General features: G+C 43.7%; 3 protein-coding genes and 1 pseudogene across 9 annotated transcripts; all 4 read left to right on the forward strand.

Annotated features, from left to right (window-relative positions):
* Positions 1-33,960: 33,960 nt before the first annotated feature.
* On the forward strand, positions 33,961-78,459 carry BUB1 (BUB1 mitotic checkpoint serine/threonine kinase). Of its 2 annotated transcripts, none has more exons than XM_084900413.1 (25): positions 33,961-34,076; positions 36,764-36,823; positions 36,903-37,041; positions 38,050-38,246; positions 40,635-40,678; positions 41,373-41,461; positions 45,815-45,867; positions 45,952-46,136; positions 48,596-48,747; positions 53,011-53,270; positions 54,743-54,801; positions 56,470-56,598; positions 56,693-56,803; positions 57,929-58,028; positions 58,926-59,007; positions 60,722-60,896; positions 62,579-62,666; positions 65,711-65,949; positions 67,525-67,668; positions 72,730-72,845; positions 73,143-73,304; positions 73,729-73,886; positions 73,987-74,161; positions 74,690-74,796; positions 76,690-78,459. In XM_084900413.1, exons 1-25 carry the CDS (start codon positions 34,051-34,053, stop codon positions 76,883-76,885), a joined length of 3,246 nt encoding a protein of 1,081 aa, XP_084756539.1. In that variant the 5' UTR covers positions 33,961-34,050; the 3' UTR covers positions 76,886-78,459. The 2 variants fall into 2 exon arrangements, with proteins under 2 accessions (XP_084756539.1, XP_084756540.1); XM_084900414.1 differs by lacking the exon at positions 33,961-34,076 and adding an exon at positions 34,360-34,480.
* A 5,675-nt stretch (positions 78,460-84,134) lies between these two features.
* Positions 84,135-84,910, forward strand: LOC311631357 (RNA-binding protein 7-like; annotated as a pseudogene). The gene has a single exon. The product of its transcript is annotated as an RNA-binding protein 7-like (transcript).
* Positions 84,911-99,846: 14,936 nt separating this feature from the next.
* LOC311631052 (uncharacterized protein) lies at positions 99,847-108,669 on the forward strand. 5 transcript variants are annotated; one of them, XM_084900848.1, is made up of 4 exons: positions 99,847-100,128; positions 103,409-103,532; positions 104,109-104,168; positions 104,817-108,669. In XM_084900848.1, exons 3-4 carry the CDS (start codon positions 104,123-104,125, stop codon positions 106,133-106,135), a joined length of 1,365 nt encoding a protein of 454 aa, XP_084756974.1. In that variant the 5' UTR covers positions 99,847-100,128; positions 103,409-103,532; positions 104,109-104,122; the 3' UTR covers positions 106,136-108,669. The 5 variants fall into 5 exon arrangements, with proteins under 5 accessions (XP_084756974.1, XP_084756975.1, XP_084756972.1 ...); XM_084900849.1 differs by having other exon boundaries at positions 103,448-103,532; XM_084900846.1 differs by lacking the exon at positions 104,109-104,168.
* A 2,713-nt stretch (positions 108,670-111,382) lies between these two features.
* Positions 111,383-112,369, forward strand: MTLN (mitoregulin). Its single transcript, XM_084901133.1, has 2 exons — positions 111,383-111,713; positions 112,287-112,369. The coding sequence occupies exon 1, from the start codon at positions 111,439-111,441 to the stop codon at positions 111,607-111,609; it is 171 nt and encodes a 56-aa protein (XP_084757259.1). The 5' UTR covers positions 111,383-111,438; the 3' UTR covers positions 111,610-111,713; positions 112,287-112,369.
* The last annotated feature ends 31,810 nt before the right edge of the window (positions 112,370-144,179 follow it).

Raw genomic sequence — 144,179 nt, forward strand, 5'->3', positions numbered from 1 at the left:
CTGTCTTTTGTAAACCTGGGAAAGTATTACCGATGGAAGGAGAAGAAGAGAATCCCCGGATTGGGCCTCTAAGCTCTAGATGGGGATTAGATGGAGGGACGGCCCATGATAGCAGGGAAAGCTGGGAAAGAGCTTTGGTGCAGGCTGATCCCACCTCAGTCTACTAAGTGAGCCACTCCCTGGAGAGCGCTGGGAAGGGCTCAGCTACATCTCAGGGATCACAGCCCCAGCACTCACCCAGGTCTGGCATGGAGCATATCACAGGTGTCACCAGCTTCCATCTGAACATAGTCTACGAGTGGGCATTGGCAGTGCCATCTTCATGAGAGAGAAACAAGGCCACTAACGCCACTCACGCCACTCACTATGACCTCAGATGTAGAGGGAATGCGCCAGACCTGGGACTAAACCCCAGAGACTGGACGTGTGCCAGGTCATTGGTCTCCCTGCTGCCAGGGACCAGGGGTCTGTCGTGCAGGCCAGGAAGCAGCCAGCACCAGGCAGTGGCAGGCCAGGCCTCTCCCACACAACAGTGAAGGCAGGTCTCCCAAAGAACCCTTGTGAGCGTCAGACGCTTTTCATTTCAAGAGCCAAGGGGATGCACTGAGGCACTGTTTGCGACAGTGGTGACCCCAGAAAGGACAGTGCTATGGACCCCCCCACCCCCAAATTCATATGCTGAAGCCTTAATCCCCAATGCGGTGGTATTAGGATATGGGGCCTTTGGGAACTAATTAGGCTTAATGAGGTCATGAGGGCGGGGCCCTCACCATGGAATCAGTGTTCCTAGAAGAGATATCTGAGAGCTAGTTTTCTCTCTCGCCCCCTCCCAGCTTCCTTCCCTCTTTCAGTCTCTCTCCCACCATCAACCCTCCTGTGAGGACACAAGGAGAAGGCAGCCATCTGCAGGGAGAGGGTCCTTCTCAGCAACTGGGTCTGCTGGCTCTGCTCTTGGATGTCCAGCCTACAGAATGGCCAGAAGATAAATGTGTGTTGTTTAAGCCACTCATCTATAGTATTTTATCATCGCAGCCCAGGCAAACTGAGACCGATAGTAAGATGGCTCAAGTAAGGAAGGGACTGGTCATGGGAAGAGGAAGGGACTGGTCACGCTTCTTTCAGCCTTGAGTCCCTCCAGACTGAATCAGTGTTTTTGGCAGAGGTGCTGGGCGGCTCCCGAGCTAAGTGAAGATTCCAAGCTTCCCTGGCACCTCTCTCTTTCCTGCCCTTCACTGTGAGGTGTTTGCCGAGGCAACCTGGTGGGCAGCACTTGGCTGTGTGAGCACAGCGGTGTTTGTCCAGAGCGCTCAGGGACACCCGAGTCTGTGAGTAACAGACATGGAGGGAAGGGAAGGCCCGGCCTGTGGGCACAGATGACGAGATGAACTGATGCTGACGTCCCTGCTCAGGTGAACAGCCAGCTCAGGGGAAGGTGAAAGGAAGGAGGTAGAGGCCACCAGCAGCTCTAGGCTGGCAGGGAGGTGGGGGACACTATCCCAGAGCTCACAGGCACTGCTCCCAGCACCCTGCACCATCCCTGCAGCGCCAGGAAGGGTTTTAAGCAGCACGGTGATAAGAGAATCATTTAAAAATATCTATTTCTCTATATCTACTCAGATTTTTGTTCAAGAGAACAGCTTCTTAAAAAGCTTTTGATTAAGAAAAATTTCAAACAAAATAGAAGAGTATGATGGACTAAAGGTGACCGACCTCACAGCCCATTTTGCCCCCATTCCATACCCCAGGTAATCCTAAAGTTTATCCCAGATGCCCTGTCATTTCTTCTCCAAGCAGGTTCTATCCATCTGTGAAAAAGAAATACTCTTTTTAAAAACATAACCCTAAAACCATTATCCCACCTAGAATATCACCATTCTTTAGTATCACCAAATATGCAATGTACTCATTTCCCAACTGGCTTGTAATTTTTCTTTAGTTCGTTGCTTGAACCAGGATCTAAGTAATGTGCACACATTGCAATTGGGCAGAATATTCCTCAAGTCAGCATGGACCACAGGCTGCCTCCCCTCCCACCCCACCCCGATTCAGTCAGACATTCTCTGCAGGACTCAATGCACCAGGCTCAATGCCACACCCTGGAGATTCCAAAAGGGCCCAGCCCACAAATCAGGACACCCGTGGAGATTTCCCAGGTCACACTCCACCAGACCTGGCTGAAGAGAAGGCAGGTGGAAGGGCGAGAGGGACCCTGAGTATATAGCAGGGTCCTTCACTGTTTATGAAAGGAGGGACTATCTGGTGCATCTCAGCTGAATTTCTTCTCTCTGGGGCCATAACTGAAGCATCCAGAAGGGAAGAGACTTTGACTGGCTCAAGTCCAGGGAGGCCGGTCTCCCCAGAAGGACCTCATGGTGGGTGCCATCACCCTAGGGGGCACTCATTCATTTCTTTGGTTTTAGTTCCTACATATTTTTGATGACTACACTGCAGAATAGAAGTAACTTCCACCTTGGACTCACCATTGATCCACAGGCCTTCCGGTCTGGTCATTCTCTCGTCCTGTTCTGGTTTCATTCCCCCTGTGGGAACATCAGACTGAGGTGTGGATGCCGGGACTAATTCTGAGGCCCAGGGGTGTCCACGGAGGGAAATATATATGCAGGGCCACATGAATGACCCTTTTCGGGAGACTTGGGGCACCATTAGGGGCCGAGGCAGGCATGCCCGTCAAGCCACTCAGTCCCCATCTTTGGTGAGCTGGGACACACAAAGCAAGCCCACGGCGCCATGCCATTTTACACCCATTTGGTCAGCACAGTGCAGAAGTGTCTGCCTGCAGGCCAGACTCCCGGCAGATTCCCCGGGACCTTGACTGTCTTGGCAGGTTTGCCCCTGGCGCTCCCCAGCCCTGCAGTTTTGCCTGCAGCCTGTGCGCTGACCTCTGGCCAGCCGAATGCCTGGCTCCAATCAAGGGACAGTCTTGATAAAGACAGCAGAGCGGAAGGTTGAGGACACAGGAAGAGCAATATTCTTTACTTCCCTTTGTAACCTAGATCATTTCAGACGTTGCTCATTGAAACCCACCCCTCACTGCCCTGTCTCACTGGCTGTACACAACAGCCACGAATCCCAAAGTGACAAGAGCACTCGCTTGTCCAGCAGCGAGAAGTTGGACGGTGCAAACCATTGTCACTGCTTTGCCTTAAAATTTCAGAGGCAGGGCATTTCCTTAAAGCTGGGGGCCCTGATCCACTGTTAACATTACGGCTAATCTTCCTTATTCACCAGTGTCTCCTGTGACCCAGCCAGCAAAGCTGGTGCTTGTGGCCTGTGCGCACATGTGGGTGAGTGTGTGTGTGTGTACATGTGTACTATGTGCATTGTACATGTAGATGTATTGTGTGGGGTGTGTATTTGTATGCACATGAGCATGTGTGACTGTGTGTATATATCTGTGTACATGTGTGTGCACATGTGTGTAACCTGCCTCATGGCAGCTGGATGAGAGCCAACCTTCTGTGTATGGTTCTCAAGTTTCCACATGGGTTTAAGCGCTCTTCCAGCTGCACTTTGCTTTTCCCTCCTGTAGGGTTTTACAATGGTTCTCTCAAGAATTATTAATTTTATCAAACAGCAGACTGTCAAGACTTATTAGTCTTATCGTGGCTCCAACCCAGTGCATCTTGTATTGATTATTTCCTAAAATATCTCCAGGCTGTAGTAAGAACCATCGTGTGGCTCCGGCTCCAGCTCCGGCTCCCACTGGAGAGCTGGTTACCATCAAATAATAAAAAACAACTGGAGCAGATCTTGGCAGGCTTTTTGGAAGGGCCCATGTGTCCTCTGTCCCCTGATGCCCACAACAACCCTCCACTGAGGCTAAGCAGGACAGGAGGCACTGACCCCATGTAACAGATGGAAATGTCTAGGCTCAGAGAGCTCACAAAGCTTGTCCAACCAGAGTCACCCAGTAAGTGGCACAAGGGCCTGAAACCAGATCTTCAGATTTCTCACAAATGTCTACCCCTTCCCTTCCCCTCCTGCTCCCTACTGTCCCTTGTGGTGTGATTAAGCTGCAGGAAACCTGGGACTCTGGAGACCTACCTTTCATCACTGGTACATCCCTACTTTATACTCCAGTGAGCACCTGACATCAATGCATCCCTGTGACCAGGTGATCTTCCTGAGGGCACCCACCCCTGCATGATGGCAGCAAGCCCTTCTTCCCCTTACAGCACCACTCATTGCCAACCTAAACCACCATGAGTAAGCAAATCCCGCAAAACCTCCAATGAGTCATAGTCTTCTTCACATTTCATTCTCTCCATTTATACTGTTGATGGAGGAGTATGACCTTGTCATTAGTGGTATACATCTGGTCATGTTACCCACTAGTTTGAAATAAATTGCAATCATATTTGCTAAAGCTTCAACCCGAATTGAGCTTTCTTGGGGCATATAAATTGTTTCTGACGCTTACTTTCCTTCCCCAGTCTCTGCACGAGACGGCGAACTTTGCTATTAGAGCCGACGGGCAATGCCAGCAGGAGTTTGCCACTGATCCACTGATGTTGACTTAAGCACTCCTTCGGTTTGATCCCCTTCCAGAGTCCAGCAGAAGTTCCAGAACTTAGACTAAGCTTAATTTGATTGACTGCCCTGCTGGTATTTGTTTTTAACATCTTCCCTACACATAAATTCTCCCCTTTCTTTAATCATTTCTGATCTTTTCATTGTTCTTCTTTTATTTTTATTTTTTTAATTTTTTAAATATATTTTTTATTGATTTTTTTACAGAGAGGAAGGGAGAGAGATAGTTAGAAACATCTATCAGTTGCCTCCTGCATACCCCCGACAGGGGCTATGCCTGCAACCAAGGTATGTGCCCTTGACTGGAATCGAACCTGGGACCTTCCAGTCCGAAGGCTGAAGCTCTGTCCACTGAGCCAAACTGGTTTTGGCTATTCATTGTTCTTAATTAAGGAATGTCTAATATGGACAAGGGGACTCTCATTCAATTGGCCACATAATGAACTGTCTGTATGGATAATAATCAATCAGTAAATGATGTGTATTTCACCATACACTTGCACAGTATTTCCGTGTCAATAGCTGCCTTCATTTAGACTTGATATATTCAAACCATGCTCAATGACCATATCAGAATGTTAGTTTGTAGTAATTTTAAATGATAATGGTTCCATAAATGCATGGGGGATAAACTTAGGCTTGGAATTTATCCTAAATTACACCCCACACTATTTACATTTCTGCTTATTAAGTTCAGTCTCAAACAAAAGGCAGGTACTTTTCCCTAAAACAGCCCCCATTTCTTTGTAGAGCACTTGATGTTTTAGACCTCTATGGCATAATAATCATCTGTCACAAATCAAATTCTACAAAAATGTATATTTTTAGTTTTATGAGTCCCAGAGAGTCTCTAGCTAAAAGGCAGATATATTCTTCTTCCACTAAAGTCAACTTGGTCCAGCACTGCGGGGTCTATCATCTGAGCTGTCTTTCCTCTGATGTTAAAGACCCTCGCTGCCCCCTGGCAACCCATCAGCAGCCCCTGGTAGGTGCCAGCCAAGGAGACTGAGCAGATGCCTGATCTCTGCTTTCTCATATCAGTCCCCAAACAGACATATTTGCTTCTTTTGCCTTCTGGTTTCAGTTTTTTATTTTAGTTATGTCTTCTCAGTTTTATTAAATACAAGCCCTTTGCTATAGTTAGCCTCAAATTATTTTAGAAAGAGAAGGGGTCAGAGTAAAATGTTCAAACAAAATAAATAAATGGGCTTTTGGACTCACTGATCCTGGTGGAAAGAGACCCTTGCCTCCAGGCTAACAAGTCCTGAACCTCCCTCCAGGGCAGAGCCCCAGCTGGGCCCTTCCTGCATCTCCCACCATCAGCTGCCTGGACTCTGGTAACAGCCTCCCCACTGGCCTTCCTGTTTCATCTGCCTCAAACATCAGACACTACGGTGGTACTAATATTATTAATAATATCATTAAGATAATATTGATATAGAGTGCAATGCACAGAGCTTAAGTGCAGGAGTTCTGGTCAATTATCTACCCGTGCAACAATAAAAATAAAATAAAAAATCACAGAATGTCCCCATCACCTTCAGAAAGTGTCCCCAGGCCCCTTTTCAGAGCATCCCACCGCCACAGGGAACCACCGCTCTCTCTTATCACCATCATTAGCTTTGCCGGTTCCTGACTTACAGGGAACAGTAAGAATGTGCTCTTTTCTGTCTGTGTTCTTTCATGCAAAGAAGTATTCCTGCTTATTGGCAGTTCCTTCTTTTTAGGACTGAGCCGTTTGCCACCTATGAATCTCCCACAGTTTGTCCAATATCTTCCTGATGAATATTTGAGTGTTTCCAGTTTAAACTTATTATGAATAAAGCTTATATAAACATTCATGGACCAGTCTTTTTGTGGACATATTTCCCTAGGAATGCAATTGCTGGGTTAAAGGGCAAGTTTCTGCCCAATATTTTTTCAAAATGGTTGTACCATTTCCTCTACAATCAACAACCTATGAGAGTTCTAGCTTCTCCATCCTCATCAGGATAACCAGTCTTTCCCATTTTCAGCTATTTTGAAGAGAGTGAGATGTCATCTCATTATGATTTAAGTATGGTTATTTTTATTGATTTAAGAAAGAGAGGAAGAAAGAGGGAGAGAAAAATATCAATGTGAGATAGAAACATTGACAAGTGACCTCTTATAGGCACCTCAACTGACAATCAAACCTGAAACAGGGTATGTGCCCTGACCAGTACCAGAACACAAGACACTGGGGGGAGTGAGAAGGGATGAGGGAATGCGACGGCGGGTAGGAAAGGCTGGGGGAAAGTCAATGGGGAGGAAAAAGGAGATACATGTACTACTGTGTGTAATAATTTAAACAATAAAAAAAAAACACATGACCTTTAGGTGCATAGGACAATGTTCAACCAACTGAGCCACACTGACCAGGACTCATTATGGTTTAAACTAGAGGCCTAGTGCATAAAGTTCATGCACTGGTAGGGTCCCTAGCAGTTGTCAGCTGCGAGCCAGGTACTCCCTTCCTTCCCCCTGCCCTCCTGCCCCTGGTCCAACTCCTAGAAGAACTCTGGTTGATGGGGACAATTTGCATACTATGTTTTTATTATATAGGACTAGAGTTCCAGTGCATGAATTTCATGCATGGGGGAGAGTGGGAAGGGGAAGGGGGTGGTGGTGTCCCTTAGCTCAGCCTGCACCCTCTCCAATCTGGGACCCCTTGAGGGATGTCTGATTGCTCGTTTAGGCCTGATCCCAGTGGACTATTGGCTCCCAACTGCTCGCTTGCCTGCCTTCCTGATTGCCCCTAACTGCTTCTGCCTGCCAGCCTCATCACCCCCTAACCACTACCATTTCAGCCTGATTGATGTCTAACTGCTCCTCTGCTAGTCTGTTTGCCCCCAACTTCCCTCCTCTGCTGGCCTGGTCACCCCTAACTGCCCTCCCCTGCAGGGTTGATCACCCCCAACTGCCCTCCCTTGCAGGCCTGGTGCCTCCCAACTGCCCTCCCCTGCTGGCCATTTTGTGGTGGCCATCTTGTGTCCACATGGGGGCAGAATCTCTGATCACATGGGGGCAGCCATCTTGTGTATTGGAGTGATGGTCAATCTGCATATTACTCTTTTATTAGATAGGATAGAGGCCTGGTGCATGGGTGGGGGGCAGCTGGTTTGCCCTGAAGGGTGTCCCAGATGAGGGTGGGGGTTCCCTTGGGGCATGGGACGGCCTGTGGTGGTTTTCAGGCCAGCCATGCTCCCCAGAGACCCAAGTGGAGGCCCTGGTATCTGGGATTTATTTACCTTTTACAATTGAAACTTATAGCCTGGAGCAGAGCCAAGCCTGCTGCTCACTCTGTGGCTGGCAGCCATTTCTGTTTGGATTTGTTTACCTTCTATAATTGAAACTTTGTAGCCTTGAGTGGAGGCCTAGGCTGGCAAGGGCAGGCAGAAAGCTTGGCTTCTTCTGTTGCCTGGAAAACCCAAGCCTCCCTCCTGCTCTCTGTGGCTGTAGCCATCTTGGTTGGGTTTATTTGCATATTCACTTGATTGGCTGGTGGGCATGGCTGGAGGGCAGGGCTTATGGGTGTAGCGGAGTGGTGGTTAATTTGCATATTACTCTTTTATTAGATAGGATATGCATTTCTGAGAAGGCTAAATATGTTGACCACGTTTTTATATGTTTATTGCCATTTCTATAGTTTTAGAGCGTGCCTGTGCAAATCTTTTCACATTTTTTAAAACAATGTTTTATATATATATTTTATATATATATTATATATAATATATATATATATATATATATATATATATATTATTGATTTTATACAGAGAGGAAGGGAGAGAGATAGTTAGAAACATCGATGAGAGAGAGTCATTGATCAGCTGCCTCTTGCACACCCCTACTGGGGATATGCCCGCAACCAAGGTACATGTCCTTGACCGGAATCGAACCTGGGTCCCTTCAGTCCCCAAGCCGACGCTCTATCCATTGAGCCAAACCGGTCTCGGCTAAAACAATGTCTTTTGATGAACAACAGTTCTTTTGTTTACATGTTTAGCTCTTTGGGGATCCTCTTGAAGAAACCTCTGCCTATCCTAAAGTCACATAGATGGTCTCCTCTGTCTTCCTACAAAGTTCGTAATTCAAGAATGTATATAAGGGTGTAAAACATGTCTCAACTTATTTCTGTGTATGGTGTGAGGTAGGGATCAAGGCCAACTTTTCCCGTGTTTATCTAGTTGTTCACATACCATTTGTTGAAAAGACTTTTCCCATGGAATTGCCTTGACAACATTGTCAAAAAATCCACTGATTGTGTGCCTGCGGGTTCATTTCAGGACTCTCCAGCTGTTCCATTCATCTATTTGTCTGTCCTGTGCCAATACTACATAATCTGAGTGTCTTATAATAAGTCTTGAAACCAAGGGATGAGAACCTTCCCATGTGTCCTTTTTCATAATTGCTTTAATGATTCTAGGGTGGGTGTTTTTTTTTGTTGTTGTTGTTTGTTTGTTTGTTTGTTTGTTTTTAAAATTTCCATAGGTTTTTTAATCAACTTGTAAGTTTTGATAAAGGCACTACAATATTTTTAAAATAAGCATTGTGTTCTACTTCCCTCCTTCCCCTCCCCCACCTCCACCCTCCATTGTAAAAACCCTCCAATGACTACAAAGCAAGAAAATCCAACCTTCTCTCTGTGGCCCCCACGTGGGGCCCTTCATAATCTCTGCTCACTCTCTGCTGGGGCCTCAAAGTCAGGAACTTGGGCAGAGTGCTGGAAGGTCTGTCATATAGGCTGTACTTCTCCATTTGGCTTCTGCTCTCCTGGGACCCTGGAGACTCCAAGAAAGCCCTATGCAGGAATGATGTAAGGTGGCAGCCTCATGGCTCTGTCTAAAAATATATTTCTCCTTTCACAATAACAATATTGTAGCATTCTGACAGTTCCTCTTCCTACCAAATTCCTTGCTGCTATGGAAAGTTTTCTGACTATTTCTGCAATCACTAACTTACCAATATCGATGGCATGTAACGATGAATCTATATCCTAGTGACATTGCCACGTTAACACGGGCACTTCCTCTTCTGCTCATGGAAAGTGCATGACTTTACTTTCCTTTTAATGAAAAACAGTGGTAGATTTTGAATACCACCATTTTGTTGAGTTTATTAGTTCTAATATTGTGTGTGTGTGTGTGCGTGTGTGTGCAATCTTTAGGGTTTTCTACATATAAGATCTTGTTGCCTGTGGACAGAGATCGTTTTACTTCTCTTCCAGTTTCCCATGCTTGATTTTCACCCACAGCATTTACAACCATGTGACACACTAAACATTTCTTTTCTGTGAGTTTAGTTTGACTCCCAGACTAAAATGCCAGCTCCATAAAAACAGGTATTTTTGCCTGCTTTGCTCACTGCTTCTTGAACAACATAGATGTTCAATAAATAATTGTAAAAGAAATGAATCATTTCACCCGGCACATAGGAGGAAATTAGCAAAGGTTAGCAAATTATTTTTAACATACTATTTCATTGTAAGAATAATTGTGACTTAAAATGAGACTATTTCATTATGTAGAATGGTTTAGAGTTCAGAGTTTCAGCTGCAGGGGAGTCCCTGGAGAGTCCCAGCTCACTCCCTGGCGCTCCGTTTCAAGTGATCCCTGTGGCCATCACAGGTGACAAGTAGGTTGAGGTGCCAATCTATACAGAAGAACTTCTGTAAACAGGCTGCTCTGTCCTGTTACCTCTGCTCACATCCTCCACGGCCTCTCTTGGCCTGGCCAGGGTACTGGCCAAGTGGCTGGTGTCCAAGTCCATGAAGCTCAAGCTGGAACAGGGACTCCAGCCAGAGACAGCACACAAGATAGAGCCAGGGGCAGACCGTCACAGCCCACTAGGAAAAGCCTGGGTCCAGTACAAACAGAAGCCAGAGGGCCAAGGGCAGAGCCAAGAGCTCAGAGTAGGTCAGGAGCTAGCGCTGAGGTGTGTGTGGGGGGGTGCCTCTCAGAGTCTGCAGGACCACTCAGCTGGGGTTTGTGGGCAGCAGGGCAGGCCTGGGAGTAATGGGCTGGGGTGAAGGGCCAGTAACAAGGTTCAGAGAGTGAGCATAGACATCCTCAGCCTCTTGGAATCCTCCCTGCTCCTTTCTAGCCCCCGCCCCTCAGTCCCAGGCTTCAGAGTCATGGTTCCTGGGAAAGGCTGCTCCTTCCAGGGTCAATGAGGAACTCAGCTGGCACTCAGTCACTGCCTGGTGCCCTCTCAGATTCTGATCATAGAATCTGCTTTCACTTTAGATCTGATCACCCACCCGGTACTTCTCTAAATACAAAACCAAAACCCATTCCAAATGGAGACTACCTAAAATGCTGATAGAAATGATAGGTAACTGTAGTATAATAAATATACACTAAAGCCACACATCTTCTGCCAATTCTCCTATATGCTGAGCTGAGATTTGGCTTCCTGAGAAAACAATGGGTAACTTAGATCAGCAGTTCTCAAGGTTTATGGTCTCTGGACCCCTTTACACTGATCAAAATTATCAAGGGTTCCACCTGGCTGGTGTGCCCAATAGTTAGAGCATCAGCCCACACACTAAAGGGTCCTGGGGATTTGATTCCCAGTTAAGGGCACATATATGGGTTGTGGGTTCAATCCCCTACACCACCACCAGCTGTGGCATGTGTGGGAGGCAACCAGTTGATGTTTCTCTCTCTCTCTCTCTCTCTCTCTCTCTCTCTCTCTCTCTCTCTTTCTCTCCCTCTCTCTTTCTCCCCCTCTCCATTCTCTCCCTTCTCTCCCTCTCCCTCTCCTTCTCTCACTCTCCCTCTCTCTCCCAACTTTCCTCCCTCCCTTCCACTCTCTCTAAAAAGCAACAGGGGGAAAAAATAGCCTCTGGTGAGGATTCACAACAACAACAATAAATTATCAAGGATTCCAAAAAGTGTTTGTTTATGTGGGTTATAGTATCAACTTATCATCCAGTGATTAAAATGGAAAAAACTGAGGGAAAAACCAAGATGGTGGCATAGGTAAACACCTATCTGCAGCCTCACACAACAATTTCAAAAAAAATACAACTAAAATACAAAATGGACATTATCCAGAACTACAGAAAAGTTGACTGACTGGAAATTCTATAACTAGAAGGAAAGAGAAAACCAGAAGGACAATCAGAGTAGCTGTAAAAGCCTAAGGTACAGAGACATAGTGCACGTGGGGAGAGGAAGGAGCCAAAGAGGAGAGGGAGGCTGAGTGCCTGGCTAGCGTTCCCTAGCAGGAAGGAGATAAAAGCTCCAGACTGTGCTGAACCCCAGTTCCGACTGCACTGAACCCCAGTTCTAGGCCAGAATATGGGGACCCAGGCTCATACAGAAGGCATCTGGGCTGTAAGGCGGAAACTCAAGGGAGTGGCGAAAGGAAGTCCCGGAGGTGCGCACATTGTGTGCAGAGAACGGACTGTTGACTGTGCTGCTGGATTGCCCAGGCGGGAAGGAAACAAAAGCTCCAGACTGCTCTGAACCCCACTTCCAACTGCACTGAACCCCATTTCCAGGCTCATTGGGGGAGAGCCTAGACTGTTTGGTAGTGGGTGAAACTTGAGGGCTCCTTTCTCTCAGAGGTGCTTGCAGCAAGTACCAAAGGACACTGAGGAACACTGAGACTCAGGAACCTCATAGGGCAAGGCTGATGGTAAGCCAAGGCTGTAGGCTCCACCCTGAAACTCTGCCCCATCCAAGCTGAGCACAGAGGCTTTTGCAATTTTCCAAGTCTAGTCGAATAAGGCTTTCTCCTGGCATAGACACAGTTGATCCTCATAGCCAATTGGCCTGGAGGTAAGTTTCTCCCAGTGATACCAACAACAATCAAGACTTAACTACAACAAGGCTGTACGCACAGTTCACAAAAGGGGGCACCAAGAGTGTCTGCCTCAGGTAACTGGGAGACTGACCCACTGAACTGTATAGGACACCTTAGCACACAAAGCCACCCTACCAACTCAGGGAAGCAGCGAAAATGCTGAGACAAGGAAACAGATCACAAACGAAAGAAATGGAGGACAAAAAGCAACTGGATATAGAGTTCAAAACCACTCTTATAAGGTTTTTCAAGAATTTCCTAGAAAAGGTCGATAAAATAAATGAGACTTATGAGGATATGAAAAGGGATCAACTAGAAATAAAAAGAGATCAACAAGAAATAAAGAATATATTGTTTGAAATAAAAAAATATTATACAGAGTCCTAAAAACAGAATGGAAGATCGCAAGAATTAAGTCAAAGATTTGGAACATAAAGAGCCAGAAGACACTCCTCCACAGAAGCAAGAAGACAAGAGAATCCAGAAAGTTGAAGATAATGTAAGAAACCTCTGGGACAACTTCAAGAAAACCAACATTAGAATTATGGAGGTCCCAGAAGAGAGAGAGCAAGATACCGAAAACATAATGGAAGAAATAGTGACAGAAAACTTCCCCCACCTGGTGAAAGAATTAGACTTACAAGTCCAGGAAGCACACAGAACCCCAAACAAAAGGAATCCAAAGAGGACCACACCAAGACACATCATAATTAAAATTCCAAGAGCAAAAGACAAAGAAAGAATATTAAAAGCAGCAAGAGAGAAACAGGTAGTTACCTATAAAGGAGCACCCATATGATTATCATCTGATTTCTCAACAGAGACCATGCAGGCCAGATGGGAATGGCAAGAAATATTCTAGGTGATGAATAGCAAGAACCTACAGCCAAAAATAATCTACCCAGCAAAGCTATCATTCAGAATCAAAGGCCAGATAAAGAGCTTCACAAATAAAAAAATAAAAAAAAGCTAAAGGAGTTCATCAACACCAAACTAGAATTATATGAATTGCTGAAGGGGGTTCTTTAGGAAGAGGAAGAAAATAAAGATAAAAATTATGAACAACAAATACATAACTATCAACAAGTAATCTAAAAACCAAGGGAATTAAAAAATCTGATGAACAATATTAACTGGTGAATATAATAGAATCAGAGGTATGGAAGGGGAATGAACTGATGATTCTTGGGGGGGGGGGGGAAGAGGAGTGGGGAGGTATGGAAGAGACTAAACATAAACTGTGCACCTATGGGGAGTGGGGAAAGGGCAGAGTGTGGGGTGGGAACCTAGTGGAGGGGAGCAATGGAGGGGGGGAAAATGAGGAACGTTTGTAATAATTTGAACAATAAAGATTTATTTAAAAAAATAAAATAAAATGGAAAAAACTTAAATATTTATTCATTTAAAAAATAAACCCATGTTAATATAAATGACATGATTCTTATATAAAATAACCATAATTTCCAACCCCCTAAAAAATCAGTGAAAAATGTGGCACTGTTTACATATTTGCAAAAAGTATTTTAGCATCTGGCTTAGTAAAAGATAGCTGGACTCTCAGACCTGTCCCTACACTTCATCTGCTGCAATATGCTGTTCTGGTTGACGTTTATGATGAAAACCTGGTGTCATACACACAGGTAGCTGAATGTCTACTTTTAAGGTAGAACCTGAAAGTGTCTTGGGGGCCCCAAGGGTCCTGAGATTATACTTTGAGAACCACTGGTTTAGACAATGATGGCGCTACCCTGCCCGCCGCTCATGTGGACCATAGGAAGGAGATCAAGCAGAGCTCAGGATGGAAGAAAGGTGGCTGGGGGTGGGGGGGGGGGGTGGGGGGGGGAGAGTCGCTGAGTGGATGCTTCATTATCCACATATCTGTCCCCACTCCTCACTCCACCTCCCCAGCCAAAAGGCTCCCTCCTGGGGCAAGAAGCATTGGGATGGAGTGCTCCTAGGAGTCAGGCCTGAACTACGACTGGCAGGGGCCAAATGCCAAACGGGGATGATTCGGGGGAGATAGTTCAGGGTCCCAGGAAAGTGCTGGGCTGTGCAGCAGCACTCCAGCCAGCCAGCACCCCACATCACTCCCCTGGGAGAGTCCCGTGCTGAGTGCCCTGGCCTGAGTCAAAGTCTGCACAGCAAGCACACAGCAAGCACGAGTTTGGAAAACTCCCAGACAGTGCTAACGGGCAGCCAGGGCCAAGAACTGCCAGATGTAAGATGCTCAGGAAGCAGACCACCTGGGTTTGAACCCTTGCTCCATGGAATTTATTGCAACTCGCTAATTGTAAAACCTCAGGCCAATTACTAATTTGTAAAAGGGGAATACCATTAGGGATATTGTGACTATTGCATGAGTTCATTCATTGAAAGTTCTTAGCACTGTGGCATAGAGTGTGTATTCAGTAGGTCTGAGCTGGTTTTTTGTTGTTTGTTTGCTATTTTTGTTATGATGGCTTGGATGCAGGCCATCAGCCTATCAGCTTCCAGGGACAAGTGTCTCTGAGGAAGTGGCTGCACACACAGAATAAGTCACCCAGGGGATCCAGTCCCAGCATTGCCACAAGATAAATGTCACCCCTTGGTCCTGTGTCACCTGGAAATTCAGGGAATCAGCAACACAAACACACACACACACACACACACACACACACACACACACACACACACACACGGGATCCACTGCTAGAATGCTCAGGCAGAGAAGAAACAGGTAGCTGAGAGGCACAAAAGGGATGTCACTGGGGACAGGTATAGGAAGTGGAGGAGGTGCAACGATGGTGCTCACAATGGGCGTGCGTGTGTGCATGCACACTCTGTAGTCAAACGCAGACACTGCTTTTTCCTTTTAAAATGATTGGAACATCTCAAATCTATTGCAGATGGCAAAGGGGAAAACACAGTGGAAATATTTTAATGGCTTATTCTTGGCCTGGGGACTGTCCGCAGAGAATTGGAACGAGTGGGCTCACTCCTCATTTGTCCTGAGAACATCATCATTACACATGACACACCACGTTCTGCCTCGGAGCTCATCGGATCAGCCACGAATGTTAACAGAAACACGAGAGAGGGGCCGGGGAAGGACCTGGAACGCTCTCTGAACAGGCAGTACAGCCATGACTCACTATTTTTATTAAGAGGTAGGATGAATCATGTAACACTTCTTCTAGAATTACTGGGCACCGACAGCTCCTCCAGCTGTTTACAGGGTGGAACTCGAGAACCTTCAAGCACAGATGTGCTGCTGAGTCTCGTGACCTCCGCCTGATGAGCCCGCAGCACCAATGACCGACTCGTTCCATTTCCTTTGGGTTCACTGGCTATTGCAAATTCCCACAGAGAGAAGCACCAAACAGGCTGAAATAACTAACAGACGTGAATACCGGAGGGCTCGCCCAGGGCCTCCTGGAGGAATTAGAGCTGATCACCCAGGCCAGGGCTGTCCGGGCTGCTGAGGCCACGAAGGGCACCGTGAAAACAGGAAGATAATTGGATCCAGGAGTCCACACGCCTCATCAGGAGCGAGATTGCACTGGCTAATCCTTCAGACTCTGGGTCGAGCGGCAATTAGTCAACATCTTTAAAGGATTAACCCTCACGTCCGGGTCCCAGGTACTGACACTGAGAAAAGCCACAGGCGCGTTGGGCTGATTAAGGGACAGGAGCCAGGCTGCATGCTGGGGTTTCGCCTTGCAGCCCGCCCCATGCTGATGCGTTCGGAAACCAGACTCTGCTAGAGAAAGTGGCTGGAAGCAAAACGATTTGGGTTTTCTTTTTTTCTTTCCTTTGTTGGCTGTATTCTAAGCATTATGTTCCACTGACAGGCGACTTACTAAATTGGTACGAAATGATTTACAGGCTTCCCTCAGTCATCCGGGTGCTTTCCTACCACACATTCGGCATGTAAGGTGACAATCATCACCTTGGAGGTGGCCACAGCACCTTAACAGGAAGTGCCAAAGCTCTGAGATGCCCTGTTCTGTCCTGGCATCCTCAGGACCGCCAACCAAAGGGGGTGGCAGGGTGGAGATCTGTTCTAAACAAGGACCTCAGACTCCCCCAGCGGACCTGACCCTCAGTCCACAGAGAAGCAAGCCTCCAGCAGTCCCCTGAAATGGAAGACCCCCACTCCCCAAATCCTCAGATTCTACCCCACAGACTCCACAGGCTCACTGCAGGCCGGTCCACTTCCCAGCCACCTGCTCGCTGAAGTCTCTCCCCAGTCAGCCCTCTCCCCAGGTGGGTCACCAGGAAGATTGTTTGTTTGCTTTTTCCATGTAAAGTGTTAGGTTCAAGGACACCGTGAAGCTGAATAAAATGGAAATAGTCTTAAACCTGGCTAAAATGTATAGCTCCTAATGCATCACAGAGGAACTCTCAAAGCACACACTTTGTAATGAGGCTAAATTAAAATAACCTCACTGAATTTAGAATGGCAATGGTTAGACAAACAAGGCCCACACTTTAGAGAAGTCTAAAATGCCTTAAAAGCCTCTAAAAAGCGGTTATTTACATTGCTGGAGACAGGTATTTTCAGTTTTGTGCCTAAAATTATATTGGTTTTGTGAACAAATACTTCCTTACTTCTGCTGATCTCCTGGTTCCTTAGACTGAGAGAAGTGAGTGAGTGGCCCAGGGCAGAGGGAGAGCAGGGCAGAAAGGGGGGCTGAGGAAAGCACACCCCATGCAGGTGACACTGGCAGTTCCCCAGGACACACAACAGCAAAATTACAGAAACACGCACCTGTTCCTGAAATGCACATCTTAACAGTCAGACTCAGGGTGAACTTCACTCTCTCAAATGTCAAAGCACTCGTCTCCTCCACTTAGGTTGTACCTGTGAAGGCGGGATTCACAATGTGTGTCAAGACGCTGAACTGGTCCTGGCTGGTGTGGCTCAGTGAGCTGGGTGTCGTGCTGTACACCTAAAGGTTGCCAGTTCGATTCCCTGTCAGGGCACATATCCGGGGTGCAGGCTAGATCCCAGGTAGAAGGTGTGCAGGAGGCAGCAGATGGATGTTTCTTTCTCACATCAATGTTTCTCTCTCCCTTTCTCTCTCTCTCCAATCAATAAAAATATTTTTAAAAGAAACTGACACCACACTGATTGGATTGCTGGTGGCTCTGGTCAAACAGACGTCTCCTAATGCAGTGGTTCTCAACTGCTTCTGTAGAGCCTAAGACCACTGGAAATCACAGATATTTACATTAGGATTCATTAACAGTTGCAAAATTACAGTTATGAAGTAGCAACGAAAATAATGTAATGGTTGGGGGTCATCACAACATGAGGAACTGTATTAAAGGGTCGTGGCCGAGAAAGCCCCCTGTGTGTATAACAGACCATGTGGTCCATCCCAGTGGTCAAAATGGAAGGAAAGAAGGATTTCCTGACAAGACTCCAGGTAGAAAAGACATTTTTGTGTGTCTGTGATGACCCAAGAGCAGCACTGGGGACATGGGGGAGAAGGGAGCTGCACTGTGGTGGCCACAAGGAGCATCGCTTAGGCCTATGGAGCAGAGTTTACCAGCCTCCAGCTGACACCCTTGGGGTTCCCTGCAGAGTCCGCCTGAGTCTCCCGGCAGGTGGCTGAGAAGGCAGGGTTCTTAAGCCAGGGCTTTCTTATTCAGGCAACCTTTGCTCAGCGATGCTCCCAGGAGCACTGCAGCTTCCTCACAACCAAGCTGTACCCTTTCTTCTCTCCCTCCTCCCAGGGCTCAGCCCTACCTGCACACATTCTGGAGGTCCTCCCATCACCTCCAGCTCCCTTACCCTCATTACCCTCAACAGGTCCACAGGTCGTTAGTGCCAATTCAACATCAACAGGGCTCTCCAGCTCGGGGTGCAGTGAAGGAGGAGGCTCCCCTCGGCTGGGTCATGGCGGGAGGCGGCCTCTCCTCCTGCTCCTCCTGCTGGGCTCCGCTCTGGTCCTGCAGCACATCTCCAGGGTTTCAGCTGGGGAAGGGGCAGCCCTTAGCGGAGGGGCCTCCCTCCTGTGTCAGTGTAGGACCAAAGGCTGTGCATTTGGAGTCCATATTTGCACGAGGATGGACTAGTCAGGAACAGGGGCCTCTCACTCATGAGGAAGAGGCTGCTAGGTTCTGTTTTTGAAATGTGAGCCCAGCTACCCAAGAGCCCTTCTTGGTACGTATCTTCTTCCCCGGAGCCAGCACCCTTCAAAGATGGTTCCCCCATAATCACTTGCACGTCTAGTCTCACCCTGATGTCTGCTTTTCAACGAACTTAAACTGACACAGGAGGGGAGGTCCTACTCTGCCACTTAACGTGTCTCAATGCAAAGCACGGCCTGAGCCTGAAAGAGAACTCGACGTCCAGGCTCTGTGCCCGTGTGACCAGCATAAAGTGACCTGGCCTCCGGTACCTCTGTTCTCCCACTCATAAGATGAGAACAGTAACTGTACATGACTCAGAGGATCCTCATTTCAATGCTTATTAAGCCTGTGCTTGCACATGCATGGTAAGTGCCCAGGAATAACAGCTGCCATTCATACTCTAATTATCCCCCTCCTCCCTCTCCAGGGCAGGAACTGCTAGACCCTTTGTGACAGTCCCAGAACCAAAGAGTAAGCCCCCTGCGATGGTAGCTGAACTTACACTTATTTGGGTCGCAACAGTTTTTCTATAGAATTCAAGGGGTTTACTGCTTGGGGTGCTCTATTCAAAAACAAGATGAGGATGTCCCGGGTAGTTTTATTTACTTGCAGCAAGTAAAGGAGACAAGAAATTCATATCCAAAGTTCTATCTCCCCAAAGAAGGGAGGCTTAGCCACTGCTTATATTACACTATTTGGCCTATTACACATTGATTTCTTCTTTGCAGCCAGAAAAATTCTAAAACTGAGGACCTGTGATCTGTATCAAATAATCAGATTGTGGAAAGGCCTCATTAATTCAACAGGTGCAAACAGGCAGATAGGCCAATGGAATGAAATAGAATGTAACAAGTAAATACACATGAAAACTCAGTATATGTAAGTCAAAGCTGGAATAACAAGTCACTGGGGAAAACAAAGCACTGGGGACATTGCAGTTGCCTAGCAACTCAGGACAGAGAGTGGGGAATTGGATCCCTAACTCACACCATGTACCAGAATAAATTTGAAACAGATCAATGATTTTCATGGAGAAAAACAAAACCACAAAGAATTAAAATCAAACATGAAGAATTTTTCATAATCTTAATGCAAAAAAAAAAAAATCCTTTCTAGTATATTATATACAAGCCATAAAGAAAACATGGATTTTTTTTTTAAAGGAAAGTATCAATAAATGTGACTACATAACAAAAACTTCTGAATGACAAAGACACCATAAGAGCAGTCAAGAAACAAATGACAAACTGGATAAAATATTTGTTACTGGTATCATTGCAAAGGGGCCAATCTCCCTAATTAAATAGTTCCTATAATTCATCAAAAACAGACCAACAGGTAGGCCAATGATTTGAATTGACTGGTTCACAGAATAAGAAATACCAATGATACGTATATATATATTTTTACATATCTGCTGTCACATGCAATTAGAGAAGCACAGATTCAAACTGCACTGAAATGGCAATTTTTTTACCTATTACATGAGCAAAACCCAGACAGTCAGATAACATACTGCATTGGCAAGGTGGCAGTCATGCACTAGCTGGGAAGGGGGGGGGGGTATGATATGATTGGTATAATCTATCTGTGCACAACCAGACAATATATACCAACATTACACGTGAACCTGTCTTTTGACTTGGTGATTGCTTTTCTAAAGACTTATCCTTGATGTCCTCATACATGTGAAGAGTATGCATAAGTTAGAATAATATAAGCGATGAATCTTCATTTTATAATTACCTGTAGTGTTCATTAATTATAAGTTCTGTAATCAAAAAAGAAAAATGTGGATCAAGAGAAACCTCAAACTATAGAGACCAGACAGTAAAGCCTAGGGGAATGGCAGGAAGTGTGTTATTCAGACAAAATTCTAAAACATATTATTTATTTTCTTCACATTTCCACTCCAGTAACTTTTCAATGAAATTATTACAATTCATCTATTTTTAAATCCCAAATTTGTTCTCACATAAACTAAGTTTACTGCTCATAGTGATACCAAACATCTCATTAGAATAGAATGATAGCAATGATTTTATGTCAATCTATGTAGGAAAATAAGACACAATGAAGAGCAGAGGAGGACCATTAATGCACAGATAATACACACACCGACCTAAGGAACTGCAACATTATCTAAAACTATAAAACTAACATGCCTCAAGAAAGCTTGGTTACTAATAAACAGCTCTCAATAATCAATACCCATGTTCCTTACATTAAAGAAATTTCTCTACCATTTACAACAGCATGGATAAACATGGAGAGCATTATGCTAAGCAAAATGAGCCAGTCAGAGAAAGACAAATACTACATGATCTCACTCATTTGTGGAATATGATGAACAACATAAATCAATGAACAAAAATAGATCAGAGAAGCATCAAACCGACCATCAAACTTCAGAGGGAAGGCGGGGGGAGAGGGGTGATAAAGAGATAAACCAAAGGATTTGTATGCATGCATATAAGCATAACTAATGGACATAGACACTAGGGGGGGTTGAGGGTATGTGCTGGGGGGTGGGGGTGGCCGGGGAGAGGTCAATGGGGCAGGGGGGGGGGGAGACTTATATAATACTATATAAAATACTTTAAACAATATAAAATTTTAAAAAGAAATTTTTCAACAGAGACACATTAGGACATTTTAATTAAGGCTTATTTTTCCCATTCATCTTCCCACCCTTACCCCAAAATGCACTACTGGGGTGATTCTAATGTTTCATGAGCAGAAATAGCTATTCACTATAGAGCTATAACAGCAAACATTGCAAACATCTAAAAGTTAAACAACAGAAGAGTGGGTAAAATATAATACAAATACAGTACAACCATGCAATGGGATTCTACATAAAAATCAAAATCTCTTAATACGCCAATATGGGGAAATTTCCAAAGTGTGTTTTAAATGAAAAAAAGCGAGGTTTAAACAAGTGAATATATTATTTTTACAGCCATGCTATCCAATTTTTGTAAATGGAGGGAAAGACTATATATTTGCTTGCATTTGCACTGTTTTTTCTTTTTTTTAATCTCTTAAAGAATCCACCAGAAACTCATAGCAGTGTTTATCCTTTGTGTACGTGGCATAGATGTGGGGAAAATATAGCAGGCAAGGAACAATGCCTTTTTATGCATTCTGACTTTTGGGCCATATTAAAATAAACCACACACCAAAAACAAAAAATAAAAAACAAAAAACTTAAATTGTACACTTAAAATAACCACTAGATGGCGCTTGTTCTTCATTGAGCTGAGACCACAAGTAATTTCCTTTTTACAGAATGAAAGGTGGATTTAAAAGTCTTAGAAACTATCTGCCTGAAAGCTTGAACATTAAGAAGATCTAAATTCCTAACATTTTTCAAGAAAAATGGTGACGGAAAAGTCGGGGTTTTAGGAAGCCCCGGAAGCTCTCCAAATTCCTACACAGCATGCTTAGTTGTTTACGTATTTTCTGTCTTTAAATATCAACCTCCACATTTAACAACCATAGTAGGCCACCTCAAATAACATTTGTATAATAACAGCGAATGAATCCTAAACAGTAATGTAATTTAATAGATATCATTTCTCTTTTCTGTTTTCTTGGGTCCATAAGATATGAAGATATGGCAAATATTCATCTCCAGGCCTCAGGTTATAGAGAGAGGCCCTAGGGAATTAAGAGCCATGGCAGGTCCTGGGTGGATGGCATTGATGTCAAGATTAGGAGCTGAGCCTCATAGGCTGGGGACACCTCAGGGTCAACTGTGGGGTTACAGAGAGGGCCCAACTCAACCGCCAGCAGCTCTACCATCATCTGATTTATCTGTCGATGTTCCGTGTGGGATTTAGTGGGGAAAACATATTCCATCACTAAGCACAAGATTGAAAACTTCTCTAGGAGGTGCCACTGGAAAGCACTAAAACAATTCGCATAGCAACTGAAGGATTCACTCAATGTTCCACAGAAGAAACTGAAGAAAGGCTCCGTAGCTGACCAGAGTGGTAAAGAGGTGCACAGAGCTAAGGCCAGTTTGGAAAGAACGCAGCCTGCCATTCATCAGTGCTCAGGCTGCAAGACTAAACTTATGAAGAACCAAGTGGCCTCCAATCAGTAAGGACTGGGAAAGGGAAAGAAATAAGTCCTCTGTTCTCTAGACCCTAGCCCAGGTGGAAATGACAGCTATGTAGGTATCACTTGGGTCCTTCATATAAATGCCAGGACAGCATGCACAACTGAACATTCTATCCCAGGTTCTGAGGGGGGTGTTGTGGGCAGGGCGCTGGGGTCCTCCCAGACCCCCATTTTTCTTCCCAGGCTACAACAATACAGTATGGACACTGAGTTTTGACCACATGGGCATCTTCTGAACTCACAACACACTTGAGGGTGAACAAGGTTTTTCTAAGATGAGAAAGTTGTCTACATAACAACTTTACTGTTAATATTTCATAGTCCCCTAAATTATTCATCAGCTTTCTGTATTGTCTACTAATAAATATTCACTTTTATATGAGGTTTCAGCAACACATCTAATACTGCTATTCTAAGTAGCTCTAAATTTCCCAGGGAAAGATAGATAACTGTCCATCTGTGATTATTTACTTATGTCAAATAGGCTGAACCTATGGAAAATAATCATTTTTTTTCATGTAAATATAACTCTTTGATATCATGTGACAACACAAGGTTGCTCAGAAACTGAGTAAAGAACTTTGTGAGGTTATAGGACAGGGGACATTAGAAAATCATTATGAAGACAAGGAATGATACTGCTGTCTTCATTTTATTTTTTTATTTTTTTTTTTTTTTTTTTCATTTTTTTTTTTTAATAAGTTTTTATTTTTCATATTATTACAAATGTTCCTTCCTCCCCCCCCCCCACCATTGCTCTCCTCCACCAGGTTCCCACCCCACCCTCTGCCCTTTCCCCTCTCCCCATTGTCCTCATCCATAGGTGCACAGTTTATGTTCAGTCTCTTCCCACGCCCCCCCTCTCCCCTTTTCCCCAAGAATCGTCAGTTCACTCCCCTTCCATACCTCTGATTCTATTATATTCAACAGTTAATATTGTTCATCAGATTTTTTTAATTTCCTTGGTTTTTAGATTCACTTGTTGATAATTACGTATTTGTTGTTCATAATTTTTATCTTTGTTTACTTTCTCTTCTGAAAGAACCCCCTTCAGCAATTCATATAATTCTGGTTTGGTGGTGATGAACTCCTTTAGCTTTTTTTTATTAGTGAAGCTCTTTATCTGGCCTTCGATTCTGAGTGATAGCTTTGCTGGGTAGCTTATTTTTGGCTGTAGGTTCTTGCTATTCATCACCTTGAATATTTCTTGCCATTCCCTTCTGGCCTGCATGGTTTCTGTTGAGAAGTCAGCTGACAATCGTATAGGTGCTCCTTTATAAGTCACTACCTTCTTTGCTCTTGCTTCTTTTAATATTCTCTCTTTATCTTTTGCTCTTGGAATTTTAATAATGATGTGTCTCGGTGTGGTCCTCTTTGGATTCCTTTTGTTTGGAGTTCTGTGCGCTTCCTGGACTTGTAAGTCAAATTCTTTCACCAGGTGGGGGAAGTTTTCTGTCACTATTTCTTTCAGTATGTTTTCAATATCTTGCTCTCTCTCATCTTCTGGAACCCCCATAATTCTGATGTTGGTTCGCTTGAAGTTGTCCCAGAGGTTTCTTACATTATCTTCAATTTTCTGGATTCTCTTGCCTTCTAGCTTCTGTGGAGGAGTGTCTTCTGGCTCTTTATGTTCCAAATCTTTGACTTGATTCTTGCGATCTTCCCTTCTGTTTTTAGGACTCTGTAGAATATTTTTTATTTCAGACAATGTATTCTTTATTTCTTGTTGATCCCTTATCATTTCTTGTTGACTCCTTATTAATTCTAGTTGATCTCTTTTCATATCCTCATAGGCCTTATCCATCTTTTCTAGGAAATTCTTGAAAAACCTTATAAGCGTAGATTTGAACTCTATATCCAGACGCTTTTTGTCCTCCATTTCTTTCGTTTGTGATCTATTTTGTTGTCGCATTTCGCAGTTACAGATGGGACGGGGTTTCAGGGTGGAGCCTGCAGCTTTGGCTTCCGTCAGCCCCGCCCTGTGCGGGTCCTTCAGTGCTCGCTGCCGGCGCCTCTGAGAGAAAGGTGCCCTCGATTTTCGCCTGCTGCCAAACAGTCTATGCTCTCCCACAATGAGCCCGGTATTGGGGTTCAGTTCAGTTGGAAGTGGAGTTGGAGGTGGCGTTCAGAGCAGTCTGGAGCCCCAGTCTCCTTCCCGTCAGGGCAATCCCGCGGCACAGCTGACCGTCCCTTCTCTGGGGGCAGTGTGCGCGCCTCCGGGACCTCCTTTCTCCGCTACCCCGGGGTTCCGACTTACAACCCAGCTCCCTATGGCTGAGCCTGAGTCCCCGGGGTCTGGCCTAGAACGGGGGTTCAGAGCAGTCAGGGGCCCAGCACAGCCGGAGTTTTATCTCCTTTCCGCTAGGGAACGCCCGCCAGGCACTCGGCCTCCCTCCTCTCCGGCTCCGTCCTCTTCGCGTGCGCCGCGTGTCTCCGTACCTTGGGCTTTTACAGCTCCTCCGCGCTTCCTTCTGGTTTTCTCCTTGCTTCTTGTTGTAGGATTTCCAGTCAGTCGACTTTCCTGTAGTTCTGGGTAATGTCCATTTTATATTTTAGTTGTATTTTATTAAAATTGTTGTGTGCGGCTGCGGCTAGTTGCCTACCCGAGCAGCCATCTTCATCATTTTATTTTTTTAAATATATTTTATTGATTTTTCTTTTAGAGAGGAAGAGAGAGAGATAGAGAGCCAGAAACGTAGATGAGAGAGAAACATCGACCAGCTGCCTCTTGCACACCCCCTACTGGGGATGTGCCCACAACCAATGCACATGCCCTTGACAGGAATCAAACCTGGGACCTTTCAGTCCGCAGACCGAGGCTCTACCGCTGAGCCAAACCAGTTTCGGCATGCTGTCTTCATTTTAAAGATCAGGAAACTGACTCCCAGATTTGCTGCTTCTTGAGAGAGTCAAGATTGGAGCTCGTGTCCTCTGATATGGCCTGCTTTTCCTTATTCAATAAGTTTATGAAATTAGTAGAGGCCCGGTGCACAAAATTTGTGCATGATGGGGGTTGTCCCTCAGCCCAGTCAGCACCCTCTTCAATCTGGGACCCCTTGAGGGATGTCCGACCACCCGCTTAGGCCTGATCCCACTGAATCCTACACGGGTGGTCGAACATCCCTCTCACAATCCAGGACTGCTGGCTCCCAACTGCCCTCCCCTGCTGGTCTGGTTCCCCCCAACTGCCCTCTCCTATAAGCCTGGGTCTCCCCCAACTATCCTCCCCTGCAGGCCTAGTCCCCCCCCCCCAACTGTTCTCCCTTGCAGGCCTACCCCCCAAATTCCCTCCCCTGCAGGACTGACCACCCCCCCCCAACTGCCCTCCACTGCAGGTCTGCCCCTCCCCCCCCCCCAACTGCCCTCCACTGCAGGCCTGGTCTCCCCGCAACTGCCCTCCTTTGCTGGCCTGGTCAACCCTAACTGCCCTCCCTGCTGGCCTGATCACCCACAACTGCCCTCCCCTGCAGGCCTAGTCCCCGCTCCCCCAACTGCCCTCCCTGCTGGCCTGGTTCCCCACAACTGCCCTACCCTGCAGGCCTGGTCTCTCTCCAACTGCCTTCCTTTGTTGGCCTGGTCTCCCCTAACTGCCCTCCTCTGCTGGCCTAGTCACCCCTAACTTCCCACAACTGCCCTCCCCTGCAGGCCATTTGTGGCAGCCATCTTGTGGCAGCCATCTTTTGTCCACCTGGGGCGTCCATCTTGTGTCTTGGTGTGATGGTCAATTTGCAAATTATTATTTTATTAGATAGGATGATGTTTGAATAACAAACCACTGAAAGGCCAAATACAAATAAAAATATTTCACTTAATTTAGACTTCCTAATAATTTAGAAAATCTATTTTAGATAGATAGAAATTTGAAACATTGAAATTAGCAGATAAGGTAAATTAGAGCTTTAAAGAAAAAGAAGGTTGTAACTGCACACTTCTTTTTTTAAAATATAATTTTATTGATTTTAGAGAGAAAGGGAGAGGGAGAGAGAGATAGAAACATCCATGATGAGAATCATTGATCTGCTGCCTCCTGCATACCCCCCTACTGGTGAATGAGCCCACAACCTGGACATGTGCTCTTGACCAGAATCAAACCTGGGACCCTTCAGTCCACAGGCCAACACTCTATCCACTGAGCAAAACAGGCTAGGGCTCCAATTAGCGACTTTTAAGAAACAAACAACACTTTTGCCAGCCTTTAGGTATTGTCTATTTTTTTTAAAATATATTTTATTGATTTTATACAGAGAGGAAGGGAGAGAGATAGAGAGTAGAAACATCGATGAGAGAGAGTCATCGATCAGCTGCCTCTTGCACACCCCCTACTGGGGATGTGCCCACAACCAAGATACATGCCCTTGACCGGGATCGAACCGGGGACCCTTCAGTCCCCAAGCCGACGTTCTATCCATTGAGCCAAACCAGTCCCGGCGGTATCTTCTACTTTTATAAAAATTGCCAGCATTTGAGAGTCTACAGATTTTCTTCATCAAAGTATCAAACTGTTTCTTCATCAAACTATTTGAAAGTTTTTAATTTATCCCTGACACTGAGAGAGAATGTGAAGCTCTTAGAAAAAAAAAAAAACAGCATGGGCCCTGGCTGACATAGCTCAGCGGATAGAACATCAGGCCTAGCATGTGCACCATTGGATGGTGGGTTCAATTTCCACTCAAGGGTTTTGGGTTCACCTTCAGACCCCAGTCGGGGTACATGCAGGAAGCAACCAGTGGATATGTCTCTCACATCTCTCTTTCTCTCTCTTTCTCTCTCCCTCCCTCCCTTCCACTCACTTTGAAAAGCAATGGAAAAAAATATCCTCAGTTTAAGATTAACAACAACAACAAAAAACGGCACAGGAAACTTCATTCAATAAGCTCCTTCATATAGCCTTCGAACCACCTGCCTGCCTGCCTTCGTCTTGCTCTGTACAAGGACAAAAGCTTGGTGATACTCCAACTCCACACATCTACAAAGTAAGCCTTCTTTGGCTTCAATGGCCTCTTTCTGCCAATTCTCCTAGGCCCCCAATTTATCTTTCTTTTCTTTTCCTGACATACTGAAGACGTCATTGTGTTCTGAGAACGCTCTCTCCATGAGATCTGATTCCCAACTTTACCTTCCATTACTCTGTCTCCAAATTTAGTTCAAAGTCTGAAAATTACTGTTCTCTGCCTCTACTGCCCATCCCTCCTCCTGTTCCCAATAAATCCTGACGCCACCAGGTTAATTAATCTAATAGGGACATTAAGATGAACACATTGTGGCCCTGGCTGGCATGGTTCAGTTGTTTGGGCGTTGTCCTGTGCACCAAAAGGTCTTGGGTTGTTCAATTCATGGTTAAGACACATACACAGGTTGCAGGTTCAATACCTGGGAAGCAACCGATCAGTGCTGCTTCTTCTTTCTCATCCTCTTCCTTCATCTCTCTCTAAAATAAAGGAAGACAAAAGAGCTTAAAAAAAAAAAAGATTAACATATTGTGTAGGTAGGTCATTGTAATTCTCCCTCAAAATAAGAATAATGGCAGAGAGGGACTTCCATATGTAAGGACAAAGAGAAATCATTCAGTAAATCAGAGAATTATTCCTGGAAACATGCCAGTCCATTTCTATTCACAGACAATCATAAAACTTATTTCTATGACTCCTAGATATACCCATAGTGATTGGCATGTGGGTTTTATCATGGCTCACTGTGTCTTTTTTAGGGGCAGTGTGGAAGGGCTACCCAAAATACCTCCATAAACAAGCCTGGTGGGAAAGGAACCCCTAGTAGCAAAAATGAAGGAGGACATTTTTTTGTGTGTGATTTTTCATATTTTTAAAATTTTATTTATTTTTTTAAAATATATTTTATTGATTTTTTTACAGAGAGGGTTAGAGAGAAACATCCATGAGAGAGAATCATCAATCAGCTGCCTCCTGCACACCTCCTACTGGGGATGTGCCCGCAACCAAGGTACATGCCCTTGACCGGAATCAAACCTAGGACCTTTTAGTCGGCAAGCCGATGATCTATTCGCTGAGCCAAACCGGTTTCGGCTTATTATTATTTTTTTTATTGATTGATTGATTGATTTTAGAGAGAAGAAGGAAGAAAAGAAAACATAAACTTGTTATTCCACTTATTTATGCATTCATTGGTTGATTCTTATATGTGGTCCAACAAGGTTGAAGGATTAAACGTTCAACCTTGGCATATTGGGATGATCCTCTAATCAACTGAGCTACCCAGCCCAGGGCATTTTTGTGGTTTCTAGAAAATAAGGTAGAGCCCAAACCGGTTTGGCTCAGTGGATAGAGCATCGGCTTGCGGACTGAAGGGTCCTGGGTTCGATTCCTATCAAGGGCATGTACCTTGGTTGTGGGCACATCCCCAGTAGGGGCTGTGCAAGAGGCAGCTGGTCAACTGGTCAATGATTCTCTCTCATCGATGTTTCTGACTCTCTATCCCTCTCTCTTCCTCTCTGAAAAAAATTAAATAAATAAATTATATATATATAAAGGTAGAGCTGAGTGTAATTACCATTGAAGTCCCATGAACACAATACTAGGTCATGATCAAAAGACCAAGTTATGATCATAACCAAGTATAAACTCCTTAATCTAGCCTTTAGGGTTTGAAATCAAACTATCAATCCAGTCTTTCAAAAAGAATCTCCGGTGGAATTATAAAAGACTCCAAATATTTGCAGCAATCTTGAGAAAGAAAAACAAAGTAGGAAAGATCACAATACCGTACATCAAATTATACAACAAATCCATTATAATGAAAACAACAGGTACTGGCAAAAGAACAGGCATACAGACCAAGGGATTTAGAACACAGACCCCAGAAATTGACCCACACCATTATGGTCAATTAATATTTGACAAAGGAGGCAAGAACATACATGGAATAAAGACAGTCTCTTCAACAAATGGTGCTGAAAAAACTGGACAGATACATGCAAAAAAAAGAAAATGAAACTGGGCCACCAACTTATACCATACACGAGAATAAACTCAGAGTGGATAAAAGTCTTAAATGTAAGGCATGAAACCTAAAAATCTTATAGGAGAACATAGGCAGTAAAATCTCAGACATCTCACGTAGCAATATGTTTATGGATACATCTCCCAGGGCAAAGGAAACTAAGGAGAAAATAAACATATGGAACCAAATCAAAATAAAAAGCTTCTGCACAGCAAAAGAAACCACTATCAAATTGAAAAGGGAATCTACTGAATGGGAGAACATACTTTCCAATGATACATCTGATAAGGGGTTAATATCTAACATATATAATGTACTCATACAACTCAACAAAAGGAAGACAAACAACCCAATTTAAAAATGGGCAGAAGACCTGATGACATACAAATGGCCAAGAGACACATGAAAAAATGCTCAGTCACTAAACATCAGAGAATGCAATTTGAAACCACAATGAGATATCATCTCACACCTTCGGAATGGCTATCATCAAAAAATCAACAAACAACAAGTGCTGGCATGTATGTGAAGAAAGGGGAACCTTAGTACACTGCTGGTGGGAATTCAGATTGGTGCAGCCACTTGGAAAACAGTATGGAATTTCCTCAAAAAATTAAAAATGGAACTTCCATTTGACCCAGTGATCCCACTTCTGGGAATATATCAAAACAAAAAAACTAACAAACAACACCCCAAAATTAATCAGAAAGGATATATGCAGCCCTATGTTCATAGCAGCATTATTTATAACTACAAATCTGGTGCATGAAATTCATGCATTGGAGATGTGGAGGGTGTCTCTCAGCCTGGCTTGCACCCTCTCCAATCCAGAACCCCACAGGGATTGGGCCTAAACCTGCAGTCAGACATTCTTCTCAAAATCTGGGACCACTGGCTCCTAACCCCTCTGTCTGCCTGCCAGATTGCCCCTAACTACCTCTGCCTACCTGCATGATCACCCCTAACTGTTTCTGCCTGCCTGTCTGATGCCCCTATCTGCTCCCCTGCCAACCTGATTGCCCCTAACCACCTTTGCCTCGGCCACCATGGCTTTGTCCAGAAGGATGATCAGAAGACGTCTGGTCTATCTGGTCTAATTAACATATTTCCCTTTTATTAGTATAGATGGCTAACATTTGGAAACAATCCAAGTGCCCACCAGTAGATGAATGGATAAAAAAGCTGTTGGACATTTATAATATGGAATACTATGCAGCTGTAAAACTAAGTAAAAAGAGGGATCTCTTACCCTTGGATAGCATGGATGGACCTGGAAAATATTATGCTAAGTGAAATAAGTCAATATAAGAAGAACAAATATCACATGAACTCACTTATTTATGGAATCTAATGAACAAAATGAGTTGATCAACAAAATAAGACCCAGAGCATGGAGGCATGGAACCGACTGACATACCTCAATGGGGGATTGGGAAGACGAGAAGAGATAAATCAAAGAATGTATCCTATACTAGAGGCCAGAGCATGAAATTTGTGCATGGGCAGGGCAAGGGGGTGGGGGGAGGCTTTGTCTCTCAGCCCGGCCTGCGCCCTTTCCAATTTGGGACCCTCGGGGGATGTCTGACTGTCGGCTGTTGGACATCCCCCTTGCAATCTGAGACCGCTGGCTCCTAACCTCTCACCTGCCTGCCTGCCTAATCTCCCCTAATCCCTCTGCCTGCCTGCCTGATGCCCCAATTGCTCCCCTGCCAGCCTGATTGCCCTTCACTGCTCTGCCCTGCTGGCCTGATCACCCTTGCCTCTGCCTCAGCCCCCACCACTGTGGCTTTGTTGGAAAAAACGTCTAGTCTATCCAGTCTAATTAGCATATTACCCTTTTATTAGTATAGATAATGAAAGACTAATATGCTAAGTGTTCAATTGTCCATTCAACCAATCAAAACGTAATATGCTAATGAATACTAAGGCCGCTCAACCACTCACTATGACGTGCAGTGACCACCAGGGGACAGATGCTCCAACTGGTAGGTTAGCTTGCTGCTGGGGTCCAAGGATTGGGACTGAGGGAGATGGGCGGGACACGCTCTGGAGTCCTCTCATGGTCTCTCCCTGGCTGGCCAACCTCCCTCATCCCTCCCTGGCCCTGATTGTGCACCGGTGGGGTGCCTTGGCCTGGCCTGCACTCTCTCATAATCTGCGAACCCATGGGGGATGATGGAGAGCTGGTTTTGGCCTGATCCTGCAGGCCAGGCCGAGGGACCCCAATGGTGCATGAATTCGTGCACTGGGCCTCTAGTATACTTAATATGTATAGTCCATGGACATGACAATAGGGTAGTGAAGATCTGGGGTGGGGGAGCAGGGTCTAAGAAGAGGGGGTAAGGGTAGAGAGGAGGGGGGAAATGAGAGATATCTATAATACTAACAACGATAAAAATATATTTTAAAATGAAAAAATAAAATACTGAAATAAAACACCAAAAATCAAAACACACAAAACCAAAAAGAATCTCAATTGTTCATTAACAAGAGTCAAGGGTGATCTCCCTCAGTACCCTCTTATATACCAGGAATGATCTCCCTCAAACTTTCCCCACCCACATCCATCCCCACTGCAGGGCCCAATTCAACATGAAGCTTTATCTGACCAACAGGCCCCATTTTCCCACTCTCCTCTTAACACTCCTAGCAGATAGTCTGAATACTCACTCATTTAGCTCTTAATACACACAAAAATAACACCTTTATACAATTTTCTATGACTGTATCTTCATCTCCCAGGCAAAACCACTAGTCATAAGGACAGGATCTGTCTGAGTTAATGAAGTATAAATCCAATAGCACCTGGTACATGATGTTGGATGTTCAATTAACATTTCCTAATTGATGACTGAGCTGTTATCAACCACAACTTGAAATCTTGAGCTGGTGGGACAAAAATACGTTAATTCCTGTGATGGTTAGCAGAACCTAATATTTATCTAAAGAGTGAGTATCCTCTGAGTAATAAACCCCACTAATAAGATATGTGTGTAGATCCAATTGATGAACACCCTGGGAGAAATTGTGGACTCTGAGACCATCCGTGTTTCTAAAAGCTGCTAATTAATTATTGTACTATTGTTTTTAGGTATTTAACTTAAGAGCCCTAAAAGAGCAAACAATCCAAACAGCCTCTCTAGAAGGAATAATCCCATGACTCGTCCTTCATATTTTACTTGCATTGTCAAGTGGCTCTTGAAACAATCTTGAGAGGTAAAATGGGAAATTATGAAAGACCAAAGGCCCAGAGGGCTAGGCTGACTCTTTCTGCTCACTCTTAGGTAGGAAGCATCAGCAGATTACATACTTCTTGGATATCTGGCCTCCTTTATCAGGGGTCTCTTTATTTGTTTGTTTATTTATAACTTTGTAATTCCTGAGAACTTGGTCTCCAGAGCTCCTAGTTACACAAAAAATGTTGAAAGCTGGCATTCCAGGACACCCACGCAACTTTTCAGATCAGTTCAATCAGATCTGTTCAATCAAGCCCGGAAGTCTCCGAGGGCGCCTACGCTGTGTATGACCAAGCCCGAAGTGCCCACCAGCCTGCCCTCCGCTCTGGTCACTCAGCCAACAACCGCGAGGGTGTTTTCTGGGTCACTGATGAACTGCCTTAACTCTGGCCACTGCATGCCAGGCTGTGGGGCGAAACTTCACCGTAGCTTCTCCTTTCTCTCCTCTCAGCGGAAGACACTGAACGGAAAGCTGCGGGATGTGAGCTGCATATTCTTGCGGGGTGCTGAGTTCACCCCACCTGCCCATCTCCTATACCCGGTTCCCCGGCCTCGAACGACGCCACTGTCTGTACCACAAATAAATGATTTTTCTTCTTTCCATGAACCATAGTGATTCTGGTTCACGTATTTGAGAGGAGTGGAAAAAGCACTACTTTCGGGATTGGGGGCCGAGGCCCCACTTTTTCGCCTGACGGGGCGGGGCTTGACGGTGGGAGGGTCAGGTTAGGTTTTCATCTCCCACAGTGACTTCCCTGGGATGACCCCTGGGGGAGCCAGTTGCAACTTGAAGGGCTATGAAAAAAAGATCCACTCCCTACGCCCGAGCCAACATAGAGAACGCCCCCGCGCCTCAGCCCCTCAGCCACCCGCAAGCTTCCGGTTTGTCTAAGGCCGCGGGAAGTGGGAGGAGCTGCGGCCCGCTGGGGGAAGGACTTGGTCCCCTTGGCAACGAATCGGTGATTGGCCAACCTCACTGCAGCCGAGGCCAATAGCCAGGCGCCTGGCAAATGTTCATTACGGTGAGGCGGGACTTGGTCTCCTGGCAACGACCCCGGCGGTTGGCCAGTCCCACTGCAGCAGAGGCCAATGGCCAGGAGCCTGGCTAACGCTCGTCATTGCTACTGCGGCTGCGCCGGAGATTCGAATTCGCGGCGGCTCTTCAGTCGGGGCGCTGGTGGGGCCGGTGCCGGCGTGTCCTCTCGCCATGGACGGCCCGGAAAACGTCTTGCAGTGAGTGTGGGTCTGGTGGGTGGGTGGGCGTGCGTGCGCTGGGGCACCTGGGTTCCAGCCTGGGGTCCGCATGTCCCGGTCTGCCGGGTTCTGCCTCCTGCTCCCCTCGCCCCTTTCCGCGGCCTTTGACCCCACCCCCTCGTTGTTCTCCCCCTCAGGCTGTGGCCATTGGCGTGGTGGGCCGTCTCCGCCCTGTGCCCGCGCCTCCGCCCAAACCCGGCCTGTGGAGCGGGGAGATTGGGGCAGTTGTGAGGCCCTCAGAGCCCCGCTTGTCCTCCGTGAGGAGCCCGCTCTGGGCCTGCGCCTCAGGGGGACAAACTCAGCGCAGTCTTGACCTAAAGCTCATGTAGGTTTCCTGAGGAGCTTTCAAGGCCACTTACTCTTGTTGTTAATCCTCATCTGAGGTAATACTTTTTAGAGAGAGTACGAGAAAGGGATGGGGAGAGGGAGGAAGGGGGGGGGGGAGAGGGAGAGGAGAGGGAGACACACACACACACACAGGAGACAGACAGACAGACAGACAGGCATCAATTGGCCTCCCCCAGGCGCCCTTGCCGGCCGGGGTCGAACCTGCAACCTAGCCACCTGCCCTGGACCAGGAACTGCGATCCTTCCCTGCGCAGCCGGCCTGACCTCCAACCATTGGGCAACACCGCCCAGGGCTCAAGGCCACTTCTTAAAATCAAACAACAACAAAAAATCTCTACAGAGCATAGGGAGAATTTAAAATTGCTCTTACCAGTCACCTCAAGATTTATTGTTATTGATGTCAGCCCCTAATCATTTTTTAAATTCCCAAGCCTTTGATCTATGACTTAGGCGACTTATACCACGGTTTCAAAATCACTTAAAAGTTAAACCTATGTGACAGCACCAGATGAATCTTACTCTCTGGGATCAGGAGATTCAGTCAAAATAAACATGTTTTCTCTAAGACTTTCTTTAGCCTTCCATGTAGCCGCCAAGGATGTCACTTCCAGAAGCTTGCTTCCCTCCCAACCCTTAAAAGGAGAAATCGGGCATTTCTGACCTTATTTTTACTTTCTGAAGACTTTGCATTGGCCTCCGCTCTAGTGAACTGGGCGTTTCGATATAGAGTGGACTTGTCATGTTTCTAGGGAAATGGGGTTGATATCGCACATGAAATGTTTGCATTGGACCTGACCTTGTAGGGGTTTATCTGCTATCAGGCATGAAAGGGAGATTCATAATTTAAATGTTTTTCATTTTTTTTAAAAAAAACAACTAATATATTAATATAGTTGCAAAAAAAGTTTAGAAAAGTATTCACTGAGATCTATACCTGTTTACTCTCCCACCATCTCATATATAACCATTTTCTAGTTTACTTTTCAAGTGTTTCTTGTGCAAATATAAATATTTATATTTTAATAATACATTAATGTTAATGTATCTGTGGTTGTATGTGTACATTTTCTACCTTTATCTCACATAGGATGTAGCAGGGTATATACTACTTTTTTTACTTAACACTATCCTTGGAGATTTCTCTAGCAATATGTAGAGCTCTTTATCATTTTTTTTTACAACTGCATAATATTTCATGTACCATAATTGATCTGAAAAGTCCTCCATTGGTGCATACTTGGTTGTTGACAGCCTCTTGCTATTACAGATTTTGCTGCAGTGAAAATCCAGTATTTGTGGCATTGTGCACCTACACAGATGTATTGTCTTCTAGATTTACAGAGGGGGTTTGCTAAATCAAAAAATAAATCCACCAGTAAGGGGGGAAGCAGCAAACTTGTGGGCACTCTCATGGTGCTGGTGGTGACAGGGGATCAGTCGGGGAGAAGAAGTCTTGGGGATAGGGCTGGGAGCTCTCTCCAGCTGTGTGTTTTAGGACTAAGCTCGAAGGCCTTGGTCTTACTTTCTTCTGGAAAAGTGCTGCTTCTAACCATCCTGAGTGATGGCTTTCTTAATTTTTATACTAGTAGCCCAGTGCACGGATTCGTGCACATTGAAGGATATTAATTAGAAGGTGGCCATTGGGGTGGGACTGGGCAAGATGGGCCGGACACGCCCTGGAGTCAACCTCCAGTGGTCCCTCCCTGGTGTCTGAAGAGTAAGCGGGGTCCCTCAGGGAAAACTGGCTCTCTGACATCTCCTGAGGGGCTCTGGAGTACGGGAGGCACTCTGCAAGGAAGTACAGGGTGTGGAATGCAAACAGCTAGTGTGCAGTAAATCAGATTTGGGACTTCAGTGCCCCAGCAACAGCATAACCCACAGTTAAAGGGAATTGTGCGGCCCCACAAGGAATTGTGCTCCCTCCCCTCTAATGTCAGGGTGCTCCCTCCTCCCTGGTGGTCAGTGCGCATCATAGCGACAAGTCAGATGGTAGGAGGGACATTTAGCATATTAGCCTTTTATCTGTATAGTTAGCATTTGAATTGGTATTTAAGATTTTTGTCTTAAGGTATCTGTAATAATAAAAGTGTAATAAGCTAATTAGACCAAATGTCCTTCCAGACGACCTTCCTGATGAAGCTGCAACAGCAGGGGCCACAGCCAGTGGGGGCTGAGGCAGAATCAGCCTCCGTGGTGGCGGGGGCTGAGCCCCTTTTACAAATTTCATGCATCGGGCCTCTAGCATTAAATATAAAATACATTTTTTGCTTTTAGGTATTATCCCCAATAGCCCATGTGCATATTTTTCTCTTTTCTAGAATGTTTGAAGCCCACATGCAGAGCTACAGGGGCAACGATCCACTTAGTGTATGGCAAAGGTAAGCATTTAGTTTATTTATTTTCTTTAAACAAATTTTTATGATGCCTTGAAAACTAATATTATCCATATTTTTCTAGTTATATGCAATGGATAGAAGAGAATTTTCCTGACAATAAAGAATACTTTACAGTTCTATTAGAACGTTTAATGAAGGAATTTTTAGAAAACAAGAGATACCATAATGATCCAAGATTCATCAATTATTGTTTAAAATTTGTAAGTATAGATCCACGTATACTCAAATTCATAATTGTATTATACTGCTTTTCCCCCCCAGGTTTTAAGATGATTTTAGACTCTCTTAATTCCTCGTGTTTTCAGTGATAAACTTTTATGGTCAGAGATGTGTAATTTAGAACCTTTTGGCTTCTGTATGGTAGAGTCTGATTTAATTTTAAAACCCTCCTTCTTTGTGTATCAGAGTATAAATGTTACAACATAAGGTAGAAACTATCAATTAAAAACTTTGTCACAAGTGTGTTTGGGGATGGGTCCTGAGAATAAATTAAATTCATTCCAAATAATTAAGAAAGTATGAGCTCTCAGAAACTAAATTTAGTATTCAAAGGATAAGGCTGCTGTAGCTTATAGACTTTAATAGGTTTGGTCTCATTAATCTTGAAATTATGGCTTGGGAACATGAATTCTAGCAATAAAATCATAAGTGTAATGGCTAAAATGAACATGGATTGGGTCACTACAAAATACTAGGATAGAGTCACTATAGAACTTGAGCAAGCTCCAATTAAAAGTATTACTTTATATAGTGGGTTATTATAGAGTTTACTATGTTGGGCAATAGTCTGGGTAGTTATGGGGATACTGAATGTATAGGAAGGAAATGAGCTTCATTTTTTTTTTAATATATTTTTTATTGATTTTTTTTTTTTTTTTTTTAAGAGAGGAAGAGTGAGGGTTAGAGAGTTAGAAACATCCATGAGAGAGAATCATCAATCAGCTGCCTCTTGCACACCCCCTAGTGCGGATGTGCCCGCAACCAAGGTACATGCCCTTGACCGGAATCGAACCCAGGACCCTTCAGTCCTCAGGCCGATGCTCTATCCACTGAGCCAAACCGGTTTCGGCTGAGCTTCACTTTTAGGTTTGTCATCAGAATAAGGGCTTTCCCCTATGCAGCACAGCCTGAAACCTCTGGTTGGTTTGGGCTAGACCTAGACCACAGGTTCCTTTGTTCTCATGTCTGTTTGCTTTGGGTTTCTATAGGCTGAGTGCAACACTGACCCTCATCAGTGTTTTGAGTTTCTGTACAACCATGGGGTTGGAAAGCTGTCCTCTCCTCTGTACGTAGCCTGGGCTGAGCATCTGGAGGGCCAAGGACAGCTGCAACACGCCAGTGCCGTCTTCCGGAGAGGAATTCACAACCAGGCGGAACCTAAAGAGCTGCTGCAGGAACAATATAGGTAGTTAGAAAGTGAAGCTCTGTGTGGTGTTTCCTGCTTTGAAATGTAATATTTGCTCTGGAGATAATGTTATTGTCATCTCCTTGTTGTGGAAAATGTGGCTAATAGAGTGGAAAGGAAAGAAACTGTCCAGAAATAATACTTCCAATATCTTTTCTTCTGCCTCTATGTGTGTTTTATGTTTCTGCATTTTAACAGTAAATTGTACTGTATGTCAGGTTGTATATATTGAGCTTTATACTGCTGTTAAGAAATTATAAACTTTTATATACTTATAAAGTGGTTGATAAATCTGTCCCAGAGTTCTGTCACAATTTAACAGTTAAACATTTTTATAAAGAACAGCATAATAGTCCAGGCCAATATTTTCAGTGATTAGAGCATTGGCCCAAGCACTGAACGGTTGTGAGTTTTATTCCTGTTTAAGGGCACATACCTGGGTTGTAGGTTCAATCCCTGGTCACATCATAGTACGTGCAGGCGGCAACCAGTCTATATCTCTCTTACATCAATGTTTTCCTCTGTCTTTTTCTCCCAGTCTCCCTCCCTTCTACTCTCTAAAAATCAATGGAAAGAATATCCTTGGGTGAGGATTAACAACAACAAAAACTATAGTCTCTCTTCTTTTTTTCCCCTCACTGGAAGATATGTTTTTACTGATTTTAGAGAGAGATAAGGGTGGAGAGAGAGAGGAAGAAACATCAATCCGTTACCTCATGTAGGTCCCCCAACTGGGGATCAAACCCACAACCTAGGTAGGTGCCACAACTGGGAATTGAACCTGCAACCCTTTGTTGTATGGGACTGTGTTCTAACAAATTAAGCCACCTGGCCAGGGCAAAACAACATACATTAATGGATAATTATGGTTTGCACAATTGTTTACTTTTTCTGTGATTATGTAGTATCCTTCATTTAGGGAATTTGAAAAGTACAGAAAACTAATAAAGCAGAAGAAACTTTTTGGCATTTTAGTTGGCCATTGGCATTTCTCTACTTTTTACAGGATAGCAGGCATGCTTTATGTACATATGCAGCTTTATGTCAAGATTATTTTCCCCACATCATTAAAGTATCTCCTAATATATTTCCTAATTTTAGCTAGTTTCTTCTGATAAATTCTCAGAATTGGCACTACTGAGTGGAAGAGTTTTAAGGCTTGTGATATATATCACCAGATTTCCTACTGGAAAGATTAAGCCAGAGTCCCGTTGGTCCCTCTTTAGCAGCATATGAGAGAGTTTATCTCACTGCACCCCTTCCAGTATTTAATATGCCCTTTTTTTTATTATTATTCTACTTCATTATAGCCCTCATGCTTTTTTTTTTTTTGAGAGAGAGAGAGAGAGAGAGAGAGAGAGAGAGAGAGAGAGAGAGAGAGAGAGAGAAACATCAATTTATTGTTCCCATTTATGCATTCATTGGTTGATTCTTATATGTGCCTGACTGGAGATTGGACCTACAATCTTGGCGTATCGGGATGATGCTCTACCGGTAACCAACTAAGATACCTAGCCTGGGCCCCTTGTGCTTTTTTTAATAGTAATTTTGATAGTTGAACTTGTTTTTTCTATGGAGAATTTAAAGCAAATCTAAGACAGCGAAATATTTTACCCCAATTACTTCCATAAACATCTGTAAAAGTTGATTTCTTGTGGAACCTTACACCATTTTCACTAAAAAAAAAAATTATCAATAATTCTTTATTATCTAATTTTCAGTTATTCATTGCTATGTAATTTTTTTAAAAAAACCATTGGTTTGTATGAATTAAGAGTAAAATCAAATTTGGCATCTGGTTGCCTTTGGCTATATGTCTCTTAGTCTCTTCATACTAGGCACTCTTGCTCACATCATTCAAAAACGTCAGCTCTAGATGTTGCATGTGACTTGACAGGTTGGATTGATGTTCAAAAGTGCCATAAAATGACATTTAAGTTCTCACAGTATGAACAATTCTGTATGTGCCTTTATAAGTAGTAGCTTCTCCCAAACATACTCATTATGTTCCAGGTAGATAGAATGCTTAAAAAGAGGGTTTAAGTACCCCATGTTAGAACATTGGCATACTTGGTACACAGAGAAGAAGGGTGCATTTGCTATATGGGCTTAAGATATAAACTGTGCAAACAGATGAATTTTCTAATCTGAAACTGTTGGATGCGAAGATAATCCCAGAATTTCTTTTAAGTTTTGGAACAATTCTAAAATTGCTGTCTTAGATTTGCTTTAAATTCTCCATAGAAAAAACAAGTTCAACTGTCAAAATTACTATTAAAAAAAGCACAAGAGGCCCAGGCTACTTGGCATATTTAGTTTTTACAAATATGTATTAAATTGAAGTGTATTGTCTATATTGATTATTTGTGCCTTTCTACTGTCATTTAGGTTATTTCAGACACGTGTTACCAAAACCCATTTGCCAGCTCAAGGTAAAATAATGTTCTGTAAAATATTTAAATTGTTGCTAATTTAGTCTCGGATTTGCACTGCTTTTTCTCACCCCCACGATCCTCCTTAAACAATTTTTTTTTTTTTTTTTAGTTTAATTGATTGTATTGTCTTAGGTAATGGGGAAGGTACTCTTAATCATATTAAGGCCTGCTTAAATAGCACTGGAGATCAGGGGCTCTGCCTTAGCATTTTAAAAGAGCAAATCCACAAGAAAGACTTGATTTCATTGTATTCTTAGGATTTCAAAAAATAAATAAAAATTGCCCCAAATTGAGAGTGGTACTTATTCTAGAGTCTACCTATTTTGATTTGAATCAAATGTGTTTAATGCAACTTTAAAGAAATATAGTCATTTTCTTCCTCAGAAATAAAGATTATATTTAAGCAGTAAGAGTCGACTAACTTGCCCTTTAAAAAATAAATAAATAAATAAATAAATAAATAAAGTTTACATTATTTTTGGGTATTTCCTTGGGCATTTTGAATTGATCAGAAAACCGTTTCTACAATATTTCTCTTATCCAAAAAGTGTTTTAGTTCTACTTTGTGAGACAGTGTTGAAAGAGCTGGTTTATTTTGTAATACTTCTATTGAAAGATCGGGAGAATGTTTGTAATAATTTTTAATATGGATTTTATTCCTATTTATTTCATTATTCCTCCTGTCCTGTAGCTAGAACCTCAGAACCTCTTCATAATGCTCAGATTATAAACCAAATGATGACATCAAAATCAAATACAGCCTGTGTTTCTAAGAATCAGGTAATAACATTTCTGTAAACTGGGGCTGGTATTGAACAGTAATCTTCTGCCTTACACATCCTATGACCCTAACCTCCATGTCATTTACTTGCACCTGTGGTGACTTTCTAGCCTGTTGTCATCTATCACTGCTCACTTCCAATATTAAATTTTAAAAACATTTAAATGAGAGAGAGAGAGAGAGAGAGAGAGAGAGAGAGAAACATTGATTTGTTGTTTCACTTATTTATGCATTTATTGGTTGATTCTTGTATGTACCCTAACCAAAGATTGAACCGGAACCCTGGTGTATCAGGATAATGCTCTAACAAACTGAGCTACCTGGCCAGGACTCCAATATTAAATTTAAATAACTTACTGACTGACCACACCATCTTACATTTATCTGACCTAGGCACTCCTCTATACAACCTCCTGTGTCCATACACTGAGAAGCTCCCCAGCAGCTTCTTTATTTTGATCTGCTGGCCTTCTCACCTGGAGGCTCCTGAGCCCAGCTTTAAAAACAGCCCTGGCCGGTGTGGCTCCATCTGGTTGGAGTATTGTCCTGAGCAATGGAAGGTCTCAGGTTCTATTCCTATTCAGGGCACATATCTAGGTTGCAGGTTCAACCCCTGGTCAGGGTGTATATTGTAGCAACTGATCAATGGATTTCTCTCAGATCTATGTTTCTCTCTCTTTCTCACTCTTAATTTCTCTCTTCCTTCCTCCCTCACTAAAGTCAATTTAAATAAAACCACCTCAGCTTCAGGCCCTGGCTGGTTAGTTCAGTTGGTTACAGTGTCCTCTCAATATGTCAAGGTTATGGTTCGATCTCTGGTCAGACCACATAGAAGAATCAACCAATGGATGCATAAATAAGTGGAACAACAAATTGATGTTTCTCTCCTTCCCCACCCCCTCTCTAAAATCAGTGAATAAAATTTTTTTTAAAAAAACCTCAGCTTTAAATATTGGTATCTGTAACATCAAACCCAGGCTCTACTACTTCAGGCAATTGTATTTCCTATTTCTCAAGCACTCTTATGTATATCTTGTTTCCCTTTTCACTCTAATGCCTAATTATAATGAACTAGAGGCCTAGTACACGATATTCGTGCACGGGGCGGGGCAAGGGGGTGCCGGTGTCCTTCAGCCCAGCCTGCACCCTCTCCAATCAGGGACTCCTTGAGGGATGTCTTACTGCCCATTTAAACGGGCAATTGGAGATCCCTCTCACAATCCAGGACTGCTGGCTCCAAACTGTTCACCTGTATGCCTTCTGATTGCCCCTAACCACTTCTGCCTGCCAGCCTGATCACCCCCTAACCACTCCCATGCCAGCCTGATTGATGTCTAACTGCTCCTCTACCAGCCTGTTTGTCCCAACTTCCCTCCTCTGCCGGTCTGGTCATCCTTAACTGCCCTCCCATTCAGGGTTGATCGCCTCCAACTGCCCTCTTTTACAGAACTGGTCCCTCTCAACTGCCCTCCCTTGCAGGTCTGGTCCCTCCCAACTGCCCTCCCCTGCTGGCCATCTTGTGGTGGCCAACTTGTGTCCACATGGGGGCAGGATCTTTGACCACATGGGGGCAGCCATATTGTGTGTTGGAGTGATGGTCAATCTTCACATTACTCTTTTATTAGATAGGTTAGAGGCCTGGTGCACAGGTTGGGGTTCCCTTGGGGCATGGGGTGGTCTGTGGTGGTTTTCAGGCCAGCCACGCTCCCTGGTGACTCAAGTGGAGGCCCTGGTATCTGGAATTTATTTACCTTCTACAATTGAAACTTTGTAGCCTGGAGCAGAGCCAAGCCTCCTGCTCTCTCCCAGGCTAGCATCCATTTCTGTTGGAATTTATGTATCTTCTGTAATTGTAACTTTGTTGCCTGGAGTGGAGGCCTGGGCTGGCCAGGGTGTGCAGAAAGCTTTGCTTCCTCCATTGCCACAGGCAACCCTAGCCTCCTGCTCTTTCCAGCTCCATGGCTGCCGCCATTTCTGTTTGGATTTGTTTACCTTCTATCATTGAAACTTTGTAGCCTTTTTTTTTACAGTCCTTTGTCTTTTTTTTTTTTTTTTTTTTTTGATTTTGTACAGAGAGGAAGGGAGAGAGAGTTAGAGAGTTAGAAACATCGATGAGAGAGAGTCATCGATCAGCTGCCTCTTGCACACCCCCTACTGGGGATATGCCCGCAACCAAGGTACATGCCCTTGACTGGAATCGAACCCGGGACCTTTCAGTCCCCAAGCCGACGCTCTATCCATTGAGCCAAACTGGTTTCAGCAAAACTTTGTAGCCTTGAGTGGAGGCTTAGGACGGCAAGGGCAGGTGGAAAGTTTGGCTTCCTCCATTGCCTGGGAAACCCAAGCCTCCCTCCTGCTCTCTGTGGCTGTAACCATCTTGGTTGGGTTTATTTGCATACTCGCTCTGATTGGCTGGTTGGCGTGGCAGGTGGGTGTAGCAGAGTGATGGTTAATTTTCATATTGCTCTTTTATTAGGTAGGATTTAAACCCCTTTTTATGCTCTTCAAATTTGGTACTTGGGACGTGACTCTACCTCTTCCTCAGAAACTGGCAAAAATACCATTTCATTGATAACAGCAGAAGCCATTAAATGACATCTGTAATTTGCCATCAACCCATAAATGTAACTGCACCCTTCCCTGCCATCTCCATAGGAAAAGGAAGCTTTTTACCTGAACTTGTCTTTACTCCTCAAGATTTTTACCCTATCAAGATCTCTTTTGCCCTAATGGCTCAGTGAAGTGTAAAAATGCTCATCTTGCTCTTATAGGTTTGGCTCAGTGGATAGAGCATCAGCCTTCGGACTGAAGGGTCCTAGGGTCGATTCTGGTCAAGGGCATGTATCTTGGTTGCGGGCACTTCCTCAGTAGGGGGTGTGCAGGAAACAGCTGATCCATGTTTCTCATCTATTTTTCTTTCTATCCCTCTCCCTTCCTCTGTAAAAATTAATAAAATATATATATTTTAAAATGCTCATCTTCCCTTCGCTCAGCCTTTTTTCCAGCATCTTTCCTTGCACAACTGCTTTTTCAGAGTTTTCTGGGACCTCCTTTAAGCTAAATCCAATGGAAATGGCTCTGATCTTACCTTAGATGGCATGTTTTCTTAATATAACATTTCTAGAAGTAGATTATTAATTTCTAATTTTGATAGATACTCACACTTCCAATTTACATTTTACACATTCATGCCAGCCTCCTTGCTGCTTCCTATTGCCCTGCCTGAGTTTTTAGACAGCAGTGATGGGTCTTCTTCATTGCTACATTCCCAGGACCTAGCTCAGGACAGGCCATGTATGAAGTATTTAGTAAATAGTTGTTAAGTGAACAGATGCTAGCATTGGGAACTTGTAAGGATAGAATAGTATCAGAAGAAAATCTTAATGATTAAAAATGTGGCATTTTGGCCAAAACCGGTTTGGCTCAGTGGATAGAGCATCGGTCTGTGGACTGAAAGGTTTTGTGTTCAATTCAGGTCAAGGGCATGTACCTTGGTTGCGGGCACATCCCCAGTAGGGGGTGTGCAAGAGGCAGCTGATCGATGATTCTCTCTCATCGATGTTTCTAACTCTATCCCTCTCTCTTCCTCTCTGTAAAAAAATCAATAAAATATATTTTTTTTAAAATGTGGCATTTTGCAATGACAGGCACTGTGGCCCAGCTCCTAGACTGGATTGAAGAGAATAAGTGCCTGCCCTACTCTACTACCAAGTAGAGAAATTGTAAAACACTCTCTATTGGACTTTTTAGTAAAGTTACAACCAGTAATGCAAACTCTAGTTTCAGATATCTTTATATTGAATATATATAAATGAGAAATAAGCTAATTAACTGGACGCTATAACTCAGGGGTCTTCAAACTACGGCCCGCGGGCCACATGCAGCCCCCAGGGGAGTCTGATCCTGCCCGCCAGGTTTTTTGGGCAGTGAGCGCAGCCAAGGTGTTACAGTAGGGATTAGTAGTTCATATAGTCCTGCCCTCCAGCTCTGAGGGACCGTGATCTGGCCCCCACTATAACTGGTCAACTGGACAGGTAGAGGTTGGGGGCGGGATGGCAGGGGACTCTGTGCGCCTGTTTTGGGGGATGGCCTGATCAGCAGCGGACAGGGCTACTTCAAGGGCCGGAGAGGGAGGTAAGGCTGGACTGGCAACTCCAGGGTGGGCGGTGCTGCGTGATTTCAAATTGTGCGCTGGGCTCCTAGTTAATTATAACTTAATGGAACATAAATAAATCTATGTGATCATGAAGAGGCCCTTTAAGCATTTTCATATTGTTTTGTGAAATAATTTCTGTGATGGTTTCTTTTCAGGTATGTGAGTGGCTTTTTTGTTGTTTATTTTGTCTTTTTAGGGTTCAGAAGTTTCTAAACTAACATCTTCAGCTTGTGACAAAGAGTCAAATATGTAAGTACATTAATTTATTCCATAGTTTTTATGAAGAACTGCTTTTGTATAGTGTTGTAAATAATGTGTTTTTTCCCATTATAGGGAACAAAGGGTGGTCTTGATTTCTAAATCAGAATACTCTGCACATCCCTCTGTGACAGCCAGAACTGACATTCAGCAGGTTGTTATGTACTGCAAAGAGAAGCTCATTTGTGGAGAGTCAGAATTCTCCTTTGAAGAGCTGAGAGCCCACAAGTACAATCAACGGAGAAAGCATGAGCAGTGGGGTACAGCAGTTTTATTTGAGTTATTTTTATATCACTAAAATAATCCTTACTTCCAAGTAACTAACATTTTTAAACAGATAATTGATGTGGTAAAAGAATCTGCAAAGACTCCAGCTCATCCTATCAGAAGCCGAGACATCTTTGTTCATTAATATTGTGGTAGCCTTGTTGTTGAAACAGCACTAATATAGATATCCACACCAATGTTGCTTTAGCTTTTAGTGAAATAGATATTTTAAAACTTGATTTACCTGTATAGGTGAACTTCTATATATAGCAACTCTAAATCACTGGGTCAGTTATTTGTACTGTCAAAGAATTAAGTTAGTAATTTGAGTTAAAAGATTTTTTTCAAGATCTTCAATTAATACAAACAAGACATTTAGAAGGAATCCTCTGATAAAGTGCTATATTACTTATGACTGTGGAGGCATCCAAGGTTTTCTCACAGAGAAAACTGAATGTTAACACCAACATTTGTACTTTTTTTTTTTTTTTTTTTTTTTTCTGTAATCATATAAACCTTGGAGGAAAATGAGCCTTTGTTCCACTCAGGACTTATACCATCTCAGTTATTTGTACTATAGTCACTCTGCTAGCCTTCCTTTTTTTCTCATTCATTAACACCCATGGAGGAACCAATTTGTGCCATGCACAGATGCATTTTTCTTTCACATGTTGTGACCTAAAGTCTTAGCCAGGTGATTTGATTTGTATGACATGGTCATGTAACCCGGTCATTGTAAGTGGGATTATCCGCAATGTACTTGACATACTGACCCTTCAGAGAGCTTGAGTTTTATTTCTTCTTAGATTTAAATATTTTAAAAATAATTCCATTTTCACATGATTTCCACAATCATGTTTGTTTTAGAAGTATTTGGTATCATACTGTGTTATTACCAAATATTGTTGATCAACATGTAAATTTTATAATTTACATGCCCTGATTGTAAAAGTAACCATGCTGATGGCAGATAAAAATTATAATTAAAGGGTGAATTCTATCAAACTACACTGGTGGATTTTACCAAACATTCACAGAACAGTTAATACCAAATCTTCTCAATCTCTTCCAAAAAATAGAAGAGAGGAAATACTTCCAAACTCATATTATTATAAGGCCAGTTTGATTCTACTATCAAAACTAGACAAGAACACCACACAAAAAAAAAATAACAGGCCAATTCTCCTGATGAACATAGATACAAAAATCCTCAACAAAATACTAGCAAACTGAATACATTAAAAAGGCCATACACCCGGATCAGGTGGGATTTATGCAGGGATGGTTCAATATCCACAAATCATTGAACATGTTGTATCACTAAACAAAAGGATAAAATCATTGATCATCTCAATAGATTCAGAAAAATCATTTGACGAAATTCAACATCCATTTATGATAAAAACTTTCAGCTAAGTGGTTATAAAGGGAATGTACCTCACTATAATAAACCCCACTAACTAACCCCAAATTCAATGATGAAAGTTGAAAGGTTTTCCTCTAAGATCAGGAACAAGTCAAGGATGCACACTTTCACCACTCTAATTCAACATGGTTTTGGAAGTTCTACACAGAACAATTACACTTAAAAACAAAAGGCATCCAAATTGGGATGGAAGAAGTAAAACTTGACTATTTGCAGATAGCATGATATGTGTATGGAAAAACATCAAAGAAGTGTTAGAATTAATTTAAAAAATCAGTAAACTTACAAGATACAAAGTTAGTATACAAAACACTATGCTAAATGAAAACACTCAAAAAGATATATGCACCCCCATGTTTATTGCAGCATTATTTCTAATACCCAAGATAAGGGTCCATCAATGCAAGAATGGATAAAGAAATTGTGATTGATACATCTACATACCTACACACCCTGGGATATTATTCATCTGTGAAAAATAATGTAAAATTGCCATTTGTAAAAAATGGCTAGACCTTGAGGCCATTATGCTAAGAGAAGTAAGTCAGGGAAAGACAAAACTATGATATCACTTCTTTTGGAATTAAAAAACTCATAAATACAAACAGATTGATGGTTGGCAGGGGTTAGGGTGAAATAAAGGGGGTACAAACTTTCAGTTATAAATAGGTCATGGGGTTTATTGTACAGCATGGGGACTATAGTTAATAAACTTGCACATTTATAAATTGCTAAGAGAGTAGATCTTAAAAGTCCTGATCACAGGAAAAACATTTTTTATAACCATGTAATGTGACAGATGTTAACTACTAACTACCTTGTGATCAAATATAGAATCATATTGTATCCCTGAAACTAATAGTTATATGTCAATTATACCTTAATTTAAATAAATAGCTGGCAAAATAAATGTAATGTATGTTTTAGTGCTGATAACCTAATATATATGGAAAAGACTAGTAAAAAAATTGCAATCCTATGGCCTAAATTTAAACTTTGTTTTCAAACTATTTATCTCTTCTAAAGTAAATGAAGATAGACATTATATGAAAATAAAAGAAGCAAATGCTTTTGAAGAACAACTACTGAAAGAGAAAATGGATAAACTTTATAAGAAATTGCATCAAGCAGGAGAGACATCCCAGGAGCACCTTCCCGCTTTTCAGGAAAGTCCTGAGGTATGTGTGCTCTATATTGACACTTGCCATGCCATTGATTTTTTCCTTTTTATTTGCTCCTTTCTAGGCCCTATTTTTAGTTGATTCTGTTGTTAAGTATGCATGTACATGTTTATTTCTGTACAGTGTGGGGCAAAAGTGTGCTATATGGAAAATAATACAGTAGTTAATAAATAATAATACGAGAATAAACTCTGCATTTTGAGTACTCACAACTGTAAACTTACTTTTGCTGCAACTTGTATTTATATATTTATGATTCTATTGGAATGTGTTTTTTTTCCCTCATTTATTTGGATTCCCTTTTTTGCATAATTTTTTTCCTGGAATAGTTCCAAGAAATTGTTAAAAGAATTATCTTGGGGGTTTTTTGTGTTTTTTTGCTATAATTTCTTGGTACTTACCACCTCTATATCCCCACACTCTGTAAAGAAACTGTTCAATTATGTTCCAATGTTCATTGTGTTCAAATGCATCAGATATATTCTTAGTTTCACTTTTCTTGGCCATATATCCCCCATAACCTTCTGTCTTGGTCCTCTAGGCTGGCCTGTGGCAGCTGCTCAACTCCTATGTTGTATCCCTGTTTTCTCATTCCCTTGTCACTGTTGCTCCTTAATGTCTATCTCCATTTTGGCGGCACATAGTCTCCAAGAGCTTTTTGTAGAAAAGCATATCTGGGGGTTAATTTTTTGAGATCTCACACTTGAAAGACCTTTATTCCACCCTCACACTTGGGTGATAATTTGGTTGCTCAGGATGTCCTGGAAGGTAAGTCACCACATTTTCTCATCCTTGAAGGCACTGAACCCCTGTTGAGAAATCAGCTGAGAGTTATGGGAGCTCCTTTGTACTTAACTGCTTTTCAATTGATGCTTTTAAGATTCTTTTGATTTTAAATTCAGGCATTTTGACTATGGTGTATTTTGGTGTGAGTGTCTTTGGATTCATCTTTACTGGCACTCTGTACTTCTTGGACTTGTATGTCTATTTGCTTCACCATGTTAGGGAAGCGTTCCATCATTGTTTTTTCAAATAGGTTTTGAACCTTTTGTTCTCTCTCTTCTTCTGGTACTTCCATGAAATCCCTTAAATGATCTTCATTTAATTTTTTTTTTCTTTTTTGCTGTTTTAACTGTGTTTTATGCTACTTTGTATTCCAAATTACTGATTTATTGCTTTTTTCATGTAATCTGCTATTGATTCCATCTAATGTATGCTTCATTTTCGTTATTTTTCATTTTTTATTCCATTTCCTATTTCTGTTGATGTTCTCACTGAGATCATCTGTTCTTCTAAGTTCATTGAGCACCATTATAACCAGTGTTTTGAACTCTGAATCTGATAGATTGATTGTTTCCATTTTATTTAGTTCTTTTTCCGGAGTTTTGTCCTATTCTTTCATTTGGGACATGTTTCTTTGTCTCCTCATTTTGGCTGCCTCCCTGTTTGTTTCTGTGTAGTGATGTATCTTTTATGTCTTTTTTTTAAATATCTTTTTATTGATTTCAGAGGAAAGGAATGGGGGAGAGAGAGAGAGAGAGAGAGAGCAGCAATGATGAGAGAGAATCATTGATCAGCTACCTCACTGGGTATCAAGCCCATGACCAGGAATTGAACCATGACCTCCTGGTTCATAGGTCAGTGTTCAGCCAGCCACTCAGCCACACTGGCCAGGCTATCTGTTATGCCTTTACGTCTTAGCAGGGTGGTTTTGTGTAGTAGGGGTTCTGTGGGGTCCAGTGGCACAGTCTCCCTGTTCACTTGAGTCGGACGATTCAGGGTTGTCCCTTGTGGGAGATTTGTGTGCCCTCCTTGTTGTAACTGAGTGTGAGGGCACATCAGTGGGTGGGACTGATCCTCAGGCTGATTGGCTGTGAGAACTGGCCATGATACTATAGTGGACCAGCTGTTCTGCAGGGGCTGACCCCATGGAACAGGCCTTGCTTTAGTGCCTGTCAGTCCACCCTTTGGGTGTGTCATTTGTGATGCTGATTGGTTGGTCGTCTAGTGTGGTCTGAAGCGGGCCACCAGGTGTATGTTTTTTTGGAGCTTCTTGGATGTATCTTCAGTATAAGCCAAGGTCATCTGCTTCCTGTATCCCGCCCAGTGCCATCTGGTAAGATCTACAAAGTAATCTCCAATTGGTAGCTGTCTTTGCTGGAGATAGAGACACCTGGGTGAAATTATGCTGTGAACCCAGGCCACTACCACTAGTGCCTGGGGCCGATTAGTAAGAGGAACAGGGCAATCAGAGCCACAAGAGGTTCAGTCAGTGTGTGAGTCTAGTGGGGCAAGGGTTAGAGAATTATCAGGTGGGGTGAGAATTGTGTTAGCCCAGTTAATGGATAGCTCTATAGTAGAATCTCAATTCTCCAACTCAGTTCATTCCAGAAGGCTGTTCAAGAACCAATTTGTTAGAAAACCAAATCATTTTTTCCATTAAAAATCATGTAAATTGAAATAATCCGTTCTAAACTCCCAAATGGTTTCCTGTTTTAACCTTTCTTATATATAGTACAAATCTAATACACTATTTAATCTATAAATAAACACTTTTTTAAAAATTTATCAAATCACCCCCTACTAGCCTTAAATCACTTTCAGCACTCATTCCAGAGGAGTCTTTCATATCAGCATGGGGCATTTTGCTTGTTCCTATGTGATTGCCTCTGAAATGCTGTTACTGGTTAACCAACTGCTTTTCTTTATCCAATCAACAAAACTTTTTCTACCTCTTTAATTATCTGTGATCATTGTTTCTTTCACACCCTTAGCAACATTACCACTCTTGATGGCCTCTTTATGTTTTACAATTGTGCTAATCCTTGATTTCCCCAGCAACAAAAACATTCTCTCCTTTGTTGACTGAGAGAAACTTTTTTTTTAAGCTGAGGTATCAGCTTGAAAGGGTTGTGAGTTCAAAAACCAAAGTTTAAAGTTTGATAACCGAGACATTTTTCAGTAAACAGCTTGGTCAAGAATCAAATTGTTCAAGATAGAAGACATTTGAGAAATGAGGCTTGACTGTATATGGACCTGACCTGTGCCAACTGTAGGCTGTGTGAGTTGTGGTGCAATCAAAGGAACAATGGTTCCTGCTAGCACTTCTTTCTGGGATATAACTGCCCCTCTAGGCCTCACCTTGAGCCTTACCATTCTGTTCCTCCAAGTATGTTCCTGGAACTTTTCAAGATGCTGTCCCTTCTCTGAAGATTTAGGGGGAGTGTTTGTTTTCAGACCCTTTAAGAGGATGCCTGAGACTATAGCAGCTCTGTGTCTCACCCAGATGGACTCTTCCGGTTTTTCACTTCCTGACACAGTGCTCTTGGATGAGGAGCCTGGTGTGGTGCTGGGACCCTTCTCACCTCGGAGAGGACTTCTGCAGCTGAGATATTGCTCCGATTCTTAACTGCCACACGTGGATTTGGAACTACCTGCCTTGTGTCTCTCTGCCCCTCTTACCTATCTCAGCATGATTTCTTTATGTCCTTAGTTATAAGGCTTCTATTCACCTAGTTCTCAGGTAGTTTTCTAGGGTAGTTCTATAATTTAGTTGTGATTTTTATGTGGTCATGTGAGTAAACCAAAACACCATTTACTTACTCTGCCATCTAGACCAATAGCTGTGAGTATGAACGTCTTATATTTTGTCCTTTTGTCTGTGAAATAACTATTTTTGCCCTAGATATTTGGTATTAACAATTTGTAAAAATACTTTTATATGGTGAGGAATTCACTCTTCTCTCTTTAAATTTGGTAACAAGAGAGTATACAGTTACACTCTACATTGAATAGGAAAACAAAGATTTTAAGTGAAGAGTTTGTTGTCTGTCTTGTGTAAGCCATGCTTGTTTGTGTGGCAGTTATAATTATAGTTTATACTCAGGCTTACTATTCCTTAAAGAGAAGATAGCTACCAAAGGTAAAATTTTTATGAAAGAAACATTATTATGAGTATTTGATAAATTTACTTGGTCTTTTCCCAAAATTAAGTGAAGAGAAATAAAACTGTTCTTAAATACTAATAAAACTAGAGGAGATGCTATTTCATTGGTTTGAAGTTTGAGCTGCCAGTTGTGTCTATGGCTAAACTACAAAACCATCCATCATGTGGAATGGTCCTTAGTGTTCTTGTCGACTTCATTTCAGAATACCTCAAGGAGAAAGGAAAAGACAGATGCCAGTGTTTGAAACGCTGCAGCACCTAACTACTAAGATTCTGGACTTCATGGCTTTGCTTTTGTTTGCTTAACATGACAGGTTAATCCAGCATGCGTGGGGCCAAGTGTCACCTCCCAGCGGGAACTGAGCACTCCGTCTCTGCCAACCATAACTCAGCAGACCTCAGAGGGCATGGGAGAGAAACCCAGACAGGCACCTGCTGCTGTTCCTCCTGAATCCAGTGTGGTCACTGCGGCTTTGGTGTCCCCAGCCATCAGCCAGAGTGCAACTCCTCCTGCTCCTTTGGCAGCCCAGCCAGGGACAGACTCCATGTTTTCAGTGGCCGGAAATGATACCAGGTGAGCCAGAGTTGGTCCAGTGATGACAGTGCTGTGAATGGTATATGTCAGTTTTCTACATAGTTTACAAAGTCAGGAGCAAGATGTAAAAGACAGCTAGTTCCTGTTCCAAAACTTTAGCCCCAAATCTTGCAGATTTAACTTCTTTCATACTTCTTTTAGAGTATGTGTTTTACTTCAAACTGCTCTCTTGAATTAAAAATTTTCACTACCCTGAAATGCAGCAATCTTTTTATAACAGAAGAATATACATTTGTTAAACTGAAACTGCCTTTGCTTACTACTCTAACTGAGTACACATAGGATTATTACAGTCCAAGCAGTTTCTTAACATATGTTCTCATCTTCCTTTTGTCTTCCCACCAGGAGTAGTTTGAGATTAATATTCATTTCACAATATCTATATACTGCTGCAGAGGTATCCCCAATTTTGAGGGATTTTCCTAGATTTCTAAAATAGAGTATTATATCATTTGTTTTGTTTACATTTTTATCTTCAGTTTCTTTCAACATATAACCATTTTATTGATCTATTAGAAAAAATAAAAGCTACAATTTCACATTCTCCCTTTGGGCTAAACTCTTTAGCACATCTTATGGTTCTTACATACTGTTTTCCCTTATTGTCTGCAGTTAACTTTTGTCAATGATTCCCCTGGAAATAAGATTTAAAATCATCATGCTTTTCCACTAACATTAAGATAATAATTCAGACCTGGGTACTTTATCGTGTATGTAAGAAGAGGACTGTTGTATGGGAGTCATGATTCCATTAGGTCTTCATAGTTAATTTATGCACCTAAAAAATGATAACAGCAGCAGTGACATGCCTTGTAAAAATGATGCCTGTCCAGCAGTCCCTAACAAGGTGGTAAAATTAAAACTACTTTTTACTTTATATCTTAACATGATCTATTAAGAAAATGTTAGTGGTGTTAAATGGATTAAGTCCACTATTACAACTATACTTAAAACAAACTAATATAAGTGTGTCTTTTGCGCCATTTTTTCTTTTTAATAATCATTAAAATCTGGAGAACAATGTACTGTGTCAACTGGCTCCTGACGAGAGGTGGCCATGCAGCTAAAGCTCAGCAGTGCTTTTCCTCACCATGACTCAGGAGAGCTGTGTTAGCCCGTTAGCCTAAGTGATGAATGGGAACATTTGAATTAGTGAGTCATTATCCTGCAGTACCACATAAAGGAATGATTAGCATGCTATTAAAATACATAATCACTGTGTCAGGCAAGCATTAGTACCTGGCCTATAATTGTAAGAATTTTTTTCCTCAAAAGGAAATGGAAAAAAATAAAACAGACGTTTTATTCATTTATACTGTAGACCTGAAGATAAAAATGTAAGTAGTTCTGTGCTTTCTTTTTTTCTTTTTTACCATTAGGTTTATAATTGCTGGCATTTTTTTACTATTATTTCTTGAGAGTTAGTGTGTCTTAAGAGTTTTCTCTTCCAGATGTGTTACTAGAACTACTCAGGAATTCAAGCCACAGAGCAGAGCAGAGATGAAAGAAGGTAATGTATAGTTACAATACATTTGCTTCTGACCTTTTTTTCAGACTTCTCCAGATCACTCAAAGATCTGTGTGGTGGCTGTGGTTCATGAAGCTCTGTGTTAGCTTTCCATTAGAATATAGGGGTTAGAAGAGTCCTAGACTGTTTCAAATAGAGGTAGAAACCTATTTGTTAGTCACATCTTACTCGTTAGAATCTTTTGGAAACTTGATTTGTGAAAACCTTACTGTTACTGTAAATTTCTCAAGTTCATCTAAAACAGGAGTCAACTTTAATATGTCATGAGGTAGGAAATGTGATTAAGGTTTAATTAGGGGTGTTATAGTTCTATTTGGTATTTGTTAGAGGCATTTGCACTGAAGTTATGTAAGTTTTATAAGTAGACTAAAACTCATAACTTGTACATTTACTCTCCCCTTCCCCCTTCTGCATGTGACTGTGACATCCTTTCCAATGACAGTTCTCTGGGAGCAGAGCTACTCAAAAACAGCTGGAGCCCCTGCATTGAACCCAGACTTCCTGAGCACACTCTAGGAGCCTGGCACTATAGTAGGGAGTTAGGTGTAGTCATGAACAGAAAGGACCAAACCTACCTATGTGGAGGGTAAAGGAAATATTGCTGTTGGAGAGGTGGATCAAAATTATAGAAGTGACCTGGGAAGATGTCCAAAAAGAAAGTAATATTTAGTGATCAAAGTCTGGAAGAGGGGGCTGCTCATGTGGCTAGCTTAAAAAACCTGTTTCAGGCCCATGCAGAATGATCCTCAGGTGGGAATGTTCCTGATGTATCTAAGCAAAGCAGGGGGAGGGGGGGTGTAATGGTGCTGTGTGTGACTGGAGTGAACAGAGGAGGAGGAAGAGAGAGATGTGGGCCTTACCTATCTCATGGGATTATTAATAAGACTTGAGGCCTGGTGCATGAAATTCGTGCCCAGGGAGGGGGGTGTCCCTCAGCCCAATCTGCACCCTCCAATCTTGGATCCCTCTCAATCCAGGACTGCTGGCTCCCAATTGCTCCCCTGCCTGCCTTCCTGATTGCCCCTAACTGCTTTTGCCTGCCAACCTGATCACCCTCTAACCACTCCCCTGCTAGCCTGATTGATGCCTAACTACTTCCCTGCCAGCCTCTTTGCCCCTAATTGCCCTCCCCTGCAGGCCTGGTCACCCCTAACTGCCCTCCCCTGTAGGCCTGGTCATCCCTAACTGCCCTCCCCTGCAGGCCTGTTCCCCCTAACTGCTCTCCCCTGTAGGCTGCTGCAGGCCCGGTCTTCCCCAACTGCCCTTCCCTGCAGGTCCAGTCGCCCCAAACATCCCTCCTCTGCAAGCTTGATTGCCCCTAGAGGTAGAAACCTACTTGTTAGTCTTGCAGGCCTTGTCCCTTGCAGGCCTGGTCCCTCCCAGTTGCTTTCCCCTGCTGGCCATCTTGTGAGGGCCATCTTGTGTCCACATGGGGACAGCCATCTTGTGTGTTGTAGTGATGGTCAATTTGCATATTATTCTTTTATTAGGTAGGATAAAAAAATATAAGTACGTTAGTAATGGAAATCCTTAGTGATAATTATCGACTATAATAAATGTTTTAATGGAATAAATTTCTTATATTGTATACCTTTTAAATTATTTTGATTTCCCTACTAATATTGCATCTTGTCCCCATTCCTTTAATAGGGTGTGAAACACACAGAGTTGTTAACACAAGTTCTTTTCATACAACTCCAAACACATCCCTGGGGATGGTTCAGGCAACACCATCCAAAGCGCAGCCATCACCCACCGTACACACAAAAGAAGCATTAGGTAAAGCCTTTGATTGGAATGTGTAGCCTCTGACAGCAGATTAATGAAAGGTTTTTGCAGCCTTGTTTACAGTTATTCTTTCTACTCCTTTAAGGGTTCATCATGAATATGTTTCAAGCTCCTACACTTCCTGATGTTTCTGATGACAAAGATGAATGGCCATCTCTAGATCAAAATGAAGGTGCATTTGAAGCTCAGTTTCAAAGTAAGAATTTGTTTAAAACTGCTAAGTACATAGCATTGTAGATGGCTGTCATAGGAATATCAAGGATTATACAAGAAGTGGCCCTACCCTTGATTAGCTTGCCACATAAGGGCAGGGAAGGTGAGAAATTAAAAAATATGAGAATAATAGTGCCAAAGAAGGACTAGATCCCCATGGGTAGAAACATGATGGGTAGAAACCCTAGAAAGGGTTGAGTACTTAAAGTCTGACTCGAGTCTTACCTGGTAGTAGAATGGCAGGGGTGGAGTGCCGGAGGCCAGCAACTATCTTGCATTTGTCTGGAATCGGGCTTCCTACTGGAAGCCAGGGAGAGATCATGATAAATAAGCCCTGGCCAGTATGGCTAGGTTGGAGCATTGTCCTATGTACCAAAAGGTCAGATCAAACAGCCAGGTTGTGGGTTTAATCCCAGATTGGGGCAGATGTGGGAGGCAACCAATCAATGTTTCTCTCTCTCTCTTCCTCACTCCCTCTCTCTATCTCGCCCTTTCTCTCTTTAACATAAATTTAAAAGAAAAACAATATTAAAACCAGTTAGATTCAGGAAGATCTGAAATATAAAGCTACGATGGTTAATTCTTTCTTAAAGAAAATGGAAAACAAAGCCACCGAGAGCTTTATTAAGTGAGTCAGGTGACAATAACAAAGTTTTAGGACAGTGGTCAGCAAACTCATTAGTCAACAGAGCCAAATATCAACAGTACAACAATTGAAATTTCTTTTAAGAGCCAAATTTTTTTAAACTTCGATTTCTTCTAGCGCCACGTCTTCAAAATAGACTCGCCCAGGCTGTGGTATTTTGTGGAAGAGCCACACTCAAGCCAAACTCATGAGCCGCAGTTTGCCGACCACAGTTTTAGGAGAATGATGAACACCATGTTTTTCTATGTGGCAAGAACTTGAATGCAGACCACTTTGACTATAATTAAGTTACTTTATCTCAATACATGGTGACTTATCACATTACCTAGTATTTGAAAAGCTGCTATCACTTCTTTTCTGTGAACTATTATTTCATTTTCTTATTTAGAGTTGAAGTTTAGCATAAAGAATAATATTTTCTCCCCAATGCAATAATTAAATGCTGTTTTTTCTATATTTCAGAAAAGGCAAGATCTTCTGGAACTTGGGGAGCCAATAATATTGTCTCTTCTTTGCCATCTGCTTTTTCCGTGTTTGAAGATGGAAACAAAGAAAATTACGGGTAAAGAAACACCTAGTTAAAATCACCTTGTTGGAGATTCTTCTGTGTCTCAACGTAGTGAAGTGGCAGTAGAGTGGTCTGCCAATCAAGTGATCTGCATTACAGTCCCAACTGGCTATTGATGATCTTTCTGACCACATGACCAGATTATTGCTAACCTTCCCGTATCCTCAGTGCTATGCAGGAGCCAAAAGAAAGCAGACCTATAGTTAAAGCTTATAGTAGTAAATTATCAGAGAACTGAGGGGTTCTATGGATTTGAACTTTTATTGGATATGAATGAATTCATCAGTCCTGAAATCTGTATGTGATGTGTTTATATTTGCAGGATCAGTTAGAAAAGGAGGTGGCTTATGCAGATTCATACTACAGAGATAATATGTTTGAAGGCTAGGGGAAATTACATTAAAGAGGATAGCTTCAGGAATTTTCTCTGTTAATAATTTAAACCATGGAAAGAGAAGTGTCAGCCATGAATTAAAAATACCACAACATAGATGTGATTTATACTGTGGCAGAAAGGAGAAAGGGCCTGCCCAGCTCTCAGAAATCTCTTAACTAGACCAAGCACTGGAAATAAATCAAATGCATGGCATCCCTGACCTGTGGCCGCACCACTAACTCTTTTTATTCCTAAAACTTATAACTCAGTGAAATAGAAACTTTTGTATTTTCCATTCTCACTGAAGTAACTAGTTCTACTCTTATCTACATAGTCACATTAATTCAGTTTGCACTCAGTTTTGCTACAACTATTGCAAAAGTAAGGAATATATAGCTAAATACTAACTATTAATAGTTAAATAGGATAACTGGAGAATGTTTCTAACACTCAGGTAGTAGCATTTATTTCCTTGGCATATTTTATTATTTATAATTTTATAAATCTTTTCTTAGATTACCACAACCTATAAACAAACCCACAGGAGCCAGGACTTTTGGAGAACGCTCTATAAGCAGAGTTTCTCCAAGACCAAAGGTAAGTAATGTCTGCTCATCTGTGAAATGGTCTGACCACTCTTCCCTCTTTGTTTTACCAAATACTGGTGACTGATAAATTAGATAGTTTCTGTAAAACTGCTGAAAAATTATATGTCATATGAAGAGTGCAATTTTGGGGTATATTATTCTGCAATTTTTTGAGTATCTAGTATGTGCCAGACAGTGTGATAGGTATAGAAACTGAAAAAGAATCTGGTGTGATCCTTGCCCTCAAAGATCCTGCCCTTCATATAGGAGGACAGGGGTGAAGAATGGGGAAGAGAAATACACATGTTTCCTAGACCTGGGAAGTGAGGCCTACAAATGGATTGTTAGCAAACATTAAATTGGAATGATCCATCGTCAGGTATGGCAGCAGACAGGTGTCACCTGTTTGTTGACCCAAAGCATTTCTCTGTTATAGCAGCTCTGTGTCCAGCCCACACTGAGCTTCCACTCTAGCCCTGAGTATTACCAAGCTGTACTTCTCTTCATTTACCCCAATCTTCCCTCTGTGTTGATGTGTCAGAGGTGCTAAGAAGCTCTGCTAAACCCTGAGTAGTCGTGGTTTTCATCCCATAGTGGATTCTTTTGAATTAATTACCCAGCTCTCTAATGCTTCTGGTGGACTTTTTGACCTTAACAATTTCTCAAATAATGGGCTAAAATTCAAATATAGTAGTATTATCTCATAGGTGCATTTTAGTGAACTATTCAACTACGTGTGCTTTGACTAAAAAACCCACAATGAGTTATCCATACATTCTGGCCCTAAGCCTAGGCCAATTGCTTTATCCTGTTTTCAGCTGATAAAACAATCAACCAGCTTTTCCTGCCATGTTGGAAGAGACATGGTGGAATTTATGAAGACCACAGTATATATAAAAACCAGGGTTGGCATTTGTATGGGCAACTAAAGAGCTATGGTCAAGTGTGATTCTGACTTAGCAGTTTCTGCTTTTGTCATAGACTCTTAAAATTGACTTTTGTGTTCTTGTAGAAATAGCTGATTCTAGGCTGGGGCTAGAAAAATACAAACAAGCTTAGAATATTTTATAGTGCCAGAAAGTAAGGAAGTGTTTACAAAGAAGATGGAACACAGGAAAAGAACACGGGAGCCAATCTGAGCAGCCAATGGCCAAACCTGGGTCAACATAAGCAAGAAAATAAGAACAATAGGGTAGTATTATGTAAATTCTAACCCAAGAAATAAAATATTCATATTGCTATAATAAAATGGCAGAGAAAGAACAAAGCATTCTTATAGAAGAACTCCAAGTCAGGTAGAAGGAATGAGTGGCTATAGAAAATGGCTGGCTGTCAGTCACAGCGATAATAATTGTTTCAGGCAAGATCCACAGGTGAATATTAAAATTAGCTAGTGAAACTTTAAGAGGAAAACAGGATATTAGTATAGCCGCAAAGTAGCTCACCCAAATTATTAATTACTGTGGTGGTTTTAGCCTTTGTTCACAAATTCTTTAATGTTCCTCTCTCCAGAAAGTGGAGCTTAGTTTACTTTCTTTTGAGTGTAGGCTGGACTTACTGACTTGCTTCTAACAAATAGAGTAGGGAAAGTAACTGTGTGTTAGCCAGAATTATACCTGTTTCTTCTTTCATTCCTCATTTTTGAGTCTTCAAAAGCATTAATGTGTTAAATTTCATGGATGACACAGGAAGATAGTTGATTTTTTTCAGTTCATTTGTTGCAGGAAGTACCTCATGCTGAAGAGTTTTGGGATGACTCGACAGTATGGGGTGTCCGCTGCACCAAGACACTGGCACCCAGTCCGAAGAGCCCCGGAGACTTTACGTCTGCTGCACAGCTTGCATCTACTCCTTTCCACAAACTTCCGGTGGACTCAGCACATGCTCTGGAAGATAAAGGTTGTATAACAATACTTCTATAGGTTTAGGTTTATGTTTTACAACAAACAGAAAGGCCACGGCAGACAGATTAAATAAAAATTAATTAACATTTATATTTTATTTGATAAGAGTAACAAATAGCTATTTTTAGTTCTTGATATGTCTACAGATCTTATTACTTTAGAGGCATAGCCAAGTACTAATAAAATGTTATTTATTTTTAAATATGTTTTTATTGAAATTTAGAGAGAGAGGAAGGGAAAGGAATAGAAAGAGAAACATCCATGGGAGAGAAACATTGATCAGCTGCCTCCTGCATGCCCTTCTATGGATTGAGCCTGCAACCCGAGCATGTGCCCTGACCAGAAATTGAACCAGTAACCTCTTGATGTATGGGTTGACACTCAACTACTAAGCCACACCGTCATGCAGGAAATTTTATTTTTTAGTGATCTGATTTAGTGAGACTATTGAGAAAACTTAAATAGTCCTTATTTCCCCCAAATGTAATATTTCTGTATCAAGATCTTTATATATTTGAATTGTATCATAATATATAACATTCTTATTGAGCACAGATAGTTGTTACTTATTAACTGCTGGCCTACAAAATATATATATAATGAGATCTGAAACTACTTTACCTTTTGGAACACTACTGAATTACTAGCCAACTCTTGTCATTGCTGACGCTTTAAAAAAAAAAAAAAAAAAAAAAAGCAATTGTTCACTGAAGCATGCCAGTAAAAGAATTGCCAAGGAATTTCACTCCCCTAGCTTAAAAATGTTTAACTAAAGGGATAAAATTTTTTTTGTCAAATATTAACCCAACATGGTATATTTCTTTTCTGAATTTCAAAGAGGATGTCAGCTGTAACCTGGACAATTGCCAATTATTACCACAAGTTTGCCACTTTAATGAAGAAATGTTCTTAAATTTTTTTTCCCTCAGGAAAACTTTCAGAGCAGTCAAAAATTGGCTACAATTATAGTATTTGCCACTTTGGTTCTATAAATAGGAGTTAATGTTGTAGTTTTTAAAAATATTAGCACCTATTTGGTGAGGCAATATCTGATAAAATTTAATCCAGTGTAATACTTGGCTATACATAGTATTAACATCACTTGGTAGAAATTAATTCTTATTTCTGCCCTATTTCCTCTGTTAACAATAGATGTGTGGGGGTTTTTGTGTGTGTGTTGTTGTTTTCTTAGTTAAAAGGAGTGGTAACTGTTGCCAGGGAGCTTTCTGATGTAAACATACTATGTTATTCAATCAACTAAACAACTGACTGAAAGACAACAAAGAAAGACACCTCCTGAAGCCTAGCAGCCTTTTATACTCCATGTTCTTGTCATCAGATTCTCCCAAAGCACCGTGTGGCCTGCCTCCCATACCAGTAACCTCCCATGATCTGGTCATCCTCCCCACAGTGGACCTGCCCTTCTCCAGGCCATATTCTCTGAAGGATTGTATGGATTAGATGTATAAAGTTAAAATGCTCACATATATTAGTAATAGAATGTTTTTTAAAATGATTTTCCCCCCCATTTAAAAAATCTTATAGCACATTTACCATGGAACACTATTTTAAAGTTATAACAAAAGTCACTATAAAAAGGAATCCTTGACTTTATAAACAAACTCGTCTGTACACACGTGTCCACATAACGTCTACCTCTAATTTTTTATGTTTCAGAAAATGTGATAGCAGCACAGTGCACCCATGTGACTTTGGATTCGCGTGAAGAAAACGTGGTGCAACCCTCAAAGGACAGAAAGTTCAGGTATGGTAAGCATGTGGTTCTGTCACTCCATTTTCATTCTAACTTTGCTTCAAGATGTAATAGAATTCCAGTCCTTAAAGGTTACTAGCTTTTTTATGGACTCTCAGCTTTAAGTCAGAAGGTCCTCTCTGTAGATAAATAGAATAATTAATCTAAATATGGGGTTCATCGAGGCTATGAGAAAAGCAGTGAGGTAGCAGAGAATCCCTGTGGGAAGCGTTTCTGTATCTGATTTCCACTCATTTTGGGAGTAGAACTGCAGTACGCTTAACAGACAAAGACCCTGAGAACTGAGCAAACAGAATTCCTTCTCTATACCCATTGTAGTTAAGACAGTCACTTTCTTTTATGAGGCAGAAGATACAGTATTTAAACTTAGGAATTGGTGCACAATGCAGACTTATCATAATTAATGTTTTGCAGAAGTAAAATTCCAACATACATGAGTAGACTGTTAGACATTGAAAGTAGCTATAATATTTTAAGCATTTATTATATCCCAGAACAGTGGCTATGCTTTTCATATACTATATCTTTTAGTTAATCTTACAGTAACTTCAGTTACAGTCTTTTCTTCCGTTACAGACGAAACCAGGCCTAGAAGGCTAAATAAGTGACCTAAAGTCATACAGATTCTTATTGGATGCACGGGAACTTTAACACATACCTCTTATTTTAGAAGCCCTGCTCTCACCACTGGGCTGTGCTCTTGTTACCAATCCCTCACCCCTTTTTCTTTTAATTAGAGAAAATGGATTTCTTTTTTCTGGTACATTTTTAATATTTTCTTTCTTTTTTACTTTATTTTTATTGTTGACACTATTACAGATGTTCCCATCTTCCCTCCACTTTGCCCACTTCTACCCACTCTCCTCCCCCTTTCCCTCAGGCCATCACCACACTGCCCTCTGTCTATGGGATATTCTTATATGTTCTTTGGCTAATCCCTTCGCTTTCTGTCATCCAGTCCTCTGCCCTGCCTCTCCCAGCTGTCAGTCTGTTCCACGTATCCATGCCTCTGTTTCTATTTAATTTGTCAGTTAATTTGGTTAATTAGATTCCACATATAAGTGAGGTCATGTGGTATTTGTCTTTCTCTGACTAGCTTATTTTACTTAGCATAATAATTTTTAGGTTCTTTCATGCTGTCACAAAAGATAAGATTTCCTTCTTTTTTATTTCCATGCTGCATTGTATTCCATTGTGTAAATATAGCATGGTTTTTTATTCATTCATTGACTGAGGTGCACTTGGGCTGTTTTACAGATCGTGGCTATTGTAAATAATGCTGCAATGAGCATAGGGATGCAATTGATGTTTCAGGATTCTTAGGAAGTGGGATCACTCGGTCAAAAGGCAGTTCTATTTTTAATTTTTTGAGGAAACTCCATATTTTTTTCCACAGTGGCTGCATCAGTCTGCATTCCCACCAGCAGTGCATGAGGGTTCCCTTTTCTCCACATCCTCTCCAGCATTTGTTCTTTGTTGATTTATTGGTGATGGTTGCATTCTGGCTGGTGTGAAGTGATATCTCATAGTGGATGTAATTTGCATTTTTCTTGACCATTTTTTCATATGTCTATTGGCCAGCTCTATGTTCTCTTTGGAGAAGTATTTATTCTGGCCCTTTGCCCATTTTTTAATTGGGGTTGTCTTCCTAATGTTGAGTTGTATAAGTTCTTTATATATGTTGGTAATATATATCTTTATATAATTGAAAATTAACCCCTTATCAGATATATCCTTGACAAATATGTTCTCTCATACAGTGAGTTCCCTTTTGATTTTGTTGATTTGTTTTTGCTGTACAGAAGCTTTGTCCCATTTATTTTTTTTTCCCCTTTGTTTCTCTTGCCATAGAAGACATCAGCAAAAATATTACTATGAGAGATGTCTATAATTGTACTGCCCATGTTTTCTTCTAGGATTTTTATGGTTTTATAATTTACATGTAAGTCTTTAATCCATTTTGAGTTTATTCTTGTGTAGAGTGTAAGTTGGTGGACTAGTTTCTTTTTTTTTTGTAATCACCCAGTTTTCCCAACACCATTTATTGAAGAGACTGAGTTTACTCCACTGTATGCTCTTGCCTCCTTTTTCAAATACTAATTGACCATATGTGTAGAGATTCATTTCTGGGCTCTCTGTTCTGTTTCATTGATCTATATATTGTACCACTCTGCAGGTTGAGTATTGATTTGTGGTTTACAAATAAATTTAGCATGCACATTCTATATAATAAAAACCTAATATGAAATTAACCGAATGGGAACTACTGGTCACTATGACACACACTGATCACCAGGGGTAGACACTCAACACAGGAGCTGCTTCCTGGTGGTCTGTGTGCTCCTACAGGAAGAGCGCCATTCAGTCAGAAGCCCAGCTCACGGCTGGCAAGCGCAGCAGCAGCGGCCAGAGCCTCTTCCGCCTCCTAGGCAGCACTAAAGACCCCTCAAAGGATGTCTGACTGCTGGGAGGGGGCGCAGGCCAGGCTGAGGACCCCTCCTCCCCGTGCAGAAATGTCATGCACCAGGCCTCTAGTGAATTCATAAATATAGAATCCATGAGTAAAGAGGTTGAATGTACAGATGTATATGTGTGTGGAAATGTACCAGTGTTAGGTTGTTGAATTGTGGTTCACACTTTCTGTTTATTTCAGTGTTATAAAAGAAGGCATTTTGTTTAAAGGTAAGTGTTCAGTCTTGGTGACAGTACTAATGCTCATATAATAGCTTGGCGGGTATAAACTGGTTCCTCTCAGTGTTCCCTACTGAAGAATATACCCTGTATTACCTACCAATTTATTGAATATATTACCACATCTTTTATTTATTTATAATCATATGGCATTAGCTGTGTATTTGTATATTTTTGTTTTGTCTGAAGAAAATACTTTAATCAACTCTGTGAAGCAATTTTGTAGTATCATTCCTAGAATGAAAAGGAAACTGCTTTGTGAGACTTGTATGTGGTCAAATCTAGTAGTCTTGTAATCATGTGGTGTTTAGTTTTCTCCTCTCTCATTCTTTTCACACATACAGTCCAATTCAAGAGAAAAGCCCTGAAGCAGCATTCCCCATCAAAGCGTCTTCAGCATCCTTACTTGATCTGAGCCAGCCAGCAGCAGGTGGCATGCTGACCAGTGAGGCCGAGCGGAACCTGAAAGCTTGTACACTCACAGATACTAACCTTACTGTTGTGGGAGAGCCATCAGAGACCAGTGCTGGACTCCAAGCAGAATGGGTGCAGCCTCATTCATTTGGGAATGTTAATACCTCAAGTATGAACAGCTTCTTAGTCTTCATTGTGCCCCTGAATAAGGATAATCACTCAGTAAAAGTTGCTTCATGAGAAGCTCAAAGAGCAGGGACTTAAATGTCATTCAGAAAGAATTTGCATACTTTATCACATTTGCCAATGCTAGAGGGCAAGTTCATTCATTTTAATTTAATTTAATTTTTTTCTTAATCGTCACCCAAGGATATTTTCCATTGATTTTTTTAAAAATATATTTTATTGATTTTTTACAGAGAGGAAGGGAGAGGAATAGAGAGCTAGAAACATCGATGAGAGAAACATCGACCAGCTGCCTCCTGCACCAGGGACGTGCCCGCAACCAATGTACATGCCCTTGACCAGAATCGAACCTGGGACCTTCCAGTCCACGAACTGATGCTCTATCCACTGAGCCAGACCGGTTTCGGCTTCCATTGATTTTTTTTTAGAGAGAGGGAGAAACACAAAGAATGCAACATCGATATGAGAGAGACATGTCACTTGATTGGTTCCCGCATGGGCCAGGGATTGAGCCTGCAATTGAGGTATATGCCCTTGACCAGAATCACCTGCGACCCTATAGTACAAGGGCCAATGTTCTATCCACTGAGCCAGACTGACTAAGGCAATTCATTTTAATTTTAGGAAGTGTCAAAAATACCTGTTGGAAGAGGAAATTGGACTTGGAAGGCATACCGTGTTTCAAGCGTTTAATATAATACTCTTGTATCCATTTTACAGAAAAGTAATCCGGTTCTAGGTTAAGAGATCCCCCAACCCAGGCTGCACAAAAATTCTCTTACGTAATGGTTAATAGCCCAGCCTCTAGAGCTAGACTGGCTAGGTTCTAATCCTGGCTCCCCTGCCTATGAGGTCATGTGATCTTAGCTGAGATTATTTCAGTCATCTGTGGCCTTTCTGTAAAGTGGTGATGATGCTATTGTAGTACCTACTTAGTCTTATTGTAAGGACCAAGTAAGTTACTAACTGTAAAGTACTCAGAACAGTGTCCTATGTAGGCTTAGCCCTAAGTAAATGTTGATGATGCTGGATTAGGCTTGATAACTGCCACTAACTTTTTCTTCCCTTTGAAATGATTTCTCTTTTGTGAACCCAAAATATCTCATACATACAAATTGCACATAGGTAGTGTCCATATTAAAAGGCAGCATCTTTTGCCCTAAGGGGCAAAAGATGGATGTCTCGGTTGGAGGGTCGTTCTATATACCAAATAGGTTGGGAGTTCGATCCCCCATTGATTTTTCTCTCACATTGATGTTTCTCTCTCTAAAATTAATAAATGTATCCTCAAGTGAGATTTTTTTTTTTAAGGCAACATCTTTTGTAGACATAAGTGAAAAAGCAGTTTAAAGAATATATATCAGAGCATATTAGAAGTACCTAACTAATATGCAAGTATCCCTTTAAGACATATACCCATAATTGTGCTAAAAGCAGTATCTGGCATTTCAAATGAGAAACAGGTACCTTTGACAGCTTACTTAATGCATGTCTCTACTTGCTTTATTTGTAATATCTTAGGTACTAAATTGATTTATTTTGTTCTCATTCCTTTAAGACGTCACTGTTGAGAATCCATGGGATGATCGATTGATTTTCAAGCTTCTGTCCGGGCTTTCTCAACCAGTGCGTTCCAGTCCAAATGCTTTTGAGTGGCAATGTAAACTTCCTGCCATCAAGCCCAAGACTGAGTTTCAGCTTGGTAAGAACTGTGTGGTAATAACTTTAAACTCTTATGGTGATTTTGCTTCTGGCACCACCATCACCTCGGGAAGGATATTAAGCCATAACAGTAGGTAACACTGATTGCTATTGGGGCTCTGATATCTAGAAGGCCAGTTGGCAATACCTATCAAAATTAAAAATGCACATACTTTTAGATACAGACATCATTTCTATGGATTTCCCACAGATATACTGCTTATATTCCAAATAACATGTGCATGTAAAAGCAGCAGATTGGAGGTTACATAGGTGCCAATGGGGGCTGCTTCATTAAATAACTGAATATCTCTGCAGTGAAATACAGCTCTCTGTATTTATAGGGAATGGTGTCCAAAACATGCTGTTAAGACAAAGGGCAGAATAGTACAATGTATTTCTCTTTTATATATATACTAGAGGCCCGTTGCACAAAGATTTGTGCAATAGGCCTTTCTTCCTCTGGCTGCCAGCACCAGTTTTCCTCTGGCACCCAGGTCTTCACTCTGGCCGCCGCCTTCAGTCTTGGAGCTTTCAGTCATTACTCTGGCCGGAGCACTGCTCCTGTAGCTCCCTCCACTCCTCTCCCCCTTTTCTCCCCATCCTCCCCCTCATAGAAAGCGTCCCACCCTGCCTGGCTACTCCATTTCTGCATGTGTGCTGCCAGAGGCCCAGAGAGGCTGGAGGGTGGGACTGCCACCATCTTTATTGGGTTAATTTGCATACTTACTCCTGATTGCCTGGTGGGTGTTGTGAAGTGATGATCAATTTGCATATTTCGCTATTATTGTGTATGTATATATATATTTTTCAGAGAGGAAAGAAGAAAGAGAGAGAGAGAGAGAGAGAGAGAGAGAGAGACACATAAATGATGAGAGAATCATTGATTGGCTACCTCCTACATGCCACACACTGGAGAAGAAGCCTACAACCCAGACATGTGCCCTGACCAGAAATCAAACTGTGACCTCCTGGTTTATAGGTCGACACACTGAGCCATGCTGGGCAAGGTGCTTTTAGTTTCTTAAAAAGATCACGCGTATATATATTCATATTTGGTAATATTTCCAGAGAACTTTTGAAAGGTATTCCAAACTAATAAAAATGGGAGTGAGAAACAGTGGATATGGATAACAATGGGAATAACATTCTAACAACATACTTTCTATATATAATACACAGATACCTTTATTAACATTTTGTTTTAGTGCAGTACATTTGTTGATGTTGATGAGCCAATATTGTTACATTATTATTAACTAAAGTTTATATTAAGGTTCTCTTCCTTAGTGTTGTTTTGAGAAATGTGAAATGACGTGTATCCATCATTATAATATCATATAGCATAGTTTCACTGCCCTAAATGTGCCTTGTGCTCACCTAAAACTCTGCCCACTGCCCATCTTTTTTACTACTATCTCCATAGTTTTTGCCTTTTCCAGAATGTCATATAGTTAACTCATATAATATGTAGACTTTTTAGATTGGCTTCTTTCATTAAGTGATATGCATTTAAGATTCTTCCATGTCTTTTAATGACTTAATAGTTCCTTTCAGTTGCTGAGTAGTAATTCACTGTAAGAATGCACTGTCATTTATTTATTCATTCACCTATTGAAGGCCATCTTGTCTGTGTCTGAGTTTTGGGCAATTATGAGTAAAGCTGCAGTAAATATCCCAATGCAGGTTTTGTGTGGACATAAGTTTTCAGTTCATTTGGGTGAATATCAAGAAGTTTTTGATTGCTGGATTATATTCTAAGAATATGTTTACATTGTCTTCCAGAAGGGTTTTACCATTTTGCATCCCCACCAGCAAAAATAAGAGTTCTATTGTTCCCATCCTCACAAGCATTTGGTGGTGTCAGTGTTTTCAATATTAACTATCTTAATAGACTAGAGGCCTGGTGCATGAAATTCATGCATGGATAGAGTCCCTAGGCTTGGCCGGTGATCAGGGCTGATCTGTGGGAAGCTCCTGCACCGCCTCCTCCTCCCTCCCCCCCAGCTTTGGCTGGCCTGGGGGCTGGGGGCTGCTCCTGTGTTGAGCATCTGCCCCCTGGTGGTCAGTGTGCCGGTTGTCCCACCATTAGGCTTTTATTATAGAGGATGTGCAGTGGTATCTCATTATTTTTAATTTGCCTAATGGCATGATATTGAACATTTTTATAGGTTTATTTGCCATCTGTTTATTTTCTTCGGTGAGTTATAAATCTTTTGCCTCTTTTTAAATCTGGTTGTTCTTTTTCTTAGTGTTCAGTAAAAGAGTTCATTGTACTTTTTAGATCAGGGGTGTCGAACTCAATCAGAGAAGGGGCCAAAATCTAAAATCCAGCCTAAATCGCGGGCCGAATGGTTTACTGAACAGTCATAAACTGACAATGTCATAAACTGACAGCGGAGTGCAGTGATGACAGCGCAGTGCGGGCCACATTGCAAGGCCTGGCGGGCTGGATTTGGCCCACGGGCCTTGTGTTTGACACATGTGTTTTAGATAATAGTGCTTTATCAGGTAAGTGTTTTACAAAGATTTTCTTTCAGTCTGTGACTTATTTTTTCATTTTATTTTTCATTCATTTCTTTCACAGACCATGCTTTTTTCAAAAAAACATTTTTTTTTTCTTCATTTTATTGGTTTTAGAGAGAGAGGGAGACAGGGAGGGAGATGGAAATATTGACTAGCTGCCTTCTGCATGCCCCCTACTGGGGATCAAGGCTCTAACCCAGGCATGTGCCCTGACCAGGAATCAAATTGGCAACCTCTTGGTGTAAGGCATACAGATCATGCTTTTGTTGTATCTAAGAGGTCATTTACAAATCCAGGGTCACCTAGATTTTCTCCTATATTGTCTTCTGGGTCTTGTATTTGATAATTCTTTGTTTTACATTTAGGTGTATGATCCATTTTGACTGAACTTTTGTGAAAAGTTCTCTATTTAGGTTTATTTTTGCATGTTGATGATCAGTTATTCTATCATCATTTGTTGAAAAGACTGCTTTCTTAATTGAATTGCCTTTGCTTCTTTGTCAATGAGCAGATGACTATATTTGTTTGGGTCTGTTTCTGGGTCTATTACTCTCTGTTCCATTGACCTATTTGTCTATCCTTTCACCAATACCACAGTGTCCTGATTGTGGTAGCTTTTATAGTAAGTCTTGATGTTGATTTTGGGTAGTGTCAGTTCTTTGATTTGTTATTCTTCAGTATTGTGCTAGCTATTTTGGGTCTGTTTTGTTTTTTGTTTTTCTCATTCCTTTTTTAGAGTGGAAGGGAGGAGAGAGAAAAAGGGAGAGAGTGAAAAACGAGTGTTGTTTGCCTTGATTGATTGCCTCGCACATGTCCCCTAGTTGGGGCATAGGCTCGAACTGCAACCAAGGAACATACCCTTAACTGGGACTCGAACCCGTAATCCTTTGGTATATGGACCAATGCTCTAATTGCAGAGCAACACTGGACAGGGCAGATCTTGTACATATTTTGTTAGATTTATACCTAAGTGTTTTAATAAGCTTCGATTACCTGGAGTGAAATGTCAATGGCATTGTGATTTAAATTTCAAATTGTATTTATTCACCTTGGTACATAGGAAAGCAACTGACTTTTATATATTAATCTTGTATCCTGCAACCTTGCTATAATCACTTAATAGCTACAGATTTTTGTTAATTTTTTGAGATTTTTCTGGATAGACAGAAAAATCCCATCTGTGTACAAAGACTTTTATTTCTTTTACCCCAGTTTGTATGCGTCTTATTTTCTTCTTTTTCACCTATTGCATTAGCTAGGACATTTAGTACAATGTTGAATAGGAATAATAAAGAAATATCCTGATCTTAGTGGGGAAACATATATCTAGTTTCTCAACAGTAAGTATGGTGCTAGCAGTAGGTTTTTTGTAGATGTTCTTTATCAAGTTGAGGAAGTGCCCCTCTATTCCTGGTTTGCAGGGAATTGTTATCATGATTGAATATTGAATTTTTTTTTAATATATTTTATTGATTTTTTTACAGAGAGGAAGGGAGAGAGATAGAGAGATAGAGAGCTAGAAACTTCAATGAGAGAGAAACATCCACCAGCTGCCTCCTGCACACCCCCCACCGGGGATGTGCCCACAATCAATGCACATGCCCCTGACCGGAATCAAACCCGGGACCCTTCAGTCCGCAGACCGACCCTCTACCACTGACCAAACCGGTTTCGGCTGAATGTTGAATTTTATTAAATACTTTTTCTGCAGCTATTGATACGACTATATGATTTTTATTTTCAGTCTGTTGGTGACTTTTTTTACTTTTTTTTTTTTTTTTTGGATTTGCTAATATTTTGTTGAGAATTTTTGCATCTGTGTTCTTGAGAGATACTGATTTTTAGTTTTCTTTTCTTGTAATGTGTTTGCCTGGTTTGGTATTAGGGTAATGCTGACCTCATAGAATGGGTTAGTGAGTTTTTCCTCTGCTTCTATCCTTTGAAAGAAATTGTAGAGAATTGGTATAATTTCTTCCTTTGTTTGGTAAAAGTCACCAGTGAAACCATCTGGGCTTGGTGCTTTCTGTTTAGGAAGGCTATTAATCATTGATTCAATTTCTTTACTAGATATAAGTCTAGTAAGATTGTCTATTCATGTGTGAATTGTGGTACATTGTTTCTTTTAAGGAATTGGTCCATTTTTTATCTAGGTTATCAAGTTTGTGGGCATAGAATTGCTCATAGTATTCCTTTATTATGCTTTTAATGTTCATAGAATCTGTAGTGATGCCTCTTTTCATTTCATTAATAATAGTAACATACTCACTTCTGATATTAACATTGTGTGTCCTCTCTTTTTTCTTAGGTAACCTGGGTATGGGCTTATAGTCTTTATCGATCTTTTAAAAGAATTAGCTTTTGGTTTTTTTTTATATTCTCTGTTGGTTTTCTGTTTTCAACTTCATTGATTTTTTTTTCTAGTTCTTTTTTCCTTCTTTCTTTGGATTTAATTAATCATTTTGATAAAGTCTTTTCTCCCCCCCCCCCCCCCCACACACACACACACACACACACTTTGACATATCTGTGTCCTCAGGTTCTTTGCTCGTCTACATTGATCACCTCCTTGGAGAAGGGGCTTTTGCCCAAGTCTATGAAGTTACCCATGGAGATGTGAAGGATACCAAAAGCAAACAGAAATTTGTTTTGAAGGTAAGTGATCTGGGCAGCTTTTTGTTTAATAGAGAACTCCCTCTTAGAACTTTTTTTTCTTTTTAAGACTGGTGGTTTCTTTCATTAAGGTTTATATCCCCCACTTAAGAACCAAAATTATTCTACACGGACTCAGAATTGCCACTAAAATTATGTGGCAGCAGGTTCCATAATGCAGCAACACCGCACAGCTTGTTGTCGCTTCCCACCATGTCCTTCATTCGGATAGAGATTGCTTTCCTGCCGTCATTTCCAGAATGTGAGACTGGCTTTGAAAGTGACACACTTGGTTTGCAGGTCCAGAAGCCCGCCAATGCCTGGGAATTCTACATTGGGACCCAGCTGATGGAGAGACTATCACCCAGTGAGCGGCACATGTTTATCAAGTTCTATTCTGCCCACTTCTTCCAGGACGGCAGTGTGTTAGTGGGAGATCTCTACAGCTATGGAACATTACTGGTAGGTGTATTCACATTGATGATGTGGATATGAATCTGAAACTCTCTATCTTATGCCTTGCACATACCTTGTATAGTTGGAGCTTTTTTTTTTTACAAAGCTGGGTTTTATTTATTTATTTGTTTGTTAAATATATTTTATTGATTTTTTACAGAGAGGAAGGGAGAGAGATAGAGAGCTAGAAACATTGATGAGAGAGAAACATCTACCAGCTGCCTCTTGCATACCCCCTACTGAGGATATACCTGCAACCAATGTACATGCCCTTGACCGGAATTGAACCTGGGACCACTCTACTGCTGAGCCAAACAAGTCTCGGCTAGTTGGAGCTTTTTTTGGAGTGGTAGGCTGGGGCAAAGCTCTTGACTTAAAATTGTATTAATCCTGTGTAACAACTCATGATTTTACTTTCCATTGTTTCTAGAATGCTATCAATCTCTATAAAAACACCCCTGAGAAAGTGATGCCTCAAGCTCTAGTGCTTTCCTTTGCTATCAGAATGCTGCATATGATTGAACAAGTCCACGGCTGCGAGATCATCCATGGAGACATTAAGCCAGACAACTTCATACTTGGAAGCAGGCAAGTGTTTATATTTTTAACAGGGCTCTCCTCTTACCATTTGGCTAATAGACTTTTTTATTGTGCTCATGTGGCCTGTTCTTGTTTGTGTTTAATACAGATTTTTGGAACAGGACAGAGAAGATGATAATTTATCTGATGGCTTGGCACTTATTGACCTGGGTCAGAGTATAGATATGAAACTTTTTCCAAAAGGAACTACATTTACAGCAAAGTGTGAAACATCCGGTTTTCAATGTACTGAGATGCTCAGTAACAAACCGTGGAACTACCAGGTATAAGAGTTAATTTGAGAGATGTGGGAACATTTTTCTTTATTATATTATAACTTAATTATATTTTCAGAATCAATTTGTGCATCTAGTTAATATGAGCCGCTCTAGTCTCCTGTCCTGGGATTTAGGCCATACTTGAGTGTTGTGTTCAGTTATGAGCATATTCCACGGCACGAGGCTTTGGGGTGCAGTGAGCAGAGGCCGGGGTCCTAGGGCCAGGAGTTAGGCCTTCCAAACTGTCCCTGGGGGAGGGAATTCGGGTGTTATATTTGCCTCTGGGTGACAAAGAAAGGACTTAAAAGGACACAACAGCTCAAGGAGAAGAGAGCTTTCAGGGGCCAGTGGGTGCTTCCAGCAAAGCCTAGATAGGCATTCAGGAGGGCACATCGGGGGATACAGATCAGATGATGTCCAGATTCTTCAAAAGTAGCATCTTGTAACTCAGCAGCTTCTAAGTAAGTTAGAAATAATAATATACTGGTGTGTGAATTAGTATTTTAGATATATAAACCGATATTTTCTTTGTAGATTGATTACTTTGGAGTTGCTGCAACCGTGTACTGCATGCTTTTTGGCTCTTACATGAAAGTGAAAAATGAAGGAGGAGTCTGGAAGCCTGAAGGTCTTTTTAGAAGGTGGGTATTAGCACTAGGAGAGAATAAATATGGTGGTGTGTTGAGTTCCATCTCAGGGGGAAATGGATCTCTGCCACCGCATGGAAAACCTATGCCTTGGCAAACTATGGTGTCATGGCACAGTCCTGGGTGCTGAGTACAGTGAGCAAAGTCCACAGCTTCATTACTCCGTTCCCCTCTGTGCCAGCGTGGCAGCCAAGGCCCTCTTGGAAGCAGTGAAAGCCCCTGGCTGAGTGGTTGCCTCCTGTAAGCACCAATCAGCTAGTGTTACCAAGCCTCCAGTTGCTTGTCTTCTTGCCTATGGAAATGGAAATTATATTCCTCCTGCTTACCCTAGATGTTTATTATGAAAAGCAAGAGAAATAATGCATGCGAAAGTGCTTTGTAAATTATAGAATAATATGATGAGGCAACTATACATCACAGGATAGCGTTTTAAGTCCCACCCCTGCATGACTGTAGTTTTTCTGAGCTTGTTTTCTCATCTATAAGATCACAATGGCAATTAATGGCTGACTAGGATTCTTCCTTTCAACACAGATGGCTCTCTTAATATAACCTGTGAGTGAATTATTGGTAATGTTTAAGCTTAGCATTCGGTACATGTATGCTCATTATATCATTTTCTAGAGGCCTAACGCACATTTGTGCGGGGGTTGGAGGGGCGCTTCAGCCCAGCCTGCGCCCTCTTACATTCTGGGACCCCTCAGAGGATGTCCAACTGCCAGTTGAGATCGGGCCTAAACAAGCAGTAGGACATCCCTCTCACAATCCGGGACCCCTTGCTCCTAACTGCCCGTCTGCTCGCTCCTTACCTCTTGGCTCACCGCTCCTTAGCGCTGCTGTGGGGGCAGGAGGCTCCAACCACTGCCACTGTGCTCACCAGCCCGGCTTCTGGCTGAGCAGCCCTCCCACTGTGGGAGTGCACTGACCACCAGCGGCAGCTCCTGCATTGAGTGTCTGCCCTCTGGTAGTCAATGCACATCCTAGTGACCGGTGGTTCTGGTTGTTCCACTGTAAGGGTCGCTGAGCTTTTATTATATTTGATGCTTTTTTTTAAATGTTTTTGAAATATGAAAACACGTTGAAAAAGACATTCACCCTAAGTGTATAGCCCAAATGGATTTTTACAGACCTTACAAGAAGACCTGTCAATAGAAATTTTATCAAATGTAGTGTCTGTACATAAATTTGAGGCCCCAGAGGAAAACTTACAATATGCTTTATTCTGCATGACTCATCAAACTTATCAACTACTGTATGCTTTCTCTTGCTTGTCATGGAAGGATCAGAGCGTTATTCAGAGGCTTCAATCTCTGACCAGAGTAGCCATAAGTTAACTCTAAGCAGGCCTGTTAATAACGGGCTGGATTTCCTGCCTGGAACACAAATTTCCCCCGGTGCATTATCTCCACGTTCTGGAATTTTTGCACTTAGCTTTAGCCAGTACAGTGGTTAGAACTTTAAATCAGTGCTCTGTTCTGGGCAGCTTAACCTGTCTGCCTGTTCCTAGCATGGATGCAGTAAGGCTTGTTAGAGACATTGACCAGATTACTAGATCTGACAGTATTGTAAATACCCGTAGTGAAGAACAGATCAATATTCTTTAAAAAAAAAAAAAAATTTTTTTAAAGAGAAAGGTTTTCCACTGAAGAGCTATTATTACTAAGACTACTTTTCTTTAATCACTTTTTGAGAACAAGATATTTATAAATGTTTAATTATATCTCTTATTTATAAATAGATTGAACATTTCTTTTTTTTGATGCATTGAGTTGCATGTAGGTGAAGGTGGTTAATGTTCAGTTCTCCAATACTGAGAGTCAGAGGCAGGAGTGGGTCCTGCATTTTGAATGCTACATTTTATCTTTTATTTGTGCTTTGTTTTCCCAGGCTCCCGCATTTGGATATGTGGAATGAATTTTTCCACATCATGTTGAATATACCAGACTGTAATCATCTTCCATCTTTGGATTTGTTAAGGCAAAAGCTAAAGAAAATATTCCAACAACACTATACAAACAAGATTAAGACCCTCCGTAACAGGCTAATTGTACTGCTCTTAGAACATAAACGTTCTCGAAAATAAGACTCCTGAAAAATGACTTTGTAAATGCTGGCTTGCTCACTTTGAGCCTTAGTGCCTTCATGTTTATTGTTTGTGTAAATGTTTCTTTCTTTTTCTTTTTGTAAATGTTTCTTTTTTAAGTGTCTATAAAATATATTCATGTGAGCACTTGGTTATGTCAATAATTCAACAAAATACACAGCTTGATATGGTTCCTGTGTAGCATAGCTGCTCTTTGGACATAAACATTCATGAGAAGAATTGGGGTGTGGACATTCTCTATAATCAGTGTTTAAACACTTACCTGTTCACTCTAAGCCAAAAAAGGGCCAAAACAGCTTTTTTTTTTTCCTTCCAAATTTGAGGGTTTATATTTATGTAAAATAAAAATTCCCCAAACATAGCTAAGGGGCTCAAGTTGTTATGAATAGTTTCCCTGTCCTATTGCCTGTTCTGCATTGTTATCTATGGGAAATATTAAAGTAATAAATCTTAGGCTTCTTTAGTATTTAAAAATAACATTTAAAGGAAAATCTCACATCTTGAAAATGGCCTTATAAGATGTATAAATCATTACGTTAGCTCTAAAGTCATAGTAGCCAACTTATCATTTATGAATTTTAAACCTGGTAGGTCCTAAAACCTGTACTGAACTTCCTCCTCCTTTAGCATAATGAAGGAGAGCCAATCAGGCAGCACCCAATTCAAGAATCCATACAATTGCTTCCTCCTACACTGACTCCCACTCCTTTTTGTTTTGTTTTTTGGTTAATCCTCAACTGAGGATATTTTTTCATTGCCTTTTCAGAGAGGGTGGGAGGGAGGGACAGGAAGAGAGACACATCAATGAGGGTTAGCTCTTTCGCCCTAATAAAGTGGTGAGCTAAACTGAAACACACTAAAGATACAGGTAAGTGCCCTGGACCAGGAATCAAACCTGAGACCCTTCTGTGTGTGGGCTGACACTGAGCAATGCTGGCCAGGGCACAATCCACTTTTTGTGAATCTTTCAAAAAATGACTTTATGCATATTTCTATGTATTTCTGACACAACTAGCAGAAATTTATTTTTCCACTTAATGTATAGTATAGAGTAACTATATATTGCATAGTCACATTGAATGTTAATGGCTGTGTAATACTCACTTATCTGATACATCTGTAAATTCCTAGAATTTAAATTGCTGGGTTAAAGGTGAGTGAATTTAACATTTTGTGTCAATATTTGCAAACTGCCCCCATGGGGCCTGTGCCAGCCTGCCTGGAAGCTTTTGTTCCCTACACCCCTACTAACATCACAGCTCTGTAACCTTTACTGCTGTGACAGGTGAAAAATGGGATTTCCTTGTGGTCTTCATTTGCATTCTCAGGAATTACGCCAAATACATTCATATATTCAAGAGCTGTGTATTTCTGTGAATCTTTTGTGCACATTTTATTTGGATTGTTCTTTTTAAGGTTAATTTGTCAGAGCCCTTGATGTATGAGATGCAAATATTTGTTCCAGTTTATTATCTGTTTTTGGCTTAACATTTCTGTTGCCATGAAAATTTTTTATTTTTTATTTTTTTATTAAATCTTCATTGTTCAGATTATTACAGTTGTTCCTTTTTTTCCCCCCATAACTCTCCTCCACCTGGTTCCCACTCCGTACCTTAACTCCCCACAACTGTCCTCATCCATAGGTGTATAATATTTGTCCAGTCTCTTCCTACATCTCCACAACCTTTTCCCCCCGAGAATTGTCAGTCCACTCCCTTTCTATGGCCCTGATTAATAGAATAGATAATTAATATAATAGATATTCACCAGATTATTCTGTTCATCAGATTTTTTATTCACTTGATTTTTAGATTCACTTGTTGATAATGTATTTGTTGTTTATATTTTTTATCTTTAACTTTTTCTTCTTCCTCTTCTTAAAGAATACCTTTCAGCATTTCATATAATACTGGTTTGGTGGTAATGAACTCCTTTAGCTTTTTCTTACTAGTGAAGCTCTTTTTCTGATCTTCAATTCTGAATGATAGCTTTGCTGGGTATAGTAATCTTTGTTGCAGTTTCTTGCTATTCATCACTTTGAATATTTCTTGCCACTCCCGTCTGGCCTATATAGTTTCTGTTGCAAAATCAGCTGACAACAGTAGATAACTGTTTTTCTCTTGCTGTTTTTAATATTCTCTCTTTGGCTTTTGCTCTTGGCATTTTAATTATGATGTGCTTTGGTGTGGTCCTCTTTGGATTCCCTTTGTTTGGGATTCTCTGTGCTTCCTGAACTTGTAAGTTTATTTTTTTCACCAGGTGAGGGAAGTGTTCTGTCATTATTTCTTCAAATAGGTTTTTAGTATCTTCTTCTCTCTCTTCTTCTGGCACCCTCATAATTCTGATGTTGGTATGCCAGAGACTCCTTACACAACTTCATATTTTTGGATTATTTTTTCTTTTTGCTTTTCTGGTTGGGTGTTTTTTGCTTTTTTGTATTTCAAATCTTTGACTTGATTCTTACGATCATCTAGTCTGCTATTGGATCTCTGTATATTATTCTTTATGTCATTCAGTGTTTACTTAATTTCTAGTTGGTCCTTTTTTATATCCTTGAGGGTCTTGCTAAATTTATTGGCCTTTTTTAGAAAATTCTTGAAAAACCTTATAATCATGGTTTTGAACTCTATCCAGTAGTTTGCTTTCCTCCATTTCTTTCATTTGTAACCTCTTTCTTTGTCTCCACATTTTGGCTGCTTCCCTGTGTTGATAGAGTGGCTTTGTGTGGTAAGTGTCTTATAAGGCCCAGTGGCTCAGCTTCCCAGTTACCCGAGGTGGACACTCTTGGTGCATGCACTCCTTTGTGGGCTGTGTGCACAGTCTTGTAGTTAAGCCTTGATTGTTGTTATCCCCGGGAAGAATTGACCTCCAGGCCAATTTGCTGTGAGGCTCAGCTGTGTCTACAGTGGGAGAACTTCTGTGCTGGAGACACCCTTATGAGGCAAGGCTTGCTTCAGTGGGGCTTTTGCTCACTGAGTCTGCCCCCTGAGTATGTCCCTCATAGATCTGAGGAGTTTTAATCTGGATTGTCCTACTCTTACCCATGGATACACTGGTTCTTGTTTCTCCAAGGATGTGCTAATTTAGCCTCTGCAAAAGGGTCTCTGCTGGTGTTTATGGTGTGGGTGGAGCTGTGCTGTGTCTCTATGGCCTTTCCAAGGCGTTAGGCCTGCTCAGGGACCACAGAATTGCCATCATCATAGTGCTTGCTTTAAAGCCCTGTGCTTTATGTCACTTTGTTCAGGCACCGCTCAGAGACCTTGGGTGTCTTCAACCTCTAGGTCACTGGGTCAGCATACCTTTTATTGTTTGTAACTGTCACAGCTGGGCTGTGTGCTGGGGTCATTTCTGTGCAGCAGTGTTTTTGGAAGTGAGCAGGGGCATGGAGGCCTTTATCCTGGGGAAACAAGGGCAGATGCACGGGGGTTGGGGCCTGTCCAGAGTGTGCCTCAGGCTGCATCCTCACCCCTACCCCCTCCCCTTTCTTCACTAGGCCGAGTACACAGATCAGAAACGCCTTGAGGAGCTGTGGGAAGAGAACTTGGCCCCAAGGGGCAGAGTGTGAAGGAGTCCACCCACCTGCGCTGGGAGCTGAAGCAGCTGTCAGAGAGTAGGCAGCAGCCCCTGGTGCCTGGGAGCCAGCCCGACAGAAGACAATTACATTTTTTTTTAATATATTTTATTGATTTTTTACAGATAGGAAGGGAGATAGATAGAGAGCTAGAAACGCCGATGAGAGAGAAACATAGACCAGCTGCCTCCTGCACACCCCACACCAGGGATGTGCCCGCAACCAATGTACATGCCCCTGACCAGAATCGAACCCGGGATCCCTCAGACAATTACACTTTAATGGCTACTGAGGGCCTTCTCCCTCACCCAGGGAGCTGAGCCCTTGCTCTGAATCGTGTGTCAGCACATCCTCAGCCCAAGTAAATAGTGTTTTATTCAAGGGCCATTTGGAACTGTTTCATTGCAATTCTCCCAAGAACATGAAGGGCCTGGCAGCCTTAAAGTCAGCACATGAAATTTAAAGGAAGTGTTGCCAGATTTACCAGTTCCCATTGGGCCAGCTTCTAGATGACAGCACGTTGACACCCAGAGGGTGTTTCAGATCTCCCCAAAGAGCACTGGAAGCTCTGGATGCAGGAGAGGTCCTTAGTGGCCACTAACCTCCATTATAGTTGCCCCCGGGCCATGGTTTCCTCCATTGCTTTCATAATGAGGCAGATGGGTATAGTCTGCTCTCCTTCCTGGGCAGGGGTTGCTCAGTGGCTGCTGTTAAAGGGACCCAGTCCTCTTCCTCTCCCTCTGGCATTTGCCCCCTCCCAGCCCCCCGAGGAGGTGTGGGATTAGCCAGGGAAGGTGGGTGGGGCAGCCTACAGTGCAGGGAGCTGAGGCTCTCGCTGCAACAAGCCAGTTCCTGTGTCCAACAATCACACGTGTGCACCTGAGAGTGCAGGTGAGGGCTCGCTTAGAGCTCTGCAGAGCCAGGAGGGCCTTTGGCTGGTTAGGGGAGGAGCTGCTTTTTCAATTCTGAGCAACATTCCTAAGCTTCATGGAAAGGCTGTTGAAAGCAGCTGGGTATTCCTTCTCTTCAAGGCCTCCCATCTGCTCCAAGCCTAAAGTCAGTCCATTGAACTAGGAGTCTGTGTGGGAGTTAGTTCTTTCTGTGGTTTGGTGTCTCGGCACTCCTGGGAACCCAGGCTCTGGGAGTTCAGGTTGCTGGGAGCACCGCTGCCCCCTGGTGGGACACAGAAGCAGTGCCACTGGCAGGGACCGGCTCAGACCAAATGTGCTTCAGTCAAGAGAGCGGGGTGGCTGATGGGGTTGAAAAGCCTCCCTGAGTCCGATGCTGAGAGCAGCCTGTGAGCCCTCTCAGGCCGGTGACTGACTTCTGCTTGGTGTTCCCACTCCTCCTGCTCAGCTGGCAGCTCGCGGACATTCACAGTGTGAATGTGCTTTTGTGCGGTTGGTGTGGTTGGTGTGGTGGCTTCTTGAGTCAGAAAGGCCTGGTTAAAGTCCTGGCTCCTCTATTGTTAGCCAAGTGATCTCTCCTAAACCTCACTTTTCTTACCTGCAAAATGGGGCAATGAAGCTGCCTCACCGGATTGCTATAGGGATCTTGTGAGGAGACAGCGAAGCATTAGGCTGTACCTGGCCCATGGGCGCCGACTAAGGAGGGCTGTTCTTATGGCCCCTGTCTTACCCAAAGATACCCACTGCTCTGCTTCTTGGGGGGCTCGTGAGCAGCCCTATTAGCAGTACAGTGTGATAAGGCTCCCAGGGCTGAGTGTGTGGTCTTGGAGGGACAGCTGAGGGAACAACCCTGACCCCTCATACATTCATGTTTTCCTCCTGAATAAGCCCCATGACTTACCCAAAGTCACACACCTGCTGGTGGCAGGGAGGGGCCGAGAACTCCCATTCTCCTCAGGTCTGTGCTCCCTTTTCTGTTCTGCATTCAAGCTGTTTCAAAGCAAAGAAGGGAATCTGCCTTTTTCTGGCTTTACCTTATGTTTTGATCTCACTTAGAATTTTTAAAGCAACTTAGATATATGGTCTCATTCTTTTCCAATGCAATTGTGAAAGGACAAAATGAAATCTCTGTCTGAAGGACCTTACCCAGAGATGGAGAGTACTGGGCACATGCGCCCCATTGCCTCTACCACCCACAGACATGCGGGTCAATGTTTGTGTCCCCCCTACCCCCTCGGCTGAGCCGCTTGGACTCCCACCAGTCTGAGGCTGGCACAGAGAACGCACTCTCTTTGCCATCTCTGTTAGTTTGTGAAATCCTTGACTTGATGGTCAGATTATAACTTTGTAAAAAGTGGATCCAGCAGTTCCATCATCTTGTACTTTTGCATTGGCTTCTCCACTGTCACCTGCTTTCTTCTTAAGCTCTGGTTGCTTCCCTAGTAAATCCAGCTGAGTCAGCAGAGGGGCCATAACCACCCGAGGAGCCCTCAGGTGCAGACAGCAATAGCACCCTGGGAAAAAGGGAGGTCATCTAGCTGAGCATCCAGGCCCCCCAAACCTAAGGCTTGGGGTGATGGCTGGCTCAGGGCCAGGGCCAGAGAGCATAAGCTGAGGCCCCTGGACTCTGGGCTCTGACTCCACTTTGCTCTTCATGCTCCAGCTGCTTCCTGAACCTGGACTAAGAGAAGCAGAGCTTCCAGGGCACCATCCAGGGGCTGAGGGACGCCTCCCTGGCCCTGCAGGAGAGCAGCCTCCAGCAGCTCAGCAAGCAGGTACCCGTGTGTGGTGTCCAGAACCTAGGGGCATGGAAGTGGCCAGGTGGAGCACCCAGAGGTCGGTGGGCATTCACAGCGGGGGAAAGGCAGAGTCCAGTGTAGCCCCTGTTATGGGAGGTGACAGGAGTTCTCCTGGAGAGGCTTCATGAAGCAGCATGAGGTGTCCCTGCAGCAGTGAGACTACACCCAATGGACCTCTGTGTGCCTCACTGCCTTCATCTGTGAAATGGGTTAACGATGTACCCCCCTAGCAGGCGTGGTGAGGATGGTGTGAGTCAGTGCAGGCAAAGGGTCCAGCTCTTGGTAAGTGCCTAAGGAAAGGAGAGCAGCGCCCTATTAGGAAGCACCAGGTGTGGCCGAAATGCGGGCCATGGTCACACAGTGGCAGGGTCACCCTCACAGCATCCTGCACCGCGAGCTCCGCAACAGGTCCAATTCCACATCGAAAATCAGGTAGAGGGAGAGTCTCACCTTGTGGTCTTGGCCCCGCCCATCTGGGTCCCTTCCCTTCACTGAGAAAGGTGGGCTCCAGCTGCTGCCAGTTGCTCAGAGCTCTAGTCTGAAAGCCGAGCTGTGTCTTCTGTGGAGGAGGAGGTCCCGGTGGGTCACGGAGGGGGACGCGATGGGCCACTGTATTCCCAGTGCACAGGGACACATGGTTCAGGACCATCTTCAAATGTGGCCGCTGCATCTGCCTCATGTTCCTGGGCCCAGGGAGGCCTCTGATCTCCCAAGTCAGTGCAGACCATGTCCGGCATAGAAACAGCCTGCCCCGTGAGCCATGACCTTCAACTAGCACTCTCCTCAGAGCTTGCACACTCTGTCAGTGTAAGTTGAAGCCAGGCAGGAGCGAGGTGACTGAAGTTTGCGTGGCTGACGTCTGGGAGCCCAAGGACTTGAGCTTTGGAGAGTGCGCAGTGGGAGCCTCAGCGAGGACCCCTGGATCCCTCCTGGGAGTGGGCGATGCCGAGATGGGGGCAGTAGCTGCGGAAGCAGATCCTATGCTCTTAGTGGGCAACCTACATACTAAAGTGACCCAGGAGCTCCTTTCCCAGCCTTTCCACCACGCTGGGCCAATGATCCAAGTGAAAATTCCAACACATAAGGTTGGTAAACCAAAGCAGTTTGCATTTGTGAATTTCAAACAGGAAGTGTCTGTTCCTTAGGCCATGAATCTCCTTAATGGAATAAAACTTTTTGGAAGGCCCATCAACTTTCAGTTTAGATCAGGAAGCAGCCATGCCTCGTAGGAGGTTGGTTTGCCATATTCTCAACATCACTTTGGAAATTCGAGCCCTGCCTCTCCATCTCCTAACAGACATGAAAGGACGGTGGATAACATGACTCCATCACCACAGGTCACTCAGAGATCTGTCTCTTCTCCAGAAAATTTTCTGAAACAAGCAGGAATGAACAACGTTTTTGAGACAGAAGTCATATGGTGGGAAATTGGGTTCTCCACATCTTGATCAATCAGGATTTTCCTCATCAGTTCAGTCACATAATCATAGTTATAAGGAGTCTCCAAGATCCCAAACAGCATCAAGATACACCATTATCACTGTGTAAAGCCAGGCAGAGTCCTCATCCCTCTCTAGTAGACAGACACTACAGCCCTGAGCAGCATTGCAGAGTACATAGAAGTGATGACTGCTATGCAGACAGGAATCACAATGGCTGGAGCCATGATCCGGATAGCAGAAGAGACAGCAGTAGAGCTGGGAAGTGGCATTTATCTTGGAACTAACAAGTGTTGAAAGGGCCATTGTATAGGGCCATCCTAGGTCCTTTGGACTAAGTTGGTCTGGGAATGTTTTGTTCAAACTGTAGAGAATAGTTTTATAAGTTGCCACACTTCTTTATAAATTTTTTTGAACATATAGCTATAGTCTATTTCAGAAATGAGAAGACTTGTTTTTACTATTTTACATTGATATTCTTTCACCTCAGGATTTCATGAAGAGGAAGGTGTTTTATGCAAAAAAAGTTATACAATTCCTAATCATTTTAGAAATTGAGGAAGGCACATGTTATATGTATTGGTTGTATTATAAAGCAAATATTTTAATAATCTATTACCTATTGTATTGCAAGGACATGCTTATTAGTGAATTACATTTTGTGTCTATAATAAAAAACATTCAGGTTGGTAGTCTAAAATATACTAGTATTTTGTAGACATATGAGAAATTGGAATTTCAATGATTGGTTTTACTAACATATGAGAAAAATTATTGGTGAAGTTTGTGATTAATTATATTGTTTCATTTCATGGAGAACATAAGTTCATTGACTTGCTCTTTGGATTTTGCCATAATTGGATATCAAGAAAGTCTTGACTTTTAGAAAGATAAAAACCTCCAACGAGGCGGGTCTTCATGGGTGAGCCTAAGAGGCCTGTGCTATAGCTTCTGGCCCAGCTCCTGGCAGGTCTGACAGATGACTGCTGACACTTCTCCTGCCCTCAGGGCTCACTAGGGTCCCTCCTCTGCACACACAGGACTTGTTGGAGTGGGGGTCGAGAGGGGACTTCCTCGCATGATTCCTTAGCCCTGTCTCTGGGGTCCCATCCCCTGCCTCCTCTCTGCATCAGTTCCCTCTAGGACACCATGGCAATTCTGCCACAGCCCTTGGATGCCAGTCTTGGCTCTGAGCCCCTGGTGGGAAGGAGGGACCGCAGTTCCCAGACCAGGGCTTTCCTTTATCTGTTGCCAGGAGGCCCTTCAGCTGCTCCTTTCTGTCCTGCTCAGCACGCTCCTGCCTGGTGCATCATGGGTCCTCCCTAATGTTGCATCTCCACCATCAGCTAAAAACCTCATGGGACATGGCCCCACATTGACCTGCTGAGCCAGGGCAGGCCAGCCTTGGACATGTCCAGACAACATGGCCCTCTGGGAGGTGTTTGAGGAGGTACAAGCTTCAGCCAGGACAGGTGACCCGGAGCCCCAGGTCTTCTGATGCCAGTTCAGCTCTCCAACCGCCCAGTGTCACCCGGGCTGTAGGCTCGCATTGGTATGTTTAACCGTAGTTCCCGAAGTTCACGCCCTTCCCTGTAACTCAGACTCTTCTCTAAGGGAGGACCTGAGAGAAGGTGTGTCCCCCACCCTCACTTTGCATTGACATCCTAAGAGTTCATTCCTTCAGGCAGGAATCCTGGTTTAGAGAGGAAAAGGGCAGCCCTTGGGGACCTATCCTAGGATCACAGCACAGCACAGGGGCTGATAGGCAGGCCCCTGGCACCCACGTGCGAGCAGCCAGGGAGAGGTCAATGGGGGAAAGATACATATGTAATACTTTTAACGATAAAAATTTAAAATTAAAAAAGAAATGAAAAAATCTTTTTCTGGTATTGGGTAAAAAACATTATCCTATAAATCAAAGAGGAATCAAGTAGAAAAGGACACTTTTCCTTTATTTTCTTACAAAGAAAGGAATAAAAGTCAAAACCAAAAAAGCCATGATGTTATGTCAAAAAGCAGACATCCAAACGGCCAGAATGCTTCCTGGGAACAGGCTTCCTAACGGGGAAGCACCGACAGTGATTTTCAGACAAAAACAGAGGAAACACAAAGAAAGAAACACGGGAGAGCTGGTTGCCAGTCAGCTTTAAGAAATATTTTAGGTCACTAACATGGTCTGAGATGAAGATGATCCATTCATATATTTTTGTAAAGTATAGAAAATCTGTAAACACGTTTTAGACATTTAGAAAAAAATATGTCCCGAGATTCAGGGATGCCTGTTTTACGTAAATCGATTTTCTAGTACCTTAAACTACCTGTCCAATACTGTCAATATTAGCCACAAAAAAGTTTTAAAAATATGTTTTTATTGATTTCAGAGAGAGGGAGAGAGAGAGATAGAAGCCACAATGATAAGAGAGAATCGTTGATTGGCTACCCCCAGCACAGCTCCTATGAGGTATCAAGCCTGCAAACCAGGAGTGTTCCCTGACTGTGAATCAAACAGTGACCTCCTGGTTCATGCGTTGGATGCTCAACCACTGAGCTATGCCAGCCCTGAAGCCACATATAGCTTTATAAAATTAAATTTATCCTGATTAAAATGAAGCAAAATGTAAAGGTCACTTATACATTTAGGTTTCCCTTTCTGGATAGCTGGAGAGTGCTGACTGGGTGTATAGACTGGCTGGTTTCCATTCACAGGAAATAGAAATGAGAGGAAATGTGTCTCCCTCAGAGCAAGAGTGTTCACATGAGAATGAGCTCCTTTGGCTGATTCAACCACATCTTTGCATGGGTCCCTCTGGTGCAGGGCATCTCCTTCTGAAATACTCACCTACAGATGGCATTCTTTGGAGGAAGGAAAATGATTAAGGAAGTGTTTAGTGGATGGGAGTTGTTTTTTGTTTGTTGTTTGTTTGTTTGTTTGTTTTTTAAAATATATTTTGATTTTTTATAGAAAGTAAGGGAGAGGGATAGAAAGATAGAAACATCAATGAGAGGGAAATATCGATCAGCTGCCTCCTGCACACCTCCCACTGGGGATGTGCCCGCAACCCATGTACATGCCCTTGACCGGAATCAAACCTGGGACCTTTCAGTCTGAAGGCTGATGCTCTATCCACTGAGCCAAACTGGTTTCAGCAAGAGGAGGAAGGAGTTGTTCTGAATCATTTCTGTTGCAACCAAAGCAATGTTCTTTCTATCCTTAGTGATTTAAAATTTTGTAAACAGCTACTCTGGTGGTTGTTTGCTGCTCAAATAGCAAATCAAGCAAAACAGTGAGGGAAATGGAATACTTTCTTACTGATTTTGGATATAGAGAAGAAGAAACAAGGAGAGAGACAGAAACTTCGATGAGATCCAAGATCCAAGGATTGCTTGCCTCCTACATGAAATTGAGCAGGAAACTTGACTTAGTGGCATGACCAGGGCTCAATCCAATCAGTGATCTCTCAGCAAATGTGTTCAATCGAGTCACACCAACCTGGGCTTCAAATCACTTTACAATGGGGAATCATGTTCAGGATGATGAAGGTAGTTCAGGCCAGAGAATGTCACCCTGAGAATTGAGTTTCCTGCTGGGCTCCTGTTTGTGGGAGGTAGGTATCAGAACACATCATAGGTCAGAAGTGGTCAACTAGAGGGTGGCCTTGGGGTGGCCTGGGGTGTTGCAATCAGTCTGACTGATTAGCCTAGGGACATGAGTGCTGATCTGTGAGACTCACTGGGCAGGGAGTTATGCACTATCAGGGTTTGGACTTTGATGACAGTTGAGTGTAGAAATAAACACTGTCGAGTACAGAATCCAAGATGGCTGCTCGGGTAGGCAACTAGCCGCAGCCGCACACAACAATTTTAATAAATACAACTAAAATATAAAATGGACATTACCCAGAACTACAGGAAAGTCGACTGACTGGAAATCCTACAACAAGAAGCAAGGAGAAAACCAGAAGGAAGCACGGAGGAGCTGTAAAAGCCTAAGGTACGGAGACACGCGGCGCACGCGGAGAGGACGGAGCCGGAGAGGAGGGAGGCCGAGTGCCTGGCGGGCGTTCCCTAGCGGAAAGGAGATAAAACTCCGACTGTGCTGGGCCCCCGACTGCTCTGAACCCCAGTTCTGGGCCAGACCCCGGGGACTCAGGCTCAGCCATAGGGAGCTGGGCTGTAAGTCGGAACCCCGGGGTAGCGGAGAAAGGAGGTCCCGGAGGCGCACTCACTGCCCCCAGAGAAGGGACGGCCGGCTGTGCCGCGGGATTGCCCTGACGGGAAGGAGACTGGGGCTCCAGACTGCTGTGAACGCCACCTCCAACTCCACTTCCAACTGAACTGAACCCCAGTTTCGGGCCCATTGCGGGAGAGCTTACACTGTTTGGTAGCAGGCGAAAATCGAGGGCACCTTTCTCTCAGAGGCGCTTGCAACAAGTACTGAAGGACCCTGAGTCTCAGGAGTCGCATAGGGCGGGGCTGACGGAAGCCGAGGCTGTAGGCTCCACCCTGAAACGTCGCCCCATCAGGAAAGCTGCCTGCGAAAATGCCTAAACCAAATAGATCACAAAGGAAAGAAATGGAGGACAAAAAGCGACTGGATATAGAGTTCAAAACCACACTTATAGGGTTTTTCAAGAGACTCCTAGAAAAGGCCGATAAAATAAATGAGACCTATGAGGATATGAAAAGGGATCAACAAGAAATGCTAAGGGATCAACAAGAAATAAAGAATACATTGTCTGAAATAAAAAATATTCTACAGAGTCCTAAAAACAGAAGGGAAGATCGCAAGAATCAAGTCAAAGATTTGGAACATAAAGAGCCAGAAGACACTCCTCCACAGAAGCTAGAAGGCAAGAGAATCCAGAAAATTGAAGATAATGTAAGAAACCTCTGGGACAACTTCAAACGATCCAACATCAGAATCATGGGGGTCCCAGAAGATGAGAGAGAGCAAAATATCGAAAACATACTGAAAGAAATAGTGACAGAAAACTTCCCCCACCTGGGGAAAGAATTGGACTTACAAGTCCAGGAAGCACACAGAACTCCAAATAAGAGGAATCCAAAGAGGACCACACCAAGACAAATCATAATTAAGATTCCAAGAGCAAAGGACAAAGAGAGAATATTAAAAGCAGCAAGAGCTAAGCAGGTGGTTACCTATAAAGGAGCACCTATACGATTGTCAGCTGATTTCTCAACAGAAACCATGCAGGCCAGACGGGAATGGCAAGAAATATTCAAGGTGATGAATAGCAAGAACCTACAGCCAAAAATACTCTACCCAGCAAAGCTATCACTCAGAATCGAAGGTCAGATAAAGAGCTTCACTAATAAAAAAAAGCTAAAGGAGTTCATCACCACCAAACCAGAATTATATGAATTGCTGAAGGGGGTTCTTTCAGAAGAGAAAGTAAATAAAGATAAAAATATGAACAACAAATACGTAACTATCAACAAGTGAATCTAAAAACCAAGGAAATTAAAAAAAAAATCTGATGAACAATATTAACTGTTGAATATAATAGAATCAGAGGTATGGAAGGGGAGTGAACTGATGATTCTTGGGGAAAAGGGGACAGGGGAATGTGGGAAGAGACTGAACATAAACTGTGCACCTATGGATGAGGACAATGGGGGTTGGGGAAAGGGCAGAGGGTGGGGTGGGAAGGGGGCGGAAAAGGAACACTTGTAATAATATGAACAATAAAAATTTATTTTTAAAAAAAAAAAAAAAAAAGAAATAAACACTGTCACTGGTGAAGGGACATCAAGTGCAGCACCAGTGGAGCTGGACTCTAGATATCTGAGATCTGATGTAATTCTCCATAGGTGAGGTTGAAGGAAAAACAGCAGTACTCAAGGATGCTTCCATGAATGTGGACTATCACAGTTGGGGTAGTATTTCATTCTGCTAGAAAATGCCTAGAATTTAGTGGACACCCATAGTGAGTAATGAGTAAGAGGCCAAGGAGATGACTGTGGGGGCTGAGGCTCTGGGAGTGCAGGTGTGAGAGGTGTGATAGAAAGAGTAATGTGCATTTGTAGATGGAATGTGAATTCATGGATATGGGGACCTTACATTGACATAAAAGTGAATGAAGGGGAAATCCATTTCTGGTGATGTCTGGATGACATGATATGGGAAATTTTAGGGTCATTTCTGTAAAGAGGAGCTGCTATGCTACAAGCCAGCTCCAACAGATTAATTGCCATCTATCTGCTCACCTGCCTTTTGTTGATGAGGGCTGATGCAATGATTATTAGGAATGAGATAGCATATATCAGTGTCACCAACCTTGAAAATCACCACTGTCATGGGGAAGAGAGAAGAGGAAGAGAGAAATACATTATACAGGTAGTGATTTGAAATGTGAAAAAGAAGCTGATTAGGGAACAACCTATCCTTTCCAAGGCACATTTTTTCTTGACTTTGAATTTGAACATCTGGAAGGAAGTTGTGTGAGGAAAATGTAGTACAAAGAATTGTGTGCAGCAGGACTACAATGTGATGGCCTCAGCACTTTGGGATTAGGGTTGGAAGGGTGAAGTGTGATTCCATGTATTTTGATGCCTTGTAGAGACAATCTTGGGGACTACAAAAATATTGCTTGATAGGACCAGTGTCAGAACGCTCACACTCCCTTTAGGGCCAACATCTCTCCCAACCTATGCTCGTGACACCCACTGTATTGACAAGAGGCAGTGTGGCCTACATTTCAGGCTTAGAGCTCAGGTATCATCAATGTGCTCATCTGCCCTTATTGTTGGTGGAAGGCACAGTATTAGTAGGAATATAAAGAAAGAGTGATCTTGATGGGACCTAAGCCTGGTATCTTCTCTGATGAGGTAGTAGAGGGCGCAGATGATGGTGAATATGACGAATGTAAAATCCTAGGAGAGAAGCTCACCATGGACTGAACTGTCTCCATTAACAGGATATGATCTTTGAGGACCTGGCCATTGCCTTCTCTCAGGAGGAGTGGGGGCTTCTTGATGAGGATCAGAGATTTCTGTACTGTTATGTGATGCTGGAAGCTTTTTCACTTCTATCATCTATAGGTAAGTAAGACCTTTACATCTCTCCTACTGTCCTGAAGTGATGTCTTCTCTTCCTTTATTCTGCAGACATAGCTTTCTCTCTCCCACAGCCACAATATGGGTTCTGCTAATTTTCCCCACTATCTTGTCAAATGTCCTGTGGCTGCCAATGTTAAGCTGTATGGAGAACCCTGAGCAATGGACTCCATGAACATGCCTAACACCAATTGCCTCAAAAAAGTGCAGGAAATATCTGGAAGTCGGGAGTCTTATAGGGAGACTAATGGTTCCCTCCTTCTCTTTTTCTTCCTGAGAAGGTGACCCGTGGTTTTCATTTCTACCCCTTCCTCCAACTAAAGTCTCTTTGTGACTGTCTGTGCTAGGTTATGTTCTTCACTTACATGAACCATGGCTGTTCTTGTAAGACCCTCCTTCAATTTTTGTTTATAATCTTCCCTGAATACTATTGAAACCAAAAACGCACTGGGCTAGTGCAGGCTGCTCATTTCTTTTATTTTTCATTAATACTCAGAATATTTAGATTTTACAGATGTGTGCAGGGAGAACCCTGTTGTTTTTTTTTTTTGTTTGTTTGTTTGTTTTTGTCCCCTCCCCACCCCACCCCCCTTCCCGAATGAGCATGCAAGATATCCTCAGAGGAATTTTAGTTTTATTCTTAGGAAGCAGCTGTTGGGTGGTAGCTGGGTGAAGATATGACATAAGGGCTATGTATAGATCACACAAGGGACTTGCTCATTTCCAACAGTTTTGACCTGAAAATGCCACTGGCAATACTTTATTTCTACCTTATATTTCCCGTACTTGAGTACTTGACATTTTGCTGACTTGTCATTTCAACTCTGACTTCCTGGCTTTACTGCTACCTTCATCCTCCAGGTCTTTTTGCACTGCTCTCTCTGCAGTATTCTCAGACATTGACCTCATGTGTGATATAAGGTGCACTTACATGCTTAAGTACTCCTTGTATATCAGCTACACAATTACTGAATTTTACTTGGAATGAGCTATAACCAATCTCCTGTATAGCTTGCCAAAGTCACCAGCAGACAAGCCATGCTGAGCACTGTTACACGAAGATTGAACTGGAGATCCGTTTCTCTTCCACGTGGTGCTTGCCACGTTTGTGTCACATTCTGTTTTGTGATATTCAGAGACCCAGAGCTTCAGCAGCCTCTTATTAATCCTTCCAGAACGTCTGATATTTTCAGAAAATTGTATAGAACAAACATATTATTTTTAAGATTTTTGCAATGGGACTTCCTCTGTCACCCAGTTAACTCTCAGTTCTCACCATTTCTCTGTTTTCAGGTTGTTGGCATAAAATTAATGAGAAGGAGGTGCCTCCTGAGCAGTGTGCATCTATAGATGAGTTACAAGTCGGGGCTTCTAAGACATCTCCAGCAGCCCAGAAGACCTACCTGTGTAAGTGGTGTTTCTCAGTTTTAAAGCATATTTTGCGTCTGACTGAGTCACAAGCAGCATACATTGAGGAAAAAGCCTTCTTCAGTGAAGCAGATATGAAAGACTTACTTTTCAGTGCAAACTGTCACCAGAAGCAAAGAGATGCCAATGGAGAGAAGACCTTGAAAGAAGATATGGACAGGGCTTCTTTTGTGTCCAGGGACAGATTCTATTTAACAGGGGTGCCTTCAACCAGTAGGGAAGTTAGCAAGGACTTGCAAGCCATCTCAGATATTCTCCAACACCAGGCCACTGTTAGCACTGAGGAGCCACAGTGTAGCAGTGAGATTTCCCAGAAATTTCCTGGTGGAAAAAGTCATCACCAATGTGGTGAATGTGAAAAAGCTGCCAACAGCAACCAGAAAGTTGTTCAATATCTGGGTATCTCCTCTGGAGAAGTAAATAATGAGTGTAAAAAATGTGGGAAATGTTTCAGACAAAAGTTTCACTTCATTGAGCACCAGAGAGTTCATACTGGAGAAAAGCCCTATGAGTGTAGTGATTGTGGGAAATCCTTCAGTTGAAGGTTTACACTCAATGAACACCAGAGAATTCACACTGGAGAAAAGCCCTGTGAGTGTAGTAATTGTGGGAAGTACTTTAGGCATAGTTCTACACTCAATCAACACCAGAGAGTTCACACTGGAGGAAAGCCCTATGAGTGTACTTATTGTGGGAAGTTCTTTCGTCAGAGATCTAAACTCACTACACACCACAGAGTTCACACTGGAGAAAAGCCCTATGAGTGTACTTACTGTGGAAAGTCCTTCCCACAAAGATATAACCTTGCTAGACACTTCAGAATTCACACTGGAGAAAATTCCTATGAGAGTAGTGATTGCTAGAATTCATTCAGTGAAAACTATACTTTATTGAACTCCAGAGAGTTCACACTGGAGAAAAACCTTACCAGTGTAGTGTAATTAGGAAATCTTTTAGCTGGAAACCTAGCATAGTAAGACAACTGAGACTTCACTCTGGAGAAAATCCTTAAAGGAGCATTGAATATTTTATTTTTCTCACTCAGAATAACAGTAGTGAAAGAGACTCTTTGACACCTATTTACCAAAGCATATACTCCTTTTAACGGAACACACTCTGCTAGACTCCTCATAGGTTTCAGATACAAGTGAGGCTTTAAGGAGTTCCCTACGCAAGATGGTTTCAGGCGAGGTCTGGCCCTGATGGCTGACAACAGTGTGCTCAATATGACAACAACGATGTTCAGATGATACCAGCACCCAGCGCTTTTCAAACAGTGTTTAGGCGCAGGCACCCCTGGTTATACCTCATGTCTACCTTTTCTTTCCAATACGTTACACTTTGTGACTTGTCATTTCATCTGGGGCTTCCTGGATTTGGGGCTATGTTCACCTTTGTGGCTTCTTTACATCACCTGTTTTGCTCTGCTCTCTCTGCAGTATTCTCTAATACTGACAGAGTATTTTTATGAGGTACACTTACAGGCTTAAGTAGTCCTTGAACACCAGCTACTCGTTAGTTAAATTTTACTTGGAACAGACATAACCCACCTTCTGCACAGTGTGCCCATGTCACCAGGAGACAAGCCATGTTGCTAGCAGAAGAATGACATGGAGATCCTGCTACTCATCCATGTAGTGCTTGTCATCTTTGTGTCATATTTCTGGAGAGATCTTCCTTGTTTTTGTGATTTTCAGTAACTCAGAACTTCACAATAGCATCTTAATAATTCTCCCTGCAGATCTTTTATTTTTTGAGAAATGTTTAATTTCATTTGACAGAAGAGAGTTCACACTGGAGAAAAGCCCTATGAGTGTGCTGTTTGTGGGAAGTTCTTTGCAAATAAGTTTAACCTCCTTCAACATAACAGAGTTCATATCCAAGAAGCCCTATGAGTGTACTGATTGTGGGATGTTCTTTAGATATATTTAATTTCTTTTAACACCACAGAGTACATACTGAAGGAAAATCGAATAAATGCCATGATTGTGGGAAATCATTCAGGCAAATCTCTTCTCTCACTCATCATCAGAGAATTCACCCTGGAGAAAAGCCATATAACTGCAGTCATTGTGGGAAGGCCTTCAGGAATAAGTCTAACTTCACTCAACACCACAAAGTGCACACGGAGAAAAGCCATATGAATGTAGTGATTTTGGGAAGGCCTTCCGTCAAAGGTCTACCTTCACTAAGCACCACAGAATTCACACTGGAGAAAAGCCACATAGTTGTATTGATTGTGGTTAGTCCTTCAGTCAAAGGTATACCTTCACTCGATGCTAGAGTGTTCACATGGATAAATAACCTTATGAGTATAGTGAATGTGAGAAATCTTTTATTCGCAAAGAACTCCTAGACCACAAGAGAGTTCACACTGTATAAAATACATATGTGTGTAGTGATTGTGGAAAGTCCTTCAGCCAAAGGTCTATGCTCATTGAACACCACAGAGGTCACAATTGTGAAGGGCCTCATGAGGGTTGTGAGTGTGGGAAACCTTTGATCCGCAAACCTAGCCTTCTTAGACAATTGAGAGTTCAAATAGGAGAAAAGCTTTAAATGCACAGGGAATGTTTTATCTTTCTCATTCATAATAACAACACTAAATGTGAGTCTTCCATATTAATTTAACTGAATATAAACCCCTCTTATTGCAACATGCGCTATGCTAGATTGCTCACAACTTTCAGGTACAAGTGAGGCTTGAAGAGGCTAACCTGCACTGAGATTATGTGTGGCTGAAGCAATTTCACCTCTACCACCTGGCTCACCTGAAGAATGTATGTCACTTACAACCTCTGTGTGCTCAGGGAAAATGTATTCTGTGTTCTCACTTATACTTGAAGATGATGAAAACTGATCTTTCTCAGAAAATGGACCTGATTCCAGGTCCACCCATAACACCCGTCCTCAGCTAAGAAGTGCTACCTCTTTCAGGGACATTGTGGCTTTCACATTTATGCTGTGATGATTGTTTCAGGTTCTAATTTAACAACCTGCAAACCATATGCTGTATTCTGCTCTGGTTTATGGTCTTTTAGTAAAGATGTTTTTGCTATTTTACCTTTAATATTTTTTGCTCTATTCACTTCCTGGGATGATTCTAAAGCACAGTTGTGATCTGTTGGCATGTAAAAATGGACATATATTGGGGGTCCTCAAATGTTCTGTGCTTCAGAAGGGACAGTATGATGGCAGAAAATCACTCTTTGACCAATATTGGCTTATTTTACATTGCTGCCCAAGACCTTGAATAAAGACTGCACGCTTTGTGGTTCTAATTTTCAGCCTGTTGCCTCAATTACTAGTGATATCAATGGTCACCAGAAGAAGAGGCCTTTGTTGTGCTTCTGTGAACAATATAAATAGTCTCTGTTAACAGCATGTCTTACGAAAGTATCAGCAATGTTGAGGGAGATTTCTCTACAGGCGCTGCAATGTAGCCATGTGCCACAAATGTGCAATACTTCACAGGCTGTTGTCATTTGTTGTAAGACTCTGATGATTAAGTGGAACCAAAATTGGGATAGAAACACTGTAGTAATAGTGAGTGGGAAAGACTGCAGTGAAGGAGATGAAAAGGACCTCTCTGCATGTTATGGTTCAAGGCCTGTGGCTTGTGTGATCTCTGTGTACAGGCATTCTCAGGACCTACATAACTGTTTCCTGTAGCTGAAGTAATTGACATGTAAAAAATAAAATGATTTTGTGGATTCCTCTGGGCTCTCTAGGATATTCACCTCAAGGTTATTGTTCAACAGGCAAGAACTCAAAGATAGTGGAAAGATAATTCCATAATCAGTCCCATTCCTGTTGATTCCAATGGCAACAGTCTTCACTGCTTGCCAGTATTTGCTGCCACTGTGACAAGGCTGTTACTCATAATAAATGAAGAAAGAAATGTAGAGTCCATATAGGGTTGACATTAATTTTCTAACAACATGGGGATATCTAGATGTTTAGTTGGAACCACTTTTTAAAGCTCTATTTAGATATTAGAGGCCTGATGCATTTGCTGGGGTTTATTTTCACCCAATCAGTCCACACATGTGAACACCAGAATAGTCCAGGGATCCCCATAGTGAACCAGTAGCTAGGGTTCGCATGAGGGCAGAGCACACAGTGATGGAGAGAATAGGAAGAGAGGTGTCCCTGCTGTCAATGTTGGGGGTTGGAAATGGGGGCTGAGCTGTACAATTACCCACAGAGAATGATGACATCTATGCTCCCTGAGGCTGAATCCAAAGAGGCCTGGAGAAGCTCTGGGCCTGGACATGCCCCCTGCGGTCTCTGCACCTTCCAGCCAGGGCTGAGACTGAGCTGTTCCAATTCAGGTAGTTGAGGATTCCAGATTCCTCTTGGGAGTCAAGGATGGGTGCCCCAGTGGCAGCCTGGTATGTGTATGGGCAGGAGAAAAAGCCGGGCCATTGCCAGGGAGAGATGGTGGGAGGGAAGGGGTATATGTGTATTGCTGGGGCCCTCTTTAGTTAAGGTTCAACCTGGTGGCCACTCTGTTCTTTGGGGCCATGCTTGATGGGAAATGGAGCAAGAGCTTCTACAGGAGTTCCCCGGGTGTCATGACCTGGGCATCAGCATGTGCTCCAGGAAAACTGGTGACCCAGGCAGGTGCACCCAGTCCACTGTGATAAAGTTGTCCGGCCACTGATCTGCCAGGGGAGGGGGAAGAACTCTCTCTGCAGAGGCTGATTCTCTTTCTGTCCATCAGGAGGGGTTGCTGGCTGCTGAGCTGGAAGGTCCTTCCCTGGGTGGCAAGGGTCTTGAACTTTAACCACTGAAGGGGGTTGCATACATTTATAGCTCTTGTGAGAGAAAATGCCCCGGTTCTTCCTTCATAGTTAAACATCCACCCTGTTGCACTGAGACGGGGCTTCTGCTTACATGCCCACTCCCACTTTTCTTGCCTTTACCTGGGATGTCCCCGCTAATGCTGGGGCATAGCCTGTTCTTGTCAGGGGTTGGCAGAGAGGAGCCTGAAGCAAGGCTCTAGGGAGGGGTTGGTTTCTGTGTCTACCTGAGAGGAGCCTGGCCAGGGTTCTTCTGTCTCCAGCCAGAGGTCTCTCAAGGATACTCTTCCCATGGCTCAGGTACCTGTCTCACTGTAGTCCCTGGATGCTTTGGGCTCACAAATAAGTTCATTTTTGGAAAGTCCTGTTTCTGGCCAGCACACACACACATACCCCTGAGCAACACTGGTATAACGTGAGTCTCTGTTTTATTATTTCTTGGTATAATTTTCCACTTCGATTTATTTAAAAACAAAGGCCTCTTTCCCTAGCCAGTTATGGAGGTACCATCGATTCTCCAAAAAAAAAAAAAAAAATGGTGCTGCATTTTTTTTTTCAATGGCAAGAATAGTCTTCAACATAAGGCTTTCCAGAAGGCCTGTTGGGTCTCAAGATGATACCACACTGTGGGGATGCATTGTGGCTGATGTCCTCCCTCATCATGTTTGGCCTTGGCAGAGCAGACCCCTGCTCCCATAGTGAGATGAAGGACCCAGGACTCTGGGGGACAATGAGCTACTGTGGTGTGTGTTTGATGGAGCAGAGAGGTTTGGGGCCTTGGATAGTGTTGGAGTGGGGGTTTACTGACAGCACATGGGACAGGGTTCTAGAGTGAGTGTATTTAGGGAAGCATGTAGGGATGAAAACTTGAATCAGGCTGGATGAAAGGTAGCAGTTAAGGGTGGGCACCACCTGTAAAGAGCGAAGGGGTAGGCACTGTGGACCCTGACTGTTACAGACTCCCCACCCCTTATTCTAAGCTGCAGGAGGCAGCAGAGTCTAACATTAGAAGCCAGAACTCCGTTATTAGAGACACACGGTTTGCCTTCTAGCCCTGCCTTTTATTAACTCTACAATTAGGCAATTTACCTTGAGGCTGAATTTCTTCTCTATAAAATAGATGGTTAAACCATCTCAGGTTGTGGAGAAGATTAAATGAAATAATAATGCATGTAAAGCACTGAACACAGGGCCTGGCACATGTGGTAAATGTTCAGTAACAGCTAGCTCCATAACTTTACAATGTGTATTGATGACAAACTAACATTGTACAAAATGTGAACTTGTTGGCCTTAGTATCCTTTCAAATTTTGTTGTAAAATGATTAGAATAGGATTAAGTATATTCTCTCATAGCCTTTTTCTCTTAATAATGTGATGTTTTATGTTAAAAATAAAAATGCTGATAGCTGGAATGGCTCAGTTTGATTACAAGTCAGGTTTCCTGGCTTAATGCCTAGTGATTGGGTGGGTGGTGTGCAGGAGGCAGCTGACCCATATTTCTCTCTCTCCCTCTCATTTTCTCTGTCTCAAAAAGTAAAAGAAAAGAAAATGATATATATAGTTTTAAATTTGTAGTCTTCAAGGAATAATTAAAATAATACTTTTCACTCATCGAGGACTCTAAGCTTCACAGAATCTGCAATAATATCTCAAAACAAGAAATCTGTTGCAGACAACACTTCCCAGAAACCTGTGACCATTCCCCAAAACCTAAAATTGTCATTTCCTGACACCACTCAGGCCCACCAACACCAACACTTTCAATGATCAGTGAGTGAGTGAGTGGCATCCTAATGCCACTTGTGGGGTCCAAAAAACTACATTACCCAAAGGGCAATGCAGCAAATGATGGCTGGGTTTAGCCAATGAAAGCCCAGGACCAGCGCATTATTGGTTTGGGAGTGACTTCCTGTGTCTTTTTCCTGGTGGTCATTTTGAACTCTTTGTTCTGTTAACATAGTGAGAGGCTCTGGCGCTCAGAGTACCAATTAGGAATAGGCACCAGAAGCAATGTCCCCGCTGTGCAGTGTTGTGTCTGAGGCTTGATTAGCTGCACCAGGCGGAATTAAGGCCTCCGTGCCTCCCAGATTTCGTTTTGCTTACAGACTTCAGCTCAGCCTCACCTATTTAGCCTTCATCCTTGGGTCCAGGCGTCTGTCAGGTCCTGCAGCCCTGGCTGCAGCGTCCAGAACCGTGAGTCTCTTGTGGGTGACGTGCAGTGTGATGGGTTGGAAGAGTGTGACAGGCCGCAATGTCACTGTGTAAGGTTTGGGTTGGTGTGGCTGAACTGGGAGGATTCGGGAATCCTGGGCCTGTTTTGTGTCTAAAGGCAACAGAGAAGATGAGGCGACGTTTTGCCAGAGTAGTTTTAACTTCATTTTCAGGAAGTGGGAGCTATCAATGGCTGTGAACCAAGAGGGACTTTGTCTGAGGTAGGATTCTAAAAGTTTCCCAAAACTGCTCAGAGGAAGAATAAACTAGAAGAGAGAGGATACCTGTTGGGGACAGGTAGGAGAAGTCCTTTTATAGATAACAAACTTGGCAAGTGTGTGCACTGAGGCCTGAGGTAATACAGTCATCTCTAGATCACCTGACCCCAAGGCTGGGAAAGGGTATTAAGTGGCCAAGCCCATGGATCCTGGCGGTGTTTGCCAAGCTCTCTATAGTCCTTTATCTTTCTATAGATTCCTGCAAATGCACAATCACTTACAGGTACAGGTTTGTGGATGGAGGAAGCCTTTGAATTATGGATTAGTGTCTTAGGTGTGGCCACCTGGATTTCGAATTTTGAGGTTGAGAGATAGCGGTAAGAGTCAGGGATGATGGGAGGTTTGGGATTTAGCAGTTGAGAAATGGAAGCATCATCAACTGAGATGGATAAATTTATAGACAGGTTAATGTTCTTTGGGGATATAACAACTCTGGGGTGTTTGTGTGTGTGTGTGTGTGTGTGTGTGTGTGTGTGTGTGTGTGTGATTTTGTTCCTTTGTTTTTTGCCTTTAGGGTATAACATACTTCAGAGGGTAGTTCATGAGAGTCTGGAACTCTGAGGAGCAATTCAGAATGAAAAGTTCTTAAAAAGATAGTGGACCTGAGTGGAGCTATAGGTCACCTTTTTCTAATATATATATATTCTGAATTTAGAGATAGAGAGGAAGGCAGAGAGAGAGAGAGACAGAGAAACCCAATGAGCAAGATCCAAGGATTGGTTGTCTCCTGCAGGCCCCTTACTGGAAATTAAGCAAGAATCCTGGGAAAGTGACCTGACCAGGGCTCAATCCAGTGACTTCTCAGTGAATGGGTTGATGCTCAACTGAGCCACACCAACCTGGGCTTTAGATCACTTTAAAATGGGGAATCATTCCCTAGCTGGTTTGCTCAATGGTAAGAGTGTCAGCCTGTGGACTGAAGGGTCCTGGATATGATTCCAGTCAAGGGCACATGCCAAGTTGCAGTCTCAATCACCAGTAGGGGGCGTGCAGTAGACAGCTGATCAATTATACTTTCTTATTATTGATGTTTCTCTCTCCCTCTCTCTTTCTCTCTTAAATCAATGTAAATATTTTTTTAAATAAATAAAATGGGGAATCATTTGGGATGATAATGGTAGCTCAGGAAGGCAAGTGTCACCCTGAGGACTGGGTTTTCTGCTGGGTTTCCTGTTTGTGGGAGTTGGGTGTCACAGCATATCATAGGGACAGAAGTAGTCAGCTACATGGTGGAGGAGATATTCTCATTTGGCTGTGACTAAAACCCATGAAAGGTGCGTCATTGCCAGATGAATTGGAGGCCGAAAAGTAATTCAGAGATGAACCTGAGGCTGATATTTATTTACTTCTTAAACATTCACCAGTATTTTATTATTACCCTTTGAATGGCCTGAGGTGTTGCGGTCAGTCTGATGGATTAGCCTAGGAACACTAGTGGTCAACTGTGAGACTCACTGGGCCTGGAGTTATCAGGCTGGAATTTGGGTGACAGTTAAGTGGGAGATAAATGCTGTCACTAGTGAAGAGATAACAAGTGTAGCACCAGTGGAGGTGAGTTCTGGATATCTGAGATCTGAGGTAGTTCTTAAAGGTGAGGTTGAAGGAAAAAACAATCGAGGACAGCATTTTTAATAGTACTCAAGGATACTTCCAGCCAAAACCAGTTTGGCTCAGTGGATAGAGTATCAGCCTGCGGACTGAAAGGTACCAGGTTCGATTCCAGTTAAGGGCATGTACATTGGTTATGGGCACATCCCCAGTGTGTGTGTGTGTGTGGGGGGGGGGGGGCAGGAGGCAACTGGTAGATGTTTCTCTGTCATCAATGTTTCTAGCTCTCTATCCCTCTCCCTTCCTCTCTGTAAAAAATCAAATATATATATATATATATATATATTTTTTTTTTTTTTTAAAGGATACTTCCATAAGTGTAGAATATCAAGAGTCAGGGTAGCACTTCATCCTGTTAGAACAGATTTAAAATTCACTAGCACCCATGCTGAGTAATGAGTAAGAAAACAAGGAGATGACTATGGGGGCTGTGGCTGTGGGAATGGAGGTGTGAGAGACGTATGATAGAAAAAGTGATGTGAATTTGAAGATGGAATGTGAATTCATGGATGCAGGGATCTGACATTGACATAAGAGAATGAATTGTGTGTCCATTTTGGTGATGTCTGGATGCCATAACATGGAAAATTTTAGGGTCATTTCTGTAAAGAGGGGATGTTGTGCTACTTGTCAGATTCAGAGCTTAGATGCCGTACGTGTGTGCCTACATGCCATTTGTTGTAGAGAGTTGACACAGTGATCAACAAGAATGAGATAGCCTACATCAGTGACACCTGGCTTGAAAATCTCCACTAGCATGGAGAAGGGAAGAGAGTAAGACAGTAATATATTACAGAAGTGGTGAGTTAGAATTTTGGAAAAGAAGCTGATTAGAAAACAATCTGTCCTCCTCATGGCATATTTGTGATACTTTTGAATTTGTCCTTCTGGGAATGAAGCTGTGGGAGAGACGTGGGGCACAAATAATTATATGCAGTAGTTACTACAAAGTGATGGCCTTAGCCCTGGATTAGGGTGGGAAGGTTGAAATGCGATGCCATGTTTTTTGGTTCCTTGGAGAGAAAATCTGGGGGACTACAGAAGCATTGCCACCCAAAACCAGTGTCATAACACTCACGTTACCTTTATGGCCAACATCTCTCCCAACTTATGTTCGTGAAACCCACTGTATTGATAAGAGGCAGTTGGCCTACATGTCAGGCTTAGAGCTCAGGTATGATTAGTGTGTTCATCTGCCCTTATTGTTGATGGAAGGCACAGTATCAGTAGGAATATAAGAAGAGAGTGATTTTGATGGGCCTAAGCCTGATATCTTCTTTGATGGGGGTGTAGAGGGAGCAGACAGATGAGGAGTATGATGAATGTAAAATCCTAGGAGAGATGCTAATCATGGACTGAACTGACCCCATTAACAGGATATGAACTTTGAGGATTTGGCTATTGCCTTCTCTCAGGAGGAATGGAGGCTTCTTGATGAGGATCAGAGACTTCTGTACTGCGAAGGGATGCTGGAAGTTTTTGCACTTCTATCATCAGTAGGTAAGACCTTCACATCTCTCCTAGTGTCCTAAAGAGTTGTCCTCTCTTCCTTTATTCTCCTTGTAGCTTTCTCTCTTCCACAGCTAGACCATGAGTTCTGCTAATTTCCCCCACTGTTTGTCAAATGTGCTCTGGATGCCAGCACTGAGCTGTGTGGAGAGCCCTGAGCAATGGACTCTGAACATTCCTAACACAAATTTCTTCAGAAAGTGGAGGAAGAGTCTGGGAGTCAGTAGTCTTAGAGGCAGCTTAAAGGTTTCCACATGTTCTTCTCTCTGAGAGGGTGACTATGTCTAGATCCATGGCTTCCATTTCTACCTCTTTCCTCTAGCTAAAATTTCTTTGTGACTGTGCCTAATTATGTTTTTCACTTACATGAACCATGGCTGTTCTTGTAAGACCCTCTTTCAATTTTTGTTTGTATTATTCCCTTTCCTGAATACTATTGGTAAACTGAATAGCTCTGGGCCAGTGCAGGCTGCTCACCTCTGTTGTCTTTCGTTAATACTCAGAGTATTTACCTTTTATGTACTTGTACAGTAGAAGGTACAGGGAGAACCCTGATTTGTTCCACAGGGTGAACCTGCAAGATGTTCTCAGAGGAGCCTGGTTCTGTTGCATGCCAGTTGGGGGAAGGTATGACATAAGGGCTGTGTACAGATGATAATCGGGAACCTGCTCATTTCCAGCAGTGTTTAGGTGAAAGTGCCATTGGCAACATCTCATTTCTACCTTTTTTGTGTGCCGTACTTGACATTTTGCTGACTTGTCATTTCATATATGGCTTGCTGGCTTTCACTAACTGCATCTTTGTGGTATTTTTGCATCATTGATCCTCTGTACTGCTCTTCCTGCAGTATTCTCAGACATTGACCTGCACATGTGTTTTGAGGTGCACATACATGCTTTAGTGGTCCTTGAACACCGGTTACACATTTGCGGAATTTTACATGAAATGAGACATAACCAACCTCCTACACAACTTGCCCATATAACCAGCTGACAAGCCATACTGAGCACTGTTAGCAGAAGAATGAACTGGAGATCCTGCTTCTCTTCCATGTGGTACTTTCCATCCTGGCATCACATTTCACATGAGATCTTCTGTTTTGTGATATTCAGAGGCCCAGAGCTTCACAGCAGCTTCTTATTAATCCTTCCAGTGTGTCTCTTATTTTTAGACAATTGCATGGAATCAACATGTTATGTGTAACACTTTTGGAATGTTACTTCCCCCTGTCACTACAGTTAACATTTAGTTCATCACCATTTCTTTGTTTTCAGGTTGTTGGCATAAAATGGATGAGGAGAAGATGCCCCCTGAACAGAGTGTATCTGTAAGAGAAGAGCCACAGGTCAGGTTTTCTAAGACAGCTCCAGCTGCCCAGAAGACCTGTCTGTGTAAGTGGTGTTTCTCAGTTTTAAAACATATTTTGCACCTGACTGAGTCACAAGCAGCATACTGTGAGCAGAAAGCCTTCTTCAGTGACACATCTGTGAAAGACTTATTTTCCAGTGCAAACTGTCAGCAGCAGCAGAGAGATGCCAGTGGAGAGAAGCCGTGGGAAGAAGATATGGACAGGGCCTCATTTGTGTCCAGGTGCAGCTTCTATTTAACATGGGTGCCTTCAGCTAGTATGGAAGTTGGCAAAGACTTGCCAGCCATCTCAGATATTCTCCAGCACCAGGCCACTGTTAGCACTGAGGAGCCACACAGTAGCAGTGAGATTTCCCTTGAATTTCTTGGTGGAAAAAATCGTCATCAGTGTGTTGAATGTGAAAAAGCTGCTAATATCTACCAGAAGGTTGTTCAGCATCTGGGTGTCTGCTCTGGAGAAGTGAATTATGAGTGTAACAAATGTGGGCAAGGTTTTAGACAAATGTTTAATCTCATTCAACATAAGGGAGTTCACAATGGACAAAAGCCCTATGAGTGTAGGGAATGTTGGAAGTTCTTCAGAAATAAGTCTAACCTCATTCAGCACCAAAGAGTTCACACTGGAGAAAAGCCATATGAGTGTAGTGACTGTGGAAAGATCTTCAGCCAAAGTTCTACGCTCAGTCAACACAAAAGAGTTCACACTGGAGAAAAGTCTTATGAGTGTACTTACTGTGGAAAGGCCTTCCGTGAAAAGTCTCACCTCATTAAACACTACAAAGTTCACACTGGGGAAAAGCCCTATGAGTGTACTTACTGTGGAAAGGCCTTTCGTGAAAGGTCTCACCTTATTAAACACTGCAGAGTTCACACTGGAGAAAAACCCTATGAGTGTAGTGCCTGTGGAAAGTCCTTTCGTCAAAGATCTACCCTCACTAAACACCACAGAGTTCACACTGGAGAAAAGCCCTATGTGTGTAGTGACTGTGGAAAGTCCTTCCGTCAAAGATCTACCCTCACTAAACACCTCAGAGTTCACACTGGAGAAAAGCCCTATGAGTGTAGTGACTGTAGGAAGTCCTTCAATCAAAGGTCTCACCTCATTAAACACTGCCGAGTCCACACTAGAGAAAAGCCCTATGAGTGTAGTGAATGTGGGAAATCTTTTAGCCACAAACCTAGCATACTTAGACACCTGAGAGCTCATTCTGGAGAAAGTCCTTAAATATGCGAGGCGTGTTTTATTATTGTCACTCAGAATAGCAGTATTGAAAGAGACTCTTTGACACCCATTTACTAAAATATAAATCTCTTTTAATGGAAAAAATTCTCTGCTAGGTTCCTCATAATTTTTAGGTACAAGTGAGGTTTTAAGGAGCTGCATTGCACTTGCTAACCTGCCCAGGCCTACTACCCAATTGATATCACTGTGAGTACTTGTGGCTGAAGTGATTTCACTTCTACCACCTGGCTCACTTGAGCAGTGTGCATCAGTGAAAAGCCCTGTTTGCTCAGGGAAAATCAATTATGTCTTATCACTTCTACTTGATGAAATTATGAAAACTTCTATTTCTTGGCAGGATTTCCATTCCATTCTCTGACTAGGGAATTGACCAGACGCAGAGTTCATCCAGAATACCCATCATCCGGGACATTGTGGTTCTCACATCATGCTGTGATGAATTGTTTCAGGTTCTAATTCACCAGCTTGCAAACTGCTTGCTGTATACTGGTCTGGTTTATGATCCTTTCACAAAGGTGTATTTTTCTTTTGTAACTTAAATTTTATGGTTCTGTACACTCCCTGGGATGATTTGAAAGCACAATTGTAAACACAGAGCATGTAGAGGTGAACAGATATGGGGATCCCAAATTTTCTGTCCTTTGGAAGGCACAACATGATGGCAAAAAATCACCTGGTCCAATATTGGCTTATTCTGCATTGCTGTCTATGGCCTTGAAAGAAAGACTGCTTGACTTTGTGGTTCTAAGTTGCAGTCTGGTACCTCAATTATTCGGGAGGTCAGTGAGAAGGCCTTTGCTGTGCTTCTGTGAACAGTGTGAATCATTATCTGTGCACAGTATGTATTACATAAGGGGAAGTCATCCACGTACTGCAAAGGAGCCGTGTAGGAAATTTCATAGGCTGGTGTCATTTGTTGTAAGACTGAAATGAAACTAATATTGATAGAGAAACTCTATTTTCATAGTGATGTATTAAAATAGATGAAAAATGCCTCTTCTGAATGCAAATCCACAAATGTTCCAGGGCCTGTGGCTTGTGTGATCTTTGTGTAAAGACATTCTCAGAACCTCCATAACTTTCCTGTAGCTGAAGTCATTGACAGAGAAAATGATCCAACAGTTTTGTAGATTCCCCTTGCCTCTGTAGGGTGTTCACCTCAAGGTTTTCTCAACAGGCAAGAACTCAAAGCAAGAAAAAAGATAGTCCTGTAATAAGTCCTGGGATGTATCTTTTGTGACCAGTCAGCATTCCTGTTGATTCTGAAAGCAACAGTCTTCACTGCTTGCCAATATTTGCTGCCACTGAGGCAAGGCTGTTCCTCACAGGAAATGAGAACTGACATGCAACAAACTGCACTTTTTTAATGAGTACTATTTGGTAAGCCTTGACACAGATATAAAGGTGTGAAACATCACATGTGAAATAAACTTATCTGTCACTCTTAAACTGGGTGGGACATATTTTTTTTTTTTTTTACATGAGGTCTGTTTTCTTGATTTTTAAAATATATATTTTTATTGATTTCAGAGAAGGTAAAGGAGAGAGGGATAGAAACATTAATGTTGAGAGAGCTTGCAGCCTGCTATGTGCCATGACCGGGAATCAAGCCATGACCTCATTCATAGGGTGATACTCTATCTACATAGAGAAAACACTTGTGAAACTCCATAAATCCTATTCTAGCCTCCCTTCATTATCTGCCATCATGGTGGTTCTTGTTTCTATCTATCCTCAGTTACATTAGTTGTTTATTTAACTTAAAATCCCCAAAATGTCTGGTCCTGTCTTGATAGTTCAGGTGGTCAGAGCATCATCTCAATAATGCCAAAATTGCAGGTTTTCTCTATTCAGGGCACATGCAAAAATCAACCAAATGATGTATAAAATTTAGATTAACAACAAATTGATCTTTCACTCCCCATTTTTCTTTCTCAAAAATCAGTATAGTTGTTTCATTCACCCAGTCAGTCCACACACTTGTGAACACCAGCATAGCCCAAGGACCACATGGTGACCAGTAGCCAGGATTCTCAAGGGCAGAGCACGAAATGACCAAGAGGACGGGAGGGGAGGTGCCTCTGCTGTCAGTGTAGCAGGTGGGGAGCCAAGGCCAACCTGCACAGTGTGCTTCCTGGAACTAACACCAAAGCAGCCAGGACAAGCCCCTTGTGGTCTCCGCACCTTCCATCCAGGTGATTGAAGAGCCCAGATTCCTCTTCTGTGGCAGCTGAGCAGGTGGGTGTGGGCAGGAAAAAGCCCAGAGCAGTTACCAGTTATCAATCAGCGAGTGCCCAGTGCCCTGGGGCCAACCCCTTCTTGTCCCTCCCCCTCAAAAGGCATCTCCACTCCATATGCTGCTGTTCTCCCAGACTGTTCTCTCTCCAAATCTCAGTCTGCAAGTCTGCCCGGTCGGGTCCCTCTTTCTTCTCCCCCTTCTCTAATCCTGGTTCCTCTACCTCCTCCATAATGAGTCTCACTCATTAGTGCGGAATAAACTTCCTCCTTTAACAGGTTGTGGTCCCCGACTCCCGTTTCCTGCCCCTGGAACCTTACAATTCTGAGCTCCTAGAGAAGCAGAGACCTCCCCACTTCTCTCATTCCTGTGTGTGTGTGTGTGTGTGTGTGTGTCCGTGTCCGAATATGTGTGTAAACGACTCTGAAAGTGTGTATGTGCCTATGTGTGTTAATGTGTTTGAACGATTGTGTCTTTGTGTGTGTGAATGTATGAATGTGTGACTGTAAACGTGCGTAAGTATATATGAAGGAATGTGTGTGTGACTGTGAATGTCCATATATATAAATGGTTGTGAGTGGGTGTATATGAATGTGCGACAGGGCCTTCAAGGGAGGCACTTGGAGGGGACCCAGGCCTGCAGGGGAGGGCAGTTAGGGGTGACCAGGCTGGCAGAGGAAAACAGCCTTGCAGGGGAGCAGTTAGGCATTAATCAGGCTGGCAGGGGAATGGTTAGAGGGTGATCAGGCTGGCAGAAGTGGTTAGGGGCAATCAGGAAGGCAGGCAGACAGGAAAGCTGGTGGGAGCCAGCAGTCATGAATTATGAGAGGGATGTCCCAGATTGGAGAGGGTGCACACTGGGCTGAGAGACACATACCCCCGAGCACAAATTTCGTGCACCAGGTTTCTAGTTGGTTAATAATCTCAATGTAAGAACTTTCAAACCTGTAAATAATTTTTATGACTATTTGAGTTGTTAACATAAGAAAACATTCAAACCTGTAAAGAATTTTGTGAGTTTATTTGAGCCAAACTGTCAACAATTGCCAGGAAGCAGAATCTCAATGTATTGAGATAGTGCTCTGGAGAATGACAATTTTTCCTATTTTTTTTTTATACATTAGAATCAAAGGAGGGTTACATGAAATCAATTGGTGATAGATTAGGGGAAAAAAGAAGCAAAGGGGATGGGGACTCTGGGACTGGATAAAAAGTAAAATGATAGACATACAGGATAGTTAATAGCCAACAATGACAAGGTAATAGTAACAGTGAGGGAATCTGCTGTGTTCATCCTGGAGCCCTGGTGCAGTGGTTGTTCTTAGGGGTCCGGAAAAAGGGAAGTTACAAGTTACCCAGAGATTCCAATGATATATTATCATAGATGCAGGAGAAGACAGGCTTAGTTAAGGTAAAGATTGACTTCTGTCAGGGAAGAATCTAGCCTAGGACATGACTACCTGCCATAAACTGCTATTAGTTAAAAAGTTTTAATTTCAGGCCATCCCTTGTGGTTACTTTAGGTCTCTAGAGTTTGCAAGGCCACCACGCAGTCTTCCCTGAGTTAGTCAGGTTAGCATGTGGCTCTTTATGTCTGCAGAGCCAAACTGATGACAATTGCTGGGAAGCAAAATCTCAAGGGATTGAAAAATGCTCCAAAGAATGGCAGTTTTGCAGTATATTTTATACAAATCAAAGAAGGAAGTGTAAGAGGGGTGTTACATGAAATTCACTGGTGTAGATTAGGGAGGCAGGAGAAAACAAAACAGAAAACTCAGATTGGATAATGAGTTTTTCTTATTTAAAAATATTTTTCTTATTTAAAAATATTGATTTCAGAGAGGAAGGGAAAGGGAGAGAGAGAGAGACTGAAACATTAATGATGAGAGAGAATCAATGATGAGAGAGAATCTGCTGCCTCCTGCACACCCCCGACCAGGGATCAAACCCGCAACCCAGGAATGTGCCCTTGACTGGAATCAAACCTGGGACCCTTCAGTCTGCAGGCCAATGCTCTACCCACTGAGCCAAATCGGCTAGGGGCAAACTTTTCTTTTTTACATTGGAGGGTGCAGGACAGGTAACATTTACAGCACAGATAGTGTGCAGAGAGCAGATAACAATGTAGGGTTCTGTGGTCTGTGCTCAGGTAGATGGCTGTCCCTTGAGGGGTCTAAAAAAAGGGAGTTTCTCTGATATTCCAAAGGTATCTTATCTTAAATGCAAAAGACAATAGGCAGGCTCACTTCTTTGGGAAGCTACAGGTCTAGAATGAGACTAATCCCCACGACTTATTTTCATTAGGGATTTTTAAGTTCAGACCATCATATGTGGTTACTTTAATCTCTGAATCTGTAAGACCCACCATGCAGGCCTCCGTTGAGCTTGTCAGGTTTGGTGTGTGGCTCCTTTTTTTGTCCACACTGACATTATATAGGTTTCAGGTATGCAGTTCTGTAATACATCATCTGTCTATTGCATTGCTCACCACCTGTAGTCTAGTTCACCTCCATCACCATATATTTGACCCCTTTACCCTTTTCATCCTCTCCCACCCTGGAATCGTTTGCTATTGCTGTGTAACAGATTACCAGAACACTCAGGGGTCAAGGGTCCAGGCACGAGATCCTCCATTAGGGTCTCACAAGGCTACTGGGAAGAATCCAGGCTGGACTCCGCAACTGGAGGCTGGGCTGGGAAAGAATCCCAGCTTACTCACGTTGTAGGCAATGAGTTGTAGGACAGAGGCTCCAGCTTTTGGCTAGGGCTGCCGCCCTTCCCTGAGCCCTCATCGGTGCTTTGCTATTTGAGCTTCTCCAGCATGCCTGCTTACCTCATCCAGCCCCAGGAGAGTCTGCAGTCTGGCAAGGAGTTTTGTGTAACATGAAGTGATCACACACAGGAGGTCCCAAGTCACAGATTCGGTCACAGGCGCTGCAGGTCCGTCACCGCGCAGCAGGGGGCGCCGGGCTCTGCTCCTCCGCCCCCAGGAGCGCGCGCCTTGGGCCCCGCCGCGCGCCGTAGGCCCTTCCGCGCGCCGGCGGCCGCGATGGCGGACGTGTCCGAGAGGAAGCTGCAGCTGTCCGTGCTGTTGGCCTTCGCCTCCGGGGTGCTCGTGGGCTGGCAGGCGAACCGGCTGCGGAGGCGCTACCTGGACTGGAGGAAGCGGAGGCTGCAGGACCAGCTGGCGGTGACGCAGAAGAAACTGGACCTGGCCTGAGCGCGCCCGCCTCGCCGCGCGCCCTCCTCGCCTTGCCCGCGCGGGGCCTCCCGCCTGAGCCAGGCGCCCCCAGCCCGCCGCCGAGCCAGGCTCCCGCAGAGCCGGTGAGCAGTGCTTACAGAGGCTCCGGGTCCGAGGGCGGCTGGGAGCGGGGCGGGTGTCCGGGGCAGCTCACAGGAGGCGGCCTGCTCCCGCGGACACCCAGAAGAGGAGGGAGCTTTGCTTTCCCCCAGTAACGTGCACCGGTGTCTTAGTTCATGGCATGTGTTTACTGCGGATTCCTTACCACGTGCAGTACCGCTGCATTCAGCTTAAAATGTAAATACTGGGAAAAGCGAAAGGAAAAAAGAGTGGACCGAGATGTCCCTGCCACCCTTTCCCCGCTCCTCAGTCTTTGCAGCAATGTCCTTGTTAGCACCATCGTCCTTGCGCTCGTGTTTTGTACTCTCCAGCCGAGGTCCTTGGGTTACTGGCAGCCTGGCCGACTGGAGAGGGAGAGGGCCTGAAGTCAGGAGGCTTGCACCCAGTCTTGGCTTTTTCATCCGAGCTGTGCAGGCGCCCAGGGTGTCTGTTTTCTTACCGTTAATACCAGAGCTTGTAGTTCATAGTTTAACTTTAGGATAATTTGAAGTTAATGAATATTTCTCTCTCTTTTTTTTTCTCTCTGTTCCCAACAGCTTGTCGAAGATGGATAGAAATCACTTCTTACACTTGATGAATCAATCTTATTTTTAAAATAAAATGTTAAACATCTTTGAAACTTTTATTAAAAGGACGAGGGATATCTTGCCTGCCATACATTTCACTGCATCAAGAGATCTGCATGTTCAAACCTGATATATTAGCATTTTTAAGCAAGGAATCCATGCTAGTTTCCGTTGCACAACTGCAAAGCAGAGTTGGGTTGGGCATGGTTATGAGTCTTTTTTTACGGAACCTGATCAGGAAAGGAAAAGGCTGTAAAAATAACTGAGGTAAGAGTGATGTATATAAGACATTTGCACTTTCAGGAGCATATGGAATGTGCATGTGAAGGAGAAACCCTCTTGGATAGATAGAGCTTAGTGATAAATCCAAACTATATGTAAAAATCAAGAGTGAAGGACCATGTCCCTGGTTATTGTAGATTTGCAAGAGGTATTTTCTAGAACACTGCTCTTGCTTGTTCCTGTAAAGATTAATTTTTTGTCTTAGCCAATTTAATAGCAGCCCCAAGTTAACACAGGGAAATTCAGAAAAGTTGTTTCCACAGAAAGCTTTATTTTTATCTATTTCCCTGGAGCCATTATGCTTTGTTAGTTCCAACCTTATGTTCATTCTGTGAATGCAGTCCTCAAGGACTGGCGTGCAGGTGCTGAGAGCTCTGTCCCATCTGGGCTGCAGTTTGCTGAAATATCCTAGTCACCATTGTTCATTCCAAGTTTCCAAGAGGCTCCGGATGAGGCTCTTGGAGACAAGGCAGGTTTCTTAAGGCACATGGTGCCCCCTGACTGTTGGCGTTTCCCATTACTTAGGTGGAACCCTGACCCACTCATCTCCCTCTCCTGTCGCACCTCAATGTTCTGTCATCCCTGCCCCTTGTTCACCTCAGGTATAGGCTGCTCACCCCCCTGGGCCTGTCTAGGTGCTTATGTAGTTTCACCCACCCTATGCCACTCCTAATCGTTCTCTCATTTTCTGCTTACTGCCTCTTCACACTGTGGCTCTGTGTCCCCAGTTCTGTCACTATTTCTCCTCTAGCTACCTACCCCTGGCCCTACATAAATGTGTGTTGGTTTTCCCCTAAAAATATTATCTCATGGAGATGTGACTTTTTCCATGGTAGCAAAACTTGGCAATGAAAAGGTTGAGAGAGATTATGATGCCAGTCATGTACCTTAGAAATAACAAACTGTTCACTCACGGAAATACATGTTTCAGCAACCCTCCACCCCTTACCTGCAATTTTGATGATGATGCTGTTCCAGGACACATAGGAATAAATGCTTGTAACTCTGAATATGGAACAAAAATATGTATAATTGAAGTCATTCTACCTGAGGTGAACAAGTGTCATAAACTTTTTAAAAATCACTGTTCATAGTTACACATTTATGTAGGGGAGTATTTTTTCTTCAACATAGACTTAAACTATATTCTTTTCCATTTAAAATAAGCACATCCCTTGCCCAGTTGGCATGGTTCAGTGATTGAATGTCAACCTATGAACCTGGAGGTCATGGTTTGATTTCACCATCAGGACATTCCCGGGCTGCCAATTCATCCCGTGTGGCACATGCAAGAGGCAGCCAATCAGTGATTTTCTGATGTTTCAATCTCTCTCCTCCCTCTCCTTCTCTCTCTGAAGTCAATAAAAAATATATGTTAAAAAAATAAGCCCATCCCTATAAATCAGATACAGGAAATTTCCTAATTTATAGACATATTTAAAATAAATAAGGATTTCATAAATGGGGTTGTCATTTTTTTCTTTTTGCTTACCTCTTACAAGATCACTTAGAAGTAGTGACTTAGTAACCCATTTTAAAATATAGCATTTACCACTTTATCATTGATTAAAAGTACTTTTAATGGAAATACTTATGTTCTACTATTCAAGTGAACTTAAGTATTATGAGCCATAATGGGGAAATTAATTTAAAATAATGACATTAGCTACAAAAAGCAGATGGTACCAACTGTTGACCAGGATATGAGCAAAAACCCATACCTTGCTGGTAGAGGATAAATCAGGACAAGTTTTGGAGAACAGGCAGTATCTACTAAACCTGAACAAACAGCATGCCCTGTGGCCCAGCACTGAGCACATGTGTTCCCACTATTACATATGTAAACAGTAGCACTAGGTTGTAGTAGCTGTAACTTGGACACTACCCACTGGCCAGCAGCAGCACAAGGAATGAGTCTTAGTCCATCACAGACTACAACTACACAGCGATACAGGTGCATCTCACGCACATGTTGAGGGGAAAACTCGACACTCGGTCAGGACACACTGCAGGATCCCATCGCAGTTCAAAAGGCAAAGCCAGGTTTTGTTAGCAATTAGGGCCTTGTTTACTTTTGGTGTGAGGGGGATGGATGGAGTAGTAACTACAGGAGAGACTGCTGGGTGCTGATCATGTTCTGAATCCTAATTGGGGGATGTGACATGGAGATGTGTTCAATGTGAAAACTGAGGTGGGCGCTTGTCATTTTAAATTATACTTGAAGAAGAAAAAGTACACAAACAGCATGTGCTGTTGGGCCTGTGGACTCATTGTGTGTGGTATGAAGAAGCACGGCGTGTGGTATGAAGAAGCTCTGTTACGCCCAGACTTCATGATCCCCAAGGACCACCAGGGAGCCGAGTCCGATGCAATAAACAAAAGAGCCTGTTCCATGCTAGCATGGGCTCCTCCCACTCACGCCAGCAGCATGGCGGAAGAGAGCGAATTTCGCCCAGTCCAGGGGTTTTACTCTGGTCGGTGGTGATGTCACTGCCTCGGCTAACCCTGATTGGTTGGGTGAGGGCTAGGGATAACTCCGCCCTGCGGGGCGGAGTTGGGAGCTCATCCTCGCCCCGCCCTGCCCTTTCATTCCCCCCTTGTCTAATGTGCCTAGTCAAATCATTGACTCAGCCTACTTCCTTTCAGCATAAACAACAAATACAGTTACCAAGACCCTTAGTACCACAGTTCCCATCAATCAGTATTGTCACTGAAGTCCAGTTCCCCTCCTGCAGGCATCAGCTCTCCTCCTGGCCTATAGTTGCCAGGATCCAGGCCATGCAGGAGCTAGGAGTCATGTAGTCAGGTCTGGGTGCCATCTACTTCAACAGCAGTGGGTGTGCTCAGGATAACAGTGCAGCATCCCTGGTGGTCTTGGGGATCACGAAGTCTGGGCGTAACAGCACGGCGTGTGGTCTGAAGAAGCACGGCGTGTGGCATGAAGAAGCATAGGGTGTGGTATGAAGAAGCACGGCGTGTGGCATGAAGAAGCACAGTGTGTGGTATGAAGAAGCATAGGGTGTGGTATGAAGAAGCACGGTGTGTGGTATGAAGAAGCACGGCGTGTGGCATGAAGAAGCACGGTGTGTGGCATGAAGAAGCACGGTGTGTGGTATGAAGAAGCATAGGGTGTGGTATGAAGCCTAGTGGCTCCTCATGTGAGCTCGGATCCTCTCTTATTCAGTGTAGTGGAGCATGGGAATGGACCCAGTCCCACTTGGGGAAATGTCACTACAGTCCGAGAGTAGATGTAAAATGGGGATCATATTTATTCGCTCAGAGGCTTGCTGTAGAACAGAGTCCCCATGCTCACAGAATTCAGGATGGCCGTGTCCAAACCTAGAATAAGAAGTCAGCAGCACCCCACGTGGCCGAGAACTAGAAACTGCCCTTGGAAAGAAGCCTATGCAACAGAAAGCTGTCCTCGCGGTTAGTTTAAGCGTTTAAGGTGCTTAAATAGTGTGAAAGAAAAAAGCCACATGCTAACCTGACAAGCTCAGGGAAGGCCTGCGTGGCAGTCTTGCAAACCCAGAGACCTAAGATAACCACAAAAGATGGTTTGAAAATTAAATATCTAACAGGTTATAGTAGGTAGTCATGTCCCAGATATTCTCCCAAAGATCAACTTTGATCTTTTTACTGAGCCCATTTGCCTTTTTGCCTCTAAGATAACATATCTGTGAGTTGTCTGGGTAACTTGTAACTTCCCTTTTTCCGGAGCCCCTGGGGCACAACCAAATGTGGTGGGCGCTGGGACAGATGCCTCAAATTCCTTCTTTATCATGTTAATTGTTCCTGCACTCACCTGAGTACACGTCCATCATTTTACTTTTTATCCAATCCCAGGACTTTCCCACCACTTTGCTTTCTCCCGCCTCCTTACTCCATCACCAATGAATTTCATGTAGCCCACCTATGGCCCTCCTTTGATTTCAGTGTATAAATAGAGAAATGTAACCCGCCATTCTTTGGAGTATTATCTCAATCCGTTGAGGTTCTGCTTCCTGGCAATTGTCGACAGTAAGGCTCAAATAAACTCTTTTAAAAATTCTTTACAGGTTTCAATGGTTTTTTCCCTTAACAATAGTATCAGGTTGGGTTAGCAAAACTGGCAGGGAAGCTAGCGGCGTAACACCGAGCCCCCCAGTCACGTGGCAACACTGAGCCTGTGGGACCCCTGGGCCGTCCGGGTTCCACAACATGCGAACCCCCAGCCCCCGCCCCGGCCTCGGGGTGCGGGTTGCTGAGGGTTCCGGCCCCCTGGGTGGCGGGTTACGGGACTCAGGGCCTCCTCGCAGTCTCCCTCGGCCGCGCAGTGGCAGGCTGGGTGGCGGGCGTCCGCTGATGGCGTCACCGCATGACGTCACCTGGTGGGGCCGCTCAGGCGGGTTCCCGGAGGACAGGCGCGGCCCGGCTCTGAGGCCGGGACGTCCCAGCCGGGCGGCCACGCGGCTCCCCGCGGCCCCTGCAGCGCGGCCGGAGCTGAAGCTGCGGGTCCGTCCGGCTGTCGCGGGGCCTGAGCAGTGCGGTGCCCCCGGCGCTGGCAGCGAGTGCTGGGCCTGAATCCAGGGAGCCGCCCTGACCCACCGGCCTTCCAAGCTAGACCGTTCCGCTCCCGGGAACTTTCTATATCAATAGATATAGAAAAAGTATTTGACAAATTTCAAAACCTACTCGTGATTTTAAAAGAATTATCTAAAGCTAAGAACAGAAGAGAATGCCTCAAATTGGTAAAAGACAACAAGAGAAAACTAAAGCTAGCATCATCCTCCTTAATGGTGGAATAGTGAACACTTGTCCCTTAAGATCATGAACAAGTCATGAATATCCAAGAAATAAATAGATAAATCAATTTTCTAAATGGGCAAAAGCATTAAAAATACATTAAAAAGCAAGAGGCAGCCCTAATCAGTTTGGCTCAGTGGATAGAGCATTGGCCTGTGGACTGAAGGGTCCTGGGTTTGATTCCAGTCAAGGACATGTACCTTGGCTGCAGGCACATCCCCATTAAGGGGTGTGTGTGCATGTGTGTGTGTGTGTGTGTGTGTGTGTGTGTGTGTGCGCGCGTGCGCAGGAGGCAGCTGATTAATGTTTCTCTCTCATCCATGTTTCTAACTCTCTAACCCTTTTCCTTCCTCTCTGTAAAAACTCAAATATATATTTTAAAAAAGCAAGAGGCATATGAAAAGATACTCAACCTATAATATGTCATCAGGAAAATGCAAATTAAAACCACAGTGAGCCCTGGCTGGCATCATCCCATGCACCAAAGGGTCTCTGGTTCAATTCCTAATCAAGGGGACATACCTGGGTTGCAGGTTCCATCACTAGCCCTGGTTGGGACAAACGTGAGAGGCAACCAATCAATATGTCTCACTCACATCAGTGTTTTTCTCTTTTTCTCTGTCTCTCCCTTCTCTGTCTCTTCCACTCTCTAAAAATCAATGGAGAAAAATATCATCAAGGATTAACAACAACAACAATAACACAGTGAGAGAAATTTAACCACAGGCTACATACAAGAAACCTTCATTAAATATAATAATACTAGGGGCCCAGTGCACGACATTCATACACTCAGGAGGGAGGGGAGTCCCTCATCCTGGCCTTTCGTAGTCCGGGAGTCCTTGGGGGATGTCTGACTGACCTGATCGCTTAGGGAGAGTGGGCCTGCGGCTCAGAAAGACATCCTTAGCACTGCTGCAGAGGTGGGAGAGGCTCCTGCCACTGCCACCACCACTGCATTTGAATACCTGTCAGCCCAGCTTGTGGCTGAGTGGTGGTGCTCCTCCTGTGAGAGCATACTGACCACCAGAGGGCAGCTCCTGCATTGAGCATCTGCCCCCTGGTGGTCAGTGCATGTCATGGAGATCAGTCGTTATGCCATTCAGTCAATTTGCATATTACCCTTTTATTATATAGGATAGGCAGGTTAAAAATAGAAGAGTGGAAAAAGATGTGCCAAGACAGTTACCAGGAACAAAGAGGTACACTGCATGATAAAAGGGACAGTTCACCGAGATGTAACAATCCCAAATATGTGTTCACTTATCAGAGCTTCAAAATGCATGAAGTGAAAACTGACAGAATTGAAAGGAGAAACGTGCAAAGCCACAGTGATAGTTGGAAACTCTACCACTTATTCTCTCAGTAATCTATGCAACAGGCAGACAGAAAATTAGTAAGGATTTGAAATAACCAAATACCAGCATCAATAAATTGGATCTAACTAACGTTTGCACAACCCTTCACCCCCAACTAGTAAAATGCCCATTCTCTTAAGTGTACGTGGATGGAACATTAAGCAAGATAGATGCTTCTGAACACTTAAAATTCAAATCATACAATGTGTCTTTAATCCCATAGAATTGAAATAGAAATCGGTAACAGAAAGATAACTGGAAAATTCTTAAACACTTGGAAATGAAACAACAGATTTCTAAACAATAAAAGAGTTAAAAGGAAATTTTAAGGGAAATTAAAACATATTTTGAGCTGAAAAAGAACATAGAAATGTAGTGAGGAATGTGTGGGATACTGGCTAAAGCTGTTCTTAGAGGGTAGTTGATAGCACTGCATGTTTACATTAGAGAATTCCCAAATGGGTGGTCTGACTCTCTCCTGAGGATGCAACGCTTGAGTTAAGATCTGAGGGGTGAATAGGCCTTAAGAAGGTGCAGAGAAAGAGAACTGTGTACACAGCCAAAGGAGCAGTGCAGGCAAAGTCATGGTGGGAAAGGACTTGGGAAGTGGGAGGCCAGTGTTGCTGAGTGGGGAGAATAAGGAGAAATACTGATTGAGTTGAAGTGGGAGATGGCAGGAAGTAGAACCTAGGACAGTGGAGGCCATGATGTAGAAGTATTGTCTTTATGCTAAAAACAAGAGAATTACTGGGGTAAGTGACACAATGTTGGCACATGTTTTGGGAAGATGTCAGGGTCCTCTCTGGAGATGCATTAGAGAGGACAGAAGGGACATGAGTAGACCATTTGGGGGCTATGGCACCATGTGGTAGTGATTGGGCAGCACTTTTCATTTTAAGGAAAACAAATCTGTAGGCAGCCTGCCAGGATTAACCCTGGCTCCACCAGCTGTTGAGTGTGGAATGCTGACCAAAGTACTTGACCTTGTTCTCTCTCTCATCTGTTCACACACATTAGGGTCAGTGTGAGGGTTATTTAATGAATTAACATAAACACATGGGACATAGTCAGTGTGTGAGAGATGATGGTGATGACTTAGAGGAGGTAGGGATGAGAGAGGTAAAACCAACAGGACTTGGTGATGGATTAGATCTGGCTGGTGAGGGAGGTGGGTTCTGTCCATGGTGTTGATTTTCAATGAGGTCCTGACACTGAAAGCAGATTGGGTCTGGAGGGGTTGGTGAGTGTTGCTTTGCTTACCCTGAGTAGACTTCTAACTCATGAGAAAAGTGCCTTCCTTTCATCTGAAATAGGAGAAAAAGAGTGAATTTGTGTCACAGGGACCCTCCCTCACTTCCAGCCATTATTTTCTGTAATATGTTTTAGCTCCAAATTCTCCTCTCCTCTGGGACCTTACAATAAATAAAATGCAATTTCACCTTAAACACCATATAATAATCAGAAGAATTTTGTTCTCCAAGAGTCCAGGTTGATAATACATATTATTTTAGGGAGATTTTATTTTATTATTTTTAAATATATTTTATTGATTTATTTTTTTTTTTACAGAGAGGAAGGGAGAGAGATAGAGAGCTAGAAACATCAATGAGAAACATCAATCAGCTTCCTCTTGCACACCCCTTACCGGGGATGTGCCCGCAACCAAAGTACATGCCCTTGACCAGAATCGAACCCAGGACCTCTCAGTCCCCAGACCGACGCTCTTCCACTGAGCCAAACCGGTTTCGGCTATTTTAGGGAGATTTTAAATAAATTCATGTATATTAGGTGTTGAAGGAAAAGGAAACTTTCATATTTGGAAAACCACTGGGCTGCTTTTAAGATATAGCTAACTCCTTACCAGTAAGGGATTGGAGATCAGTGGCTTGAATTTGACCTAATGACATGTTTGGGGTAATTTCTAATTACTTTTAAAGCTTAGTTTTAGAAGTGCTATACTAAAATAAAAATTGATACTTGTTCCTTTGCACAATTTTGACCATAACAGAATTTGAACCCATCTTTACAGTTTTGGCTCCTTTTATGTTTCATTGTTTTTTATATATATATAATATATATTGTGGGGCTAAGTTCTGCAGTGGCATTTTGAAAGATATAAGTTTGCAGGAAGAATATAATGTATGGGCCTTGAGATCTTGAAGAAGACAGGCATGTATCTGAGCTGTTGCCTTGTCTGTCTCAGGGGCAGGTGATGAATTACACATCCACCCTCTGCCCTGTGCAGAGGGGCCACCGCAGGGAAGTTCCCTTGCCCTTGGCGGCAACGGGTGAGAACCTGCTGCCTGAGCTCCAGCCCCAGGATGTCCAGGACACATCCCTCCAGATGTGTGTCTGTGTGACTCAGCTTCTGGGCAGCCCCAGGCCATCAGTTTCAATAAAAGTAATTGAGGTGAAATACATGTTACACAAAACTGTCCATCTGAGGCGTTTTTAAGTCTACAATTCACTGGTATGACGTACATTTTCACTGCTGTGCAACAATCCCCACCCCCACTTCCACTGCATTTTCTTTTCTTTCTTTTTTTTTAATTAATATATTTTTATTGATTTTGTACAGAGAGGAAGGGAAAGAGATAGAGAGTTAGAAACATCGGTGAGAGAGAGTCATTGACCAGCTGCCTCCTGCACGCCCCCTACCGGGGATATGCCCCCAACCAAGGTACATGCCCTTGACCGGAATCGAACCCGGGACCTTTCAGTCCCCAAGCCGACGCTCTATCATTGAGCCAAACCGGTTTAGGCTTCCACTGCATTTTCATGCAAAATGATGCCACTATGTCTCCTGCCCCTTCCTTCCCATCTTCTGGCTGCCACACTTCTACTTGCCTCATCTGTGAATATGTGAAACAGGAATGTCAGGAAAGTAGAATTGTCCATATTTGGCCTTCTGAAATGGGATCATTCCCCAAACAAAGTGCCTTCAAGATGTATGTGCTAGGTCCCACCAGGTGTCAGAATCTCTGCTTCTGAGGCTAATACTGTGGGAGCAGGTGGTGTTAGGTGGGGGAGGTGAGGGCTGGCAGATCCCTGCCCACTGCCCTGTTGGCTCCCTCTTGGAGGCTGAGGTTGCCCTGAAGGGCTGCAGGTTCCCAGCACCACATACCCATCCAGGTCTGGGAGCCAGGAACACACCTCCAGCTGTTCCTGGGGGCGAGCTCCTCCTCCTGGCCCCACAGACAGCCTCCCAGCTTTCACTCAGCTGGTTTCAATACTGGGCACAAGTCTAATTTTAAACAAAAGTTAAATTTCTAGCATTCAAAGGAGTCATATATCTCGGCCCAAGGCCTTCCATTTGTCAAAAGCATCCTGCGACCTGGACCCTGAGCGTGTGCTCCTGGCTTCTGCCTGTTCCACCTGAGCCTCCTGGGCAGTGTCCGCTCCCCTTCTTGGCTTCCAGGCCCAGGGCAGGGCAGGTTCTGTCCTCAGCTCAGTGCTCCTGCCTTTCCCTGGACAAGGCTTGGCTGAGCTGATGGCTACCCCCACCCCCACCCAGGAGGCTCCATCTTTCTCCAGAAGTCCCTAGGACCTTGAGAAGTTCAGGCCTCAAAGTATGAATAAATCCCCACAGACAGGCTGGACGGGAATAGGCATAGTCATATTCATTCTACTATTCACCCTGTTATGGAGTGCTTCCTACCATTGGTCAGGTGCTAGCCCCTGCCCTCAGGTGCTTACAGATACTGGAAGAATGTGTTTAAATGGATTTAGAACATGGAGACAGCCACCTGGTGATATGCTAAGTGTTCCCACCATATTTTAAATGTTAACTTTTTAACACTCACCATAATATCTGACAGCATAGGTGTTGTTTTCTTATTATTGCTGAGTGTCTAATGGGGAAACTGAGGTGTGAACAACACTGCTCTCAAACTTTGCACCCCTAAAATACAAATATTAACATCACACAAGGTCTGTAGAGCAGGCATCTGGATGTGGTTGGGTTGGATACCTCTGCCTCAAGGTGTGGGTGAAGTCAGGAGATGTGTTTCAACTGAGGATCCACTGGGAACAGATTTTCTCCCAAGGTCACTCACCTGGCTTTTGTCACGATGCAGTTTGGACTGAGAGCCTAAGTTCCTGCCTATTGGCCTGGGCACTCCCTCGGTTCTCTCCTATGGGGTCTCTACATAGGGCAGGTCAAACCATGGGCACCTTGTTCCAGAGATATGACAGACACAGACACAGACACAGACACAGACACAGACACAGACACAGACACAGACACAGACACAGACACAGACACAGACACAGACACAGACACAGACACAGAAAGTGAAATCCAGAAGAAGAAAGAGACACCAAGAATGAAACTACCAGAGAATGATGGGACCTGACACGCCATGACTTGGGCTGTACTCGATGTTGTTGAGTAGCCAGATAGTGAGCACTCAGTGGACACACAAGGATGTTCCCACCAGGAGGCTGGACTCAATCAAAGCCACTGTGAAAGCTCCCACCACACAGATCCACATGAGATACGTGGACCAATGCTAAGCATAACAAGAGAACACTGTTAGGTTTTAGGCCAATAAGGGACAATATCTGAATTTCCTGACATTCCAAATCCTTAAAGATGCAGACTTGAAAAAGAGGCCAAATGAACAATGACTTCCCTGAGATCACATACTGGACCCCAGGCCTGTTTTGTCTAGTGTTCCATGCTATGTCCCACTCATGCTTGTCACTCTTCCACCTCTGTGTTTGTTCATCAGATTCATGGGACACCAGCCCACAGGTGTTAGGGGCCTTATATCATCTACACCTGATGACTTCCTGTGTGTTGTGAAGTGAATGCCCGTAAAGACCAATGGAGTCCAAAACAAATTAAAATTTAGGGAGCCTTTATTAGCCGGCCAGCAGCTGTTCTCTCTCTACCCAAGGAGATCAGAGAGCAGACCTGACCCTTTGTGCAAGACCACCTTTTAAGCACATTCACTACATCCTGTTTTTGCAGAGTAAGCAACCCAAGACAAAACAGTTTTTCCCAAATAATGTCAGGGCCATGCTATTGACTACCATGTTATTTACAGGGTTATCCTTTTCTTTAGAAAGCTGACAGTGTTCTATCTTGCAAGGCTATTCTGTGAGGTGCAAGGGGAAGGGGCCATAAGACCATATCTCAAGGCCTGGTCTGGTGTCTGCACCGGCAACCCTATCTGCGGCATAGGCCACGGCCTCTCCGGAGTGCTCAAAAATTCCTGCTCTCTAACACTATGGACATGGTGTCTAGCATCATCCTCATTGGGCAGGTTGGGAGCCTGTGGGAGGCCTTGAGAAGCACAGAGTCTTCCCCAGGACACAGCACACCTAGGAAAATGGAGGTGTGAACACAGCTTTCTCCCCCAGGCAGGGGTCTTATACCTTCCCAGAGAGCTGGGGGAAGGAATATTGGATATTTGTGTAAGGGTGTGGGGATAACATGGGTGAAGAGGGTGAGAGGTCACCAGCTCAGGGAGGGCTTAGGGTGACTCTGATTGGAGGAAGGGCCTAGGTCATGGAACCTTGAAGTGGTGACCTCACTGCCTTGGTGACCAATTCCCAACAGATATTAGAACCGTGGCAACCAGGTCCACACATTCTAGAGACAATTGTCTTTCCAGAGCACTTGCGTGGAGAGGATCAGGAGACTACGATGTCTCTTTGTTGCCTCCCATTCTTCCGAGGCTCTAGGAAGAAGGAAGTGAAGCGTGAGATATGTGTCTGTGGACACAGAAATCCAAGTGAGCCCCACCGCCGACTACCCTCCATCTCTGGCAGGAAGACCCGTCTGGTGACTGAGGGCATCCCAGGGAAGGAATATCCTAGCCAGACCATAAAGTGGGTCCGAGCTGGGAAGGCCCACACTTCTCACTCCTCATCCCGGGTATGTGTTGGTTGGATGGTGAGGGTCAGCGTGGGATGAGGGAAAGACATGGTGGGCAGGAGCAGGTGGGTAGGTATTAGGAGCCTAGAGGCTTTGTCATGTTCATGGCCCAGGTCATGGCTCACAGGAAGGGAAGCTGAGTGTTGGGGATGGACTCTACTAACCACTTGTGAATGGGGGGCCTCATGGGATCATCTCAAACTCTCCCTGTCTAGAGGTCATTGCAAATGCCCCTGTCTGCCTGATCTGGGGTAGAATGGGTGGTGGGCATCTCCCCCACTGGTAATTCCAGGTCTTGAGCTTCCTGGCCGGGCACCAGGCTCTGTATTTGCAGAGCTCCAGCCATAAAGTTGTAGAGGAGAAGGTTGACAGGATCATTGATGCCAGCAACAGGTACAGAGGACAAGTGTATCAGGCCAGGAAATCCGTCCAGTGCCAAACTGAGGTGAGAGGTGGCCCACAACCCTGACCCTGAGGTGACTTGGGTGGGACCAGAACTCACACTCAAATCTGGGGCATCAAATTTCTCACAGATCCACTCCCAAAGGAATCTGTTCCTCCAACCCTCCCGACCAGGTCCCTAGTAGGAAAGAAAACAGTCTTTGTGTGTTTCTGGGGGTCACAGCGAAAACATTTTTGTTGTATTTGCATTTTTCTCATTTCAAATGTTTAACTTCCTGCCCCAAGTATCCTGAGGACCAAGCCCAGTTCAGATGTTCTGATAGAGTTTCTCCAAACCTTACACATCTTCCCACTAGATAGTGCAGTGTATTTTGAAAGGGGGGAGGGAAGGAGGGGGGTGGGAGAAGAGATTAAATTAATGGATACTTTCTCTGTAATCTACCATCCCACAAAACAGGGCATTCCATTGAAGTGTGCCTGGTCAGGAGCTGTGGCCTTACCCATCTCCATATCGTCCCATGGAGGATGTCTTTTTCCTCAGTGATTCAGGCTTTCACTGTTGTTAGACCTTGTTGTGAATCAGTTCTTGCTGGTTCAGCAGGGCTGTTGGGAATATCCCCACTGGGTCCTATTAGACTGTAGGAGTGTGCCAGGACCACGGATGTGATGGAAGGTTCCTGAAGCCTCCTTGTTCAGTACCCGCTCTGTCTTTGCAGACCTCTAAGGTGGAATTCACGGAGATAGTGGCCCTTCGGCCGAGCTACACCAGCTACCAGGTCAGGGTGCAGGTGAACCAGGCTGATGACACTGTCCAGTGTCTTTCTGAGGTAAGAGCTGGCTCAGGGTGGTCTCCATCTCCAGCACCTCAAGATGACCAGGGAAGGATGAGAACCCAGACTTCTATCTACAAACTCCCCCAGGGCCCTCCCAGGGCTTTCACACTAGGGTGTCCACAGTCCCATAACAAAGCAATCTGGAACTCCAATCCTCTCACCAGCTACAGGATTGAATGGAAAGACACACCTCACATATTTGTGGGAATTTTAAAGGGAAGAATATGTTGTTTACCTCACAGTAGGCCAAAAACACATGTGTATTTGCTATTCTGTGCTTGTAACTACCTGTCCCAGGTAACCTGTGGAGCAGTCAGCTCCACTGTCCTTGTAGACCTTTCTCTAAGCCTCATCATCATCACACTTGACTGAATGGTCTCTCAAAAAGATGGGAGGAAGCAAAGTATTGGATACTTTTCTCTGCAACTTGTCATCTCACAGAGCAGGACAAAACACCCTACACCCCATGGTCAGGAGCTGTGGCCTACTCACCTCCAAATCATCCCATAAAGGACGCAGTCTTCCTCAGGAACACAGCCTTTCATGGTTGTTGACCATGACCTGATGCAGAGGTGCAGGTCTGCTGGAACATCCTCACCCTGTCTGAACAGACTGTCTCACTTTGTCTGGGCTGCCAGATGTAGACTCACCGATTGAGGTGGAAAGTTCCTGAAGCCTATGGGCCCGATAACCGGGCTTTGTCTTTCTAGAGCTCCAACCAGGACAGCACTAAAGGGCTGGTCAAAGGGTTCAACTACTCGACCTCCTTCAGACTGGGCAAGTTGCATCAGGCCACAGACAACGTCCAGGGTTGGACTCAGGTGAGAACTGGCCTTGAGGGTCTTTACACCCACAAACCTGAGACAACCTGGCAGTGTCCAGAACCCAGACTCAGAGCTGGGGACCCTGGAGGCTATTCCATGGCTCTCCCTGGCCCGTGCCTCAGCCCCATGACAAAGGAATCCAGGCCTCCACTCCTCCCTTCAGTTACATGGGGGAGTAGAAAGATGCTCTCACATTCTTGTGGAAAGATGAGAGTGAAATTATATGCTTTCACTTTAGAGGAGACCAGGAGCACATTTGCATATCAGTTTTTGTTATTTGAACTACCCTTGCCAGGATCCTGGGGAGCAGTCACCTCCACTGTCCTTGCAGACCTGGACCAATAATGGAGGTCATTTGCCCAGTGATGCAGCCCTTGCGTGCCATTGGACATGGGCCTGATTCAGTTCAGCTGCCATATCAGCAGTGCTACCTGAAGCACTGAAGTGTGTCGGGCGGCCATAACATAGGACCACACTGGGTGGTGTCACCAGCAGACATTCCTTTTCTCACTATTCCTAAGGCTAGGAGTGAGACAGGAGGCTGTCAGCAGGGCTAGTTTCTCCTGAGGGGTCTCTCCTCATCTTGTAGATGGCCGTCTTCTCCCTGTGTGTCACATGGACTCCCTTCTGCACTGCCATGTGTCCTCCCCTCCTCTTCTAAGGACACTGGTCACACTAGATGAAGACCCTCACCACTGAATTCACTTCACCTCATTACTTGCTTAAAGACTAAAACTCAAATGTGGACCCATTCTGAATTTCTAGGGGTCCCAAAGTTATGGAATTGAAGGGACACATTCTGATCTCAATATGTACCACCCCCCTCTGGAGATAGATGCCCACTGCTGGTGTAAAGACATGCACATGTAAAATGTAATGGCTGCAGGAAGATTCCAAAGGGTTGTAGCAGTGATGGTGTCGATAGCAGTTTCTAATGATGGCTGCTGCCTTGCTCTTAGCCTGGCCCTGGGATTTCTCACTCATTGAAATTTTCACCGGTCCAATGTCAAGTTGCTCAAGGCAATCGCAGTGTTCCTTCATTGGCAATTGCCTCACTGGGACACTGAGTCACCAGTCACTTTACACCCACCATTTGGATTTGCTGGCTCTCAAGTCTCTGCTCAGATTCATGCCTGAGGATCACCCTCCTTCAGTTGGGAGCCTGCAAGCATTTGTTGCTTTGCAGAATTTGGGATCTCCAAAAATGAAGTTCTTAAAATGTTCTTTAATATAAAAGGATGAAACAAAAGTGAATTTTTTGAAGTCAATGTTGTCGTAGGCCATGTCTATGATGGACACTGTCCCCACAGATGGGATTGCCACCACTTTGCACCCATGTTGGGAGCACATAAGTCTCAGGTAGCTGAAAGAGAATGTCATACAGGACAGTTCACAGTTCAGCCCTCATGACCTTGAGAAGACATGTGCCATCCCTAAGCCTCTGTGTTCTCATCTCTATAATGGGGGTGTTTCCTTAGGCCTCATGGGGACAATGCTCCTCATACAAACTATTAATACATGGAGGTTTGTTGTTCCTAAGCTAAACCAAGTGAGCAAAAAGCAAGAAACATGCCTATAAGGTCACAATTTTATGAACACCCCCACCCACAAACTTAAGTGGAACTTTGAAAACCTAGAACCTCATTCAGCCTGGTCACTCCTGTCTCTCCTCTTGCACACATTCCTGAGGGTCTGGGACTCCTGTGTGAGCTCCAGACCTCCATCCTCCTGGGATTCTTGGTGATGCCACTGACTGGATGTCCCACCTTATTCCACACAGTGTGCCGCTGAGTTAACTCAGAAACTTCGTGAGGCCTGCAGGATGCGGGCCCTCCAGAAAAGCACCTTGGAGAAGGTGGTGGGGTCCCTGGTCCCAGCTTTCCGGGCTGGAAACATCCCCCACGTCTGCACCCTGATGCCCATCCACCCAGCCTTCTCCAGGGCCCAGTGGTTCCTGGAAGATCTATTAACTAGGTGAGCGTTGGTCCCCTCTTCACTGCAGTGGGGACTCTGCCCACTGCTATCTGTGTGTCTTGACAATGTCATCACATCAGTCTGAGCCTCAGAATACTCCTCTGGAAAGTGGGGTGGTACAGTGTCAACATCATAGGGCTCTTGTAGGCACTGATGTAGGGACAAGCAATGGCAGTGCTTACCTGCTGCCTGGCTCAGCAGAAAGGGCTGCTGGACCAGCTATTCTTGTTCATGCCACTTATTTCTCTCTGTCCCATAGAAGGTGCCCTGAACCCCCATCAGCGGCCTGTGGCATCTGAGTTTGGAAAAGCAGTGGGAGAAAACCTGTCAAGCAGTTTGAGATTTCACCAGCTGGCCTTGTCCTGGTCCTTGGTATAGCCACATGGGAGATAGCAGGGGATAGAAGGGTCCCAGGCTCACTTAGATGGCTCAGATGATTCTGGTTGGAGCTCATTTAATTAATAATTACCCTAAGTTCCTACCACATGCAGGCACTTTTGGAGACACTTAGCCTGACTCAAGGAATGAAGCAGATACAATCTCTGGCCTCTGTTCTAGTCACTAAGTCGGACAGTCACACTGTCCATCATTCACAGGTCCTGTCCGCCGGCCATCAGAGCGGATGCCATCAAGGTGTTTGCTGCCTCTGGAGGGATACCTCTGCATAATGATCGGGGTGACACACCACAGGAGCAATTAGCAAAGTGAGTGGTCTCTGGGAGCAGAAGGGGGGTCTCCTGTGTTAGCGGATTGGGTGCTTAGGAAGGGCAGGGTTTGGCAGATCCCCAGTCTCACACATCTTCTGATTCCCAAGGGAGGCCTGAGCTCTGATGGCTCCTCCGCAAGGAGACATGAGTCAAACAGCACAGTGGATGGGGTCCCTTGTTGACCCATAGTGTAGGCTGGGCTGAGTTGACCCTCAGAGTCCCATCCCCCCACAGACCCATCCTGCTCTGCCTGCCCTTCTCCACATCCATCTTCCCTGAACCCCATGGGCTGCTCAGAACAGGATGGTGGTGAGCGGGCAGCTCAGGAGTCTCTCTCAGTCCTCAGCCCAGTTGCCCAGGAGTATGGAGGGTTAGGGTGGGCAGCGTACAAGGCCTTCAGGAGAGCTGCCAGTGGGAAGAGGAGTCTCACACAGACTCCATGTTAAACCTGCTATTTCCACCAATGCTCCAACCATGACAGCCACACAGGTGGCCAGGGTTGGCATAGGACTCTCCTCTGGATGGGGAGGGGCCTGCACAGCGGCTCAGTCCTAAATAAGGGTGTCATGGGAGGGCAGAGTGGAAGGAAAGACTAGGACTCTGACTTTATTCCCCACCTGCCTCTCCCCAGGGCCACGGCTTCTGTGATGGGAACCTGGCCAGACCTGATACAACATTTTGGCCAGCCCCTCCTTTTCCCTGGGTTCATCATGAAGCAGGCCTTGGTGCTGCACAGCCTCCCTGTCAAACACCCGGTGGGCCTCATAAGAAGTCTTTGGGTGGAGTTGGAACAACTGGAGCCTACAGAGGCACAGTGGGAAGGTGAGAGGACTGTAGTCCGGGAAGAGGATTGTGTGTATGGGGTGGGGGATGGGTTGTTTCATGGGACAGCCTTCCATTAAAGACAGTCACATCTTTCTTGTGTATGGAAATGCACGGGAAAGTGAGGCGTGTGAAAGTACCTGTCTCTTTAACCTGCTCTACAACCACTTAAAGAGCTCAAGCACACCCAAGAGCCAGAAGAAGGGCCCGCTCCTGGACTAGAGCCCAATCTGGGTGTGATAGTGCTGGAGCCTTCTGGACCACCAGCTCTGATCCGAGAGCCAGCTCCATCCCCAACAACTGACTACCCCGTGGCTGTGACCCTTAAGCACCATAGAAAAGAGGAGAAGCTTGGCCTCCTGACATTCCCTCCAAGACTGGTGGCCGAGCAAATAACAGCGATGGATGCAGTGAGTCTTGGTCTTTCAAGGTGGGAGGGACAGGACTTTCCTCTGCCCTTGGCTGCCCAACCTGCCTTTCCCTGATCTCCACTCCTATGATCTTGATGCAAATCACAGCTCAACCACTTTACCACCCATGCGTCCTTGACAACTTTCTCAACCTCCAAGCATTGCTGTCCAGCAAACTCCCTGGGCTGTGGAGGTGGGCACCCCAGGCCCTGCTGCACAGAGTGGCTGTGCAGATTAAATGAGGGAGAGGAGACAGGAAGCTGGGTGGGGCGTGGCCAGGATTATGGGGAGGGGAGCTCTCTGAGTGCAGCCAGATCCATGGGTCCCCCATCTATGAGTCCATAGGCTCAGCATCCTCAGCACATATTAGGCCCCTGATGTGTGTTTAACACTAAGTGACACAAACAGCTGTGGTTGTAGCTGTCACAAGGGAATGTGCACCGAATGGGGAATTATTCCAGCAGGATGTCAGATGCTGGAAGATGCCCTTTTGGGGTGAGCAGATGTAAGCCACTTCCTGGAACTTGGAGTCCCTGAGGATGGGCTGGAGGGAGATACTCCTGACCCTTCCCCCACCAGTCTTGCGCCATGGATCATCCAGTGCTGGGTGCCCAGGGTGGACAGAGAACGAATCCCATGGACTCCAAGGCTCAGGCAAATCCTCAGCTTCCTGAGCTTCAGTCTTGACTAGTGTCTCTTTCAGGGACTGGGAATCCTGAACCAGGGTGTGGCAGGGCTGGGTGACACGCCCCTTTCTTCTCAGGAGCTGTTCAAGAAGGTGCTGCCCCACCAGTGCCTGGGCTCCATCTGGTCACAGAGAACTAAGTCTAGAAAGGGGCACATGGTATCCACTGTCAGTGCCACTGTCTTACAATTCAACCACGTGGCTACTTGTGTGATCACCACCTGCCTTGGGGACCCAAGCATGACCGCCCAGGACAGGGCCAAAGTGGTGGAGCACTGGATAAAGGTGGCCAAGGTATGATGGAGAGGCCCAGCAGCATCCCTGTGCAGGTCCTTGAAAAATGCTTCTGCTGCCCAGACAGCTCTCAGGACTGAGGACTGAGATCAGAGCCCCAGCACAGCCTCCAGTTCCCCTCTGCCAGGCTCACTCAGTTCTTGACTTTCCTGATCCTGTGCTGGGAGGTTCACTTTGTTCATGGCTCCTTCTTTGATTTGATTTGGGATCCTCCTCATTCTGAGAGTTGGTATTTGGGTGCTAAATGTGCAGACCATGAGTATCTGTCCTATCAAGAGGAGCAGCCAATCTAGGGTGCCTGAAGCGACAGCACATGTCTCCTCTTCCCCAGGAGTGCAGGACCCTGAGGAACTTTTCCTCCTTGCGCGCCATCCTGGCCGCTCTGCAGAGCGTGTCCATTCATCGACTGCAGGAGACTTGGGGGAAAGTTTCCAGGTGTGTAGATCTCTCCCATCACAGCAAGCCTGCTAATGTGTCTCCCATATGTCTCCCAGTGTCCCCTCACCTCCTGGGAGGCAGCCAACCCTATGGACAAAGACTGGTCTTATGGGCCGGGTCTCTAAGGCTCTCTGGCTCCCCAGGCCACTAACTCTTCTTCAGGAGTCAGTCTCCTTCAATGCCAGACACTGCATTGATCCAAATGGTTGATTTTCATGTTCCAGTACCAGAACCCTATGTCCAGTTGAAACCCAAACTGATCAAAACAGAACTTCTCCTTCGATATGGGAAGGGGGCCCAGAGACCACCATGAAAGCCTTACCCCAGTCCCATGGAGACCCTCCTGCTCAGAGAAACCCAGTGATACCCTCAGCAAGGCAGTAGGAAACATGAGATTGTTTAAAGGAATTTACTGTTAACCCTTCTCGCCAATTTTTCCTAATCATGTCTTTCCTCTTTCCATCTCTTCAGGAGGCTCACAGTTACCCTTAAAAAACTGTTCAAAGAGGACAACTCCCGAAGCAGGGAACAGTTCATCAAGGTAGAGTGAGCCTGGACGTCTGCAGAGAGGAGGGCAAGAGGGATGGGGAGACTGCACAGGCTGTGGCTTTGGTAGTTTGTCACTTAAAGGTTCCCTGGAAATGCTCACCCTCTCTGTCCCATTTACCAGGAAGAGGGATCTCCTTGGTCCATGTGCAGATGGAACAAAATAGCTACTTGGCCTAAGGTCCCACTGGCTGGATCAGAGACAGAGGGGTGTGCTCTCTGAGACTTCCTACTGTGCCCCTATAGCACTCACTGCCAGTCAGTCCCCTCCTGATTGACATGCAGGGGTGACCATCTGTTGCTGCAGGCCTCACAAAGTGGTCACGATTTCAGGACAGGAAAGATCTGTGCAGAGCTCCCTGCCCTGTCCTACCTGGAGGGCTGAGGGTGAGAACAATGATAGGAATGACTCTGAGTCCTCAGGAGAATCTGTGAGCTAGGTGGAAGTTACCCACTTTCAGAGGATGGATGGGTCAGAGAGGTCAGGCCAGGCCTTGGTCAATCACACCGAGTGAGCATTGCAGCTGGGAGGCATCCAGAATCAGAGCATGCTGGAGTCAGTGTGGCACTGGTATCAGCTGACTTGGGTCAGATGTCCAGGGTGTGAGGTCAGGAGTGGTGGGGAAGTGGGGTGAGGTGAGCATGAGCTCAATGACTCTGCCATCCACCCTGGTGGAATCAGTCCTCCAGGTGTGCCTCTATGATGTTCTACCTCCGAGGATCCAGGAAGGGGCTGCACAAGAAGGTGAGTGAGCCTGTCTGGGGAATGCTCTGTGGTCAGAGCAGAGGGTGTTTGTGCTCCCCACTGGAGGCCTCCAAGTCAAGAGAGGGAGGCTTTCTTCCTCCAGCCCCATCTCCTGTGCCCAGAGAACCTAAAACCCTCCCTTAGACATGACCAGGAGGAGGGCCTGGGGGAGCTGAGTGTAGGATGCACATGGGCCTAGGTATTGCCCAAAGGAGATCCTGGGAGGTGATTAAGAGGGGTTCCTGCAGATGAGGGAGGAAGCAATTGAGTGGAGGCCCTTAGGCACCTGGGCTATTCCACATGAGAACCCGGAGGTGGTCAGGTGGCTGAGAGTGGGAAAGTTTCAGGAGAGGGTCTGTGGGCATCTGAGAGAAGGGGCTGATCCCACCCTCACCCTGTTTGCACAGTGTGTTCCCTTCCTGGGAGAATACCTGACTCTTCTGAACAGGATGGATGCGAGCATGAAGGATGATCTGGAGGTTGGTAACTGGGGCCTGAGCTGGGGTGACCAGGATTGACCTTGGGGGACAGAAAGCCCCATACTGAGCCCTGAGTTCTCAGCACAGTCTCCCCTTGGAGCTGGAGCGACAGGCTCATCATAGCCATCTGTTACACCTCCTCTGGAGCCAGAACCTGGCCTTGATCCAAGTTCTATCTTTTCCAGTTTCCCAACCCCTCCTGGGACTTGGTGCTAGTGTAACATGCAAAAGATGGGAACAAGGGTTTCTTTCTGATGGACCTTATATGTCTGCCTTTTAGGGGGGGTCAGATCAAAATTGAAAAGAAAAGAAAGAAGAAAGAAAATAAAAGAAAACCTGAGATGCTAGGCACCTCCTGAGGAGAAGGGGAGGGGAGTGAGAATCAGAGACGCCCTGGCCAGCTCACGTAGGGGCTTCACCTCCTGCATCTTCCATTTATTTGGAAACTTTGATAACGGAATGGGGAGAAGCCTCCATTTGATGGCTGAGGGCATGGGAGTGGCATCACAGATTACCTTCTAGAGGAAGGAGTGTTGATGGCCATCTCTGAGCATAGGAAGGGTCTGGGTGGAATTAGGTGGAAGCAGGATGGCCCTGTGTTCAAAGATTGAGAGCTGTGCCCCTGCTCCACTCTGCACTCGCATTGAGGCAGTATCTGCATCCTCTCCTTCCCTCTGGCCCCAGGTGGATAAAATACTGCAGGAAATAGTGGTGCTGCAGGAGGCTGCCCGGAAGTATAAAATACAACCTGAGAACAACTTCCAGGCCTGGTTCTGGGACTTGAAGCGGCTCAGTGAGCATGAGAGGTGAGGCCGGGCAGGAGTTGGGCAAGGGCAGGAGTGGACGCTTTCTGCTGGTCAGTCCAGAGAACCATTGTCCATGGCTCCCTGATCCCACACAGACCTTGCTGTGTAGCAATTCCTGGGGCTCCTGACACTGGGAGGGACACCAGAGGCCTGGGAGCTCACAGGTGCCACTCTGTCCTGCAGTTACATCCGGTCCTGCCAGCTGGAGCCACAGTCCTAAGAAAGTATTCTGGACGTTAGAGACTCAATGTGAACTATACCTATTTCTCTCTCTATATATATATATAGAGAGAGTTATAATCCCATGTAAATATACCCTTCACAGTAGTTATAAATACATTTTTATTACATTTATGTTTTGTAAAATATTTGCCAATATTAAAATTATTTCTGCAAAATGATATCTTCCAGTATCTTTTTTCCTGCTTCATGATATATAATTTGGCCATAGTTAATGGACTTAAAATTATTTTCTTCTCTACTTTATGAATAACTCTTTGATGATAACTGTTGTATAGGTACCTCTGAACATTTATTCAATTCATTTTGAATCATTTCCTGCAAATAAAATTTGTTTCAATAAAGCACATTTGATATTTTAATAAATATGCATTTTGAGTCATTTCATCAAATTTCCTTGCAATATTGATTGGAAACTCTTCAGCTTAGTAGATTGGGTTAAGAGGAATTCATTCCCTGGCCCCTTTCTGAGGTATGTGTTGAGCACCTCCTATGGGCCAGGCACTAGAAGCACAGTGCTCAACCCAACAGAATGTCCTGATGGCATGTTTGTATGAAAGAGTCAAAGCAGCCAGCACATGCATACAGTGAAATCAGAATGCATGCTCTGAACAAAAAGTAAAGCAGAGAAAGAGATAAAAGCTTAAGAGGCAATGTTGTGTGTAGGATGTTGTGAAGGTTTGTGGGATCGAGGTGATAGTTGAGGCTGCTTTGGGCATATGCATAGATGACCAGCAACGTGGAAACATCCCAACTGAGCCCCCAGTTTGGGCTCTGGTTGCAAAGTGCTCTAGGTAACTCCTGATCTGAGGGAGAATGTGTATCCAGCCTCATTCTTCACTGAAGGGAGGACAGAGCACCCAGCCCCTAGCCTGTCTGGACCCCTTACCATGAATTAACCTTTCATTGTGGTACCTATGGTGAAGACTTAGTAATTACAGGCCTGGGAATTACACAGCACACCTAGAGCCACACAGCAAGGTATTTAGGAGGTAAGAGGAGAGAAAGGAGAGAAAGATAAGAACTAGAGAAAAAGGTGAAATAAGGTAATAAATTGAATGTGCAAGACTAATAGCAGGAAAACAAAAATGTAAAGATAAGGTAAAGGGAACTTGTAAAGCATTTCATACTAACAATGAAAATGTTTAACAGCTGAAACAATGTAGGGAGTTGTGACTTTTCATAGCACATTAAAATAGTTGTTTTTCTTAAACTATGTAAGAATGAGATGTTAAAAGAAGAAAAATGTAAACATGAAGGCACTGAGTACAAGAAGATGTCCTCACATTCCGCAAATAGAAAAATGGCCAGATGAGGTTGAATACAGTGGAAATAGGAATAAATGTAAAATAGCCGGGACCGGTTTGGCTCAATGGATAGAGCGTCGGCTTGGGGACTGAAAGGTCCCGGGTTCGATTCCGGTCAAGGGCATGTACCTTGGTTGCGGGCATATCCCCAGTAGGGGGTGTGCAAGAGGCAGCCGATCGATGACTCTCTCTCATCGATGTTTCTGACTCTCTATCTCTCTCCCTTCCTCTCTGTACAAAATCAATAAAATATATATTAAAAAAAAAGGAATAAATGTAAAATAGTAGAGAGCAAGGCCATTCACAGTTCTATAATCTTGCTGAGAAATGAATAAAGCAAAACAGACCAATATAGAAAGACGAAAAGGTATGTGGGGATGAAACAGGAAACAAAAGAGATGTTTGTGCTCTGTTAATCTTCTGATACATATGTCTAATTAATTGAGTGTATCTGTCTCTGAATTGCTTGTCTTGCCACAATGCAATTTGATGGCCATGCTTGGGATTGTTTTCTACAAGTATTATTTGGTTGAGAAACTATTACCCAACAGTTAGGGAAAATGTAACCTGCTTGTCTTTCCAGGAAGATTATTTGGGAGAAACATCTTTATCCCCATCTTCAATGCTTAATACAAACAATTGATAATTTTTTACCAATATTTTCATCTCTACAATAAAAAAAATTGGACTAGATACTATTTTCATTTCAAAAGTAGGTTTTTTTTATAATAAAAATAAGTCATGAGTATAGGTAGGAAAGAGCAAGAACTAAAGTAAGTGAAAATCACCCACATACTAAATTGAAAATAATTATTCATACTTTTATATATCTTTTCAGATATTCTAAACATATGTAAATATACACTCCACAATTTAAAAGAATATTATATTTGTGTTTGCTAATATGTCTACATCTGATGTGAAAAATATTTCTTCCTGGCCGGTATGGCAAGGTAGTTATGTTCCTGGGAAAAGCCATGTTGGGTCCAAGCTGCCCAACGCTGTGTCCAATAATTCAGAAGGTTGAATCATATTAGGCGTCAACTGGGAAGGCTAGCCACCTAGAAGACCGAGCTCTTACAAGCATCAAATCCTGTCTCCTCAGCAAGGTACAGGGGATAAGTTTATACAGAAAAAGGGGGTAGGGTGAGGCAGATCTGGAGGTCTGTAGATTTCAGCTATTGTCCTTTAGTCCTCAAGTGATGAAATGATGTTGATGAGATAATCATGATGAGATGAATCGTGGTGGGTTGGTCTGAATCTGCTTATCGGTTCTGCTTGCTGGATTCATAGATAAGTCACCTCTTCAATTGCTTTGCAAAGGCCTTGAAAAGGAAACTTTAAGAAAAATTTAACCTCCTGTTCATATATGAGAAATTTAATGCCCTATTCACATAAGTATTTGTGTTCTAAGTTTTAAAAACATGATTAAATTTCAGATTAATTCAGGTCCTCAATCTATCAGATTATAGGTTCCCTCATCATTCCTCCTTCTCTGATAAGGTTGATATCTTCAACCTTATGCTATATTTAATTTTTTTTAAAATTCATTATATTGTTATAGCACCACTAATTTCACGTCTGCTATGAGGAGATTACCCCTTTTAAGTCTGATGACTGGAAAGGACCAAACAAATTCTATATGAGTTTATGTTAGATTCATTAATATGATTAGATTTATAATTGAGTATAACTACAATTTCTTTTTGAGATATCTCTTCAAGTTTCATAAACCTTTATTTACAAACGTTACAACTTTCAGAAACAACCAGCTTTAGAACCCACTTTCTTTTTCCTTCACAATGCATCTCCATAACCTATGCCTTCTATTACACAAAAATTACACATTCTTTCCAAATAGAGTTCAAATTCAGTTCTACATAGGTTCCTCCATTGCCAGCTTCAGAGCAGTTAAAGTGATTTAGAAGTAAGTCTCAGGGTCCCATAGATTTTCCTCCAGTGCGCCCATGGTCCTGAATCTACTTGTGTCTGTCTAACTGCCTACCACATCCCCCCAAAGGATCGTAGCTCTGAATTCTTTCAGGGAAAGGGGATTTCATGGTTCTTCTGAAACCAATTCCTGCTGGATAGGCTCAAAGCTTTCTCTCAGAGCCAAGAGATCCTTGCTCTCTGTCAGAGGAATGATGAGGCCTGGGCATAGAAGGAGGCGGCAATGGTGCCTATGGGTGGTATTCCCTAGGTGCCTGTAGGCTTGTAACCTGGAAGAGTCAAACAGTGTTATAAACTATAGTATTATTGTGCAAAATTTAGAACAACAAGAATGATGACAAAAGGTCTAGGGAAGAAAAAACATATCCATTCTAATAATTTCCTGTTGAAACACAATTTTTCTTGTTAAAATCACTCTCATTTTTATTTTAGAGCCAAATTAAGACCAATTTATTTATTCCATTAAATCTAATTATAATTTTGCCTGATTGTCTGCATAAAGACAACAAAATAACTGTTGATAACATAGGATATTTTTTTTAAATACTTTGCTGGAATCTAATGAGAATGTTTATATCCTGTGCAAAGAAGCCATGCAACACAGTGGCCATATGGCTTTGCCTTCAATACCTATGAGTTTGGGCATTTTCCTCAGGTTTTTGAGGTCCCCACATGTGTCATCGGATTCCTTTCATGCCATCTCTCAGGAAAGTAACCTTTGTTCCTTACCTGGAAAGACCACCATCAACCACATGACCAGGCTAATTATCCAAGGGACTTCTCAGCTTCAAAGTCAATATTCATTCTTTACAGGTTTCTGGTGACATCCAGAGTCCTGGCATGTCCCCCGCAGACATGACTTTTCAGTAAAGTTTTGGGTAATAAAACCCCAATTAGAAACTGTCTTATGTCCTGTTATGAAGAAACCAGACTCTTACTGGATTTATGCAAACAAACACATTACCATGAGAGCAATAACAGCAAAATCTATAATTATGTTTATTTCATTCATTCCTGTAATGAAATTCTTTTTCTCCTGACTTTTCTTGCCAGTATTTCTAGAAATCCAGAGAACCTTTGCTTTGTAGGCAGATAGAGGAAAAACTTTCTTTGCCCCTACCTTTGAGAAATAGGCTTATTTTTCCAGTGGAAAATACACTCACGTTCTTAAGAAGCAGAACAGAGATAACATAACTTTGACAGCTCTCAGGAGGCTGCAGAAAAGGTGTGTGTGTATGTGGGGAGACAGAGGGCACTGGGGTTTGGCACTGGGGTTTGTTCCCAGGACTGTAGTAACTGCTGGACCTCCAATGGCTTTAGTGTAAAAGTACCAGGTTTTGTCCTTTAAAAAGAGAGTAAGCCCCACCTGGACTGTGCTGCTGCTGCTTCTGCAACCTATTGAAGGGTACTTCTGAGGCTCAGGCCTGTAGTATAAATACTTGGGGAATTTCAAGGGTTATTACCCACTCATTTCTTTATCGATATAAACCAAGCAGCCAACCAAATTCTCATCGTCCAGGGGAACTAAAAGGCTGTTTGGCCTCAGGTCCCACTTGCTGAGGCAGAAGGGTGTGCATCCTGACTTTCCACTCTGCCCCTAGAGCACTCGCTGCCATTCTGTCCCCTCATGAGGGAGTTGCAGAGGTAACTATCTTGTGTAGCATCTCTCACAGGATGGTCACAAGTTTAGGGCAGGAAAGGACTGTGCAGAGTTCCCTGCCCTGTCCCACCTGGAGGGCTGAAGGTGAGAACAATGATGACAGGAATGACACTGAGTCCTCAGGAGAACCTGTGAGCTAGGTGGAGGTCTCCTACTTTCCAGAAGGGGCAACAGGTCAGGAATGCCAGGCCAAGGTCACACACAGCCAGTGAGCATTGTAGCTGGGAGACATCCAGAATCAGAGCATGCAGGAGTTGGGGTGACACTGGCACCAGCTGACTTGGGTCAGATATCCAGGGTGTGAGGTCTGGGGTGGAGAGGGAAATGGGGTGAGGTGGGCATGACCTCAATGGCCCTGCCTCCACCCTTTGGAAGCAACCCTCCAGGTGTGCCACTCTGATGTGGAACCTGTGGGATCCAAGAAGAGGCTGCAGAAGAAACTGAGTGAGCCTGTCTGGAGGGTGCTCCAGGGTCAGAGGAGAGGGGCCTCTGAGTTCCCAGCTGGAGCCTTTCACGTCAAGACAGGAGGTGTTCCTCCTCCAGTTCCACCTCCTGTTCCCACAGAACATGATCCCCTCCCTTACAAGTTTTCAAGATGGGGTTTGGGGGAGCTGAGTGCAGGATGGTTATGAGGATGGGGCTGGCCTGGGATCGTTGATGCTGTTTACCAAGAGGAGCTCTTGGGAGGGGAGCTACTACAGAGTGAAGGAAGGGACAATTGAGTTGAGCACGTAAGGGTCCTAGGCTGTTCCATATGGGAAGCTCAGGAGTCTGAAGATGGGAGGCTTTCAGAGAAGGGCATGGGGGCACCTGAGAGAAGAGGTTCATCCCACCCTCACCTGTTTGTCCAGTGTTTCCCAACCTTGGAAAATATCTGAAAGACCTGAAGATGCTATACACCAGGATGGAGGATTTTCCGGTGGTGGTGACCTGGGGCCTGAGTTAGGGTGACAAGGATTGGGTTTTGGGGACAGAGAACCCTATACATACTGAATCCTGAGGTCTCAGCACAGCCTCCCCTGGAACCCGGGGCATCTTATCCATCATAGTGATCCATACCCCTCTTCTTGAGCCCTGAGCCTGGCCTGGGTTCTAGCCCTGTCTTTCACTGTTTTCTACCCCCTCCTGGCACCTGGCAGTTGTGCCCCATGAGAAGTTGGGCATAGGGGGCTAGTCCTGGCCAGGAGGCTCTTTGTGATGGACTGGGCTGTCTGCCTTCCAGGGGAATCAGATTAACCTAGAAAAAAAGGAGAAGGTGAGTAACAGTGGTTCTTCCCTGGGCAGTGAGGGGAGTGACAATCAGAAATGCCCAGGCCAGCATACTCCTGGGCTCCAACCCTTGCATCTTCCATTTTTTGGAAAGTTTGATAACAGAAGTGGGCGAACCCTTCAGTTGCTGGCTGTGGTTATGGTGTGGCATCAAAGATTACCTCTTGGAAAAAGGACTATTGATGCCATCTCTGACCACAGGAAGGCCTTCATTAGAATTAGAGAAAGGAGGGTGACCCTGTGTGCAAAGATCCAGGACCAGGCCCCTGCCCCACTCTTCACTCCCACTTGGGCTGTGTCTGCATCCAGTCCTTCCCTGTGAGCCCAGGAGCAGAAAGTAATGGAACAGATAGTGCTGCTGCAGGAGGTGGCAGAGAAATGTCAAATGGAGCTCAAGGAGCAATTCGTGGCCTGTTTCTGGGCCCTGGAGCGACTCAGAGACAATGAGAGGTGAGGCCAGGCAGGAGTTGGGCAAGGGCAGGTGTGGGCTCTCCTTGCAGGTCAGTCCAGAGAACCTGTGTCCATGACTCACTGGTCCTCCCCAGACCTTGCTGTGTTGCATCTCCTGGGGCTGCTGACACTGGGAGGAACACCTGAGGTGTGGCTCCTGGGAGCTCACAGGCCCCACTCTGTCCTGCAGTTACATCTTGTTCTGAGCTGGCCAGTGGAACACTTAGACTTTTATTCTGAACAAAAGCAAGTGTTTGAATGACTTAAACCAGAAGTGGAAATAATTCTCAACATGATCTCATTTTATGGACTTTGTATTCATGGAAAATATGCTTGGATACAAAATCTCTCTTTTTGAGAAACTCTTAGGCCTCAGGTAAAAGTTTAGTAAGTAGTAAATAGGAAATATTCTTTTTAAGGGAAACACAAGAAATTCCCTACATTTTCCTGGCTATGTGTACATTTCCAGCAATGAAAACAAGAAAAACAAACAAGAAAATAATATAAGAATTGAAACAATTTAGAAAGTTGTAACTTTTTATATGACATTAATATAATTTTTCCTTCAACTATGTTTAGAACTTCATTTAGAAGAGGATAATAAAACAAAGAAAATAGAATAGCAAGAAGCTTCAAGAACGGGCAAAGTAATGTAGACTAGAATGGAATTAGAAATAAATATAAGCAAAGCAAATGAGCATCCCAAGACTGAGTTAAAAAACGAATAATGCAGAATGGTCCCATGTAGAAACAACAAAACATGTGTGCACAGGAAGGAGGGGAAATATCTGGGATATTTGTATGTCAGAGTTAATGTTCTGTGATACAGTCAAGTGTATCTACTTCTGAATGCAGTCTTGCCAGAATTCAATTTGATTATAGGCTTGGGATTTACTTTTACAAGTACAGTTTGGTTCTGAGAAAAGTTAAAACAACTGCCCACTTTTAGGCAAAATCACCCCCGCTCCTTTTTCTAGGTGGATTATACTAGACCACTTCCTTATCCCCACAGTTTCAAAAAGAAAGTAGGTGTTGTTTTTTTTTAACCGAAATAATTCATGTTTATAGATAAAAAGAGAAAGATTTAAAATAAGTGATCATCCCCTTACTGAACTGGAAATAATTATGCATATCTTAATATGTATTCTTTGAGACAGAATGCAGGTTATGTAAATATACACTTATCCATATTTGTACAATAAATCATTTAAGGTTATATTTATGTTTGATAATGTATTCTAGTAATATTAAAATTATTTCTTAAAAATAATATCTCATAGTATCTTTTATGTGCTAAATTATATAGTAATTTGGCTGCAGTTAATGGACGTAAAGTTACGCTGTTTTCTACTTTTTGAATAATTCTGTAATGATCATCATTATATATGTACCTCTTTTTTTTTTTAATACATTTTATTGATTTTGTACAGAGAGGAAGGGAGAGAGTTAGAAACATCAATGAGAGAGAGTCATCCATCAGCTGCCTCTTGCACACCCCCTACTGGGGATATGCCCGCAACCAAGGTACATGCCCTTGACCGGAATCGAACCCAGGACCTTTCAGTTCCCAAGCCGATGCTCTGTCCATTGAGCCAAACCGGTTTCGGCTATCTATGTACCTCTTAACATTTATTCAATTTGTGTTTAACCATTTTCTGCAATTAAAATTTATTTCAAAATTACACATATTTTAAATTTTAGTAGGAATGAATTTTGAATAATTTGATCAAATTCCTTTGGAATTTTGGTTGGTATCTCATCAAATGTGTAGGTTGGATTAAAAGGAATTCATTCACTGGCTCCTTTATTAGGTATGTATTGATCGCCACCTATAGGCCAGGCACTAAATGTGCAGTAGTCAACCCAAAGAGCATATCCTGATGGCATGTTTGCATGAAAGAGCCATACCAGCCAGTACATGCATAACATGAAGTCAGGATGTGCTGCGTGCTCTGAACAAAGGTAAAGCAGAGAAAGAGACACATGGTGACGAGATGTCTGTAGCATGATGTGAAGGTATGTGGGATCGAGGCAATAGTTGAGGCTGCCTTGGGAATATGCAAAGGTGCAGAGAAGACTGACTGATGGGGTTGCCGCTCGCTCTCCCTAGCAGAAGAGAGTTGGAAGCTCCTGAATGCACTGAACCTCAGTTCTGTCTGCACTAAACCCTGGTTCCAGGCGAGCCTTGGGGAATCTGAACTGTTAGGCTGAAACTCAGGGTAGCCAGGAAGGCAGAGGTCTGCAGGCACGCTTGCAAGAGCAGGGCTGACAGGAAGCCAAGACTTGAGGCTCCGCACCATCCAAGCTGAGCACAGAAGCGTTTGCAATTTTGCAAGTCTGGTCCTATAAGGCTGACTCCAGTACAGGTTTCCCAGCATAGACAAAGCTGATATATTGTACATAGCAATTGGCCTGGAGGTCAATTCTTCCCAGTTATACAACAACAGTAAGACTTAACTACAACAAGGCTGTACACACAGACCACAAAGAGGGCTACCAATAGTGTCTTTTGGAGAGTAGGAATTTTTGAGCACTCCGGAGAGGCCGTGGACTATGCCCTAGATAGGGTTGTCAGTGCTGACAACAGGCCAGGCCTTGAGATATGGTCTTATGTCCCCTTCCCCTTGTACCTCACAAAATAGGCTTGCAAGATAGAACACTATCAGCTTTCTAAAGAACAGGATAACCCTGTAAATAACATGGTAGTCAATAG

Source organism: Pipistrellus hanaki (genome assembly GCF_964339955.1).
Source record: "Pipistrellus hanaki genome assembly, chromosome: 12".
Taxonomy (NCBI): domain Eukaryota; kingdom Metazoa; phylum Chordata; class Mammalia; order Chiroptera; family Vespertilionidae; genus Pipistrellus; species Pipistrellus hanaki.

Bases quoted from the DNA above. Each gene is read 5' to 3' on its own strand.
- LOC311631052 (XM_084900846.1), top strand. From the start codon at position 103,412: ATGAACTTTGAGGATTTGGCTATTGCCTTCTCTCAGGAGGAATGGAGG. The intron at 103,533-104,816 runs GTAAGACCTTCA...CTTTGTTTTCAG, and splicing joins TGCACTTCTATCATCAGTAG to GTTGTTGGCATAAAATGGAT.
- MTLN (XM_084901133.1), top strand. From the start codon at position 111,439: ATGGCGGACGTGTCCGAGAGGAAGCTGCAGCTGTCCGTGCTGTTGGCC.
- BUB1 (XM_084900413.1), top strand. From the start codon at position 34,051: ATGGACGGCCCGGAAAACGTCTTGCA. The intron at 45,868-45,951 runs GTAAGTACATTA...TTCCCATTATAG, and splicing joins TGTGACAAAGAGTCAAATAT to GGAACAAAGGGTGGTCTTGA. The intron at 56,599-56,692 runs GTAAAGCCTTTG...TACTCCTTTAAG, and splicing joins ACACACAAAAGAAGCATTAG to GGTTCATCATGAATATGTTT.